The sequence below is a fragment of the Neomonachus schauinslandi genome, chromosome 5, assembly GCF_002201575.2.
Source record: "Neomonachus schauinslandi chromosome 5, ASM220157v2, whole genome shotgun sequence".
Lineage (NCBI taxonomy): Eukaryota > Metazoa > Chordata > Mammalia > Carnivora > Phocidae > Neomonachus > Neomonachus schauinslandi.
The window spans coordinates 78,727,418-78,866,084 of record NC_058407.1 but is presented as its reverse complement, the minus strand read 5'-3'; the positions used below and the strand labels follow the sequence as shown (position 1 = coordinate 78,866,084).

Genomic DNA, 138,667 nt, shown 5'->3' with positions numbered 1-138,667 from the left:
CCATTGTTTATTCTTTGCCCCTTTTTAAAGAAAAAATTCCTTGAAAGTAAAAGAATATCTTTTAGTGGGATAATGTTTTATTTTTGATGGACTCCATTGTTTATTCTTTGCCTGTTTTTAAAGAAAAAATTCCTTGAAAGTAAAAGAATATCTTGTAGTGGGATGATGTTTTGTTTTTGATGGACTGAAGAGCTCTGAACATTTTTGAAACTTGAATTTGAAAGAATATATCCCATTTCCAGGCGTGCTTACTCTGATTCATTTTCTCAGTTCAGCATATTTTCCTCGGTAACTTAGTCGGGATGTTGAGTGGTGGATATTACTTCATTATCACCTGCTTTCTACCTTAAAAGTCATTAAATGTCGTGAAACTTCTGCTAATGCAATGACACTTTTTTTACTTGGCTCCAGAGATGGTTGGAGGTATACTGGGTGGGTCGTACAATGCAAAAATCAGGCATAGGTTGTACAGATACAGAGGAAGCTTGAGGTGTTTCTAATACATGATACTTGGTTTCCCTTATGTAGGTGACATGATGACATTGCTAATGAAGAAAGATACCTTGACAGAAGAGGAGACACAGTTCTACATTTCAGAGACTGTTCTAGCAATAGATGCAATCCACCAGTTGGGTTTCATCCATCGGGATATTAAACCAGACAACCTTTTACTGGACGCCAAGGTATGTGAAGAAACTGGTGAATTACTGGGTTGCTGATTCTTTTATGGAGTAATGGAGCTGATTTTGTGATTGAATGGGCAACTACCATTTATATTATTGCTCAACTACGTGATGTCATAGAATGATGTGATGAGAGAAGACTCGAGTGAACTGACATCAAGGGAGGATGGCTGTATTTATCTTCTTCCATTTTCTACTTGTAAAAATCGTCGTCGTCAAATATTTATAATTTTACTTATCACCTGTAAGAATTCTTATAATGCTAAGAGTTTTTATAATGATTGCTTTTAAAAGAAGATAAGGCTTTTGTTTCAAAGTTAATATAATCTCTTGATTTTACTGGATTTTTTTTTTAGGGTCATGTAAAATTATCTGATTTTGGTTTATGCACGGGATTAAAGAAAGCTCATAGGACTGAATTCTATAGAAACCTTACACACAACCCGCCGAGTGACTTCTGTAAGTCTGATTTTTTTTTTCCCTGGGTAACATAGTGTAGCTGATTTAATTCAGTATTGTTGAGCACTGAAAGTTCTCCTCCTCTCCTCACTCCTTAAACCAATGTATTTACATGTATATTTGTGCATTTGTTTTTTGGTGGAGTTTTTTCCCTCATGATTACAATTCTCTCTTATTGAAATTAGCATTTCAGAACATGAACTCAAAGAGAAAAGCAGAAACATGGAAGAAGAACAGGAGACAGCTGGTAAGTTAGCCATGTCTTTAAGAAAGGTTGCCCTGGTTCTAAAATTTCAGTGGGTTTTGCTTGATCATTTCCTATCTTCACAATGATTAGTACTTACTTTGTAGCAATGATAAAGCTGCTTCCTGGATCACATAGTTCTTTTAGTTTCTCTGTAACATTTCCTTGCCTGGAAAGTAAATGCTGATTTTTACTTTATGATTTAACTTTATAGCATTTTATGGCTCATACCTATGATTAAGTAATCTGTCTACTAGTAATTAGCACAATATAAAACTCACTGAGATGAGTGTGATTGTAGTGAATGCCTTGTGTGTTCCATTTTTCATACTTGTTCTGAAACAACAAACGCCAGTCAGCATAAGTAAAGTGGTTGTGTGTTTCTAAGAACTTCTTCATGGACAAAGTAAATAGGAAGTTTGGCATGTTAACAGATAAAACAGATAAAATAAAATTAGAAAGCAGACTTTACCACAGATAAACTTAACTACTCTTTTTGATGACAGTGGGATAAAACTACTTTTGCCCCACACTATTTCTCCTTTATTACTTAGTGAATATAAGAATTGTTTGCCCCTTTTCCTCTTCCCTTTATCCTATTAACTAGGTCCACGAACATTCTCAGGGTTCGGAATGTGCCTTTTGACTGTTTTCCTGATGTCTTGTACAGCCCGGTACATACAGGCACTCTATAAATACTTGTTAAATTCAACCAAGTGATGAAAGGGAAATTAATTCAGCATTCCCTCTGAGTATTGGTGAGGTAAATAGACTGAAAGATAGTCTGATACCCTCTCCAACCAGATAATAAGACCTTTGCATGGTCGAACTCATTCTGTCAATGGCCCAAGTAATTAACTGCAAGCTTCCTGTGCTTGTAAAACATTTCAGTGTTTTTAAAAGTTAAAAAAAAAAAAAAAAAAAGAGTTTTAAAACTATGGAGCTATGAATTAATGACAAAAACTTCCTTCTACTTTTAAATGTGCCATTTTCAGATCAGATTTTACCACTGAGAGAAGAATTGCAGTATTTCCTACTTTTAAGGGGAAAAATGAATACTGCTTAAAAATATGGTGGGAATTCGACTTACAGAGTACTCACAGGTGATTACTGCTGTCATGTTTTATATTCTTGTGGACATTATCATGACTTCTATCAATGTTTATTTACCAAGGGAGAAGTAGAGGGGACTCTTAGTATTTTGGGTAGGAAATCCTTTAGATCTTGTATCCGCCCCCCCCCCAACTAAATGCCAATCAGCAACCTCCCACCCCCACCCCTCAGGTCCTTGAAATGAGAAAATCTGCTGGCACTCATTTTCAAGTGGTCCCTAGCATACTGCCCTTAATTGAGAACTACTGCCTTAAAGAAATCATTTTTGTAAGATTTTATATGAATTAAGAATGAAACACTCCATTGCTTTCTAATGGATAAGCAGTGCCCTGGAATTAGGTTTATAATGAAAATACCTGATGTTTATATATAGTAGCTTGTAGTTTCCAAACCACATTCCTTTTCTTGTTTCATCCTCCTATCAACTGTGTTAGGACTGTATTATTACTCCAGTTTTCTGTAAGCAGAAGCTGAGGCTCAGATGGGTTGAGTCACTTGCCCGAGAACATATTAGTTGTGAGTGGTGGACTCAGGCCCACTGGGTTCAACCTCTTTATTCTTTTTGAAATGGGATTGTTAACCTTAAAAATAAAACAATTCTTTTACCAGCAAAAATGGGTTTATTCGGGAATAACAGAGAATTGCAATTTGGGACCGGCAAGCTGTGGCAAAACCATTGGCAACTCCAACAAAAAAGAAGAAAAATGGTATTTTAAGAGGAGAAGGAGGATTTGAAAGGAGCTGTTTTGAGCAAAAGTCCATTGGAGAAAAGCAAGAGTTGAGGGTGGTGAAGGTCTCTCCTTGGCTGAGTTGTAGGGTAGTTGCTTTTTCATAGGAGATGCAGTGTATATCTTTCCCTGTTGGGGCCCATAATTGGTGATTCTTTCCCTGTTGATGATTCCTCTGATGGGGTCTGTAATTGACAGTCCCTCCTGTAACTGACAGCGAGTAGTACAGAAGTATAGCTCCCCCTTCTAGCATCCCAAGTCCACGTTAGTGAGCTGTTCTTTTATTAATTTTCACAGGACTTAGGGCTAAATATATAAATAATTTAGTTGAGCTTCTTGGGCAGGGGTCAGAAATCGTATCTTTTTTTTTTTTTTTAAGATTTTATTTATTTATTCATGAGAGACAGAGAGAGAGAGAGAAGCAGAGGGAGAAGCAGGCTCCCAGGGAGCCCGATGCGGGACTCCATCCCAGGACCCTGGGATCATGACCTGAGCCGAAGGCAGACGCTTAACCGTCTGAGCCACCCAGGCGCCCACAAAAATCGTATCTTAAATAACATATTATCTGACTTGGTACCTGTCACTAAGCTCTCTACATGGTAAACATGCAAAACAAGTATTGAATGAAAATTTAACTGCTGTATTTATTGCTTTTTCCAGTAGTGAGCCATACTCAGGTCTTTCAAACATATATTTAAGAATGCTGGTTTGATAAGCTCTTCCTTTGCAGGCATATTCCACAGTTGGGACACCGGATTACATTGCTCCAGAAGTATTCATGCAGACTGGTTACAACAAATTGTGTGACTGGTGGTCTTTGGGAGTGATTATGTATGAAATGCTAATAGGTATGTCTTATCATTTGTTTATGTACATACTATATAAATTTCTGTGAGTGCCACTGATTGAACATATTACAGGTATCATGGGCTAAAATGACTGAACTTTTTGACATCCCCCACTGTCAACAGTGATAAATACCAGTGAGCTCTGTAGAGATTCAGGAAAAGGGCATTTAACCAGAACTCCCAGAGTGTCAAAGTTGTATCTACATGGTCTTTCGGATAAAGGGGGTGATGCTTTGAATCCTTTATTTTATTGCCTTTATTAGCAATTTTCTTATAAATTGATGAATGGTGACATTTTTTATTGTTGAATAGAACACTTCCAGCTAATTTTCTTTTCCTAAGGCACATATACAGTAGGTAGAGTATATTTGATTGTTAAAGATGATAAAACTTGTGTTTTCTCGCATATGCAGGATATCCGCCTTTCTGCTCTGAAACTCCTCAAGAAACATACAGAAAAGTGATGAACTGGAAAGAAACTTTGGTATTTCCTCCAGAGGTACCTATATCTGAGAAAGCCAAGGACTTAATTCTTAGGTTAGTGGTTAAATCCCTAGAGGAGTTTATGGTATTTTAAAATTTCACAGGTATCTAAAAAGATCGAACTGCCCATTTTACTCTTGTGGGAGGAAAAGGACCACCACTGATCTATACAGTCAAAGAGATCAATAAAGAAAATGTGTTTTTTAAAAACTGCAAACAATTAAAAGGAAGCATGCAGTAAAAAAAAAAGAAAGAGTTAAGAAGAGGGAAGGTGTCTTGTATCATTTCAAAGGTCACTCCTGTTGGTACGCAATGACCCTATTTCATTAAAGGGAAAAGGGAAAATAAATTGTTAGTAGCAGTTCATATCACAAGTCTATATATGAAATTGTTTCTAAGCAAAGGATTTCATTCTGTTTCTCAACTAAGATGAAGTTTGGTAAGGAATATAAATTGGGACAACCTATGAGAAGAGCTAATTGATGGCATATTATCAAAAATCTTTAAACTGTATATGACCTTTGACCCAGTAATTCTAGGAATTTTTTTTTTAAAGATTTATTTATTTATTTATTTGAAAGAGAGAGAATGAGAGAGAGAGCACATGAGAGGGGGGGGAGGGTCAGAGGGAGAAGCAGGCTCCTCGCCAAGCAGGGAGCCCGATGCGGGACTCGATCCCGGGACTCCAGGATCATGACCTGAGCCGAAGGCAGTCACTTAACCAACTGAGCCACCCAGGCGCCCCTCTAGGAATTTTCTTATGCAGATAATTAGATGTGTGTAAAGATATAGGGAGAATATGTTTATCATGATATGTTTTTAGTAATGAACAGTTGAAAACTAAGTGTTCAACAAGAGTGGACTGGCTAAATAAACTGTAATATTTCCACATGCAAATTTTAGAATATGAAGTTATAGAAAAATATACAATGACTTTGGGAAGTTTTCTCAGTATATTAAATGACAAGAATCGCCCTAAAACAGTAACTACTGTACTAACATGTATTTTAAAAATTGCAATAAAAGACTAAAAGGAAATGGCTTAAAACTGTTTACAGTGGTTCTCCCTGTCCAGTGCAATTACAGAGGATTTCTGTTCTCTCCCACGTTTCCCACAAGAAACAGAGCTGACTTTGGTAAACAGAGAAAAAAATGAAATGTTTGAAAAAAAAATGCAAATAGGGTACTTTAGGTGTAATTTGCATATGATCATTTCTCTGTTTCCATTTTCTAGATTTTGTATTGATTCTGAAAACAGAATTGGAAATAGTGGAGTAGAAGAAATAAAAGGTCATCCTTTTTTTGAAGGTGTAGACTGGGGGCACATCAGGTACGCTCATAGGCTTCGAATGGGAGAGATTTAAGTAAAAACGTTTGTTTTTTACTACGTTTAGCAATTAATTTGTCTCTGATTCTGCTAAATACAAGAAGTAACACTGTTACGATAAGCCCTCATTTTTGTCCTGTTCTATCATACTGTATACTGTTCCTCTCTGTCATATACCATCTTCTTTATGAAGTTATAAGAAGACACAGTCCCTTTTTTAAACACTGTGGGAAAAGGGAAATGATGCAAGTAACTTTTAAGAATTTGCCTGTAGTTGTTACTTGTAAGCATTGGCCTTTATTCAGTTTGTGGCCAAAGTACCTTCAGTAGATCTGTGACAGTACTGAAACATAAAACCGATCATGCTGTTTTCTTCCTTCCCTTTGTACTTAGAATAAAATTAAGGCAGCGTAGCTGCTTTCAGGACTGTGGGGTGTGGCTCTTCCCTCATCTGCCCCAGTGGCATCTTGTATGGTCTTTCCCACTCCTCCCACCTCAGGGCTTTGCCATTTGCTCTTCATTCTGCCTGAAACGCTCTTCTCTCCCTGCTCCTTGCTGTCCCCACTCCCGCCCCGCCGGGCCAGCTCCTGTTCATTATCCTTTGAGACAGCTAATGAGTCACTTGCTCCACGCAGGTCTTCACTGGAACTCCCACTGTGTGCCAGGCACTCGACCTGTTGTAATAGTAACTCATTTTTTTTTGACCACTTATTATATGTCCAGCACTGTTCTAAGGGCTTTATGTGCATTTTTTCTCTCATCCTCGTAATACACCTTAAAAAATAGGTACCATTATGATGTCTCTTTTACAAATGAGGAAGCTAAAGCACAGAGAAGTAATTTGCCTACAATGCCACAGCTAGTAAATAATCTAGCTGGAATTTCTCACTAGAATTGGACCCCTGGGTGTCCTGGTTCTTAACTGCTATGCCGCATTATGCGGTACATACCTCATCTCATTGAACGGAACGACGATTCTCCGCTTCTTAGAGTTGGAAGGATGCTTAGAGCCCACTAGTGCAATCTCTTGCTTTGATAGTAAGGGAACAGTCGCAGAGCAGGTACTAGCCTGCCTCAGGTCATGCTGCTAGTTAATGACAGGAGATTCCATCTTAGGACACCAGAGTCTATGGTTCTTGTCACTAAAGTAATATAAATTTATTAAGTTACCACATTAAGTATAAATAAGTTGGAATGATTCTGGGAAAAATACTCAGGCTTTTAGATAACAGGCTTTGTTCACTTGTCACCTAATACATCCAGTTAAGTGTATTTGTGAAAAAAATAGAAGCAATAAAAATGGATAGCTTCTTTTAGCTATTTCTATTTTTAAACATTTTTAGCATGATAAGATATTTTCATGACTGATTTTTTTAACCTAATTTCCCTGATTGCCTTAAAATTTATATGACAGAAGATTTTGGATTTAGATTTCATTGCAAATGTGTAGTCCTTTGCACTCCTTAATTTCCCAAAGGGTTTTTTGTTTTTCAAGTGTCTTTGTTTTTTATTTTTATTTTTTTTATTTTTTTTATTTTTATTTTTATTTTTTAAAGATTTATTTATTTGAGAGAGCGAGAATGAGAGAGAGAGAGAGAGAGAGTACATGAGTGGGGGAGGGTCAGAGGGAGAAGCAGGCTCCTCGCTGAGCAGGGAGCCCGATGCGGGACTCGATCCCAGGACTCCGGGATCATGACCTGAGCCGAAGGCAGTCGCTTAACCAACTGAGCCACCCAGGCGCCCGAGTGTCTTTGTTTTTTAAAGTAATCTCTACACCCAGTGTGGTGCTCGAACTCATGACCCTGAGACCAAGAGTCAAATGCTCTACTGTCTGAGCCAGCCAGACGCCCCCCAAATGACTTTTAATTTATGGATCCTCTAGTAGAAGAATTCTATTCCTGAATTACTTAGCTAGGATCCAGTGCCCACAATAGCCAACATACATTATGTAATTATAAAATTGTTTGAACAAAATCTCTTCTATTCTACTTTCCCTTTCATTAGCTCTTATTTTTCCCCTTTAAACAAAACAGCATGAGAAAGTCTGGGTACAAAGAAATAAAAATTCCAAGTAAATGGTCTTGTTTTCATAAAATATTATAGTCAACCATGACATCCACTTAACAGTCTTCAAGTCCACAATAAATTTCCTTGGCTCCTCTAATATCTATAGCACAGCAAGCAGAATTTGCAAGTAGAATTATTTTTGGAAAATTAAAGAGTTCAAGAAAATTTACGATGCTACTACTCAACCCTTTTTTTATAGGGAGAGGCCAGCAGCAATCCCTATAGAAATCAAAAGCATTGATGATACTTCAAATTTCGATGACTTTCCCGAATCTGATATTTTACAACCAGGTAAGATCCTTTACGACACAGCTAACACAATTCACAGTCTGTAAAGATGCCGACATGTTCACTAATGAAATTCCTTTGCTCTTGGTTAATTTTCCTATCTTTCTAGTGCCAAACACCACAGAACCGGACTACAAATCCAAAGACTGGGTTTTTCTCAATTATACCTATAAAAGGTTCGAAGGGTTGACTCAGCGTGGCTCTATCCCCACCTACATGAAAGCTGGAAAATTATGAATAAAGATCACGTTCGCCCACAACCAAGAGAACTCAGGTAGCTGCATCACCAGGCTTGCTTGGCGTAGATAACAATACACTGAAACACTCCCGAAGACGGTGGTGCTTACGACTACAAGAGGAAATTCTACAGGATTAGGATTTCTAAGACTACTACAGGAATTGGTTGGCAGTGCCAGCTGGCTTTTTTTTTTTTTTAATATTTTATTATTTTTGTTAACTTTATTATACGAAGGTACTGGAATAAAAGAGACGTACATCCCTTTGTAACTGCACTGCCTACATGCGTATTAAGGTCCATTCTGCCTGTGTGTACTCTAACACCTCTGGTCAGTTCAGGAGAAACATATCATTTAAAGCAACATAGGCTAACCTGTAGGTCACACTGCAGTATTGCTGTCTTACTGCAAGTCTTATGGGTCTAGATAATCAAAAAAAGCCATCTTCCATAGTCGGTGTTAGAATACTTGCCCTACTGGTTTGGACATCTATAGAACGAATAGACATGAAGACAATTTCTGTAATGGTTTTAAGAAATTTTAAAAAGGAAATACACTGGTTATTTAAAAAATAGACTTTATCATCATGTTATTTCACAAACTGCACAGTCAGGAGTGACAAGTTTATAATAAGGAGGAAGTTTAACACCTTCACTCAAGCACTCCACTAATATATTTACTTTGCATTCAGAGATACTGATGACCTTTATATACGTAGTCTGTATACTCATAGGGAGATGTACTGTATTATATAAAATGTAAAGTTGCTTTTCTTGTGACAAAAGGACTTCTTTTTTAACAAGAGGACATGGCATTATTTTGATTTGATTATGGTGAGTTGAATTTAAGAAATGACCATGAAGGCTGCTTGTAGAACTGGTGTATTTTTATTAAACTATTTTTTTAAATGTCAAACTTCTGATCATGGAAATGGACTTGTAGAGAACAAAGAGCTATCTACTTTGGTTTTCTAGAAAGTTGTTACATATCATGGCCGGTTAACTTTTCTTTCTTTTGGTGAAAATTTTTCCTTTGATAGTACTTGTATTATTGTGCCATTATTTTCTTACACTCCAAATGTACCAAAGATCCTGAACAGAGTGGATGTTCACAATTGAGGAGAATTTTCCTTTCCTGTGGGAATGCCATATTCAGACACGACAGATCTTTGATAGAGGTCAGCTTATTCAAGGGCAATATTGTTCATGTTCAGCTACATCACTGTGGTTGACGTTCGTGCAATTAAGGAAGTAAATGCAGGCGGGGGGCGGGGGCGGGCGCGGGGGAGGTTGTAATGAGGATAGGGGAGATGATGTCAGCATAAAATTCTTTAGCTGTTTCCCGAAGAATTAAGTCATCTTTTCTAGCTCAACATTTTATTCTAAAATGACTCTCTGAGGTTTTGGTTTCATAACTACTAGTTAAGGAACAATACTTTATCAAAGAATGGCCTAATGTTTGTCTTAACTGTTAATTGATAAAGAGTGTTTTAAAGATACAATTATAACCATGATCTGTGATCAAAATCGAAAGTGATGGTTTATTTGTAGCTATGTTCTTCTTCATGGGGAAGAACTGCACAGGATCATTATGCAAATCTACAGAAGCTTTTGTAAATGCTGCCGCTAGGTAGCTCCACGATGTTTCAACAAGGCCATCCTGGTTGGTTGGTTGGTTGGTTGGCGGTTTTTCTCCCCACTGTTCTCTCTCTTTCCTTCTTCTTTCCATTCTTTCTAGTATTTGTTTGGTACTTACTATGTGTTCATCTAATAGTTCATCTCCATTTTTCTCATTTGGATCATGGGGCTGAGTATCTAGGAGAGAGAACTATTAAAATTTTGGGGTTATCTCAATTTGACCAGCTCTGGTTCTTCTAATTATAACTCCCTCTAATTTTAAAAAAATCTGTAACTGCTGCTCAGTTTTATGAGATTTTCTCACCCCAACCTCATCCCCTCTTTAAAAAAAAAAAAGACTCTTTTGCTAGTGTGATAGTGAATGAGTAAGATAGGAGGAAACTGCATCATTCTCTAGTTGTAATATGGTAATTATTCTAGTATAGAAAAATGTCATTAATTCAAGTTGACGGGGGTGGGGGGGTTCACATAATGGAACTGAATTACCTAAGTTTGCTTTTTAATCGAATAAGAGAAGAGCATATTGGTTTTCATCTCCCTCATTTTTATTAGCAGGAAGAACTTGGAAATAGTTATGATTTCTTGGCAGTGGAAGGGCAGTTCTGGAAAGTTTACTTTGTTTAGAGTCTCATTTTTCCCTGGAGTTGACAGAGTGATTCACAATCTTTGGGGTTTCCTTCTCGTCACAAGCATTTCTTAAGTGCCTATTTAAAGCAATTAAAGACTGTGTCTGCCCTTTGGAAGCTAAGAATTTGATTCATGATGCAAATTAGCCAGATAATTTGCAAAGTACTCTTGAGATTGAATTTTCTCTATTATACACTTACCATATTTCAGGTGAACCATTTAATTTAAATGACAAAACCCTATCTAATCAACTGGGCATAATGACATTTTCTTTAAATTAGACTCTATTTTGAATTAAAGAGTTTTATTATAAACTGTGTGTTTTTGGTTTTTCTAAGTATATAGAAAGCTTGTATAATTCAGATATATTGATTTCCTGATTTAATGTAGACTTTGACTTTTTTATTAAAAAAAACTTTGTATTAAAGCAAGTTATGTTATTTTTCTTTTATGCTTTTCTTACTAACGTAGTTTAAATCTTTAAATGTATTGAAGCATAGTGCTATCTGAAAACAAGGACTTTCTTATAAATCAACCTTTTCTGAGTGAAATGGCTGATTTAATAAGCTAGTAGTTGAGTGGAAAATAACATGTGGAAAACTCCAAACTTCCTTTGGTTGCTAAGGCTTAAGATAGGGTTTCTCATTTATTTCTATAATAGCATACTACTTCTGTTTTTAAAACATCTGTATATCTTTGTGTAAGTCTGTAAATTTAAAAATATTTTTAAGTTCATTTATTTTTGATGTTTTACTGTAGACAACCTTTAGACAATCAAACAATATCTACTGGTAAAAGAACCAGCTATCCATCTTTTGATGATCTATAAATTAATGAGTTGAGATTTTAATCAGGAGAGAGGGACCTAGCAACTAAACACATTTGCTATGAGGTGTTAAGTTTCAGAACATTCAGAACAACTGTTTTGTATAACCATGACTATTTCCTCTCGTCTTTATTTAACATTTATTTTCTCTTTAGAAGTGCACTTATTTCTGAAAAGTTTTAATGAAACACTTAGAACAAACATAAATACGAAACACTTGGGACTCCTAGATATATTTTAGATTTTTATGAAAAAATGTGAGGGCATATTGCCACTTCAAGAAGAAATGAAGTAATAAAAATAGTTCTTAGTTATTTTTTAAAAAGCAATATAAATTATTCAGCAGTTGTCTAGAAAAAGTGATCATCGGGCTGTCAAGTTCTGTGTTTAGTTACTGAATTTCAAAAAAATGTTTTGGTGGCATGAGGCCTTTTGCATTGAAGGTAAGAAAAGAATAAAAACTATGTTTATAATATTTCTGTTGGTGAGGTGTTTTGGTTTTATATTCAAGTTTTGAGACAGGTGTTATCCAAAACCCAAGAAAGACTCTTCTGTAAATATATGCAAACTTCACACTTAAATATCACATCAAGAATGCAATATCTGAAGTTTCAATTGTATTATGTTTAAACAATCAAGATAGTTGTAAGGGTTGTACATAACTACCCCAAAATCAATTTGCAAGCAGAATTGAAATTGAAAATGCCTCAGAATGGCATGGAAACTAGTAATAAGAGTGGCCTAGGTACCCAAGTACCATTACGTCCTGTCCCGTGGAAGACCCTGATAAGCAGTCATGCTACTCTTTCCACCACGCTCAGACGGGGCCAGTCAGAATCCTGCTCATCCTAGAGGTGTGCTCCTAACTGTTCCTGACTTACATCGTCTCAATAATGCCATTGTTAAGACAAAACAGTGCAAGCACTGAATGTGAAAATTTGGACATTGGAGCAAACTCGGAGACGAAGTGCATCTTTTTTCAAGAGCATCTTCTGATAAAAAACTTACATTTGTATACAAAATGCTTTCACTTACATTATTCATTTTGGTTATTACCACTACTCTGAAGTAAACATAATTACCCTCATTTTGCAGATGATGAACATGAGGCTGAGCGTGACTTACCCAGACACAGCTAATAAATTGCTCTTGAACCCAAGTCCAGGGCTCCTTTATTCCCCCCCCATCTCACCCAGCATGATGCTTCAGTGACAAACTGCCTCATGTGCTTCTAGACCTCGGAAAAATACTTGGGGAGCTAGTGACAGATTTGTCACGGGGTACTTCAGACTGCAAGTGTCAGAAGACGCAAGTCAAGATGGCTTCAACAATAAGGAAAATGATTATCTCATACAACATGAAGACACAAGATAGGGAGTTTCCCGGGTAGTCAACTTAGCATCTCGAAAACAACATCAAGAATACAGGGTCTTTCCGTTTTACTACTTTTGTCATCCTCGGAGTGTTAGCTTTGTCCCTCGTCTTGTTTTTCAGAGGGGCTAAGTGGCTACAGAGACTCTAAGCGTCAAGTCTTTCTACATGTAAGTCCCTAGAAACTAATTCTTGTGCGCCCTCTTTTTTAAGATCAAGGAAGATCTTTTCTAGAAGCATTCTAAGCAAAGTAACCTCCACGTGTTATTGGCCATGATTATGTCATACATCCATTCCTACAAAAGTACCTGGCCTGGGACGGACTTAAAACTAATCAGGATTCACATCCCTGGTACTAGGGGGAGGCTTACCTAAAGCACACAGCCACCTGATACCAGAACCAGCTGGAGTTCTTTTAACAAGCTCCAAGGTAATCAAAAGGGTGCCATACATTTTTATAGCAATGGTTCTTACCTTAAGCCACTATACCTGGATTTTCTTGCTGGTTCTCCCATTGCTATGTTTGAGCTAGAAGCTGATCCATTAATGTCCTTCCTGGCCCACCAAAAACAGGAGTACTAAGTACCACTGTGCTGGACCACAGCTCAGCCACTGCAATCCCAGTTTTCTTGTCCTTTGGAGAACCAAAAGTAGGGGTGGGTCTCTGGACCTTATACAGACAGAATAGATGTATGGCCCAATGACCAGAGTTTGGTCTGTTTAGTACTTTTGCCATCCCTCCCAACTCCTAATCATCTCTTCATTGGTCCACCTCCCCCACTGCTGTTACACCAGTAAGAGAGACCCTCATCGATTTATTTCCCCAAGATCCAGCTAGGAGTGGGGTGGCCTAATTATCGGCTCAACTGCTTTGTCTAACTTGAGCAGATGGGCTTTGACTAATAGAAATCCAAACATTTCTCAGGTGAGATTGTGCTAACTACCATGATACTATCTTGGAACTGCTCTACTGTTCATATTAAGATGTTCCTTATCAAACCCTTAAACATAGGATGACTTTTTTTAAGATTATTTTTTACTTGGAGAGAGAGAGAGTGGGGGGGGGGGGTGTGGGCTGAGGCAGAGGGAGATGGAGAATCTCAAGCAGACTCCCCGCTGAGTGCAGAGCCCTACGCAGGGCTCGATCTCACAACCCTGAGATCATGACCAGAGTCAAAACCAAGAGTCGAACGCTTAACTGACTGAGCAACCCAGGTGCCCTAACATAGGATGACTTTTAAGTCTCTACCAAAGGGGAAACCCATAACAGGAAAGGGAAACTGTCCTTAGCCTTTCTTGTCCTCTTGGGTAAGATAATCATGAATAGAACTTGAAGATCACTCCTGCCCAATTCCATACAATATGAGGAGGACTGAGGAGGACCTGGGATACCATACTTGTTTTAAGAGTGTCCAAAACTTGCAAAAGTAAAAATTAGTTCAGCTTTTGACACTTATACACATAAACATCATCTCTAAGGGAAAAAGAACATTAAGCAGTAACTCCATATATGAAGAGATGTCTGCACAACCATTCCCTCGGGCTTGTCCTATGTTTGTTCCTTTTTGTATTTTTCTCAGAATTTTAGTTTATTGCTACTTCTGGCCTCCGGCTAGTGGAAATATCCAACTTACCCCCACAACAATCTAGGCTTAGGAAACTTGATTTTTGACAAGTTGAAGCAATATCTCCTAGAATACTTAAATTGTCTCAAAATCAACTGATTTTGAAGTAGGGATTGAGAACTACTAACTCATAATCTCTAGGGGTGGGTCTGAAATTCTGTACTTTATCATGCACATCCAACTTTGGGAACCACGGAGCTAAGGAGAAAAGGACACTGGTTAGACTTTTCCAAAACGAAATAATACCCACCTCATCAGTTGCTGTGAGAACGTCTATATGAAGTGACGGGACCACAGTGGGTACAGTACAAGTCAGTGCTTATAGCAATGCCTGGCACATTGTAGGCGCTCTAGAAATATGTCTGAACAAACGAATTAAATAACTGCATTTTTGGTGGGCAGCCCTACTTTCCATCTAAAGCTGATCTCAAAATGTCCTTATTTTTAATAAAAAACATAAAAGCATTGAAAAGGAACGTAGCTTTACTAAAGTTGTTATTTCTCAGGGAAATAATGTAAGAGGGTTTGCATTACACAGTGAAGTTCCCTTAATACCCTTTTAAGAGATCTTTCTCAACTTTCCACTCCCCGTTTACTCTCTCATGAGTAAATCCTCCTGCACTTACCTTCTCTGCATTCTCCTCCCCTTCATAAGCCAAGCTCAAGCTGATCTTCCCCATACCAGATGCCTACTATAGGTCTGTCTATTCATCTAAACACATTTGACCTCCCTGTTTGTCCCAGCTGTGTTCCCACTCATCAACCTACTTAGCAAAAACAAGAATCTTCCCCAGGATGGACTCCCCATAGAATGCTGGGGGTGGGGGTGAAGGGAGAGTGGCACGGAAAAAGGGGTAGTTTTAAATATCAATAATTTAGTTATTTCCCCCTGTCACTTAGGAGCTCATTAATGGGTAGTTATTTTTATATTTATGCATCATTGGAAATAGTATCTTCAATGTAACTGCACTCTGAAGCAGGTGGATTTTTTTTTTTTTTTTGCCCTGTACCAACTAAAATATCTAAGTGGTCTTAAGGAGCCCTCAAACTAAATTACATTGTTATAATCCCAGCAGGAGGTTGACAAGTATAGGAATTTATAGTTTTGAGGCAGTGGATACTAATTCCAGCACTGTTCTTGCCTGAGTACTTGGCAGTGAGGCAAAATTAGCAAACTAAAGTCACCCTGGGATTAGCAATGATTCCCGAAGAGCTACACTGTCCCTGGGCTTTTGGTGAGAAAAGGACATTGACCAGAAGGAAATAGATCATATGTTCTGCAAGTTATGTTTCAAATCACTTCTGTTACATTTTGCTCAAGGAGAAAATATTAGAAAATCACTGCCTGTAAATGAGAGATTACCTTCCTCTCCATCTCACAAGATACTGGTTTTCTATCTCTGTTTTATCCTATGAGGCATAATATAACTACTCTTTAAAAAAAAAAAAAGTCCTAGAAAGGAAAGCTCCAGAGCATAAAGAAAAAGTAGCAAGTAGGATTTAAACTTGAACGTTAAGGGGGAAGGCATGTTAAGCTATGAGAGTGACTTGCCCCCAGAGAACCCTGTGGCCTCTTCTCCTTGAGCATTATTACTTCCTCCTATCATATTAAGGTTCTGGATTCCTTTTCTTTGGCTTTCAGGCTCGAATGGAAGTGAATCATCATTTCTAAGAAATGAGGACTGCAATGATTCACCAGCAAGCTTATTGGATACCATGGTATGAACATCTAAGAAGATCTGGCTTTTACAGTCTGGCCTCTCCCATCCACTGAGTGATCCTGGCCCCAGTACTCATCTCTGAGCCTCTATACATATATACATAGTCTGTACTGTACATTTGAACCAGGGTGCTGCTTCACCAGGAAGGTGACATTTAACACATGCCCAGGTCTTTCAATGCCTCCCCACTTGGTAAAACATCCCCAAACAGTGCACATTTATCTGGAAAGCCAGGTTTGGACATATTCAGGGAAACCAACGCCCGATTTAAGACTATCTGCCAGGCTTTCTGTGGACCTTTTATTTTTGAGCTGCCAGCGGAAGTTGATGGTGGATTTCAGGTAGAGCTCCCAGTCAAAGCTGGGATTGAGATGTTTCAAGAATGGTTTTGATGAGGGAAGTGCGTTGGTGTGCTTTACTGAGGGCAGCCACAGTTCTTAGCACCTCCTTCCACCTCCAGCAGGTAAAATCCCTGTCCCCACTTCAGAGGGCAGCAGTTTCCCCTGGTCATGCTTACTTCTGCCCGGGAACGCTGTCCCAATCCCCTTGCCCAGGTTTGGCCCGAACTAGCCCCCAGAACACATATGCAGCTAGTTAAGACGCTATAATGAAGTCATGGTAGGAAAATTAATAGATTTAGGCGAGTTGATGCAAAGCTTTAGTGTTCTCTCTGCTGCTCCTTTCGTCCACTACTTTCCTCTACTAGACAAACTGTGAGCAAGGAACGGGTCTAGGGACCAGTGGGCGGGGAGAGAAGCAGCTTATTCCGCACAGGATGGAGGGCTGTCAAATGATCCCCAGAGGATCTTGCTTCTGGATTTACCCAACCTTGCAGGAGCCAAAACCGCTTTCTCAGTGACCCCCCTCTCTGGCACTTCGCACCCTTGTCTCTGCCCCGAAGCCCTTCCCTCGCCCTTCTGCGTACCAGTGAAGTTTCTCTTCCAGCTTCCCCCCCCCCCCCCCAGCGCCCCCACCCTGCAGTGATCTCCATTCATCCTTTACCTTTTCTCCCAAGGGAAACAACTCCAACCCTCAGAACACCCACACAACGAATCCTTAAAGTGATCGTGGAAACCTGTTTTTAAAAGCCGGTTTCCAGAAAGGCTCAAGGTGGCTGCCTCGCCAGCCTTTCAGCGCTGTGCCTCCAGCCGCAGGGGTCGGGGGCGGTGCCGCCGTGACTCCGCCCCGCGCCGGGTCCCTATCTCCGGCTGGGAGCCCCAACGCAGGCTAGTCCCAGGCCGCTGGCTCCGCAGTCCCGGCCGGCCGGGCTGCGAGTCGGCGCCGGCTGAGCGCCCAGGGGCCGCTGGGGTGGCCCCCCAGACGCGCGGCACAGCTCCCCGGGCACCCGCGTCCCCACTCCGGGGCCGCCGCCCGGGCCGGCGCAGGGCGGGCCCGGAGCTCTAGATGCCGCCAGTCCCGGGGCTGCGGAGCCGGCCGGGTGGTTCCTGCGATGGCGGCGGAAGAGGAGGCTGCGGCGAGAGGTGAGGCTGCGGGCGGGCGGCTCCAGGTGGGGGAGCGGCGTCGCACACGCGGGAGCATCCCGGGCCGGGCTGGGGGCGAGCGGCCCGCGCGGCGACGCCAGGCGGGCACAGTGTGCGGAGGGCTCCCCCCCTCAACCCCCGGCACCTGCTCCGCTTGGCTCCCGGACCAAGGTCGTCGCTCGGGGGCACAGGTGCTGCGCGGCACCCCTCCCGTCCTCCCGGGGAGTGGGAGGTGGGGAGTGCCCGTGCTCGCCGCCGGCTTTCGCGTTGCCCGCAGCCTCATTTCTTGGTCCCGGCTGGACCTTTAGGCGAAGGTGAGCTGGCGAGGGACCAGCCACCTTATAATGGCGAGCAGCCTCCCTCGGCCGACCACCGGGATCCCACTTCGTCGTCTGCAGGGACTGTTGCGTGGACTTCTTAGATTTCCTCTTTTGTATGAAGCAGTTGTCATCAGCCATTGAAGGGACTCGGGTTCTGCGAGCCTGTAGCCTCTGTACTGGAAATACTCAATTCTCCGTAACCCGTTTCCAAAACTGCCCGGTAGTGGGGCGGGCAGGCGGGCAGGGAGCGCGTGGAGGCAGGTCCCCCGCACCTCTTGCTCGAAAACCACAGACTGCACCGCAGCAGCCGTCCGTGAGCGAGAGGCGGCTCTCGTCTTTTACCGTTACTGCGTTAGGAAAGCCATCAGTGGAATGTTTGTTTTCTATTTTAGTGCAGTTTTTTTGTGAATTGAGTTGGAAGCGTGCTATTTCTTGTTCCTCTCTCTAGTATACACTGGCAACATTCCGTGGTCTCTTCTATGGGACTAGTCGCAATTATGGGACGGTTATAAAATGTCTGTTAAGTCAAAAGGGAGCAGGAAAAAAGACAACTAAAGGAAGACTGGCAGAATTTCAGGGAAGCAGTTGATTAAATCCGCACTTGCCTTTTGGAATAGGGTGATGAGTTTTGATTCTTCTCTGAAATACAGCAATGAGAAGAGGTGCTTTTGAAAAAATCTAATACAGTTATGGGAACTTGGATCATGGGGAGATTTCCAACATTCTATCATTTGAGTATGTGCGGTTTTTCTGGATGATATAAAGATGTGAGTAAGCACTGTTTTGCAAAGAGAAGGCAGTATGTATGGTGTTAAGCTCAGTCGTGTCACTGGGGTTATTTACCCTTAGCCTTAGTTTCTTCATCTGTAAATGGGGATAATTATAGTATCTGTCTTATAGGATTGTTAGGATTAAACGAGATATAAACGCATTTAAGTACATATAAAGTGCTTAGCCCAGTACTTGAGAAATAGCAAGTCCTCCATAAACATTAGTTTAACACAATTATTATTTTTTAAGATTTTATTTATTTATTTATTTGACAGAGAGAGACACAGCCAGAGAGGGAACACAAGCAGGGGGAGAGGGAGAAGTAGGCCTCCCGCTGAGCAGAGAGCCCGATGCGGGGCTCGATTCCCAGGACCCCAGGACCATGACCTGAGCCGAAGGCAGACGCTTAATGACTGAGCCACCCAGGTGCCCCGCTTAATACAATTATTAATTTGCAGCTCCCATTTGCTTTGTGAAGTTAATGAGTCTTATCTAGTTTTTTAAAATGTTATCCCACACAAGTCAAAATTGGCCAAACTAAAAGGATAGTTGGACTGTACTGAAAAAAGAGAAACATGAAAATGCATCTTACTCATTCAGAGTGGCTTTCACCACATAAGCCTTATGGACTTATAAGTTTTCAAACAAATGGTTTATTGCTGTTTAGCTGACGACCAAATGTGCAGTTGGGAATGATTAAAATTAATCCTTCTTAGGTAAGAGTAGCAAAGTTTCAGTGGGGGCTGGGAGGGCAGGCATTTCTTGAGGTCCTATTACGTACCAAGCATTTCATAAGGGATACCTTCCTTAGTGTCACAACAGCCCTGTGATGTAGGTGGTGTTATCTCCATTTTGCAGATAAGATGAGAAAACAGGCTGGCCCACAGTTCACAGCCAGAGTGCCAAAACTGAAGTTAACATCTGTGGCTACGGGCCATGCAGCTTTTCTTCCTTTCCTGTCTCACTAGGTGGCGTTAATGAGCAACGCGCGCACCTTCAGACACCCTCTTTAGCTAAAAAGGGTGAAAAAAAATACGGTTACAAGTTCCCCCATCCCTGCAGGGAAAAACACAACAAAACAGGTCTCTATATCACAATCCATGACCATGTTTTCCTTACACAAAATTCCTGAGGATTTCTTTTCCCTAGGCAGTTTGACATTGAGACCCTGGTAATAATACAAATCTAAAAGTGGTGGTGGGGAGAAACCCCCCTCCCCCATGGTGGTTACACAGCTGAAAATTACTTCAGGGCTGATTGTGAGGATAGCCACCAAAAATCAGCTGGTGCCTTACATAATTGCCTGCTCAATTTTTTGACAGGCTTATGGTAAACACCAAGATTGAGCAAGCTGCCAAGTGACTGGGCGTCCTGGTAAATGGTTCCAGAATCCTTGGAGTCAGGGAGAGGGCAGTCTGGCAGGAGCAGCGCATTTTCAAGACGGACTGCCAGAGGTGGTGGGGCAGCTTTCTCACGTTCCTGGTTCCTCACCGTGGCATGTTTTCACCTGGGAGGTTATCAGACCACTCTTTCTGAGCTGGAGTTGTAGTTCTGCAATTGTAGTGGCTTAAATTCATTTTTATGACTCAGCAATAAAAAATCATGTACCAATCAACTTTGCATAAGCTACCGCTCCTGGCCTGGATCCTTAGGCAAAGTCTCCGCCCGAGATGCATTACTCACCATAAACCAGGATGGACTAAAACTGCTTTTCACATGTTGGGGAAGGCAGTGGGGGGTGGGGAAGCGGAGTGAGAGGAATGGAGAGAATGGGGAGAGGAAAGAGGGAGAAGAGGGGTGGAGTAAAGAGAGAAGAGGGGAGAGAGGGTAAAGGAGCAAGATGGAAGGAAGGTAGAAAGTGAGGGAAAGATGGGGAGCCGAGGAAGGGTGTAGAGGGGAGGGGAAGGAAAATGAGAGGGGGCAAGGCAAGGAGTTGGTGGGGGGAGAAGAGTTGAGTGGGGAAGGGGAAAGAGGCGGGATGGAGGTGGGAGAAGGGTGGGAGGGTAGGGACTGCCAGCCCATCAGAGTTGACTCCAGGAGAAAAGAAGAAGTAATTTAATGTTTAAAATATGTAGGGAGGGACATCTGGGCGGCACGGTTGGTTAAGCATCTGACTCTTTTTTTTTTTTTAAAGATTTTATTTATTTATTTGACAGAGAGAGACACAGCGAGAGAGGGAACACAAGCAGGGGGAGTGGGAGAGGGAGAAGCAGGCTTCCTGCCGATCAGGGAGCCCGATGCGGGGCTCGATCCCAGGACCCTTGGATCATGACCTGAGCCGAAGGCAGACGCTTAACGACTGAGCCACCCAGGCGCCCCAAGCATCTGACTCTTGATTTTGGCTCAGGTCATGATTTCAGGGGCCTGAGATTGAGCTCCACATGGGGCTCCATGCTCAGTGGGGAGTCTGCTTGAGATTCTCTCTCTTTCTCTCTCAAAATAAGTAAATAAGTAAAATAAAATATATAGGGAAAGCCAAAATATTAGCATGGTAAACACAGTCATTTCATTTTACTTTTTTCCTTGTGGCAAGACTCCCTAGTTCTAAAAAGCATGATCTCTTTCTGTGCTGTGAACATTGATTATTGCATCCTTTTGAAATCTCTCCCTTTACATAGTGTTCAGGAACTCATAAATAAGGTAATAACATCTCATTCTAGCAGCCCTGATTTCAGTCGTCCCATTTAGTTGAAGACCTTCAGTTTTCCACCGTGACAGCTGAGTGACGCAGGTGCCTGGGATCTGGGTCATGAGTCAGGATCAGGACCATCATCAGCATTATCGAGGACTCAGTGACCAGGTGCCCTAAAGGAGACCGGTGTACCTGAGACATCTGCCTGCTCTGTGAGACAGTGATTTCCTGTCCTGGTTTCTGCAGCTCTCCTCCCTGGAGTGGCTCTCCTCACCCCCAAATCCCAGCCCTTCTGTACCCTGCCGGCCTCACCCAGTGCCTCCCTCCTTCCCAGTGGCAGGAGGCTGTGAGAACTTAATTTAAACTCTTACTGGTGCTGGTACTACAGGTGGAAGATATTCTCTGCAGTAGCTTGTAGTATTTCTGGATATTTACTGATAATTTATGAAGCACTTAGCTGTGTACCTCCCGCCACCCCCCCCATCATTTTCTTCTCTTACTTATGTGAAGTCACATTTACTGGTCCCTCACACATACTATTTAAATTATATCGCTTTAGGCTATAACATCTGACCCACCCCCAATTTTTAAATTTAAAATATTTTAAGGGGTGCCTGGGTGGCTCAGTCAGTTCAGCATCTTACTCTTGATTTCGGCTCAGGTCGTGATCTGAGGGCCATGAGATCCAGCCTTGCATGGGGCTCCACACTGGGTATGGAGCCGCTTAAGATTCTCTCTCTCCCTCTCCTTCTGCCCCTCCCCCCTAATTTAAAAAAAAATTTCTTAAAATATTTAAATCAGTCCAGTTATATAATATTAAAACGCTAATTTGAAAATACTTGAATGTTGTCTGGCATGATAGAAAATTTGTCATTTATCCAAGTACATTATTGGTATTTTGTTTCTCTAGTCTTTAAAGTTTAAATCTCTAAATAATATCTTTACAGAGAGATAAAAACAAAAGCTGGAGGAAAAGGAAATATGGAGAGAATCACTCTTCCAGTCAACATGGTTTGCATTACAGGATATTTATTATTGAAGGTCAAGATTACTGCCATAAAACAGTAATTGCTAATGTATTCAAAATGTTTTGCTTATAAAGAAGGTGCTTTACTTATAATATTTTTTTTAAGTAGATAAGAAATACACTTTACCGTATGTTCCAAATACATCACAGGGAAAATGAAGAATCATCCACTGGCTTTCTCTCTCCATTTTGTCTCCCTTATATGTCCTATAGTCTGTTATGTGAGGGAATCTGCCTTTCCCCATATTTTTTTTAAATTTAATTTTATTATGTTACGTTATGTTAGTCACATACAGTACCTCATTAGTTTTTGATGTAGTGTTCCATGATTCATTGTTTTCCCCATATGTTTTAAACTTTGCTGCCTCCAGGCATTGCTCAGCCTATTGGCTGCTCCTGGAAGGATCCTGCCCTCCCTCCAGATACGCATGTGGAAGTCTTACGTCCTCTTGAAGGCTGAGCTCAGGTGTCACTGTGTTTTTACTTGCCTGTGGGGAAGGAGATCTGGTGTATAGGGAAATGAGCATGAGCTTTGGAACCAGGCCATTGGGAATGTGACCACCAGTTTCATTATTTACTAGCCATGTGACCTTGGCCAAATTATTTAACTGCTCTGAGCCCCAATTTCCTTGTCTGTAAAATGGGAGTAAAAAATGCCTAACTTGGAGGGTTATGTGGGAATTAAATGAGATGATTACAACCGGTTTAGTGAAATCTGACCTACAACAGATGATTTCCCCCCTTCTTTTCATGCAGCCTTCCCAGAATCTCCCCTCCCCCAAAGGAAATGCTTCTTCCCTTCTGTTTTTACACTTGTGTGTGTGTGTGTGTGTGTGCGCACGAACGCGCCTATTAAAACACTTGGCCTGCTTGCCACAAGTTATTTAGGTAGATTTCTTAGTTCCATTCCCATCCTAGGAGAGCAGGGTTGATTCTTACTCATCTCTGCAATCTCCCAACTCCTTGTACCTATTAAATGCCTAATGAAGGTTTGTTGATTTTAAATGAATGATTGGTCTAAGGTGTGGACAGAGCTGGTTCATTCATAAACTATCCATTAAATACACACTACTGTACTAAGCAAAGAGAGACAGAGAAATGGATACAGCCAGAAAAAAGATTCAAGAGCTCATAAATAGGCAAAAAGCAGTTAAAATATGTGTAAGACAAGATAGAACCTAGTAAGATCTATAGTTTAACTGCTAGGAGTGAGCCTCCCCACCCAAAGTTGGCAGAAATTATATCTAGTTCACGGGGCAGGGACTCACTTTCAGAGAAGGTACCAACTTTAGTATTGATGGGTAGAGAACTCTTGGGGAGGCAGCGAAGAAGATGGTCTTTGAGGACAGAGCACAGGCACGGATATGGAAAGCCATCAGTGACGTGCTTGGAAGAACTGGTGGTAGTATTTTTTTGGCTTTGGATAGGAAAAATGGAGAAGGAATTGACCGGTGAAGTTGCATTGTTAGTGTTGGGGGGGGGGGCTTCCCCTCCCAGGCCTGTGGTGCAGCACAGACAGTGGACCCAGAAAACCCACGGTATACAGGTAGTGATTTGCCTGCTCTCCAAAAGGAAAGATCCATGCATCTTCCTTTTGGCCCTCAGTCAGCAACAGAGCTTCTATGTCACCTTGAAAGACTAATTGTGGCATATTTCTAATCAGATAAAAAAAAAAAAAAGCACAGTCCCGGTTCCTGCCAGGTGGTTGGCTCTTAGGTCTTAGCCTTTACTGTAAATCCTTTGGACCACTTCTTTCTCTCTCTCATCTTTTCTTCCCTGAAAAAGCAGCTGCTTCTGTCTTTAGATCCATTTCACAGTCATCTGAAAAGCATCGTAAGTACTGTTTCATTTATTCTCATTACAGCCTGTTGGGAAGCAGGTCTCTAGACTTCTAATGGCCTTTCCTATATTGTTCCACTGTCCCCATCGCTGATATACCCTCGGGAGGGATGTGTGCTCCGGGCGTGCTCTCAGACGCTTCCCTGCAGTTCCGTGGGACCAAGCTGAAAAATACCCTCAGCCTTGACTTCCAACATAAACTTAGTGAAGGTTTGTGAACCAAAAGGAATCTAGTGCCCAGCACATCTGAACATGCTGCTAATGTGAAGAGAGCACTCATGGAAACACCCATGTGTGATAACCTCACAAGGTGTTCTTCTTTTGATTCAGATACAGTGCGGACGATCTCGGGTTTAGAAGATACTTAAAAGCAGAAGCTCTAGGGGCACCTGGGTGGCTCAGTTGGTTGGGCATCTGCCTTCCGCTCAGGTCGTGATCCTGGGGTCCTGGGATCAAGACCCCCCACGGGGCTCTTTGCGGAGAGCCTGCTTCTCCCTCTGCCTCTCTCTCATGAATAAATAAATAAGATCTTAAAAATATATATTAAAAAAAAGCAGAAGCTCTATATACATTAAAGTACCTCTTCACCTTTTTTCCTTAGGAGAGGAGAATGTAGAAAGAATGGACAATTGCTGAGCTAGGATAGTTCCAAAGCCATGTGTATTTTACAGAAACACAGATTTTAAAAGATCAATACATAGTAGATAGAATTGAAATTGAACACTTTATAAAGTAGATATTGATATCTAAATGAATACATGATTGTGAAGATTAATACTTGTTTTGTCAAAGATGTAGAGAAAATATTGAAATGTTGAACACAATTTCCACCTCTGCATGTATTTCTTCCCAGCTCCCTGGCTGGAGCATTGGATGTCCTGAGTTACGAGGTAGCTCAGATAGGCTGTGTTTGCACTGCCAGGGAGACCAACCATATTGCTCTAATAGGCCATCCCTTCTGTAAGATTTATCCAGACAACCACACTCACCTAGAAAAAAAACCAGACCAAACCCAATTTTCCATGCATCCTGCTGCTGATGGCTTCTTAGGACAATTCTCCTTTTCTTTAGTTTTCAGACTGAGTTCAACTAGCCCTTTTGGCTCATCAGTTTCTTTCAACAATAATCATAGCTACCTCTGGGATGTGTGTTTGGTTGTAAGCAAAGCAACCTGGACTTGGGGGGAGGGGGTTCAAATTCACACTTCAAATTGTAGAAGGTATCGAGGACAAATTATCTATCAAGAGGTTTAAAAATAACCATTTAGTAGCTCTTTGTCTAGGAAGAGCCCGGAAGCAGCTTTAGCTTCTGATCATCATTGTAACAATGACGTGTGAGGCCTAGATGGTGTTAACGTCACAAATGTCACTTTGGGTTTTATTGCTTTTAAAGCTATCGTGTTTCAGTTTGTAGAACTTGAACAGTTTGCCTGTTGCAGTGTAATGCTTTCCCCTCTCCCCCACTTTGAAAGGGTCTTTTTCTAGAACAGTCACCATTCAGTGAAAAGATACACAAATATTTTTGTGAACTCTGATGATTATTTTTCTCTCAGTTAAACTGAAGGCGTCTCATTTTGTTAAGGCTTTAGTTGTCAGGAACCATTGTATCTTTAAAAAAAAATTATCCACATTTATTAACAAATTTTAAATAGTTGACATACTATATTATGCAAGTTTCAGGGATACAACGTAGTGAATCAGTTGACAATTATATACATTACAAAACGTTCACCATGATGGGCGCTTCTCTCATACAAAGTTATTATAGTTATTATCAACTATATTCCCTATGCTGTACTTCTCATCCCCATGACTTATTTATTTTCTAGCTGGAACTTTGTACCTCTTAATCTCCTTCACATATTTCACGTGTTCCCGCCTTGTCCCTCCCTTCTGGCAACCACCGGTTTGTTCTGTATATTTATGAGTCTGTTTTGTTGTTGTTTGTTGTTCATTTGTTTTGTTTTTTAGATTCTCCATGTGAGTGAAATCATATGGTATTTGTCTTTCTCTAATTTATTTCATTTAGCCTAATAAGTGACTAATAAGGACTTTCTAGGTCCTTCCATGTTGTTGTGAATGGCAAGATTTCATTCTTTTTTATGGTTGAGTAATATTCCATTGTTGTGTATATATACCACATCTTCTGTGCTTATTCATCCATTGATGGACACTTAGGCTGCCTCCATATCTTGGCTATTATAAATAATGCTGCAATAAACATCGTGATGCATATATACTTTCAAATTACAGTTGATCCTTGAACAACATGGGTTTGAATTTTGATGGTCCACTTAAACACAGATTTCTTTTAAAAGATTTTATTTATTTGAGAACGAGAGAGCACACAAGTCGGGGGAGAGGGAGAAGCAGGCTTCCCGCTGAGCAGGGAGCCCAAAGCGGGGCTCGATCCCAGGACCCTGGGATCATGACCTGAGCTGAAGGCAGACGCTTAACCAACTGAGCCATCCAGGAGTCCATATACAGATTTTTTTTTTTAATATGTATAAATACAGTACAGTACTGTAAATGTATTTTCTCATGATTTTCTTAACATTTTCTTTTCTCCAGCTGACTTTATTGTAAGAATACAGTATATGATACATATAACATACAAAATATGTGTTAATCTGGTATGTAGATTATTGGTAAGGTTTCCAGTCAACAGTAGGTTGTTAGTAGTTGTCATTGTGGAGTCAAAAGTTATATGTGGATTTTTTGACTGTGCAGGTGGCCAAGCCCCTAACCACTGTGTTGTTCAAGGGTCAACTGTAGTGTTTTCATTTTCTGGGTAAATACCCAGAAGTGGAATTAATGGATTGTATGGTAGTCTTATTTTTTGAGGAACCTCCATACTGTTTTCCCTAGTGGCTGCACCAATTACATCCCCACCAACAGTGCACAAGGGTTCCCTTTTCTCTACATCCTTGTCGACACTTGCTATTTCTTGTCTTTTTGATACTAGCCGTTCTCACTGGTGTGAAGGTGATATTTCATTATGGTTTTAGTTTGCACTTCCCTAATGATTAGTGAACATCTTTTCATATGTATTAGTCATCTGTATGTCTTTGGAAAAATGTCTATTTGGGTCCTCTGCCCATTTTTAAAATCAGATTATTTATTTTGTTGGTGTTGAGCTGTATAAGTTCTTTATAAATTTTGGGTATTAACCCCGCATTGGATATATCATTTGCAGATATCTTCTTTTGTTCAGAAGGCTGTCCTTCATTTTGTTGATTTTTTTTTTTTTCCTGTGTAAAACCTTTTTAGTTTGATGTAGTCCTGATAGTTTATTTTTGCTTTTGTTTCCCATCCATGGGGAGACAGATCCAGAAAAATGTTGCTAAGGCTGACATCCAAAGGTTTACTGCTTGTGTTTTCTTCTATGAGCTTTATGGTTTCAGGTCTCACATGTAGGTGTTTAATCTATTTTGAGTTTATTATTTTTCTTTTTTTTGATTGGTGTATGAAAGTGATCCAGTTTCATTCTTTTGCATGTAGCTGTCCAGTTTACTCAACACTGCTTATTAAAAAAACTGGTTTTTTTTTTCATTGTATATTCTTGCTTCCTTTGCCATAGATTAGTTGACCATATAAACCTGGGCTTATTTCTGGGCTGTCTGTCCTATTCCTTTGACCTATGTCCGTTTTTGTGCTGGTACCATACTGTTTTGATTACTATAGCTTTGTAGTATATCTTGAAAACTGGAGTTGTGTTAAGCCTTCAGTTTTGTTTTGCTTAAGATTCCTTTGGCTATTCAGGGTCTTCTGTGGTTCTACACAAATTTTAGCACTATTTGGTCTAGTTCTATGAAAAATGCTGTTGGTATTTTGATAGGAATTGCATTGAATCTGTAGATTGCCTTGGGTGGTATAGACATTTCAACAACATTAATTCTTCCAATCCATGAGAATGGTATAGACCTAAAGTATAAGTCTTTCACATCCTTGGTTAAATTTATTCCTAGGTATTTTATTTATTTATTTACTTTGATGCAGTGATAAATGTGATTGTTCTCTTAATTTCTCTTTCTGCTAGTTTGTTATTAGGGTATAAAAATGAACCAGATTTCTGTGTATTTTGTATCCTGAAACTTTGCTGATTTTATTAGTTCTAATAGTTTTTTGGTGGAGTCTTTAGGGTTTCCTATATGTAGAATCATCTCCTCTGCAAATAATGACAGTTTATTTCTTCCTTACCGATTTGGATGCTTTTTATTCCTTTTCTTTGATTGCTGTGGCTAGGACTTCCAGTATTGTGTTGAATAAAAGTGGTGAGAGTGGACATCCTTGTGTTGTTCCTGATCTTAGAGGAAAAGCTTTTAGCTTTTTACCATTAAGTATGATGTTAACTGTGGGTTTGCCATATGAGGACTTTATTATATTGAGGTAGGTTCCCTCTATAACAACTTTTTTGAGAGTTTTTTCTTATGGATTGTGTTGGATTTTGTCAAATGATTTTTCTGTATCTATTGAGATGATCATATAGTTTTTATTCTTAATTGTTAATGTGGTATATCATGTTGATTGATTTGTAGACATTAAACCATCCTTGCATCCCTGGAGTAAATCCCATTTGATCATGGTGAATGATCCTTTTAATGTATTCTTAAATTTGGTTTGCTAATATTTTGTTGAGAATTTTTACATCTATGTTCATCAGAGATATTGGTCTGTACTTTTTTGTTATAGTGTCTTTTTCTAGTTTTGGTATCAAGGTACTGCTGGCTTTGTAGAATAAATTTAGAAGCATTCCTTCCTCTTTAATTTTTTAGAATAGTTTGAGACAGGTATTGACTTTTTTATTTTTTAAAGATTTTATTTACTTTATTTGAGAGAGAGAGTATGAGCTGGGAGAGGGGAGGTGAGAGAAAGAATCTCAAGAAGACTCTGTGCTGAGCACAGAGACTGATGCAGGGCTCTATCTCACGACCCTGAGATCATGACCTAAGCCGAAAGCAACAGTTGGAGGCTTAACCAGCTGAGCCACCCAGGCACCTCTCTATTTTAAATGTTTGGTAGAATTCACCTGTGAAGAAATTGGATCCTGGACTTTTGTTTCTTGGGGGTTTTTTTGTGTGTTTTTTTTTTATTATTGATTCCATTTCATTACTAGTAATCAATCTGTTCAGCTTTTCTCTTTCTTCCTGATTCAGTTTTACAAGATTGTGTGTTTCTAGGAATTTATTCATTTCTTTTAGGGTGTCCAATTTGTTGGCATACAATTTCTCGTAGTAGTCTCTCATAATTGTGTGTTTTTCTGTGGTGTCAGTTTTACCTCTCCTCTTTCTTTTCTGATTTTATTTGAGCCCTGTTTTTTTCTTGATGAGTCTGGATAGATGGTTATCAATTTTCAAAGAACCAACTCTTGGTTTCATTGATCTTTTTTATTGTTGTTTTTAGGGTTTTTTCCCCCCCCCATTTCATATTTTCTGCTCCGATCTTTACTGTTTCCTTCCTTCTACTACTTTGGACTTTTTCTTTTTTCTAGTTCCAGTAGGTATAAGGTTAGATTGTTTGAGTTTTTTCTTATTTCTTAAGGTTAAGTCTGTATTGCTCTGAACTTCCCTCTTAGAACTGCTTTTGCTGCATCTCAAAGATTTTGAATCATTTTGTTTCTATTTTCATTTGTCTCCATGTTTTTTTTGTTTTTTTTTTTTTTTTTTTTACTTTCCTCTTTGATTTCTTCATTGACCCATTGGTTGTTTAGTAACATGTTTAGCCTTCGCATGTATGTGTTTTTTTATAGTTTTGTTTTCTTGTAATTGATTTCTAGTTTTATAACATTGTAGTCAGAAAAGGTGCTTGGTATGATTTCAGTTTTCTTAAATTTATTAACCCCTGTTTTGTGGCCTAATGTATGATCTGTCCTGGAGAATATTCCTTGTGTACTTGGAAAAGTATATTCTGCTTTTTTTGGATGGGATGTTCTGTATATATCTGTTAAGCCCATCTGATCTAATGTATCATTCAAAGCCACTGTTTGCTTATTGTTTTTCTGTCTGGATGATTTCTCCATTGATGTAAGTGGAGTGGTAAAGTCCCCTACTATTATGTATTTTTGTCAGTTTTTCCCTTTATGTCTGTTGATATTTACCTTATATATTTAGGTGCTCCTATGTTAGGTACATAGATATTTACAATTGTTCTATCCTCATGTTGGATCAATCCCTTTATAACTATGTAATGCTTCTTTTTGGTCTTTTGTTAGTCTTTCTTTTTAAGTGTATTTTGTCTGATGTAAGTAAGTATTGCTCTCCTGTTTCCCGTTTCCAGTTGCATGGAACATTTTTTTCCATCCCTTCATTTTCAGTCTTTATGTGTCTGAAATCTAAAGTGAGTCTCTTGTAGGTAGCATCTAGATGGGTCTTTTTTCACCCCATTCATTCACCCTGTGTTTTTTGATTGAAGCATTTATTCCATTTACATTGAAAGTAATTATTGAGAGATTTGTACTTGTTACCATTTTGTTGTTTCTTGGTTGTTTTTGTAGTTCTTCTATGTTCCTTTCTTTTCTTTCTCTCTTCACTTGTGACTTGATGACTTTAATGTTTAGTATCCTGCAACTTTACTGAATTTGTTTATTACTTCCTGTAGTATTTTGGTGGAGTCTTTAGGATTTTCATTGTATAGTATCATGTGTCTGCAAATAGTGACAGTTTACCTTCTTCCTTACCAATATAGATGCTGCTTCTTTTTTTTTTTTTTTTTTTTTTTTCCAATTGCTGTGGCTAGGACTTTCAGTCCTATGCTGAATAAAAGTGGTGAGAGTGGACATCCTTGTCTTGTTCCTGACCTTAGGGGAAAGTGTTACACTTTTTTTTTTCCCCATTAATTTTTTTGTGTATCTGTTATAGGATTGTGGTTTGTGGTTGCCATGAGGTTCCTCTCTAACATCCTATGTATATAGTAGTCTATAATAAATTGGTCACTTAAGTTTGAACACATTCTAAAAACACTACATTTATTTTTTAAAAAAATTTTTTTAAATTTTAAGTAAACTTTACAGCACACGTGGGGCTCATATAGCTACCATCCATCCCATTATATTACTGTTACAATATCATTGACTGTATTCTTTATACTCTGCTTTTTATTTCTGTGACTTACTCATTCCATATCTGGAAGCCTGTATCTCCCTCTCTCCTTCACCCATTTTGCCCAACCCCCCCCCCCCCTCTTAAGTTCATTCTCTGTATTTCTGTTTCTGATTCTGCTATTTGTTTATTCATTTTTTTCTTAGATTTCATTTATGAGTGGAATCATATGGTATTTGTCTTTCTCAGTATGACTTATTTTGCTTAGCATTATACCTTCTAAGTCCATCCATGTTGTCTCCGGTGGCATGATCCATCCTTTTTTATGGCTGTGCAGTATTCCATTGTAGATATATACTACATTTTCCTTATCCATTCATCTATTAATGCATACTTAGGTTGCTTGCATGTCTTGGTTATTGTAAATAATGCTGCAATAAACATAGGGGTGCAGATATCTTTTTTAGTTAGTGTTTTCATGTTCCCTAGGTAAATACCCAGTAGTGGAATTATTGGATCATACGTTATTTATATTTTTTAATTTTTGGAGGAACCTCCATACTGTTTTCCATAGTAGCTGCACCAGGTTGCTTTCCCACCAACAATGCACGAGGGCTCCTTTTTATCTGCATCCTTGCCAACACTTACTATTTCTTGTATTTTTGATTTTTGCCATTCTGACAGGTGTGAGGTGATACCTCATTATGGTTTTGATTTGCATTTCCCTGTTGACTAGTGATATTGAGTGTCTTTTCATGTGTCTGTTGGCCATCTGTATGTCTTCTTTGAAAAAATGTCTATTCAGGTCCTCTGTCCATTTTTTAATTGGATTGTTTGGGTTTTTTGGTGTTCAGTTATATAAGTTTTTTATATATTTTGGACATTAACCCTCATTAGATATATCATTTGCAAATATCTTTTCCTATTCAGTAGGTTGTCTTTTAGTTCTGTTGATTATTTTTTGCTGTGAAGAAGCTTTTTATTTTGATGCAATCCCAATAGTTTATTTTTGCTTTTGTTTCCTTTGCCTTAGGAGACACGTGTAGAAAAATGTTGCTATGGCTGATGTCAGGGAAATTACTGCCTGTGTTCTCTTGTAGGATTTTTATGGCTTCAGATCTCATGTTCAGGTCTTTAATACATTTTGAGTTTATTCTTTTTTATGGTGTTGGTAAATCGTCCAGTTTCTTTCTTTTACATGTAGCTGTCCAGTTTTCCCAGCACCATTTATTGAAAAGACTCTCTTTTCCCCATTGTGTATTCTTGCCTCGTCATAGATTGACCATATAAATGTCAGTTTATATCTGGTATCTCTTTCTGTTCTATTGATCTGTGTGTCTATTTTTGTGTCAGTACCATGCTGTTTTGATCACTACAGCTTTGTAGTATATCTTGAAATCTAGAATTGTAATATCTCCAGCTTCATTATTCTTTCTCAGGATTGTTTGACTATTTGGGGTCTTTTGTGTTTCCATATAAATTTTAGTATTATTTGTTCTAGTTTTGTGAAAAATGCTGTTGGTATTTTGATAGAGATTGAATTAAATCTGTAGATTTCTTTGGGTAATATGGACATTTTGACAGTATTAAGTCTTTAAATCCATGAGCATGGAATATCTTTCCATTTGTTTTATCTTCACCTGTGTTTCTTTCATGCATGTTTTATAGTTATTTGAGTACAGGTCTTTCACCTCCTTGGTTAAGTTTATTCCTAGGTATTTTATTCTTTTGTGGTGCAATTGTAAATGGTGTTTTTTGAAAATTTCTCTTTCTGTAACTTTGTTGTTACTGTATAAAAATGCAATCAGTTTCTGGGTATTAACTTTGTATCCTGCAACTTTACTGAATTTGTTTATTACTTCCTGTAGTATTTTGGTGGAGTCCTTAGGATTTTCATTGTATAGTATCATGTGTCTGCAAATAGTGACAGTTTACCTTCTTCCTTACCAATATAGATGCTGCTTCTTTCTTTTTTTTTTTTTTTTTTTGTCCAATTGCTGTGGCTAGGACTTTCAGTCCTATGCTGAATAAAAGTGGTGAGAGTGGACATCCTTGTCTTGTTCCTGACCTTAGGGGAAAGCTCTGTTTTTCACCATTGAGGATGATGTTAGCTATGGATGTGTCGTTTATGGCCTTTTTTAATGTTGAGTATGTTCCCTCTAACATTTTGTTTAGAGTTTTTATCATGAATGGATGTTGAATCTTGTCAAATGCTTTTCCTGAATCTATTGAGATAATATGATTTTTATCCCTTGTTTTGTTGATGCGGTGTATTATGTTGATTTGTGAATATTGAACCATTCTTGCGTCCTGAGAATAAAGCCTACCTGATGGTGGTGAATGATTTTTTTAATGTGGTTTGCTAATATTTTGTAGAGAATTTTTGCAACTATGTTCATCAGAGATATTGGCCTATAGTTTTTTTTTTTTTTTTTTCTCTGATGTCTTTGTCTGGCTTTGGTATCAGGGTAATGCTGACCTTGTAGAATATACTTGGAAGTTTTCCTTCCTCTTCTATTTCTTGGAATGGTTTGAAGAGAATAGGTATTAACTCTTCTTTAAATGTCTGGTAGAATTCACCTGTCAAACCATCCGGTCCTGGACTTTTATTTTTTGGTAGTTTTGTTTACCAGTTCAATTTCATTACTTGCAATAGGTCTGTTTAGATTTTCTGTTTCTTCTGGTTCAGTTTTGCAAGATTGTATGTTTCTAGGAATTTATCTATTTCTTGTAGGATATCCAGTTTGTTGATATGTAATTTTACATATTCTCTTATAATCCTTTGTGTTTCTGTGGTGTCCATTGTTACTTCTCCTTTCTTGTTTCTGATTTTATTTGAGTCCTTTGTCTTTTTTTCTTGATGAGTCCAGGTAAGGGTTTGTCTCTTTTGTTTATCTTTTCAAAGAATCAGCTCTTGGTTTCAATGATTTTTTTTTTCTTCCTTTCTTTTTTTTTTTAGTCTTTACCTCATTTATTTCTGCTCTGATCTTTATTTCCTTTCTTCTACTCACCTTGGGCTTGGTTTGTTCTTTTTTTTTTTTCCTAGTCCCTTTAAGTATAAGGTTAGATTGTTTATTTGAGTTTTTTGGGGTTTTTTGTTTGTTTGTTTCATTCTTTTGTATGTAGCTGTCCAGCTTTCCCAACACCATTTGTTGAAGAGACTGTCTTTTTCCTATTGCATATTTTCTCCTTTGTCGAACATTAACTGACCATATAATCATGGGTTTATTTCCGGGGTCCCTCTTCTGTCCTGTTGATCTATGTGTCTGTTTTTGTGCCAATACCATACTGTTTTGATTACTATAGCTTTGTAGTATAACCTGAAATCTGGAGCTACTCTTTTAAACCATTGCTTTTTACAGAAAGAATAAAGAAAAAATAATAATAAAAGAAAAATGGAGCGGAGAGAATATTCCCACAATTCTTCAGCCCTTTTAAACTGCTGCTTTTTTTTCCATGTTCCAGTACCAGTGGGCTGGTGTGGGCTTGCAGATCCTTGGCTTCCTGAGGTCACAAGCTTTCTGTGATGATCTGACCCACCGGTTATGGCGTTGTGACCCACTAATTATGGCATCTGAACCTTCGCCTTATGATGTCCGGATCCTGCTCTGGTTTGAGCTTGTAAGGTAGAGGGGGGCAGAGTGTTCCCACAGCTCCTCAGCCCTTTTAAGCCTGGCTTCTTTTTCTGTGCCCCAGCATGACTAGGGCTGGTGTGGGCTTGTGGACTCTAGGCTCACTAAAGTTGCAGGCTCACAAAGATGACCAGACTCACCCATTTTGGCATCCAGATCCTGCTCCAGTCTAGGTTTTTAAGGTGGGGTGAGAGCATCAACTGTGCCCTTCTCCAGGCTCTCTAGTCTGGAGAGTGTTCTGCAGCTCTTCTGTCTATGGGAGGAGGTGAGCTCAGGATCCTCCTACTCCACCATCTTCCTTAAACTGCAACCATTGTGTCTTTTATAGGTTCTGTGTGGCATCTGTCATACCAAATCATGCTTGATTAATATTAAGCATGTACCATGTTTTCTGTTTACTCATAAACTGCAAGAATTATGTTTTCCCATGTGTAACAATGATGTGGGTGTAGACCATCCAAACCTAAGTATGTTTTTGTGCTTTTTGGAAAAACATGCTGATGTTCAAAATGCTAAACCCTGTATTCTTTTTATGCATGAGGATCAATCTGGTCTGGAACAAGTTAGGGGACTTTCCTGTTTCGATGTGGAACTGAAATTCTGATGAACCTTTGTTTCTTGCTTTTGCCTATACCTGGATTAGGTTATAATGCCTATGAAATGTTGGCCTTTTCCGGAATGGTCCTAGTCAGGGAAGCATTCTTCAGTGCTTATATCACTCTGACTATATTCTGCATCACAACTGAGTGGTTTTCCATGACTCCAATTTCCTCATAGTCATAATGGGTGTTTCTCCTACCCCTTGGCTCCATTTCAAAAGTTTAGCATAGTCTGGTCTCCAGAGCTTTAACCTTTTAACCTCTCCTTCAATTCCTGCTAGACATTTGGATGTGTTGCCATTTCTGTGAAGCGCTGATGTCCAAAACTGAACTTCTTCTGTTGGGAGGGAATGTGAATTAGTGACCTACTTTTGGCTTTGAGAGGATCTGAACTCTTTTACCTAATTATTGTGTCATCTTTGGCACGTGTATCAGTTTGGGTTCAACCAGAGGAACAGAACTAGTAGGAGATGTGTATATTAAGAGGTTTATTGCAAGGAATTGGCTTATGTAACTGTGAGGGCAGACTGGGCAAGACGAGAATCCACAGGCCAGGCTGTGAGGAAAGGCCGGCTAGAACTCTCAGACACAGGCTGAAGCAGCTGTCCGTAGGTGGAGTGTCTTTGTCTTCTTCGGAGAAGCCTTAGCTCTGTTTTTAAGGTCTTTCAACTGATTAAATCAGACCCACCCAGATTATCTAGAATAAGCTCCCTTATTAAGGTCAACTGATTATGGCCTTTGGACTTGAATCACATCTGCTAAATACCTTCCTGGCAACACTTAGTGTTGCCAGGGCTGTAGCCTAGCCAAGTTGACACGGCAAGAAGACCCATCACAGCAAGTTACTTCACTTCTCTAAGCCTGTTTCCTCATCTGCTAAACCACCACTGGAGGGTTGTTGTGGGGATTGTATAAGATAAGGTAGGTAAAGGCTACAGTGCCTTGCACTTAAGGGTTCAGTAAAGGATTATTCTATTTGTTGTGCTGGTGCAGTATGTGTGTGTTGGGGGGGGTAACAGTGGTGGTGGCTGTGGTCTCACCTACAAAAGTGCCTTAATCCCCATTTTTGTCACTTTCCTGATCATTCTGCTTCATTGCGGTGGTTGGCTTCCTAACTGGTATTCCTCCCCAAATTTCTTCTCCTCCATCTTCATTTTTTTCCCTCAAGGCTGTAATAGAAGCTCAAAGTAGCTCACTACTCTCCATCTCTGAAAAAAATCTTACCTGAAATCCAGACACACTGTGTTCAATGCTTTCCTCAATGTATCCATCAATACTACAACACCCTTTTCCAGAAAGCCCCCACCTCCTTGCTGAAAGCTAGTGGAATAGAGGACTGCCTTCTCCAGTGGCATCAAAATTCATTCTAGTATATTCTTTTTTTTTTTTTTTAATTTCTGTAGTAATTGAGAGTGGACGTGCATGAGAACTGTTTCTCTGTAAGAAGCTGTTGTATTTACTTCTTTTTCTTTCATTTAAACTGCAGTATAACACATGGCTGGGCAAATAATTGCACACCCTGAGTCTCACTGTCCTCTGCTGTCTGGTGAGTGACTTGGACAAGGTGATTTCCTTTGTTCCTTTTGCCTCCTCTTAATCTTTGATTGTAAATTAAGAAAACCAGATATCTTTTTAGGGTTTTCTCCAAAAACTTTATACTAATTTTTAAGATCAAAAGCGGTTTGTTTTTTCCAGATCAAAACAGATACATAACAGGCAACACTTAAATATAGTTGAATCAAGTAATAAAAATTCACCTGGGAAAATCTTTCACGTCCCCACTCCATCAATAAGAAACAATGTGTGGGGGCGCCTGGGTGGCCTCAGTCACTTAAACATCCGGCTCTTGGTTTCGGCTTCCGTCATGATCTCGGGGTTGTGAGATGGAGCCCTGCATCAGGCTCTGGGCTTGGTTTGGAGTCTGCTTGAGATTCTCTTTCCATCGCCCTCTGCCCCTCTCCCCCTTCTCTCTCTCTGTCAAAAAAACAAAAAACAAAAAACCAATGTGTGAACAAATGAATGCAGCTAGGAACTGTTATAGTCTGTAGGAATAACATCTTTGGCATTGAATGTCACACAGGCAAGCGAATGGGCCATATTCCTCACGGCTTAACATGAGCCAGGGTGGATCTGGTTTCCTGTGGGAGGGGCCAGGGGTTTCCCAGGCTTGCTCAGAGCAAAGGCATTCCAGAGCACATATGAGGTAGGATATGGATTTGTTTATATTGCAGTGTGTACTAAAAAGAGCCTTAAAATGGGCAGGTGCCCTGGACCTCGTGCACAGTGTATACTGAGGCTCCCCATATCTGGGTCTGAGGGCACAGTGTTCAGAGTGGAACACAAACCAGTTGTATGGGTGTGAATGGGAGAGAGATAGGAAGTTTATGGCTTCCCAACCCTGGAATGAACTCAAAAACCTGTTCTCCAGTTTGTAGCACAACCAGGTAGAAAGGACACGGTAGGGAAGAGCTAGTGTGTTGCCCTCAGCTGTGGTCCTCTCATGTCCTGCACATCATCCCAACAGTACATATTCGTCAAGCTACTTCGAAGTAGACATTCTGCCGTGATACCGACCCAAAAGACTGCTCCTTCATGGAACCTAAAATCTAACAGGTCCTTCTGTGTATCCTGGAGTTCTACCAGGTATTAACCCAAGGCTGGAGTGCTGTTGGCGATGTGGTAAAACGGAGGGGAAGGACAAAATTGGGGAAAGGCATCATTTAGGCATATCAGTGAATAAAAGCTAGTGCACAGTCTTGAGGCGATGAGGAATGTGGCCCGCTCACTTGCCTGTGTGACACTTAATGCCGACAGCGTTATTCCTATAGACTATAACAGTTCCCAAGTGTTTTTTTGTTTTGTTTTTAGGGTGAGATGGGGGGAGGGGCTGAGGGAGAGGGAAAGGATCTTAAGCACACTGGCATGGAGCCTGACGTGGGGCTCAATCTTATGATCCTGAGATCATGAGCTGAGCTGAAATCAAGAGTTGGCCACTTAACTGACTGGGCCACCCAGACACCCCCCCCAGCCCCCCAAGTTCATTTAAGATGTGAAGCCCAACGTGATTCATGCAACCTGAATAACCTAACCCCTGAGGCTCTCTGACACCGTGCATTGTTCACAGTCTTACTCCCAGAGCGCTTTCCCCAACCCAGTTAACTCCGTTTTCCCGTCTGCTGAGTGATTCTCTGAGTCCATTCTAACCATTCAGAGCTCTTCCCTAGTGTCAACATTTTGCTTTCCGCTGTAACTCTTACTTGGGCTCTCACTTTGCCTACACTGTATTTGATCACAGCGAGTAAATTTCCAGCTGTTCTCTCTTTGGTTTTTGGTTCCACACGCCAGCCAGACATTTGGTTTGACGATGTAAATGTCATGCCGGTCACTTTTGCAGATGGCATATTTTGAGGAGGCTTTATTCAGTTTGTTAGATATAATCTGAATCCAAGAAGATGCTGTTAGGGTGGTGCCAAAGAAGATTAAACTTAACCAAAAAAAGGGCCAGTACCTAAGTATTTAAAAAAAAAAAAAAAAAAAAAAGCAGATGTATGAAGGGTAAAGAGGTAGCTTAACAACAGCCCATAGAAAAGACAGATTTAGGTTTACTCAAGGAAAGCCCTGTTCGGGAGTCAGAAGACTCACACGGCAGTCTGTCCTCCATCAGTGTCTGGCTGTCTGAAAAAGGGCAAAGAACTTAATCCACTGTGGAATTCTTTTTCTTTCTTGGAAAAAGAGGGAGTTATATTAGACCATCTGTAATACCAGTTACAATTCTAAAATTACACCGTTGATTCATTCATTTATATAAAGGCCCAATATATGAAATAAAAGCTAATGCAGTCTTATAAATAACAACAGGATGTTAAAACATTATCAGTAAGAGTTCTGCTCTCCCCTCTGTGGGCCAGACAACTCCCGGGTGTTATGTTCTGATCATTCCACACATCAAAGGAAGTTTTTGGTTGAAGTCTGTCCAGAGAGAGCAACCACACTAGTAACAAGACATCCTATATGGGTATTGTTTGAGGGAGTCACATGGTTTGGTTTAGGGGGGGAGAAGAATTTAGGGCAAAAGTATGGGATATTATGGTTGTCAACCAAAGTTTGAGGGGTTCTGTACTATATGGACTACGTCAGATGATACCTCCTTAATGAAGCCATTATAGAGTGTTGTGACACAGACTTCTTCAAAGACACTTTCCGTTCTAGCTTGCATTTGGGTTATTTCTCTACTTATAAGACTCAGTTATCTGAGAGTAAACGCCATGTTGTGCTCATCTTCGCATTGTCTCTAGCTTCTAACACAGTGCCTTGTACAATAATAAGTATGCAAATACTTGGCGACTGAACTGAAAACTTACTAGACTTTTTAGGTACAGGATCAATGGTTAGAAATTAAAGTGATATTTTGGTCTTCTGAGGAGTAAACTTTTCAAAGATTCAAAATGTCGTAAAATTATACGACTTATGGTGAGATAGCACGCACATGCATTCACTAGAATGAATCAAATTAAGAAGGCTGACAATGTCCATTGTTGCCGAGAATGTGAAGCAACTGGAACTCTCATACACTGCTGGTGGAAATGAAACAAAAAAACACTTAGGGACACAGTTTGGCAGTTTTTCAAAAAGTTAAACATAGACCTGTCTTACAATCTAGTCATTCTACATCTAAGTACTTACTCAAGACAAATGAGAACGTTTGTCTACACCAAGACTTGTACACGAATATTTGTAGCAGCCTTGTTTACAATAGTCAAAGATTGAAAACAAGCCAAATGGCCATCACCAAGTGAATCAAATTGATAAATGAAATATGATACCCTCCCAAAGGAGTAAGCAATAAAAAGGAGGAAACCATCAATACATGCAACAACATGGATGAATCTCAAAATCATTACAGGGAAAAGAAGCCAGCTCAAAAGGGCATATATTGTATCATTCTATTTACAAAATATGTAGAAAATGCCAAAAAAGTCACTCTGCCTGGGGTTGGGATAGAGGGAAGGATGGACTGCAAAGGGCATGAGGAAGTTTTTCTCCAGTTTAGTTTATATGTGTTAATTTTATGGTGGTTTTTGATATACAGAAATTTTAACCTTTTAATGTCATTTCTTTCATGGCTTTTACCTTTGGTATATCCTTCAGAAGCCCTCACCTTAAGATAAATATTTACAGATATTTTTCTTATACCTTTTATGATTTTATTTCCCTACAGTTAACTCCTTTATTCATTACAAGTTTATTTTTGATAAATAGGGGGAAGTACAGATCTAATATTTTCTTAATAGTTAGGAATTGACCTAATACGAGTTATTCAACAATCCATCTTTTCTTCAATTATTGAGTGTGGGTGATGTGTCAGGGATTGTGTTAAACTGGGAATAAAAACATGGTCCCTGCCCTTAAGGAGTTGTGTCTAGTGAGGCAGGCTGACTAGTAAAAATATAGTGAAGTAGAATAAGCTTAATAATGGTATCAATTACAAAGTGCCACCATATTACATAGAAGGGGCCCTAGTGGGATGGCAGGTTTTAGGGGCAGTGGGCAGAGAAGACTTCTTGTAGGAGTTAACATCTGACCTATGTTTTGACAGTTACGTTTATGTTACTCTGATTTGGGAAATGCATTCCAGGCAAGGGACAAATAGGCCCAGGGAGGCAGAGCCATGAGGGACTGAGATATGATTAGGGAGTGTCACTCAGTGCCCTCTGGCCGTTGCCTGGCTCATGAATGAGAGGGCAGCACAGGATGAGGCCGGTAGGCAGACTGAGCTGTGCTATGCAAGATTTCCTATTACATGGCCTCTTAAATTCAGTGGGGAGCCACAGTTGGATTTTGAGCAGTGGAAAGAAATAAGTAAATCTGTTGTACAGCAATCATACTGCCAGTGGTTTGCATATTGAATAGTCTCTCATAGCACACAGCTTTTAATTCAAGCAGTCATCACAGTTTTGAATTATGTATATGATTATTGATTGTCTCACATTACCTTCTTCAGAAGGGGCGGGGGAAATTTATTTTTTACTGATTAGAGAAGGATTTTCATGTGGAAATCTGAAATGTCTGGCACTATATTTCTTTTTTTCTTTCTTTCTTTTTTTTTTTTTTTTTAAGTAGGCTCCACACCCAGCGTGGAGCCCAATGTGGGGCTTGAACTCACAATCAAGACCTGGGTCGTTTAACTGACTGAGCCACACAGGCGCCCCTCTGATGCTGTATCTCTGATTTAATCTAGCTCTGCAGTCAACCTGACGGTTAATTTGACTTGGAGCTTAGTTATCTTTAACATCATTCAATCTGACCATGCACAAGGGTGGAAATAGATGCACATCCATATCTGTTTGAATCTCATACTTTGCCATAAGCCCATTATACTCAATTCAGATAAGTAGTGTACTACCTGATATCCATCCAATAAAACTTCACAGATTCTAAAAGGCTTCAACATTTATCTCATTCTTTTTTTTTTTTTTTTTTTAAGATTTCTTTATTTTAGAGGTGGGGAGGGAGAGGGGAGAGGTAAAGAGTCTTAGGCAGACTTGGAGGGGAGCATGGAGCCCTATGTACCCTTGGTGGATATTTTATGAGGTCCATACAGTCAGAAGGTTCTTCCCTTAGAAGAATCCTCAGAAATCAGTACAGGTTGTCACCCCCCATGGAAAAGCAGGTGCCTTTGGCAGACTAGGGCTGTTCCCTGCCACAAACAGGCCTTTGTGGACTGTGATGCCACAGTTCTTAGAAAGCATTAAACATGGCACCTCATTAATGTTTTTGATCAGTTATCTAGTGTGGCATGTAGCTGTGGTCAAAGCCACGTGGCTGCCCCTTTCTGAAATCAGTACACTTACCCCTCCCCCTCATCCACAAAGGGATCTGCTATAGGCAGGTGCCTCCTGTGGAAAGTTTCTTCTTAACTTTCTTTAATTCCTTGCCAACAGATCTCTCTTGCACATACAGTTTAGGACAAGGCTCAGTCTGGAATCCTGGGCATTTGATTAGAAACTCCCTGTCCCTTCTCTTTAGGAAAACATTAAATGTTCTGTGGAAGTGGCTCAGTGTTCTCATATCTTCAGCAACGTAAAGTTCACAGTATCAGCACTTTAAGTTTTTTTTTTTAATTTTTTTAGAGAGAGAGGGAGGGAGTGGTTGGTGGGTGAGGGGCACAGAGAGAGAAGGAGAGAGAGAATCTTAAGCAGGCTCCACGCCCAGTGCGGTGTCCGATGTAGGGCTCAATGTAGGGCTTGATTTCATGACCCTGAGATCATGACCTGAGTCAAAATCAAGAGTCAGACGCTTAATCAGCTGAGCCATCCAGGTGCCCCTGTTCTTTGGCTTTAAAAAACAATATAAGGTGGGCACCTGGATGACTCACTCGGTTGGGCATGGGACTCTTGATTTCAGCTCAGGTTGTGATTTCAGGGTCCTGAGATTGAACCCCAGTCTGCTTCTCTCCCTCTCCCCCTGCCGCCTTGCTCATGTGCTCTCTCACTCTCTCTCTCTAAAAGAAAGAAATCTTAAAAAAAAAAAATATATAAGGAGGGCTGCATCCATGACTCTTTAATATTGGTATAAATTTATCCTTTCAAAGAAATGCCCAAGGCTTGTGAATGACACAGAATTTTTGTGGTATATTTATTTTTTTCTGAATTAAAAAAGTAGTATGTGTTAATTGTAGAAAATTTGAAAAATTTTATTTTCAAATTTTAAAGAAAATATAAATGTATTAACCATATATTTTATTTTCTGTATTCTGATGCTTTGCAATATGAAGCCTGCTTCTCCTAGGATTTAACCCAATTCTAGAGATAGTAAACAACTTGCCTATGAGTGTACTTTTCAAATTCAAACCAACCAATCCAGAGGCTGTACCCCAACTACCTCTTTTTTTTTTTTTTTTTGGCATCTCACACTCTAGGCTATTATCCAGCTGTCCTAATTGTTCCTGGGCCAGGTAAACAGACAACTAAGGACAGTCCCTTTGTCCACAGCCTGCTAAAATTATTCAAACTAGCCAGTCCTAAGCCTCTATAGCCTGCCCACCTGTTCTTTCCACACCGCCCCACCCCCACACACACATAAAATACAATAAAGGTTCTTGCCCACAGATACCTTCTCTCCCTCTTCTGCCTGACTGACCCTGGTGCTTCCCCCATGTGCCCCCCACTTTCTCTATGGTATGGCATGACCCCTCCTCTTGGGAACTTAAGTAATAGTCTGCCATTTTGTTGGCATCATTTCCTGATCTGTCGGCTTTACCCCAAATTTTTCCTATTAATATATTTTAAAACAAGAACAAAAAACATAAAATTTAATATTCTACATAGTATTTACCATTTCATAAATAATTTGGAAACATTGTATTTAAAGTCTGTATAGTAGGCCATGGGGCGCCTGGGTGGCTCAGTTGGTTAAGTGTCTGACTCTTGGTTTTGGCTCAGGTCATGATCTCGGGGTCGTGAGATGGAGCCCCACGTTGGGCTCCATGTTCAGCAGGGGACTCTCTCCCTCTGCCCCTCCCTGCACTCACACTCTTTCTCTAAAATCTTTTTCTTAAAAAAAGAAGGGCTGTATAGTAGTCCATCCCATGATTACACTTAGTTTTTTAGTTCCCTTGTTTGTTGATACCTTTAGGTTGTTTTCAGGTTTACACTGTTGAAATATTTTAATAAATTTCTATGTACAAAAGTCTTTACATCTTTAATAATTTTAGGATAAACTCAGAGAAATAGAATTGCTGGGTCAAAGGATGGAAGTATCCTTATGTCCCTTTATAGAACTTTCCAAATTGCCTTTTAGAAAGGTTATATCAATTGTTGTTCCCACTAGAGATATATGAAACTCTGAGAATCTGTATTCTTACCTCCTCTTCTCCAAGGCTCCTTTGCCAGTAAACAATTTATCAGGATTGATCAATTTGATAGGAGGAAGTATCTCTTTTTTTACTTCAGTAATTCTCAGGTTATTTGTAATGTGGTCAGCCTGATTGTGAAGGAACTGATGATCAGGGAGTTGTAGAAGCCAATCACTCTCTTGTGTATTTCAGAACTAGGAGAGGAGGTTGGTATTATTTGAGTCTTCTTGCCATTTTCAGAAATGATTCCCCACTGTCACTTAATTAGTTTTCATTTAGGTTTTCTGTTCATTTCACCCTCTTCTATCCTTATTTTAATCATCTATCTCTGGGATGTTACCTCTGTATATTCTTAGACTTTTTCCTCTCCTGTCTACTCCCTGATGTCATCCTAGGTAACTTCGGTCTTTCTTCTCTTTTCCACATGTTCTGTCTTCACATCCCTGTAGCACCCCCCGGGGCACATCTTATGTCGACCCTCGAATCAGCTAGAAATTCTTTACCTACGAATCCCCAAGTCTGAACTTCTCCCTGCTCTTACTTATACAGACATTCCACAACCACCTGCCTGTTCTTTCAGCTCCTTCTGGGTGTCTCTTGCTTTCCTACCCAGCCTGTACTCTGTGATGGACCATTTTACTACAATGCAGACATCATTTATTTGTCCTTTGACCTTCTGCATACTTCCCTGGCAAGGGACTGACTTTGGGCAAGTGAAGCCGTCTATTTTCTCTGCTTTGATTCTCCAGCTATTGTGTAATCATGGACAAACTCACGTGCCAGCAAAGCTCCACATCCACGGCATCCAGGAATATATGGTTTCTCCTTTACCATTTGGAACTCAAAGAAAGGAACAGAGTCTTAAAGTAAAAATTAACAGAGAAAATAAGGCTAAATGTGTTTTTGTTTATGAAGTCTGAGATAGTTATACTTTGACCCAGGGTCTTCTACCTGTGTTTCTTTCTCACCATATCTGAGCCTTCCTCTCCTAAGAAGCATCCTCAGGACTTACCTTTTAGGTATTCTTTTTTTTTTTTTTTAAGATTTTATTATTTATTTGCGTGAGAATGAAAGCGAGAGAGATCACGGAGTGAGAGGGCGAAGCAGAGTACCAGTTGAGCAGAGAGCCCGATGCGGGGCTCCATCCTAGGACCTCGGGATCATGACCTGAGCCAAAGGCAGGTGCTTAACCGACAGAGCCATTCAGGCGCCCCGTCTTTTAGATATTCTTGCTACTTTTGACGTCATGGCCAAGAGAATAAAATTTCCCCCGTACATAGGAGAGATTGATCCTTCTGTGGTGTTTCAACATCGTATCTGGGATAGGTGGTGGTGGATCCACAGGTGGGATCCTGATCCCCACTTGAAAGGGTTTTTGGCTTTCTCTGTCTGTGCTTGGCATCAAAGCCTTATTTTCCCGGCCCAGCTGGAACGGGTTCAGAGTACGGCTCTGAGTGCAAGCTTCATTACAGAAATAAATAGGAATCCAGGTAAGAAGCCAGCCATTCTGGTTGGGAAAGGTGGATGCATTAGGATGAAAGTTGTAGCTTTTAATAGGAAGACTAACTCCTAGTAGGGAGGACGGTGCAGACGGTACCCCCTCCCTTGTGAGGCTTGCCTATGAAATGAAGGGGGCTGAGATGCAGCGCTAGGCCACTTCATTAGCTCTCTGCTACCTGGAAATAAAGCTCCGACTCCTCAGTGGGACATCCAGGGCCCTCTGGGAACAACTTTTCCAGCTTGATTTCCTAATGTTTCACACCGTACCCAGCCATACTGATGTACTTGCTGTTCCCCAACAGTCCACATATATATTCCTTTTTCTTGCTCAGTTGTATGTATGTATTACAAAAGTAAGACACAATACTTATGCAATTTTGGAACAATACAGAAGAGTAGAACAGGAAAAAAATCCTTTGATTGGCCATTCAGACAAAACACCTGAAAACATTTCACTGTGTCTCCTTCTAGGTTTTTTTTCTCCCCTGCATATACATTTTCTTTATTTCTTGTTTTTACGTAGTCTCTGTCTTTCATCCTGCTTTTTTTTTTTTAAAGATTTTATTTATTTATTTGACAGAGAGAGACAGCGAGAGCGGGAACACAAGCAGGGGGAGTGGGTAGAGGGAGAAGCAGGGAGCCCGATGCGGGGCTCGATCCCAGGACCTTGGGATCATGACCTGAGCCAAAGGCAGACAGCTTAATGACTGAGCTACCCAGGCGTCCCTTTCATCCTGCTTTTTTTTTTTTTTTTAAAGATTTTATTTATTTGAGACAGAGAGAATGAGAGAGAGAGCACATGAGAGGGGGGAGGGTCAGAGGGAGAAGCAGGCTCCCTGCCGAGCAGGGAGCCCGATGCGGGACTCGATCCAGGGACTCCAGGATCATGACCTGAGCCGAAGGCAGTCGCTGAACCAACTGAGCCACCCAGGCGCCCTTTCATCCTGCTTTTTAAAGTAAACATTACATACCCATTTTCCAGGTTCATAAAACTCAGATGCATCATTTTCATTTTATGTTATTCTTTATCAACAATAGCAGTTTATTTCTCACAATTCTGCAACTGGAAGTATGAGGGTTCCAGCAGAGTCAGGTCCTGGAGAGGACGCTTTTCTGGTTACAAACTTCCTACTGCAGCAAGAGAATGGGCTAGCTCTCTGGTGTCTGGATAAGGGCACTAATTCATTCATGAGGGCTCCACCCTCAGACCCTAAATACCTCCCAAAGTCCCTAGCTCCAAATACCATCACACTGGGGATTAGATTTTAACATATGAATGGGGTTGTTGCAGGAGGATAGTCAGGTAGTATCAGGTGCAAGGGTGTGGGGTCCCTCTGTCCCTCTGTTGGGTCTGCAACTGAGGAGTGGTAGGGCATCAGAGCACCACTGCTGAACCTCCTGACTCTGTTATTGTGAGGTTTCCCACTAATTCTTACAGGGGCAAATACCAAGTAAAGCTTTGCTTCAAAAGCAGTAACTGAATGGAGATACAAGAAGATAAACACTTTCCTAGAATATAACTTAGAATTGCTTCTTGGGCTTCCTTCATCCAAGCCGTACCATTCACCGAAGATGTTGCACTTTGCAGCAAACAGAAAGGAGTAGCGGAGATTCCACCAATACAACCCTCTTATCATGGGGATAGACATTAAACGCCATTTTTTTTTTTGACCTACAAAAACAGAATGCCAGGGCGCCTGGGTGGCTCAGTTGGTTAAGCGACTGCCTTCGGCTCAGGTCATGATCCTGGAGTCCCGGGATCGAGTCCCGCATCGGGCTCCCTGCTCGGCGGGGAGCCTGCTTCTCCCTCTGACCCTCCCCCCTCTCATGTGCTCTCTGTCTCTCTCATTCTGTCTCAAATAAATAAATAAAATCTTTAAAAAAAAAACAGAATGCCAATTTATTAGTGGATGCAAAATATCTCTATCCGAAGGCCTTGTGTGGGCATCCACATGGTGTCCTTTATTTCTCTCCCTGTATGTAGACCCACATAAAAACCCTGCTTTTAAATCCAAATTCTCCTCCTCTGCTAAGGTCACTGAGGCTGAAATCATGGGAAAACCAGGTTTTCATGGGAGCCATTTTTCTGTAATAGTAAGGTACGTGTTAGAGTCTGAAATTGAAAACTTTTCAAAAATAGTAGCAGTATGAAGGGTCTGTCGACACATTCTTAGAACAGATGGGAATTTGGAAAATGATACACTTAGGCCCCTGTATCTTACTATCTCCTTTTTATCGCTATTTTGAGTAAGATACTTTGCTGGCTTCAGAGACGAATCTGGCTAAATATCTGTTCCTCTTCAGGGTTTGGTGGGATGTTTGGATCGGCAACTCAAGAAAGGTGGTCCCTGGGAGACTCTTTCCTGCCTTTTCTAATCATGGTAAAAAATTCAGAGGTAAATAAATCTTGAGGGACTTTCATGAAATCTCAGTGAATCGAAGCCTCATCCTTATTGAATTTTCTAGATAACCTGTGTTTCTGCATGGTGAATAACGATCTGGGGATCTGGTTTCTGGTCAGATAGGTCAGTTTAGCGTATGTTTTGTTGCATATGTGAGAAGGTAAAATTTACTTTGAAAAAGTCCAATTTTACCCATCAGACTTGTATCCAGAGACACATTTTCTAAAACTTGACTCTGATATGTATTCATTGATTCAACAACTTAACATCATTGTTAATGATGGCATATGATCTTACTGAATGCATTTATTTTGCCACCTGTTCATGATGTTCTCTTAGCTTGAAAAAAATGCTGTTGTTACTCCCTCCCCGCAAATAGAATTAAGTGTTCTTCCGTCTGTGTTCTTGTAGCATAAACTCATACCTGTCTCTAGATCTAATTTCACTTACACGTGCACAAACATATTCAGGATTATAAGCTTCTTGACAGCAGGTTACATTAGGCTCTTAATACATACTATGAAATAATAGAGTATTTTTAATCTCTCCTGAGCAAAAGCCTTTTCATAATTTGTGTATAGTACCACCTACAGATGGTCTTTGTTCTTGAATAGTACCAATTAGTACTTTATTATGTGACTAAGTGCCCTACATATGTCAGTGATTATCTTACAATAATTTGTCAGTGATAAACGGTTTTTGATTTTCTCTTGTAACGCTTTACCTCAAACCTATACAACAATTACCGCTGTTGTTCTAGAAAGCTACTTCAGATTGCCAAGTCCCATGTCACACAGTACCTTTTTTCCAACAATCAAGTGTATTTTTCCCTCTGTGGGGAAAAAGTGGGTAAAAATGAAGTAATGGAAGGAAGTAGGCCTATTCATTTGTGAAATAGGTATAGCGGGGAACCGCATATTCCTTATTGTGGGAATTTTATCATTTCCAGCAGTCTAGGAAGTCGAATCTGTTAGTTCGGATATCCCATCTCTTTTAGTTTCTCTTTTGCATGTCTGGGGGTGATGAAATGCAGTTCATTCTTTCAACAAACCCTATTATGTGTCAGGCACTGTGCTAGGATTTGGGGAGAAGAGAAAAAATGGTTCTCAAAACTATCCATATTGGAGCTTATAGCGGATCTCCTAAATCTTCTGCCTCTTCTGTTGAGTCTATGAGCTGAACACCTTTTGGAATCCTGAAGAGCAGGATCTCAATGAAGCAATAAAAAGTACCCGAAGCAATAAAATTGAAAAGTGTGGGCATTTAGCACTGAATAGAACACAGCATCACTTTTGTGGCATTCTTGACAAAAGTTCATAACCTGAATTTAGTTATGAGTGAATATAAGACAAGCTTCAATTGGGTGACATTCTGTAGACTGGCCAGTACCCTTCAAAACCTCAAGGACAAAAGAAGACTGAGGAACTGTTACAATTTAAAGGAAACCGAAGACATATAACAGACCCTAAATATTTCATGTGATCCTGGATTGGATCCTGGACCAGAAGAAGGACATTAGGGGGGCAATTAGCAACACTTGAATATTCCTGGTCTAGAGGTTAGGTAAGACATTACCATTTGGGTAATCTGATTTGGGGCATGGATTCTCAGAAATTAAGAAGCAAATGTTTACATTGCACAACTTGTTTTTAACACAGTTATTCATAGGTTAATTTATGTTTTATATAAATTTTAACATAGAGCACACTACTGCAATGAAGGTAGGTAGTGGGACAAAGTTTCTAAGTTGTAATACATTTTTTTCCATCCTGCCATCGCCTGCCTGTGAATGTGTGTGTGCTTGTTTGTATGGGTAGATGTATATTTTCTTTCAAGCACAATGTCAGATTCTAAATTTGAACCCTTTATAACTATGAGCCTAAACCAAAGGGCTGTTTGTTTTCCCCTGCTTAGGATTCCCAAGCAGCTGCTCATTTCCCCAATTTATTTTCATCTTTGAGGAACTGATACTAAATGGCAGACCTTTAAAATATTATTACATTGATGACCATCACCAGGGAGATACATGTAGAATGGAGTGAGATGTAATGCTAATGTCATTTTAAATAAACCACAAAACCTCCTTTATTTTTTTTAAAAGATTTTATTTATTTATTTGAGACAGAAAGAATGAGAGAGAGAGAGCACATGAGAGGGGGGAGGGTCAGAGGGAGAAGCAGGCTCCCTGCTGAGCAGGGAGCCCAGATGCGGGACTCGATCCAGGGACTCCAGGATCATGACCTGAGCCGAAAGCAGTCGCTTAACGAACTGAGCCACCCAGGCGCCCCAGAACCTCCTTTATAAAAGACAAGCATACTGTCTTTGTTCAATCTAAATTGTGAATTATTTTATTGAGTTAAATAAAATGTATTACCCAACTCTACATCAAAAACCCCAACAATCCAATTAAAAAATGGGCAGAGAACATGTTAGGAGTTGGGGAAGAGACAGTAAAATATCCCCCAAACTGAGAAGACACTTTGAGACTGGAAAATGAAGGAGGCCACTCCGTAGAGTTTACACAGAATTTTATTCAGGTAACTGACTGACACAGAGGAGATCGGGCAGAAAACGATCCATGGCAGCTGCATAGCTATTCTCCACAAAGTCCAGACCTTAGTCCACAGATTTTATAGAGCGAGGGGACACGCAGAAGGGCACTGTAGTAGGATCAAAGGGTTCACATGCACCTCAAAGGGCTTGCATGCACCTAGTTGACAGCTACCCTTTAATTAGATCTTGTGGCATCACCTGTGCATCAGGAAAGAAGGAAGACTATGTTATCTCTAACAGATTCGTGAGAGGCCAAAACAAGCCTTCCCACCATCCCAGTCTTGGCAGACATCTCTAAAGTGTGTATATTAATCTCCAATGGGCCCAGAACACACAGCCCCAGGAGACGTCATTGAGCAAACATGAGCAAGATGGAGGGCCAAAGATGGAGTCAGTATTGTCAGCACTGCTACAGAACTTGAATAGACATTTTTCCAAAGACCTCCAGATGGCCAACTGACACATGAAAAGATGCTCAATATCACTAATCATCAAGGAAAGAAATGCAAATCAAAACCACAATGAGATATCATGTCACACCTGTCGGGAATGGCTAAAATCGAAAGACAAGAAATAACAAGTTGGGTGAGGGTGTGGAGAAAAAGGAACCCTTGTGCACTGTTGGTGGGAACATAAATTGGTACAGCCATTGTGGAAAACAGTATAGAGGTTCCTGAAAAAATTAAAAACAGAATGATTCCTGTACTGGGTACTTACCCAAAGAAAATGAAAACACTGGTTTGAAGAGATATGTGCACCCCTATGTTTATTGCAGCATTATTTATAATAGCCAAGATATAGAAACAACCCAAGTGTCCATTGATAAATGAGTGGATAGGAAGATGTGGTGAATATGTATACACACGCAGCCATAAAAAAGGATGAGATCTTGCTATTTGCGACAACATGGACGGACCTAGAGGGTATTATGATAAGTGAAATAAGTCAGATTGAGAAAGATAAATACCATACAGTTTCATTCATATGGATCTAAAAAACAAAATAAGCGAATAAACAAAAAACCAGACCTATAAATACAGAGGACAAACTGATGGTTGCCAGAGAGAAGGCAGTTGGGTGAATGGGCAGAATAGGTAAAGAGGAGTGGGAGATACAGGCTTCCAGTTATGGAATGAATAAGTTACAGTAATAAAAGGTACAGCATAGGGAATATAGTCAATGGTATTATAATAGCATTGTATGGGGACAGATGGTAGCTACACTTAGGGTAAGCATAGCATGATGTATAGAGATATTGAATCACTATGTTGTACACCTGAAACTAATGCAATATTGCATGTCAACTCTACAGGCGCAAATAAACTTTTTTAAAAAGTAGGAAAATAGTATTATAGAAATGTATTAATAAAGTGTTATTTTTCTGGAAAAAAAAAACATGGATTTTCACCATTGAGAAGTGACAACTTGATGAAGAAAGAATATCAAAATATTGAAGCATATACCTTCAAACTGAGTTATATAAAAGCAGAATTAACTTTCAATTCCTAACACATGGTCTCCTAAATAAGTATATGTGGATGCTGAAAGTAAATTGGGAGGTTAAAAATGAAATCTTCACTCTTTAAATTATGATTCACCTTCTAACAAATAAAAATCTACTACATGAAGGCTGAATTGTTACCAGAGAACAGATCTTTTCATCCAGAACTAATTAGTCCCACTAACCCATATTTTCCTTTTGTTTACAGAAAACCCTCTGCTTTGAATACACTTCTACTGACATAGCAAACTTAAACTTGATGGACCATAGCTAATTATGGGGCAATACTCCCCCACTCATTAGGGAACATACAAATAAAGACCCTTAGAGCTTTAGGTTTTGATTTTTGTGAAAAGAACATTATTTTTCAGCCTAAAGAAGGTCTATTTCTTATTTTAAAGGTTAGGGAGTAGGATTGAAATGTGGAGATCATGCTTTCTAGAACGAGAGGCAAAAAAACCCAACTATTTTTGTTTTGAACTTATGCGAGGGAAACAGTGTGCTTGCTTATGTTGGAGGATTGGAGGTGGGTGGGAAGGGTCTGGTATTATATATACCAGGGTGAACTCTGGTTCAGTGTTGATGAATTTTTCCTATTGATTTATCATTTATTGTAAGAAACTCTCCACATTTTTCTGTGGAGACAGATGGTGTTCTGCCATTCAAAGTCCATTGGATTGAAGTCTGGAAGCTGAAATCAAAATTAATCTCATGTGGTATCTGGTGATCCTGAATCCTTCCCATTAAGAGAGTCTAAGCCTAGGGGCGCCTGGGTGGCTCAGTTGGTTAAGCGACTGCCTTCGGCTCAGGTCATGATCCCGGAGTCCCAGGATCGAGTCCCGCATCGGGCTCCCTGCTCGGCAGGGAGTCTGCTTCTCCCTCTGACCCTCCCCGCTCTCATGTGCTCTCTCTCATTCTCTCTCTCTCAAATAAATAAATAAAAAATCTAAAAAAAAAAAAAAAGAGAGTCTAAGCCTAGAAGTCTTTGAATATCATAAATCAGAAACTTAATTCCCAGGTGGCCAAAAATCATTGATAAAATTATTTTCCCACTTCTTTATTGTGAAATGTACTGTAACTTACAAAAGATTGTAAAAGTTATATGTGTAGTTTAAAGAATTAAAAAAAATCTGTGAACTCACATTGGGATGAAGAAATAGAACATGAATTCTTAGAAGCCTGGGTGTGTCCTTCACTGATTGCATCCAGATGCACCTTTTCTTCTCCAGGGAGAATTCTGACTTTTGTGTTAACTATTCCTTTACTTTTCTATATAGTATGGCAACCTCTATAGATATTGCTAAAAAATATTGATTAGTTTTACTGATTTTTGAACTTTATATAAAATTTTTTTTTAAATTGTGCTGTGGGATGCCTGGGTGGCTCAGTTGATTAAGCCTTGGACTGTTGATTTCTGCTCAGGTCATGATCTTGGGGTTGTGAGATGGAGCCCTATGTCGGGCTGCACTGGGCGTGGAGCCTGCCTGGGATTCTCTCTCTCCCTCTGCCCCCCTCATCTTTTTTAAAAATTAAAAATAAAGTGCTGTGTGTTTTTAGCTATGACTTTTTTTCCCCCAGAATCACTAGTTTGAGATTCATCCATGTTGATATCAGTACTTCATTCATTGTTACTGCCATTAGTATTTCATTTAGTAAATAAACAATCCATCTGTTGAAGGAGATTTAGTTTCCAGTTTTCTCAGGTTTTTATTTTTGTTCTTCAGTTACAAGCAGTGCTGCTAATGCATTTCTTGTATATGACTCCTAATATGCATGGAGTTTTTCCTATGTACCTAGGACTGGAATGCTGAATCACTTGTTATATGGAATATTCAACTTTTTTAGGTAATACGTAAATGGCTTCCAAAGTGGTTGTAGCAATTTATGTTCCCACCAGCAAAGCAGAAAACTTCCCATTCCTTCACATCTTCACTTACACTTGGTGTCCTCAAACTTTTCCATTGTAGCTGTGGGATGGGTATACCACTATAGTTTACTTTGGATCTTCCTAGTTGCTAAGAATTCTGCTTTGAATGTGTTATTTGTGTATTTCTTAATTTTTAAAGATATAGGGATTTTCTAGTTATCTTTTTCTTACTGGTGTCTAGCATAATTACATTGAATCAGTAAATGATGTAGGATATCATTCTTTTGAAACTATTAAGACTTACTTGCTTTTTGTCCAGTATATTGTCAGTTTTTATAATGCTCCATGGGTGCCCCAAAACAAACAGTGGATTTTGAAGCTGCTAGGAATAGTGGTCTATAGATGTCTATTACACCAAGCTTGTCCATTGTGTGGATCAGATTTTCTACATCATTGTTTCTGAATGCTTGAGCTGTCAGTTACTGCTAGAGATGTGTTAAAAATCTCCCACTCTTGTAGATTTATTGCATTTTCTTTGTTAATACTCCTTATATATTTTCAATCTATTTTGTAAGTTACAGATTATTTTAAACTTGTTATATCCATTTTAATATGAGAAATATAGTTATTCAGGGAGGCCCACTTTTGGACTATAGGTTATTTTTAGTTCAGTGATTCTGATTTTTATATTTTATAAAACATTTAATAAACCACACTTTATACAAAAAGGATTTTATCATCATATTTAGCAATTTAGGGTTAAAAATATTCACATCCCTTGATGTTCTTCTGAGATGTTATCTAAATGAAATAACCAGTAGATGAAAAGCTTTATGTACCACAATACATATTTGTGATGGTTAAAACAAACATAGATTGTAACAATAGAAGAATGTTTAAGTATCAGGGCACCTGGGTGGCTCAGTTGGTTAGGCAACCGACTTTTGATTTCGGCTCAGGTCATGATCTCAGGGTCATGAGACTGAGCCCCTCATCACACTCCACATCAAGTGCAGAGTCTGCTTGGGATTCTCTCTCCCTCTCCCTCTGCCCCTCCCGGAACTTGCACGTGCAATCTCTCACTTTCAATAAATAAATAAATAAAATCTTAAAAAAAAAGAATGTGTTTTTTTTATAGAAGCTATGAACATCTACATGACTGTATATTATATAGTCATTAGAATCATTTAAAAAGAATTTTATATATAATGCTTGTAATACCACGATAAAGTTATCACAGTGATTTGTAAATAAAATAGAATGTACTGTACACTATGATTTCAATTACTTAATGACAACTATGGAAAAAATTCTTAAGGGAAATACCTCTAAATAGTAACATCAATTGGTGACATTTGATTTCCCCCTTTCTATTTTTTGTGTTTTCCCTATTTTCTACAATTCTTTTACAATTAAATGGCGGAAATAAGCTTAAAAATATGGATTAACGTACATTTCTAACTAGTATTTAAGTGTCCATAGTTTGTCTTTCATACTATGTTATGTTGTTATTGATATTTTTAAAATATCAAGATAGAAAAACCACTTAAAACATGTGATGGGGTATGTATAAAGTAAAAGTTAATGTTAAAAATAGATGTGCTATTGTGCTTTTTCTCTCACAGATAGAATACTGACTGAAGAGAACCAGTGCATTTCTCCTGTGGTTTCCAGTCATATGAGCCCATGGACAAAACCAACAGCTATTGGATCCCTCTGCCCACATGTGGTGGAGTTCCCAAGAAAACGAAAAGGAAGTGATTCAGACCCATCCCAGTAAGTGAATTTATCCCTCTAACCCCATGAAATCTTTCATTCTAAGGAAAAAAAGAAAAGATTACTTTTTAAATCATTGGTGATTTTCAGTTACATGGTAACATTTGGATAGGGACAATTATTTATCCACCCAACTGCCACCTGTCACTGACTGATCTGTAACTTTTCCATCCAACTTTGAAGCTTTCAGCTAGAGTCTGAAAGACATAGGAACTTAAGGTTAATTTGCTTAACATTTATGGTTACAGCAAGATACTTAACCTTCCTAATTGAATTGCTTAACCATGAGGAGAACATCTTCCTGCATGTTTCACTTAAAATAATAAACACCATGTTGCTTCTTACCTTATCCATCATTTATATAGTAACCAACCCTTGGTCATCTGTGGCCAGTTAAATCATACAAAACTCTTGTTTTCCATGTTTATTAAGCCAAGTAGATAATAAAGTCAATGTTGAGGATACTTGCTATCTCCTTGTTTATTTTTGTTGCTTAACACAGCTTGCAGCCCCAAATATTCTTTAATAAACACCCCAAAGCTAGGGTTTGTGTGGTGAAAATGATAAGGCAAAGTAAATATTATGATCTAGAGTACTCCATTTTAGGCTGGTACTTTACATAAATGAGAAAGTTGATGATAGTCTTCATGAACGAAGGGAAAAATTTTGAGTAGGGGGACAAGAAGAGTACATACTAGTACAAACTAGCTCTTTTTAAGTCTGTTTTTCCCAATATACTTTATGATTTCACTAAAACTCCTAAGACAGCAGAATCAGTGTTATTCAAATGTAAGTACCGATGCACTTCCCAAGCCACATATAAATGACTTGAATGTTATCTACTATTTTGGGTTGTCCATATTCTCTTAGACTCTTCTATTAATGTGAATGATCATAAATAACTACAATTGACCAAGTGACTGTCTAGAACTGTTTACTGTGTTACATCCTAAATTATCAGTTTGTAGTCCCCACTCAGCTCAAGCTCAAAGTGATTATAAGTCCTTTTTATTTTCTTTCTTTTTCTTCAGAATCATAAGCACCATTGTTCTTTCTTAGTATCCAAATAAGATTGTGGGCTGTTGCCCACACTTTAGAAAATGAAAAAGCCAGGATGCAGAAATATCAAGTGGCTTGCCGAACATTACACAACTAGTTAGAATGCCTGATTGTTAGTGTGGTACTTTCTTCATTACACCCTGCTTCCTGTCTCTCTGCAACTGGACAGGGTAGGGGACTTTTGGCACATGAGGATAATCATGCTGTCCATTTCCCAACATGTATGGGGAGAGGTGACCAAGACCTCCTTCCTTCCAGATCAGGAATCATGACAGAAAAAGTGGTGGAAAAACTCTCTCAGAATCCCTTTACCTATCTTCTTTCAACAAGGATAGAAATATCAGCACCCAGTGGCAGCAGGTAAGTCCTGGACTTCCATTTAACATGATTCCTACTTGAAGAAGATGTATAATGGCAGTAGACAGAGAGTATATACCCCACTGATTTGCTCATTACCTACCATAGAGCTTCTCCATTCTGCCCCAATCCTTCTTTCATTCCACCATTTTCCATTCCTCCAATGAAATGATTGATGTCAAAGTACTTTATGGGTTTTACAAAGTATGATTGTATAGCATCCTTCCCAGAGACTCAGAGCATGAAAGCCAGTCATTAGACATGAAGTTGATTTCCTTGGTGGAGCCCCAGAATATTGGGTATTTTTTTTTAAAGATTTTATTTATTTATTTGATGGCAAGAGACAAAGCGAGAGAAGGGACACAAGCAGGGGGAGTGGGAGAGGGAGAAGCAGGCTTCCTGCTGAGCAGGGACCCTGGGATCATGACCTGAGACAAAGGCAGACACTTAATGACTGAGCCACCCAGGTGCCCCTATTGGCTATTTTTAAACAAAGAAGAATGCATGAGAATGTTTACCATTTCTTCAGCGCTCTTGGTTTTGAATGGAGAGCTGATTCTTTTAAAAGGGTCATTGATGAAGATTCCCTGGAATGGAGCCATTAAATATTTCTTGAGTACTTACTATGTGACACCCAGTAGACTAGGAGGGAGAAATACAGATAAGACAAAAGAAATGTGTACAAATTAGAAAGATACAGATAATTATTACACATTATGATAACTGCCATAATACACACCCTGGATACTGTGGCAACAAAGACAGCTGGGCATATAATTAAGATTGGGATTGGGAGGGTAGGACAGCTTCCTGCAGAGGTTGACTTAAGCTATGTTTTAAATGAAGAATGGAAGTGAGTCATTCAGAGCAGGAGTAGAAGAGGTATTTTAGGTAGAAGGAAGAACTGTTCAGAGGCATAGGGCATGAAATATGAAAGAGCACTCTGCTACTCAGGAAACAAGTGGCTGGCACAATAGAGCAGAGGTGGGTGAAATGAACGTGGACTAGGTCAACGAGATCTGTTGAACTAAAGAATATAGAAATTATCTTGCATGCAGTCAGGAAAATAGAAGGATTTTAAGCATGAGAGGACTTGTCAAATTACATTTAAACAAAAATTGTGGGCCTTCGGACTTTTTTTATTTGGTAAAATATATATAACATAAAAATTGCCATTTCAACCATTTTTAATGTACAATTCAGTGGCATTAGTCACACTGTTGTACAACAATTACTGCTGGCTATTTCCAAAACTTTATTACCCCAACTAGAAACTCTGTATGCATTAAATAATAATACTCTACACCTTGTTTCCTTCAGTCCCTGGTAACCTCTAACCTACTTTCTAGCTCTATGATTTTGCCTGTTCTAGATATTTTATATTAGCAGAGTCATGCAATGTTTGTCCTTTTGTGTCTGTCTTATTTCACTTTGCATTATATTTTCAAATTTCCTGTAATAGCATATTTCAGAAATTCATTCCTTTTATGGCTAATATTCCATTGTGTGTATATATATATATACACACAACATTTTTGTAACAATGTTACATTAATATCAGGTGTACAACCTAGTCAACTTTTTTATGCATTATGCTGTGCTTACCACATAAGCTATAATCTGTCACCGTACACCGCTATTACAGTATCATTGACAATATTTCCTATGCTGTGCCTTTTATTCCCATGACTTATTCATTCTATAAGTGGAAGCCCATATTTCCCACACCCTTTCACCCATTTTGCTCATCTCCCACCCTCTTTCCCTCTGGCAACGATTAATTCTCTGTATTTATAGGTCTGATTCTGCTTCCAGTTTATTCGTTTGTTTTTTTAGATGCCACATGAGGGAAATCATATGGTATTTGTCTTTCTCAGTCTATTTCACTTAGCTTAATACCCTCTAGGTCCATCTATGTTGATGCAGATGGCAAGATCTCATCTTTTATATGGCTATGTAATATTTTGTGTGTGTGTGTGTGTATACTACTACTTTATCCATTTGTCTATTGATGGACATTTAGGTTGCTTCCATATCTTGGCTATTATAAATAATGTTGCAATAAACATAGGGTTGCATATATCTTTTCGAATTAGTGTTTTGGTTTTATTGGGTAAATACCCAGTAGTGGAGTTCTTGGATCATGTGGTATTTGTTTTTAATTTTTTTTAGAACCCCTCCATACGGCTTTCCACAGTGGCTGTACTAATTTACGTTCTCACCAAAGTACACGAGGGTTCCATTTTCTGTATATCCTCTCCAACACTTGTTATTTCTCATCTTTTTGTTTTTAGTTATTCTGACAGGTGAAAAGTATTATCTCATGGTTTTGATTTGCATTTCCCTGATGATTAGTGATCAGCATCTTGTGTCTGTTGACCATCTGTATGTCTTTGGAAAAATGTCTATTCAGGACCTCCGCCCATTTTTAAATCAGATTGTTTGCTTTTTGGGTATAGAGTTGTATAAGTTCTTTTTTATTTTGGATATTAACCCCTTATTAGATATGGAATTTGCAAATATCTTCTCCCATTTAGTAGGTTGCCTTGTTATATAAAAGCTGCACAAAAGCTTTTTATTTTGGTGTAGGTCCAATAGTTTATCTTTGCTTTTGTTTCCCTTGTCTTAGGAGATATATCTAGAAAAATACTGTTACAGCCAATGTCAGAGAAATTACTGCCTGTATTCTCTTCTAGAATTTTTATGGTTTCAGGTCTCACATATAGGTCTTTCATCAACTTTGAGTTTTTTTTGTGAATGGTGTTAGGAAGTGTTCCAGTTTTCCCAACACATTTGTTGAAGAGACTTTCTTTTGCCCATTGCATATTCTTGCCTCCTTTGTCATAGATTAATTGACCCATATATTGGTGGGTTTATTTCTGGGCTCTTTATTCTGTCCCATTGATCTATGTGTCTGTTTTTGTGCCAGTACCGTACTGTTTTAAATACTTGAGCTTTGTAGTGTATCTTGAAATCTGGACCTGTGATACCTTCAGTTTTGTTCTTTTTCAAGATTGCTTTGGTTATTTGGAGTCTTTTGTAGTTCCATACCAATTGTAGGATTTTTTGTTTTAGTTCTGAAAAATGCTCTTGGTATTTTGATAGGGATTACACTGAATCTTTACATTGCCTTCGGTAGAATGGACATTTTTAAAATTTAAATTCAATTAGCCAACATATAGTGCATCATTAGTTTCTGATGTAGTGTTCAATGACTAGAGTCTCTATTGAGCAGGGAGCCCTACATGGGGCTTTATCCCGGGACCCTGAGATCATGACCTGAGCTGAAACACTGACTGAGCCACCCAAGCACCCTGAGAAGATCATATGATTTTTATTCTTCATTTTGTTGATATGGTGTATCATGTTGATTGATTTGCAAATATTGACCCATCCTTGCATCCCCAGAATAAATCCTGTTTGATTATGGTGAATAATCTTTTTATTGTTGAACGTGGTTTGCTAATATTTTGTTGAGGATTTTTGCATCTATGCTCATCAGAGATATTGGCTTATAGTTGTTTAGTTTTTTTGTTTGGTTTTTTTGTAGTGTCTTTGTCTGGTTTTGGTATCAGGGTAATGCTGGCCTCGTAGAATGTATTTGGAAGCTTTCCTTCTATTTTTTGGAATAGATTGAGGAGAATAGGTATTAACTCTTTTTAAATGTTTAGAATTCACCTGTGAATCCATCAGGTCCTGCACTTTTATTTTTATTTTTTTCTTTTAAAGAGAGAGAGTGTGAGTGGGTTGGGGGAGCAAAGAGGGAGAGGGAGAGAGAGAATCCTAAGAAGGCTCCATGCTCAACGAGGAGCCCGACATGGGACTCAGTCTCACAACCCTGAGATCATGACCTGAGCTGAAATCAAGAGTCAGATGCTCAACCAACTGAGCCATCCAGGTGCCCCTGGTTATTATTATTATTTTTTTTTATTACAGATTCAATTTCATTACTAGTAATTTGTTCAGATGTTCTATTTCTTCCTGATTCAGTTTTAGAAGATTGTATGTTTCTGGGAATTTATCCATTTCTTCTAGCTTGTCCAATTTTTGCTATATAATTTTTGTAGTATTTTCTTATAATCCTTCCATATTTCTGTGGTGTTCTTACTTTTGCTCTTTTGTTTCTAATTTTATTTATTTGGGTCCTTTCTCTTTTTTTCTTGATGAGTCTGGCTAAGGGTTTATCAATTTTGTTTATCTTTTCAAAGAACCAGCTCTTGGTTTTATTGATGTTTTTCTTATCTCTACATCACTTATTTCTGCTCTGATCTTTGTTATTTCCTTCCTTCTACTCATCTTGGGCTTTGTTTCTCTTGTTCTAGTTCTCTTAGGTGTATGGTCAGATTGAGCTTTTTTCTTGGTTTGTTTTGAGGTAGGCCTGTATTGCTATATATTTCCCTCCTAGAACTGCTTTTGTGATGTTCCAAAGATTTTGGACTATTGTATTTTCATTTTTCTCTATGAATTTTTTAATTTTCTCTTTGATTTCTTTGTTGACCCAGTTGTTGTTTAGCCTCCATGTGTTTGTGGGTTTTTTAGGTTTTTTTTGTGATTGATTTCTAGTTTCATACAATTGTGGTTAGAAAAGATGCATGGTATGGATTTCAGTCTTCTTAAATTTATTGAGACTTGTTTTGTGACCTAACATGTGATCTATTCTGCATAATGTTTCATGTGCACTTAAAAAGAATGTGTACTCTTATTTTTAGATGGAATGTTCTATATATGTGTGTTAAGTCCATCTGGTCTAATGTGTTGTTCAAAGCCACTATTTTCTTATTGATTTTCTGCCTGGATGAAATACCCATTGATGTAAGTGGGGTGTTAAAGTCCTTTGTCATTATTGTATTACAGTCAGTTTCTCTATGTTCATTAATGTTTGCTTTATGTATTTAGGTGCTCCTGTGTTAGATACGTGGATATTTACAATTGTTCTATCCTCTTCTTGGATTGATCCCTTTATCATTATGTAATGGCCTTCTTTGACTCTTGCTACAGTCTTCGTTTTAAAGTCCATTTTGTCTGATATAAGTATTGCTACCCCAGATTTTTTTTTTACCCCACTTCCATTTGCATGAATATTTTTTCTATACTTTTCCTTTCAGTCTATATGTGTTTTTAGGTCTTTTGTAGACAGCATTTGTTTTTTATCCATTCAGCCACCCTGTGTCTTTTGATTATAGCATTTAGGGCATTTGCATTTAAAGCAATTATTTGTAGGTATGTACTTATTGCCATTTCTTTTTTTTTTTTTTTTCTGGCTGTTTTGGTAGTTCTTGTCTTGCTCTCTTTCTTTGTGATTGATGCATTTCTGTAGTATCATGTTTGGCTTTCTTTTTCCCTTTTTTGTGTCTATTATAGGTTTTAGGTTTGTGGTACTATGAGGTTCATATATAACATCCTAAGTATATAGCACTCTTTTTAGTTGATGGTCATTTAAGTTCAAACACATTCTTTAAAAAAAACCTTATTTCACCCTTTCCTTCATGTTTTATGTATATGCTGTCATATTTTATATCTTGATTCACAATTTTCTAACATCTAATTATGGCCATTTCTTTTCCACTTAAGTTCCTTTAACATTTCTTGTAAGGCTAGTTTAGTGGTAATAAAATCATTTTGGGGGGGAACTTCAGCTCTGAATGATACCCTTGCCAGGTAGAGTATTCTTGGTTGTAGGTTTTTTTCCATCAGTACTTTGAATATATCATGCCATTTTCTTTTGGCCTGCAAAGTTTCTGCTGAAAATTCAGCTGATAGCCTTGTAGGGTTTTTCTTTTCTTTCTTTTTTTTTTTCCCCAGATAAAATTTTATTCAGAAGGGGGCGCCTGGGTGGCTCAGTCAGTTAAGCGTCTGCCTTCGGCTCAGGTCATGATCCCAGAGTCCTGGGATCGAGCCCCGCATTGGGCTCCCTGTTTGGCGGGAAGCCTGCTTCTCCTTCTCCCTCTCCCACTCCCCCTGCTTGTGTTCCCTCTCTCGCTGTGTCTCTCTCTGTCAAATAAATCAATAAAATCTTTAAAAAAAAAATTTATTCAGAAGGATAATTTTGAGTGCTGTGAATTGTGTAAGACTGTTGAATCACAGACCTGTACCTCTGAAACAAATAATACATTATATGTAGGGTTTTTCTTGTAGGTAACTTTTTCCTTCTCTCTTGCTGCCTTTAAAAGTCTCTCTTTATATATTTATTTTTAAAGTAGGCTCTATGCCCAGTGTGGGGCTTGAACTCATGACCCTGAGATCAAGAGTAGTATGCTGTACTGACTGAGCCAGGCAGGTGCCCCCAAAGTCTCTCTTTATCTTTAACCTTTGACATTTTATGTGTCTTGGTTTGGATCTCCTTGGGTTCATCTTGCTTAGAACTCTGTGCTTCTTGAACCTATATATCTATTTCCTTCCCTATGTTAGGGAAGTTTTCAGCTATTACTTCTTCAAATAAGTTTTTTCCCTTTCTCTCTTGCTGCTGCTTCTAGGTCCCCTATAATGAGAATGTTTTTTTTCACTTGATGCTGTCTAAGAGACCCCTTAATCAACCTTCATTTGTTAATTATTATTTTTTCTTTTTGTCATTCAGCTTGTGTGCTTTTCATTAGCCTGTCTTCCAGATCGCTGATATATTCTGCATCCTCTAATCTACTGTTGATTCTCTCTAATGTATTTATTTCAGTCACTGTATTCTTCAACTCTGATTGGTTCTTTTTTCTATTTTTTTTAATCTCTTTATTGAAGGTCTCACTGAGTTCATTCACTCTTCTCTCCAGCCCAGTGAGCATCTTTATGATCATTACTTTAAATTCTTTATCAGGCATATTGTTTATCTCCATTTCATTTAGCTCCTTTTTCTGAGGTTTTATCTTTTTCTTTCTTTTGGAGCATATTTCTTTGTCTCCCCATTTTGCCTGACTTCCTGTGTCTGTTTCTATGAATTAGGCAGAATAACTACTTCTAAATTTGAAGGAATGATCTTGTGTATGGTCATCCCCTATGTAGACCTTGTGTGTTTGGTGACTTTCACTGGCTGGAGATGTGGCTGGCATGGGCTGGGTGTCCCAGGACTCCACACAGTGGGGCACCCTGGCAGGATAGCTGAAGTGGGTACAGGTCATTGTGGTCCCTGAGCTCTCCCTGCAGCAGATGCCCTGGCAGGATAGCTAAAGTTAGAGTGGGTGCATGCCAGGTGTCCCAAGGCTCTACACCCAGAGGGAAGCTTGACAGTATGGCTGAAGCTGACATGGGTATTATTCGGAGTATCCTGGAGCTCTCCACACAGAGGGCACCCTAGCAGGACAGGTGAAGCTGAAGTGGGTGTATCCCAGGAGATCCCAGGGCTCTCCATGCAGTGGGCACCGTGTCCCAACAGCTACAGCTAAAGCTGTTGCAGGTCAGAGTGTTTCAGGTTCTATGTGCTGAGGGCACTCTGGCAGGATGGCTGAAGTGAAGGTAAGCTGGGATTTCTGAGCACTATTTTCAGGGGGTGATCTGGTGGGGTGGCTGGAGCTGAAGCAGTGTGTGGACCAGGAGACCCTTGAGTTCTTTGTACAGGGGGTGCCCTGGTAGGATAGCTGAAGTGGGTGCAAACAGGTATGTTCTAGGACTCCGTAGAGAGAATGCCTTGGAGGGGTGTTGGCTGGAGCTGAGGCAGGGTATATGCCTGGCCAAGGAGGGGTCCTGGGGTCCTCTGCACAGGGGTTGCCCTATATCACATTTTGTCTATCCATTCATCTGTTGGTGGGCATTTAGGTTGTTCCTATCTTTTGGCTACTGTGAATAATGCTATTATGAACATTGATGTACAAGTATCTGTTTGAGTCCTTGCTTTAATTCTTTTTGGTATATACCTGGGAGAATTGCTGGGTCATATGGTAATCCTATGTTCAGTTTTTACGGAACCACAAAAACTGTCTTCGACAGTGGCTGTACCATTTTACGTTCCCACCAGCAATGTGTGAGGGATCCAGTTTCTCCATATCCTTGCTGACATTTGTTATTGTCCATTTTTAAAAAGAATATAGTTATCCTACCAGGTGTGAAGTGGTACAGACTTACGTTTTCAAAGAATCACTTGGGAAACAGCATGGAGGATGGGCTGGAGGGGGAAAACCCAAGAGGCAGAGAAAAGAGCTGAGAAGTTCTTGCTAGGGATTGTTTTCTGACCATTGGTCTAAGAGAGTGGTCCTGGACAGCAGTGCATGGGAAGGGAAGGACATGTGATGACATGCTTAAAAGAGAATTCATGTTAAGGAGAGCAGGCACACAAGAAGTGTTCAAATTTTCTGACTTGGTTACCTATGTGGAGGATGATATATGCTCAGATCAAGGGATAGATGGGGAATGCAGTTTTTGACGCAATAAGAACATGGTAATTCTGGGATCTTCAACTGGGCAGTTGGATATGAGGGTCTGGAACTTAGGGGTGATGCCTGGTCTGGAGATAGAGATTCACACATCACTAATGTTCAGAAAGCCATTGCAGTGATTGGCATGAATTCAGTCACTGGGGGAAGTGTATGGAGTGGGAAGACTTGGGGGCTGAGAATATACTCTGGGGGGACTCAGGCCTAAACACTGTAAAGGGAGGAGGGAAATCCTACCCCAAATGTGAGAAAACATGGCTCTGAAGCAGGAGTAATATCTCAGAAACCAAAGGAAGATTTTAAAAAGAGGAAGGCATGAAAAGGAGCAAATCTGGAGAATGTTTTGATAGTATTTGCAATTACCTAGGTTTGTGCTGCAAACAAGAGATGAATTGTTTGGCTAATACATGATCGTGCCTTTTTTCTGTTCTACCAGGGACCATTAAATAATAGTATATTTGGATTTCATAAGTACAGTAGGTTTGAATTTCGCCATTTCTTTTGAGTTTTTTTTTCTTGTGGTTCAGTTGACAGTGTTATATTAGATTTGTGTGTACAACATATAGTGATTTCACAATTCCACACAGGACTCAATGCTCACTATGATAAATGTACTTACCATCTGTCACCACATGATGTTTTAGGATATGATTCACTATATTCCCTTTGCTGTACTTTTCATCCCTGTGACTTATTTATAACTGGAATTTTGTACCTCCTAATTCCCTTCACCTATTTTGCCCATCCCCTCATCTACCAGAGGGGACTCTGGCAACCACCAGTTTGGTCTCTGTGTTTGAGAGTCTATTTTTATTTGTTTTGATACATTTGGAAATATATTTTTAAAAATATTTTTAAAAACTACTCAGCCTGCATAATTTTTTAATGTGGAATGTATTCTGTCACCATCAGTATATTTCATTTTAGTAGTGGTCTGGTGGTAACTACGTTTCTTAAATATACATACACGCACACGTGTGTATATATACATATAGTCACACACACACATATATATACATTTGGCATATTCTGCTAGGAATATACTACTGTGAATATTAATATTATTGGCAAGTGATCAGAGTTTCCAGTTTTCAATGGTATTTTTTAATTAAAAAATTTTAACAAAATAAGTTCCTTTTGATTAAAGGTCTGAGATTGTTCATTCATTTTTAGGCTATTTTAAAACAGCCAGTACAAAATTTTTGGTTAAGCCATCAAATGTCTAAAAATTATTCTATTTAATATAATTCATATGAAAATTATATTTCTCAGGATTCGCATGAGATAATTTTTGTTCATTGTCAGTTAACAGTTTTTGTTGACCTGTTGGGGATGATGTGCCTGTCAGCCTTAGGAGGAGAACTACCACTTGTGTTGACAATAATAATCACTTCTGGTCATTAGGAGCTCAGGGTAGTATTTCTGATGAACGACTTAATAGGAATTAAGAGGATGATACTTAATCTCACATTTATTTTCTTTCAAGAATTACATAAAAGCTGTTTCCTGTAGTTTGACATTTTATCCTGCTTTTTTGTAGAATGGAAGATGGTGAACAACAAGTAAAAGTGAAGTCCTTCAGGTACATTGAACCACTGAGATTGATAGATGGTGGGTGGAAAAGGTTGCACCTGCAAACCTTTAGCCAAAGTAAAAGGTGACGTCAAGATAGAATTGATTCATGAATATTAGGTTTTTCTCATTCGGTACCTGTTACCTTTTCTATCTACTTGAATAACATTTTGTCTTAATGTGCCTTTAAATTTTCTTAGAGGGACTGTTTATTAAAATATTTCCTTTAAGCACTAGAGCAAAGCTGATTCATGCCATAAACAAATCAAAATTACTTCCGAGGAGCATCTGATTGTTAGGAATTCATCCTCATAAATTCTTTGTCAATTGTTTCAACATATTCTCAACGTCAACAAAAATTTTTCTACATCTGGCAACATGGCCAGATCTCAGTTTTGCTTTTTCTTCATTTATTCTGGTTTTTGATATGATTTACAAAACACTGACAGGGGTCAAAGTGGTAGTAACAGTACGCAGAATTAAGAGCCAGGCCCTGCTGCTAAATTATCAAGCATGGAACCAGCCTCTGGTAAATAGGGCTTTCTCAAATACAGTCTTCCGGAATTCTTTTCAGGTGCATCTCCTTCAAGTAAAGTGCCTTATTCAAAATCTAGCTATTTTGCCTTCCTCTGGGTTTCCTAGCTCCTACCATCATCATTCATTGTTCTCCACAGGGCCTTGCTCCCACCTGTACTCACCTGTCTCTAACACCCTACCTCTGAGACAGAACACCCCATCTGCTATGCATTCCTGGAAACAGGCATCTCTGCCCATTGCTCGTGTCTGTTGCTAGTGCGTAATACTGGTAGAATTGAGAGGTGATAACTCTAGCAAGATGGTAACTATAACATTCTTCTAATCATAAAATTTTAATCTAAAAATTACTCCTGAATGGACCAAAGCATGAGTATATAACTCAATTTTATGTGAATGTACATGTAATTTAAATTCCATCCAGTTCATCAAAAGTACATATTTTGTTCCAGGAGTGACATGACCCAAGGGTGAATGGTTGTGGGGACACGGGGGACGGGGAATATTATCTCCATTGGTTTTCATTAGTGTTCTCCCCTCCCCCACTCTTTTATGTGGAAAAATTACTTTTTCTTTCATCTAATTTAAAGTTGCCATAAAGACAGGTCAGAGCAAATGTCCTCCTTTCCCATCAGACTGTCTTTTTTAAACTCTTCTTCTGTGGAAATTCTGGAGGTGCCATGATCTGAGTGAGTGTTGTAGGAGAAACAGACAGATGTTTACAGTTAAGTGTGAAGAGTAAAAGAGCCTAACTCAAATGTAAGGTACAAATATAAGATATACCTTTTCCCCCTACATTTTACCATCTATGAAAAAGGTCTTATCAATGGCCTCTTCCTGTTAATTGGCAACGTTTTTCTTTCCTTGTGACGTATTAAACAATACTGAATTTTCAACAGATGGTGACTTAGGTCTGGTGACATGGTCACAGTGTAAAAGATACTGAGGCAACTGAGAGAGGAAGGGGATTCATCAGGTAGTAGTCACAGATGGTTTCCAGGAAGAATAACTGAGCTGGGTTTTGAAGAAGGAGGAGGATTTTTCCAATATAGAAGGGAAGGACATTCCAAGCTTAGCAAAGAGCAAGTCAGAGGAGATGTGAGGTGACTTGGCATGTGTGAGGACCAGCAAGTCGTTTGGCATTGCTGCGGAGTAACGGGGAGCTGTAGGGAATGCACAGAGAGAGGAAACTGGAAATGAGGGCACAAACCAGGTCATGGGGAACCTTGGAGTGTCATGTGGGAGTTTGGCCCTTCCTCTTAGGCAGTGAAAATACATGTTAGCAGTTTGATGCAATGGAATTAGATGACTTTGTTTGTTTTAGAGTGATAATTCTGGAAGTCGGGGTTTGTATAGACTGGAAGAGGAAGATGCTGGGAGTATAGCAAGTTAAAAGGCTTTTGGGGGTAATGCAATGAGCTGTCACCTAAGGAATCAAGGTGGTGACAGAGTGGGGAGGAAGACAAGACCTATATAAGAACCATTTAAGAACTAGAACCTATAGGAGTTTGTGATTATTTGGCTCTTCAGAGTGAAGAAGGAAGGGTCTAGAATGAGCCTAGTGATATCAGCAAGATATCACCAAGATAAACTCTACAGGAGTAAATCAAGGGTAATGGAGGAAGGAGGAATAAAATGGTAAATTGCAATTCAGTGTGGGCTTACTTGAGGTTTAAAGTACTTGTGAATCATTGAGGTGTGTAGTTCAAGTTCTGAAGGTCAGGAATGGGGTGAAGTATGAACGAGATAGAGATTTAATAGTAAGTAGCTTATGAACAGCTGTAAAGCCTTTGAGAGATGGTGCTATCTCAGGGTGAAGCTATAGGGTGAGGAAAGAGTAGAGCCAAGTGGGGAATCTTGGGGACACTGCTATTTAAGGACAGAGGAAGAGCTGATAAAGATACTAAGGGGACTGAGCAGAGCAGGGAGGACGGAGGAACAGGAGATGGTCACAGGAGCCAGCGGAAGAATGAGGAATGTCAGTACCATCAAATTCAAGGCAGGGATCAGCAAGGAGTTGCATAAAATAAGGATGACCTCTGCTAAAAAGAGTGTCAGTGGGGCAGGGTTTGTGGAAGGTTGATTTTAATAGATGGAAAGGTGCCTGCTTGAGAAGTGAGAAGAGTGGAGATGGTGATCTTCCAGGAAGCTGGCTGAGAACAGAAGACAGTAGCAAGGTAAAAACCCCTAGGAATGGGGAAAGGCGGGGTTTTTTTTCCCCCAGAGAGAGAGATTTGCCTACATGTGCAGTCCCGTGGGAAGCTGCTGTGGAAGAGAATGAAGTTAAGATGCTGAGGAAGAGAATGAAGTTAAGATGCTGAGGTGAATACCAGAGAACAGTGATCTGTAATAAGAGGAAGAGTTGGGTAGCCTTCTAAGACTGAGGGAGGTTCTAAAGCTACCCATGTGGCTCTCAGACACATCTTAGTTCTTGAAGGTTCTGGAAATAAGACAGGGAGGAAGAAGCAGGGGTAGTTGGTGGGGGTGGGATGAGAGATGAGCCCCATTCCTGCTCTCAGCAGCTCCCTCCTCTTCCCTGAACCACAAGTGCAGGGCCAGAGTTGGGAGGGAGGTGGGTGTGCTCTTGTGGGCCTCCTCTGGCTCCAGCCAGTGCCTCCAGGTTAACTCTGAGTCTGCTCGATGTTAAAAATAAAGGAGGTTCTTTTCCTTCTTAGAGAAGCTCATAGCCAAACCGAAAAGCGGAGGAGAGATAAAATGAATAACCTGATTGAAGAACTATCTGCAATGATCCCTCAGGGCAATCCCATGGCACGTAAACTGGATAAACTTACAGTGTTAAGAATGGCTGTCCAACACTTGAAATCTTTAAAAGGTGAGTTTGGAAATGGCTTCTGCATTTGTTTTGTTTTGTTTTTAAAGATTTTATTTATTTGAGAGAGACAGAGATAGCGAAATAGCAACAGAGAACATGAGCATGGAGGAGAGGGAGAAGCAGGCTCCCCACTGAGCAGGGAGCTTGATCCCGGGACCGTGGGATCATGACCTGAGCCGAAGGCAGATGCTTAACCGACTTAGCCAGCCAGGCACCTCGCACTTGGATTTGTGAAGTCCTCCCTGTAATTGAGATCCTGGATTCATTTGTTTTGCTGTTGTTGGCTACTGAAATTCTATACAAATGTGTCTTTCAGCTTTATAGGCATCAGTTTGTTTATAGGCATCAATTTTGATGCTTGCTCATATTCTGTATGTGGAGAGAATATTAATCGGGGTATGGAAAACCTTGGTTTCACTAAAAGCTTTATCTTAAGTGCACACAATATGTCTTTACATTTGTGTCATCTTCAATGTCTTTCATCAATGTCTTAGAGTTTTCAGAGTACAGTCCTTCCACTGCCTTGGTAAAATTTATTCCTAGGTGTTTTATTCTTTTTGATAATATGATTGTTCTCTTAATTTCTCTTTCTGCCAGTTTGTTAATAGTGTATAGAAATGCACTGGATTTCTGTATGTTGATTTTGTATTCTGCAACTTTACTGAATTCATTTCTTAGTTCTAATAGTTTTTTGGTGGAGTCTTTAGAATTTTCTATATGGAATATCTTGTCACCTGCATATAGTGAGAGTTCTACTCCTTCCTTACCAATTTGGACGCCTCTTATTTCTTTTTCTTATCTGATTGCCATGGCTCAGACTTCCAGTACTATATTGAATAAAAGTGGTGAGAGTGGACATTCTTGTCTTCTTCCTGATCTTAGAGAAAAAACTTTCAGCTTTTCACCTCTAAGGATGAAGTTAACTCTGGGTTTGTCATTTATAGCATTTATTATGTTATGTTCCCTCTGTACCCACTTTGTTGAGTTTTTCTGAATGTTGAATTTGTCAAATGCTTTTTCTGCATCTGTTGAGGTGATCATATGATTTTTATCTTTCACTTTATGTGTTATGTTGATTGATTTGCAGATACTGAACCATCCTTGCATGTCTGGAACAAATCCCACTTGATCATGGAGAATGATCCTTTTAATGTATTGTTAAATTTGGTTTGGAAATATTTTGTTGAGGACTTGTGTTCATCAGGGATATTGGTCTGTAATTTTCTTGTTTTGTTAGTGTCTTTGTTTTTCATATTAGGGTAATACTGGCATCATAGAATGAATTTGGAAGTTTTCCTTTCTCTTTTGGAGTGATTTGAGAAGGGTAGTATTAACTCTTCTTTAAATGTTTGGTAGAATTCACCTGTGAAGCCATCTGGTCCTGGACTTTTGTTTATTGGGAGTTTTTTGATTACTGATGCAATTTCATTGCTGGTAATTGGTTTATTCAGATTCTTCCCGATTCAGTTTTGGGAGATGGTAGGTTTCTAGAAATTTACCCATTTCTTCTAGTTTGTCCAATTTTTTTTTTGCATAATTTTCGTAGTCTTTTTTAATAGCTTTGCATTTTTGTAGTGTCGGTTGTAATTTCTTTTGCATTTCTTTTTTTTAAGATTTTATTTATTTATTTGACAGAGAAAGACACAGCGAGAGAGGGAACACAAGTAGGGGGAGTGGGAGAGGGAGAAGCAGGCTCCCTGCTGAGCAAGGAGCTCAATGCGGGACTCAATCCCAGGACCCTGGGATCATGACCTGAGCCAAAGGCAGACGCTTAACTGACTGAGCCACTGAGGCTTCCCACTCTTGCATTTCTGATTTTGATTCTTTGTCTTGATGCATCTGGCTAAAGTTTTAACAATTTTGTTTATGTCTCTATTTCATTTATTTCCACTCTGATCTTTGTTCCTTTTCTAGCTCCTTTAGGTATAAAGTTAGATTGAGATTTTTCTTCTTTCTTAAGGTGGTTCTGTATCACTATAAACTTCCCTCTCAGAATTGCCTTTGCTGCATCCAAGAGATTTTGAGCCATTGTCTCTATTTTCGTTCATCTTCATGTATTTTTTCCTTCCCTCTATGACTTCTTTGCTGACCCACTGGTTATTTAGTTGCATGGTTTTTTTGGCCTCCACATGTTTGTGTTTTTCCAGTTTTTGTTTGTTTGTGTGTTTGTTTTGTAATTGATTTTGTTTCACTGTTGTAGTCAGAAAAGATGTTTGATTTCAGTCATCTTTTTTTAAATTTCAGTCTTCTTAAATTTATTGAGACTTGTTTTGTGGCCTAACATGTGATCTATTCTGGAGAATGTTTCATGTGCACTTGAATGTATAGTCTCTTGTTTTTGGATGGGATGTTTTGTGTGTGTATATCTGTTAATCCCGTCTGCTGTAGTTTGTCAGTCAAAGCCACTGTTTCCTTATTTTCTTTTGGGTGATCTATCCATTGATATAAGTAGGGTGTTAAAGTCCCCTACTATTATATTACTGTTCATTTCTCCCTTTATGTCTGTTAATGCTTGCCTTATATATTTAGGTGCTCCTATGTTGGATGCATATTTACAATTGTGATAACCTCTTTTGAATCAATCCCTTTATTATTATGTAATGGCTTTCTCTTCTCTTGTTACAGTGTTTTAAAGTCTATTTTGTTGATATAAGTGTTGCTACCCCATCTTTTGTTTTGCTTTCATTTGCATGGAATATCTTTTTCCATTCCTTCATATTCAGCCTGTGTCTTTAGCTCTGAAGTGAGTTCTTTGGACGCAGCATGTAGTTGGGTCTTATTTTGTTATCCATTGCATCACCCTGTGTTTTTTGATTAAAGGTAAATAAATGTAATGCTCCAGAGTAATTATTGATAGGTACATACTGGAATTTTAAAAATTGTTTTCTGTTTGTTTTTGTAGTTCTTCTCCATTCCTTTCTTCTTCTTTTGGTCCCTTCCGTTGTGATTTGAGGACTTTCTTTAGTGTTATGCTTGAATTTCTTTCTCTTTATTTTTCATGTATGTGTTATAGGTTTTTGGTTGTAGTAACCATGAGTTTCACATAACATCCTAAGTATATAGCAGACTGTACCCAAGTTGATGGTCGCTTAACCTTGAACACGTTCTAAAAGCACTACATTTGTACTCCTCCTCTCCACATTTTATACATAGGCTGTCACATTTTATATCTTTTTATTTTGTGTATCCCTTAATTTTTGTAGATATTATTTTACTACTTTTGTCTTTTAACTGTCATACTAGCTTTATAAGTGGTTGATCTACCACCTTTACTCTCTGTTTGTTTTTACATTTGAAATATTTTTCTTGCATAATTTTCTTCTAGTCTTGGCCTTTTCTTTTCTGCTTAAGAAGTCCCCTTAACAAGAAAGAGATAATTTAAATCACCTTCCTTAGATTTCTACATGCGGTAGGACAGTGGCTCCTTGTACTCCAACCTGCGGCCTATGTGCAGATCTGGAGAGTAGGCAGTGGGGAAAGAAAGTACAGCCTTGATCCCTTCAATGCCAAGCAGAACAGCGCAAGTGTGGGAACACTGCTTGGCAGGCTTCCTTTTGGGAGTGTGACAGGAGGTCTCATTTTCCTAACGATCCATTGTGAAACAGGATTCTCTTTTACCCACAGCTGGATCTTGCATAAGTTGTGTGCAGTATTTCCCTTAAATCTTTAAGCAGTGAACATTTGCAGGCCCCACTGAGGTCATTTGATTGCAACCCTAAAATTACCCAACAATTTTCACATTCGCAATGCCCGGAGGGAGGAGGACCTAAGGGAAAAGTCATGAATCCATCACCTAATTCAACAAACATGCACCGAGCATTGAGTAGGTTCCTGTCTGTGCTGGGAACTTGAAAAGGAAGGAACAAGATCTCTGCGCTCTTGGGATTCACAGTAGGCGAGGGAGACAGACCCAGGTAGAGACCATTAAAATCCAGGGTGCTAAATGCTACAGTGGAAGTAAGAGTGGGAGGAGCAGCAAGAGAAGCTCAGTAGGGAGGACGTACTGTCTAAATCCAGAGCAGATTCCTTGCACCAGAGCACGGGTTTTTGCCATTGGCCCTTCTGAGGTGGTCAAGGACTCATCACCCACCCTGAGCATACCCTTAAGTCAGTGCTGCCCACAAGTGAGAGGACTTAAGGCAACTGGGTCTGCCTGCATTCCAGTGCCCTTACAGGAGTAGACCACCCAACTTGTTCCGCAAAACCTGGACCCCAAATCATCAGAGGGCTGCATGTGGATCATGTTATTTTGGTCCCTACATAATTATTTTAAAGACAAATGGGTCGTGAAATGAGTTTTTGTACTGTAAACTTTAAATAGTGCTTTTGAAATTATCTGGGTGGAGGACAAGTGTTACCCACCCCCCACCCATTATAAAGTACAGTTAATTCCTGGAAAAATGATCATGGGCTGGGGCTTGGCACAACAATGTCACATTTCCATAAAAGTGTCTAAAATTTTTTTTTAAAAAAGATTGATTGATTTGACACAGAGGGAGAGCGCGTGCATGTGCACAAGCAGGGGGAGTGGGAGCGGGAGAAGTGGGCTCCCTGCTGAGCAGGGAACCCAAAGCAGGGCTCCATCCCAGGACGCTGGGATCATGACCTGAGCGGAAGGCAGACGCTTAACCGACTAAGCCACCCAGGCGCCCCTAGAAATGCTTGTTCTTCATGTCTGTACTCACCTGCCACAGTTTGCTGATGACATTGGTCTGCAGACAGCACTTGGAGTAGCCCTTCTTCTCAGCATGTGCCTTCAGAGAAACTGTGGGCATTCTATATGTGTAGTCATATTACTGGGGCTCAGTGGGGTGCAGTGGTCCATGCATGTAGCTCCCAGAGGCAAACCTCCTGGGTTCAAAGCGTGGCTCCCTGACTTAATAGCGGTGTGACTTATTCAAGTCACTTCACATTCTGATCAACTTCCATAGCCGTAAAATAGGGATAATGCATTTACTGCGTAGGGTCGTTGTTAAGAGTAAAGAGTAACACCTATAAAGGGCAAGCACAGAGTTTACTCAGGGTGGGGGTGGGGGGGAGCAGGAGGAATAGTTACTGTGATTTTGATCATTTTAACCTAATGAACGCTGTAATAAAGGTAAGTGATCATGTTTCCTTGTTTGTTATCTCTCAGGGCACCTGGGTGGTTCAGCTGGTTAAGCGTCTGCCTTCTGCTCAGGTCATGATCTCAGGGTCCTGGGATCGAGCCCCTGCATCGCATGGGGCTCCCTGCTCCGCGGGGATCCTGCTTCTCCCTCTCCCTGTGCTCCAACCCCCACTTGTGCTCTCTCTCTCTCAAATAAAATCTTAAAAATTTTGTTACCCCTCATTGGCCCATGCACAGAATATCACAGCATGCGTTTTATTAACACACCTCAGCCTGGCTTCGGCTCTGCCCTTATGCCCACCCCCCCATTTCTCCTTAGCACGTCCTCGCTCACTGCCCAGCTCGCCCGTTCTGGCTGATGGACATGGACAGGGTTTCCCCAGCATACTTCTGCCAACCTTCGGGCCAGACAAGCAGATAGCACTGCCTTGCTCAAATTCATTTATGGCTCTACCCTGGTCTGGAACTCGGTCTGTATCTTTCTGCTCTTTCTCAACTCCCTCCCACCAGGTTGCTGTGTAGTCATTTATAATAACAAGAAATCATTTGAGGGAATTCTTGGAGACCTACCTAAGGTAGATTCTGACAGGGATTTTCATTTGCTTATGCCAGGCTCATAAGGGTGCTACCGGTCTGAAAAAAAACCATCAAGTCAGACCATTAGGTATTTTTTATTTTCTGGGGTTTTTTTCTCCTCCAGCACTTAGGTATTTTGTGAGTTTGAGCTGCAAATCCATCCAAGGGCCACTGTGTGGTTAAAATGTCCCAGGGTGGGGAAAACAACAACAAAAACCTCTCAGGGTATTAACCCATCTTTCTCTTGCAAAAGCAACTTTTCTTGCTGTCCTCAGGAAGAGGGGCTTGGGGTTAGGAGAGTTGAGAAGTATAAGAGAGGGAAAATTGATTTACCTGTGAATTACCCTTGCCTGGAGGTTATCTGGGGACAAGGCTTGGTGGGCTATCCCTTGCGCCCTCTTGTGGCCACGAACGGCTTTCTCCTGTTGAGGTGGGCGGATGCCTTTAAGGCAAATGTGATTCGGCACTTCCCTTATTTCTCTCATTGAAAGGTTTACCTAGGTCGTGACCTGCTGGTTCCTCATTTTGTCGGCTGTTCAGTTAGAGGCTTTTATTTTAATACAATAAACTCTGCGCTAAGGGCTTAAAATGAACTATTTCACTTATATTTTATACATTTTTATATATTATCAGAAATCTCCATATGATTTTTAAAGCGCCATATGGGAAAATTGTATGAATCCATAGAAGTGATTTAAAGTTCCACAATCTTCCTCTTTAGGGTAATTCACATAATCAGTTCTTTTGTTTTGTTTTTTGTTTTTTAAGTAGGCTCCTTGCCCAGCACGGAGCCCAACACAGGGCTTGAACTCACGACCCTGAGATCAAGACCTGAGCTGAGATCAGGAGTTGGACACTTAACCAACTGAGCCACCCTGGTGCCCCGGAGCAGTTTTAAGAAGCGGAATTATCAATTCTAGCTAGATTCTTGAATACTGTTGCATGTTATTATAGTGTTAAAAAGAATCTAGTTCTTTTTTGAAATCCAGCTCCTACTGTCTACACATTTAAGTATAAGGGAATAAGATCCAAGAACTTAGCAAGTATAAAAGCAGGACATCTTAATCTAGTAATAATGAAAGAATGACTACGATAAAGTTGTAGAATGTGCTGAAAGTACCATCTTCAATGCAACAGCAACAGTGTGCAGTTCCCTACGTTTCCAACTCTATTTTCCGTAACTTTTGGACTTATTTTTAGGTATGACAAATTCTTATGCAGGAGATAATTATAGACCTTCATTTATTCAGGATAATGAGCTCAGACATTTAATCCTTAAGGTAAGTCAAGAGTTATATTTGTCTAAGCTGTGTTTGTCCTTTCAGTTTTACTTGGATGGGAGGCAGCTTTTCTTCAGTTCGCTTCCGGCTGCCAACATTCAGGGCTCCCTAGTACACCACAGCTCCCTTCCTACCAAAATAAGTTGCCTAAGTAACCGTGTCTTAGTTTGGGCTGATGAAAGTAGAGACAGAGGATAGGCACTTTCCAAAGTATGGAGCAAAGCTCGTCTTTAATCCTAAACTTACACTGCCTGCTGTACTCACCTCCTATGCCATGGGGTCTGTTCCCCTCCGTCACCACCTCCTTCAAAGCCATCTACCTTGTATCCTTTTCTCTTCTGGATCCTGTTCTCCGCACATTAGCCAGTTACTGCTTACTGAGCTATTAGTCGATGCTTTGACATTTCTGTTCTCATCATTTCATATGCATGGGTTTTCAGATTCACTCATCTAGAGGTTTATTTGACCTGGAAAATATGACCATGTCATTGGCTTATCCTGCCCCCAGGAGGTGATAAAATGTCTCGATCTTGTGCTATGACTCCTGGGCTTTAAACTGCAGCATGTTTAAACAGAAAGATTCTTCATACATATACTTGTCTATTTTTCTTTTAAATTTTTTAAAAAGCTCTTTTATCTGAACAGCTGAATTTAAATATAATATTTCTGATAGGAATGTAAGGATTTTTTTTTTTAAGATGAAGATATTTAAAGTTAGCAAAATGTACAGTATGCTTTGGAAGCTTTCTCACTAATCTTTAAGTGTGTTTTTTCAGTCCTAACATAACATGGGTTCTGCCCTTCTAGAATATGTCTGCCTAACTCACCTCATGTTTGTTTCCAGTTAGTAGAAATTAATCAAGGGAATGTCCAGTGGGGTGCTAGACTCATCCTGTGTCCATATATATCCATTTCCCTAGAAGTTGCTTCACAAGGAATATACTGGGCAGATTTCAATGGGAGTAACTGATGTTAGAATTTTTTAAGTTTCATTTTAAATGAGCGACACCTTATTATTTAAAAAGTATATTGTAGAATGTCTTCTCTTTTCCTTGTGCCCGCTCTACACATTCCCTTCATCTAAGCACATCCCCGGACAGTTGTTAATGCTGTGTTTTGATATCTTTATAGTTTCTATATGCAGTATAGAATTTGGGATGGGTCGTTTTTGTATTAGAAAATATCTCAATCAAATATTCCGTAGCCAAACTTTCCATGTCAAAAACTAGTTTACACTGGGGTTCAATTTGATGTTCTTCATCAATCCTTTTATAGCTTAAGAAAATGTCCTGATTTTACCTGCTCTCTGACCACTTTGTTTTATTGCTATAGGAATTTTCACAGTATCTGAATGTAAGAAAGAAGATATTTAAAAATATTCACTTTTATATTTTTAAATCCTAGACTGCAGAAGGCTTCCTATTTGTGGTTGGATGTGAGAGAGGAAAAATTCTCTTCGTTTCTAAATCAGTCTCCAAAATACTTAATTATGATCAGGTATCCAAAACTGAAGATATTTTCCACACAATGTTTAATTTTTTTTGAACGAACACATATTTCCGAGTTCTCTTCCTGAACCCTATCCTCCCCCTGGGCTGTGGGTGCTTAGGTTCTGCTAGGTTAGAACTCCCAGAGAGATGGAAATATATGGAAACACTATGGGTTTTTCTTTCTTTCTTTTTTTTTTAAGATTTTATTTATTTGACAGAGACACAGCGAGAGAGGGAACACAAGTAGGGGGAGTGGGAGAGGGAGAAGCAGGCTTCCCGCTGAGCAGGGAGCCGGATGTGGGGCTCAATCCCAGGACCTTGGGATCATGACCTGAGCCAAAGGCAGACGCTTAATGACTGAGTCACCCAAGCACCCCGTGGATTTTTATTTCTGATAAGGGTGTTCGCTTCCTGACCTCCAGCAAGCTATTTAATTTTCCTGAGCTGCAACTTTCTCTTATGTAAAAAGGGGAAATGATGATTACACCTATCCCTTCCGATGTAGAGACAAAATAACTGTCACATTTGAGACTGTCAGAACAATGTTAGCTGTCCTTCTGTTTCCTCCAAAAGACAGCATTACTATTTATTATTAGGTTATATGCATTGCATAACAGCTTTTGATCTAAGCTCTGGCAACAAACTCTAAAATTCATCTTTTATTTAACTACTTTTATAATCCTTTACCTCCTCATTCCCGAGCACCATTTAATTTGAACTAGTTACTCAAAAGCTCTAGCACTAACACTAATCCAATAGAGTGAATAAACTAGCACCTGTGGTCACTTTTAAAATATACATCAGATAGACCACAGCTTTACTCTTAAATAACTCCCAATAATTTCACCTATATTCTCCCCAAACATGAAAATTTGGGAGATATAAGATTCACAGATAATGAGTTAAATAGCAGAAGAAGAGGTATTATGAGCCTACATACAGGAGTAAGAACCAAATGAATCATGCAGCTGGTTGTAGCTGCATCAGGGACACAAAGGCAGGTCAAGACTTGATTATTCTATTTCCTAACAGGAAACAGAAAACATCACACACACACACACACACACACACACACACAGATAACTTACAATTCAGAATAACATTTAAGTTCCAAATTAGTGACATGGAATCTCATCCCACTGGGCACTGACCTAGCATTTCAGACCATTCAAGAGATATACTGACTACTCAGGAGGACTTTGGAATCCCCATGATGTAGGGTCTGGTCCTTAGCTTTTCAGATTCAGAAACCTGATTTGCTTTGAAGCATAGAGTTCACACAGTAGATTGATTTATAAAATGCTATTATTTAAAATATGAAATATCTAACTTCCAAGCTATCTTGGCTACTTGGCCATTTGTCCAGCTGGTCCATGTGTTCTGTCTAATATAAGAATGTCTACTTAGGTAATAAAGGATTTCACAAGGTGGGGTGATCACTGTGGGTCAGGGAAGGCTTCATATACAAAATAGAATGTCTGCTTAGGCGTTAAGATGAGCAGAGAAGGGGAGGAAGACATTTCAAGTTGGGGGAATTGGGCATTGGTGGTTCAGTGGTAGAATTCTCGCCTGCCAAGTTGAGGGAGTTGGGGAGTAAAAGCCAATTGGTTAGAATGGCGAGGGAACTATGAGTTTGTAGAGAAGGGGTAATGAATTCTAGGTGATGAGACCATATAAGCAAAGACATAGACGTGGGAATGCTGTACATACTGGGAGAAGTGGAATGGGAAGTGGGAGGTGTTCTAGGTTGGACTTTGTTTTAATAGTACAGTGATTTTTTTTTTTTTTTAAATCTGAGTCACACCATAAAATCACAGATACTTTGTGGCTTCCATATTGCATGCAGTCTCTTTACTTTTACCAAGGTTAAGAAAAATTTAAAGTAAATCATAATATGATTTAGAAGCAACAAATGAATTGGGGGGTGTTAACAAGAGTTCACCAAATATTAGTGATTAGGTATTTGTGATTTGTGTGTTTCCATATACGGTTTTGTGTGCATGTATTTCTATCTACAAGTATCACCCTGCTTTTAACACTAAGTTAATGCCACACGGAGTGGTAGATGTATCTTTGAGCCTAAGAAAAAGCAGTTTTAACAGTATTTACCATATGGTTGTGTGAAGAAATGTAGAAAAATTATGGTACTGATTTTAAATGAACATCTACCTTATAAATAGGCTAGCTTGACTGGACAAAGCTTATTTGACTTCTTACATCCAAAAGATGTTGCCAAAGTAAAGGAGCAACTTTCTTCTTCTGGTATTTCACCGAGAGAGAAGCTGATCGATGCCAAAAGTAAGTGCTCATTTCAGCATGCCCATACTTTTATGTAAATATAATTATTACTTAAAAGCAATACAATATTTTGAAAAATTAGCTAATTACGGTTTTATCATGAGGAAATTTAATGAACTTTACAATCATTAACCTCAGAGTTCAAAAAACAATATAACTAAATAGAGAATTCTTATACTCATATACACATACAAAACAAATATATTCATATGAAGATGCTTTGTTCAGGGGGGAGTATGTGATTGCTTCATATTCACTGTTTTTCATATGTTAATAAAGTCTTTACAAGAAAGTATCATTTGGGATTTAAAAAATTGCTGGGGTTTCCATTATTCAGCTATATGCTGAGACGGTTCTCTTTCTTATATGAGTTAGGTCTACTCAATATGAAAGACCTTGTATAATTGTGCTTTGGAAGTGTAAATATCCTTTATCTTCTCTGAAAATGCTTAGTACCAATTATTTATAATATAATGATGCTTTATGCCATTGATTACTACTATAAGTTGAGGTTTTTTTCATTTAAAAAAATTTTTTAATTTCATTTCACTTGGATTACCTTTGTTTCCATCCCTAGGGAAAAAATGAAGATAAATTGCAAGTGTTTATAAATTATAAAAATATGATTGCTTGGCAAATGCTCTTTTTGGTGTATTTCACTTTATGGTTTACCATATAGTGATGTCATTGCTTTAAATAACCATTTTTCTTTTTCAATTTATAAAAAGAAGTAATAATTTTGAAATGTGTCTCCTGACATTTCTTACCATCTATATGAAAATATTCTTTTCTACCTGTTCTCTTGCCTCCTCCTGCTATGAAAGCCGGTTTGCAAGTTCACAGGAATTTCCACAGTGGAAGGACTCATGTGTATTCTGGCTCAAGGCGATCCTTTTTTTTGTCGGATGAAGAGTTGTAAAATCTCTGTCAAAGAAGAGCATGAATGCTTATCCACCTCAAAGAAGAAAGGTATCATCATTTTAAAATATCAAGTGATTTAAGGCACGGATATAAAATTAATGTCCTAGAAGCTTTCCATACAGAAATAATAAAGTGTGTGGTCAAGGCAAATAGTTGAGACCAAAAGCACCCAAGGAAACAAGATTGTTTTTTAACCAGAATTATTTAGATTGACTCATCATAGCTTTCAAATTTATCAGGTAATTGCAGGCCCTTTACTGCCCAAGATTTTAATGGTGTTGTTGAAATTGCAGTTTGGGGGCATTCAAATGGGAAGAAATTGGGATTTCATAACAAAAGTTATATTTCATTGTTTTATAATATGAAAGTTAAGTCTTTTATAAAAAAACTGCAATAGTACAAGAGCCTGATTTGATTAATTTTGGTGAAAGTTTCTTAAGACATTCCAGGTGTAGTTTCAATGCTTTTGGTTCTTTGGTAAATATTTCTAGTTCTGTTTTCTTTTATAGATTTGTCTTATTTACATTTTTAATTAACACTCATCTATTTTACTTGACTGAGAAATTCTGGGGACTGAAAAATGTCTCACACTTTTTTTTGCCTAAGAACATATTAACCTATTAGATACAGGATTTCCTATGCAAATTTTAATGTGAGATTTGCTTTCCCATCCTTGAAAAGGATATTTATACTGAGCTGCAAGATTCAATTATTTACAAGTTTTGGTCAAATCTTTTTTGGTGACCACTTAAGATGATAATCACTCAGTACTTATTAAGCATGTACCTGTGCCAAATCAGATACTGTACTAAGTGTTTTATTCCCCATGATAACACCATGCTTACCACTGAATTAAATTGGTAAAACTCACACTCAAACCTAAACCCCCTACTCTTACGTTACACTATAAAGAAACAAACAGAGTGAACCAGCAGTTGTAAGAGAGGATCTATTTGTAAACCGTCAGTTGCTGCCCTCGTGCCCTTGGCTCTGAGTGGGCAAGGGTTGTCTAAAGTCACTTGTAAGGCCTCCTGGGTGGAAGTCATAGTTGACCTGGTGATGAAGAGGCTGTGGAATGCAGCTGACTGGGATCAAATTTTGGTCCTATCACTTCTTAGCTCTGTGATTGTGAACAAGTTTCTGAATCCCTCTAAGCCTCAGCTTCCTTATCTGTAAAACAAGATTATCCACAGCCTTGTATGGCTTTGTGGGGTAGGTAAATGTATCAATTCCAGAGCCAAACTGTTCAGGTTTGAATCCTAACTTGCGAGTAACTGTATGACTCAAGATAAATTACTAAATCCTTTTGATCTCACTCTTTTCAGTGGTAGAAAGAAAATAATAGAATCTCCCTCCTAGGGTGGTTATTAGGATTAAAGGAGTTAATATATGTGATGTGCTTACCCTGGTTTCTAGCATAGTAACACTAGGTAAATGTTAGGAGTTGTTATGAATATTATTAGAAATAATGCACCTAAACTCTTAGGATAGTGCAAGTAGATGGTATTGTCATTACCTCAGGGTGCCTGTTTCCTCTGCCTTCCTTCCCAAGTCAGTCATGTTAATCTCATATTAATCTTATATTTGACATGGCTAATAATGTGGAACTAGTCTCCAAGGGCAGGAATATTCCTTCTGTGTGGATGGTATAAGGGTCATACTCCATGCAGACCCTGGACTGTAGTACAGGATTTAACTAGATTTAAGTAGAGGTAAATCAATACCATACTGAGTAGATCCAACCATAAGTGAATCACCTAATCTATACAGCAGTCCATGAGAGAGAAAAACATGGCAGCCAATGCAACTATCTTAATGTGGCTGAAATCTCTATGGTGTTTTATACAAGTTATAAGTTTAGTAAAGTCTTAAATTATCAGGTTTTGTAAGTGTTTTAAAGATTACCAAATTAGGGAGTAATAGTTCTGGTCCAAGATGTTGACATAGGAAGACCCTGAACTCACCTCCTTCACAGATACCAAACCTACACCTATTTATAGAGCAATTTCTCCTGAAAAAAATCTGAGTGCTGACCGAACAGCTTCCACACAGTAAAAGACCACATACAGAATGGCACAGTAATAAAGGGAAACCCTAACACTGAGAACTGTAGTGGGGAGGGATAGTACTAAGGGACTGTGAGCAGATCTGTCTGCACTGGGGCACACAAAAAAGCCACAGTCTAAAAAGGCAACTAGAATATACAGGAACCAGCCCTACCACACTGCCAAAGGGCTGGGAGCTACTGGAACTCTCTCCAGGTCAAAGGGGCTAGTGAGGACCACAGTTTACATTCGCCCTCCACCTTGACCATATGAATGAGAGCAAGGTCTGGGTACCCGAGCTAGCCTTCTCTGTCAGTCAGTGAGCCCCAGAGCCCTAACCCACACCAGCCCTAAGGTAGCCGTGCAGAGTGCCCAGGGACTGCCCCAGCCCATGCCTACACTTCAGTTTCAGCTATTCTGCCAGGGTGCTGTGTAGAGAAACTCAGGACCCACTAGCCTGCACCCACTTCAGCTGTCCTGCTAGGGCACTCTCTGTACAGATAGTCCTAAGACCACCTCAACTCATGTCCACTTCAGCTCCAGGCATCCTTCTAGGGCAGTTCCAGAATGGAGCGCCCTAGGGCCCCCACTGATATCAGCTACAGTTCCAACCAGTCAAAGTCACCAGATAAGAGTCTACACAGGGAAAAACCATACACAAGATGATTCCTTCAAGTTTGGGAGAAATAGCTCTTCTGCCTAATTCATAGAAACAACACAGAAAGTCAGGGAGACAGAGGAGTATGCTCCAAATGAAAGAACAAGACAAAACCTGAGAAAAAGAACTAAGCAATATGCCTGATAAAGAGTTTAGAGTAATGATCATAAAGATGTTCACAGACTGGAGAGAAGGATGGAAGAACTCAGAACTTCAACAAAAAGATAGAAAATATAAAAGACAACTAATCAGAGTTGAAGAATATAATAAATAAAATGAAAAATATATTAGGGGAATCAATAGATTAATGGATACAGGAGAATGGATCAGTAATCTGGAAGATAGGGTAATGGAAAGCACCCAAGCTGAACAGCAAGAAGAAAAAGGAATTTTAAAAAGTGAGGATAGGTAAGGGATCTCTTCAACAACATCAAGCAAACAAACATTCACATTATAGGAGTCCCAGAAGGAGAAGAGAGAAAGGAGCAGAACACTTATTTGAAGAAATAAGAGCTGAATAAGTCTCTATCTCAGGGAAGGAAACAGATCTGTGACTCAGGAGGCACAGAGAGCCCCAAAGAAGATGAACCCAAGAAGTTCTACACCAAGACACATCACAATTAAAATGTCAAAGATTAAAGAAAGCTAAAGAGAGAATTTTAAAAGAAGCAAGAGAGAAGCAATAAGTACCATACAAGGGAAACCCCATAAGGCTGTCAGCTGATTTTTCAGCAGAAACTTTGCAGGCCAGAAGGAGTGGCATGATATATTCAAAGTGCTGAAAGGAAAAAACCTACAACCAAGAATACTCTACCTGGCAAGATTATCATTAAGAATTAAAAAAGAGATAAAGAGTTCCCAGGCAAACAAAAGTTAAAGGAGTTCATCACTAAGCTGGCATTACAAGAAAAGTTAAAGGGACTTCTTGAAGTGGAAAAGAAAAGACCATACTTAGAAGTAAGAAAATTTGAATAACAGGATATAAAATATGACAACATATAAATTAAACATGGGGGAGGGGAGCAAAAAGTCTTTCAGAATGTGTTTAAACTTAAGTGACCATCAACTTAATATAGACTGCTCTATACTTAGGATGTTATATATGAACCTCATGGTGACCACAAACCAAACACCTATAAGAGGTACACAAAAAATAAACAGAAAGCCAAGCATAACACTAAAGAAAGTCAACAATCATAAGGGAAGAGACCGAGAGAAGAAGAAAGGAACAGAGAAGAACTACAACAACAACCAGAAAACAATAAACAAAATGGCAATGAGTACATAACTATCAATAATTACTTTAAAAATAAAGGGTCTAAATGTTCCAATTGAGAACACAAGGTGATTCAATGGATTAAAAAAAACAACATCCATCTTACGTGTTCCCTACAAAAGGCTCACTTCAGGCCTAAGGACCCATACAGACTGAAAGTGAAAGCTTGAAAAAAGATATTCTATGCAAATGGAAGCAAAAAAAAAAAAAAAAGCTGGGATAGCAATACTTATATCAAACAAAATAGACTTTTTTTTTAAAGATTTTATTTATTTATTTGTCAGAGAGAGACAGAGCACAAGCAGGGATCGTGACCTGAGCCAAAGGCAGACGCTTAACCAACTGAGCCACCCAGGCATCCCAAACAAAATAGACTTTAACAAAGTGTTAAAGTACATAACAAGTGACAAAAGGGGCGATGCATAGTGATAAAAGGATTAATCCAACAAGAGGAGAGAATAATTGTAAATATTCATGCATCCAACATAGGAGTACCGAAATACATAAAACAAATATTAACAGACATAAAGGGAGAAATGGAGGGTAATACAATAATAGTAGGGACTTTAATACCCCACTTACATCAATGGATGGATCATCCATGTAGAAAATCAGTAAGGAAACAGTGTCTTTGAATGACACATTAGACTAGATAAACTTAACAGATACATACAGAACATTTCATCCAAAAACAGAGTACAGATTCTTTTCAAGTGCACATGGAATATCCTCCAGGATAGATCACAAAACAAGTCTCAATAAATTTAAGAGCATAAAAATTATACACACATCTTTTCCAACCACAACAGTATGAAACTAGAAATTAATCACAAGAAAAAATTCTTAAAAACAAACACATGGAAGCTAAACAACATGCTACTAAACAATCAATGGGTCAATGAAGAAATCAGGAAGGAAATGTAAAACTACATGGAGACAGGGGTTCCTGGGTGGCTCAGTCGGTTAAGCATCTGACTCTTGATTTAGCTCAGGTCATGATCTCAGGGTGGTAAGATTGAGCCCCACTTAGGGCTCTGCACTCAGCAGGGAGTCTGCTTGAGATTCTTTCCCTCTGCCCCTCCCCCCCGCTCACTCTCTCTCAAAATAAATAAATCTTTTAAAAAATACATGGAGACAAATGAAAATAGAATCACAATGGTACAAAATTTCAGGGACACAGTGAAAGCAGTTCTGAGGGAAGTTTATAGCAATGCAAGCCTACCTCAAAAAAAACAAGAAAAATCTTAATCTCACCTTACACCTAAAAGAATGAGAAAAAGAACAAAGCCCAAGGTGAGTAGAGAAAGGAAATTATTTCTGCTCTGCTTTTCATTAATTAAATAAAGACTAAAAAATGCAGAAAAGATAAAACCAAGAGCTAGTTCTTTGAGAAGATAAACAAAATTCATAAGCCTTAAGCCAAACTCATCAAAAAGAGAACCCAAATAAAATCAGAAATGAGAGAGAAGTAATTGCCAACACCACAGAAATACAAAGGGTTATAAGAGACTACTATGAAAAACAATATGCCAACAAATTGGATAACCTAGAAGAAATGGATAAATTTCTAGAAACATACAATCTTCCAAAAATGAATCAGGAAGAAATAGAAAATCTTAACAGAATAGTTACTGGTAATAAAATAGAATTGGTAATTTAAAGATTTCCAACAAATACAAGTCCAGGATGGATTCACAGGTGAATTCTACCAAATATTTAAAGAGTTAATACCTACTGCCCACAAACTATTCCAAAAAATAGAAGAGAAAGGAACACTTCCTAGTTTATTTGATAAGGCTAGCATTACTCCCATACCAAATCAAGACAAAGACACTACAAAAAAAGAAAACTTCAGGCCATATCTCTGATGAACATAGATGCAAAGTCCTCAGTAAAATACTAACAAACCACATTCAACAATACATTAAAAAGATCATTCTGCATGATCAAGTGGCACTTATTTCAGGGATGGTTCAATATTTGCAAATCAATGAACTTGATACATCACATTAATGAAGATCAAAATCATGATCATCTCAATAGATACAGAAAAAGCATTTGACAAAATTCAACATCCATTCATGGGAAAAACTCTCAACAAAGTAGGTTTAAAGGGTACATACCTCAACATAATAAGGGCCATATGTGACAAACCCAGAGCTGACATCATACTTAATGCTGAAAACTCGAGAGCTTGTTCTCCAAGATCAGGAGCAAGGATATTCTACTCTTGTCACTTTTATTCAATACTGTACTGGGAGTCTTAACCACAGCTATCAGATAAGAAAAAGAAAAGGTATGTGAATTGGCCAGGAGGAAGTAAAATGGTCACTTTTGCAGATGACATGATACTAGACATAGAAAACTCTCCCAAAAGAATACTAGAATTGATAAATGAATTTAGTAAAGTTGCAGGATACAAAATTTATATACAGAAATTTGTAGTGTTTCTATACACTAATAACAAAGTAGAAGAGAGTAGAATTAAGCAAACAATTCCATTTATAATTGCACACAAAAGATTAAAATACCTAGGAATAAACTTAACCAAGGAGGGGGCACCTGGGTGGCTCAGTTGGTTAAGTGACAGCCTTCAGCTCAGGTCATGCTCCTGGAGTCCTGGGATCGAGTCCCGCATCAGGCTCCCTGCTCAGTGGGGAGTCTGCTTCTCCCTCTGACCCTCCCCCTTCTCATGTGTTCTCTCTCTCTCTCTCTCATTCTCTGTCAAATAAATAAAATCTTAAAAAAAAACACAAAACTTAACCAAGGAGATGAAAGACCTCTACCTCAAAAACCACAAAACATTGATAAAGGAATTTGAAGGTGACACAAACAAATGGAAAGACATACCATGCTCATAGATTAGAAGAATTGATATTGTTAAAATGTCCATACTCCCTAAAGCAATCTATAGATTCAGTGCAATCCCTATGAAAATACCAACAGCATTTCCACAGAACTAGAACTAACAATCCTAAAATCTGTATAGAACCATAAAAGACCCGAATAGCCAAAACAATCGAGAAAGAACAAAGCTGGAGGTATCACAATATCAAATTTCATGATATACTACAAAGCTATAGTAGTCAAAACAGTATGATCCTGGCACAAAAATAGGAAGAGAGAGGCCAGAAATAAACCCACCCCTATATAGTCAGTTAACCTACAACAAAGGAGGCAAGAATATACAACAGGAAAAAGACAATCTATTGAATAAATGGTGCTGAGAAAACTGGACTGTTACATGCAGAAGAATGAAACTGGACCACTTTCTCACACCACACATAAAAATAGAATGGATGAAAGACCTAAATGTGAGACCTGAAATCCTAAAAATCCTAGAAGAAAACATAGGCAGTAATCCTTTGAGCATCAGCCTTAACAACAGTTTGGTCTAGATATGTCTCCTCAGGTAAGGGAAACAAAAGCAAAAATAAACTATTTTTATTTTGACTACATCAAAATAAAAAGTTTTTGTACAGTGAAGGAAATCATCAACAAAATGAAAAGACAGCCTACTGAACAAGAGAAGATACTTGCACATGATATATCCAATAAGGGGTTAATATCAAAATATATAAATAACTTACATAATGCAACATCAAAGAAATAATCCAATTTAAAAATGGGCAAAGGACCTGAATAGACCTTTTTCCAAAGACTTAACATGGCCTAGGAATATTAAAAGATGCTCGACATCACTAATCATCAGGGAAATGCAAATCAAAGACACAATGAAGTATCACCTTACACCTGTTAGAATGGCTAGAGTCAAAAAAACAACTGTTGGTGAGGATTTAGAGAAAAAGGACTGCACTTTTGGTGGGAATGTAAATTGCTGCAACTACTTGGAAGATAGTATGGAGTTTTCTTGAAAAATTAAAAATAGAAATACCATATCAACCAATAATTCCACTTCTGGATAATTACCCCCCCCAAAATGAAAACACTAATTTGAAAAAATATATGACCTCTATGTTCATCGCAGAATATATGACCTCTATGTTCATCTCAGCATTATTTACAATAGCCAAGATATAGAAGCAACCCAAGTGTCCATCAGTAGATGAATGGATAAAGAAGTGGTACACACACACTGGAATATTTTATTTATATTCAATTAATTAACACTTAGTGTATTATTAGTTTCAGAGGTAGAGTTCAGTGATTCATCAGTTGCGTATAACACCCAGTGCTCATTACATCACATGCCCTCCTTAATGCCTATCACCCAGTTACCCCATCCCCCACCCACACACTGGAATATTACTCAGCCATAAAAAGGATGAGATCTTGACATTGCAACAATATTGCAAGAATATGGATGGATCTAGAGGATATTATGCTAAGTGAGACAGATAAAGGCAAATACCATAGGATTTCACTTAATATGTGGAATCTAAAAACCAGAACAAATGAATAAACAAAGAGCAGAAACAGACCCATCAATACAGAGAAAAAACTGATAGTTGCCAGAGGGAAGGTGGGGAGGGGGAAATGGACAAAATGGGTGAAGGGGAGTGGGAGATACAGGCTTCCAGTTATGGAATGAGTAAATCATAGGGATAAAAGGTACAGCATAGGGAATATAGTAATATTGTTACAGTGTTGTATGGCAGCTACACTTGTGGGAAGCATAACAGATAGATCTGTCATGTCCCTATGTTGTACACCCAAAACTAACGTAACATTATGTATCAACTACAATTAAAAAGATCTTCAGATTAATTTGTCTTTCCTTCTGGGAAGAGAAGCGTTTCCATATGGTCTTACGTAGTACTGGTATTTTAGTCATGTCTTTGTCTTGGTGCATGGTTAGTGCCCAGTGTCACCATGTTTTACTTCTGTAAAACTTGACTTCACCCTCCACTCCCTGCTCTACCATCTTACTCTTTGCTTCTAAACTTGGCAGCCTCACAGCTTTCTCAATCTCTCTGTTCTTTTTGAGAACCACTGCTTTAGACTCTTCTGTCAAGTAGGAGATTATCTGGGAGCAGAAGAGGAGGAAAGAGCAAGGAGAGTAGAGGAGAACAGATGTCCTGGGCAGCAGTGCCCAAGACTGGTGCTGAAATTCTGTTGGTGGAGATTCTCCTCCACTTGCATTTTCTCATAGCTTCTATCATAATCTTGGTTTTAGAAAACGCTGCATATTTGCTACACTTAAGTAACACTGGTAGAGACCAGCATGATATCATTGCCAGCCCAGTAGTCTCTAATTAGATTTTCATCAGTCAATAATTACTTACTGAGTACCTACTATGTGCTAGGCACCATACCAAATGCAAAGGGTACACTGGAGACAGGCGGTCAAATCATTGCTCTAGTGAACATTATATCATAGTGACAGGAGGCAGCCCGTCAACATGTAAATTAATAAATATTTTAGGTAGTAGAACGTGCAATGAAGTCAATAAAAGGGAGGAATGAGGACAGGGACTAGGAAGAGGTAATTACTTTAGAATACTCAGAGAATGTCTCTCTAAGGTGACATTTGATCTGAGACCTGAATAAGGAGCCAGCTATGTACAACTCCCTGGGAAGAAATTCCTGACAGAAAGACAAGTGTGAAGACCTTGAGGTATGAAAAACTTGGCATTTGGGGGCACTTGGCAAAGAACAGTGTGACTGGATCTTACATACGGGAGATAGCGATAGGAAGGGAGGCAGCTGAGGCCACATTTGTAGGTCCACATGGGCTAGGGACAGTGGTGTGCTGGTCAGTGTTTAACAACCAGCTCCGAGCATAGTTTTGATATGAATGTTGGTTGGCATTTTCCTTTACATTAATAAGATGAAAGTGAAATCATGAAGACTCAGTGTCAGAACTTCATTTTTTAAATATTAGTGACTTTGCTGAAATCGTTTTTTTAATATTAGAGGATTATTTGCTCAATTTTTGTGCTGTTTACCATATAACAACTATAGGCACCATGCTTTTAAGTTTAATCTTCATTATTAATATTTTGTCCATTGTTTTCATAGGCATAGATAACCAGGAAAGAAAATAAACAATAGGTCAAGCCCTGATTTGTAGCTCTGCTGATTTCTGTGGCATAAGTAGTCACACTTTTACCAACATGAAGCCACTGAACATAGAATAGGGAAGGGGATGCACAATAACACACCATTATATGGTACTGTGTTCAAAGAATGTTTTTCAGTGAGTACTTATTAACTACACACTATGGGCCAAACACTATTCCATATGCTGGGGCCAAAGCAATGAACAAAACAAAACCTTTGTTGATGGTAATAAGTGCTATGAAGAAAAAGAAAATAGAACTTTAGATTTAGAACCAGACCTTCAAGTCACTGTTTCATAATGTGTTAAAACATGGTTTTTAAAATAATGAGGCATATTTAATAGCTTCATTAAACAAGATGTATAATTTTTAAAGAACAAGTTTTACCATTAATAAAATTTATTTTTATAATAAATAAAAAATAAGTAAATAAAAATAAAAAATTAATAAAATTTATTAAAATGTTGTTTTCATCTTTTTTCTCTATTTTTAATTTTAGTTTTGTGTTTTATAATACACATATTTGTATAAGTTGATATATAAAATGTATGCACATGAAGGGTGCTTACATTTTTTTTATAGCATGCAAAATAAAAAGTTTCAAGGCCATTGCTTTAGAGATTAGAAAAATAACAAAGAAGCCTCTGATATGCCCCTAGGAACATCTCTGCATTTTTAGTAGACTCCCCCTCACCCCCCCAAACCTGATAGTAAGGAAGAATGTTCTGTGTTGTATTAGGCCCAATGGGAGCTAAGAGACCGTGTCCATCATTACAGTAGATTATGAAATACCAAATTAGACACCCTGAGTATGCTCCCTTCCCCTTAGGACCTCATATTAACACCACAGGAGAGCCGAGACATGTAGACCAGCTGGGAGAACCTTAAACAGTTCAAGGGATCTGTTCCCTAACAAGGCAGACTCTACAGCACGATCAGTGGTAACATGAAAGATTTAAGAGGGCAAGTTGATGACTTGCTTCACCATAACAAACATTTAATCCTGAATGGAGAAGTGCCATTATGGAAGAGAAGATTGAGTCTGTCAAGCCTAGGACTCCGGCACCCACCTAGATGGCCCTGGAGGTTTACCGGCCTTAGGTCTCCAAAACAGAATACCAGCAGCAGCACTAGGCCATCCCGCTGGAAGGAATGGAGAATGAAAGCCTGTTGGCAGATCCAGAATCATTAGAACACAGGCAACCCTTCTTTCCAGGATATCTTCCCTAGCACCCTTCTCTCTCTGCTGGGTTAAGTCCCAGGTGCCCACTTTTGGTAGGTAACCTATTAATAATCCTGAGCTCTTTGCTGCACTGTATCAATAATGTGTCCCACATTAGAATGAGAGTTTCATTTGTTTCTGTGATGCCTGACACACTGTAGACACTCAGACATTTACTGAAAGCATAAGTGACCATCCTCTTGTCTTTTTTTCTGGATTGACCACATAAGTGCTCTCAGATCCACAAGAACAATGAAGAATCCAGTGAATTAATCTACATCATGATGTTTTTGTTTCACCCAAAATGCAATTTAAACATTTTAAAAGATTTGATCCCAAGAAGTTTCTGTCGTGAGAGTGGGGCCCTCATGATGTTGTTAGTGCCCTTATAAGAAGAGACAGCAGAGTTTATTACTCATATAGTGAGGTGGTCACTGTCTACAAGCCAGGACGAGACTCTCACCAGAACTACAAGTCACAGATCGGTGGGGGACTCTCTCTTGTCTAGGTTCCTCTGTCACCTTAGATTTTTTTATTTCAGCTTTTGTGGAATTCTAGGACAGCACACAACCGACTATCTACATTCTTGGAGGACTTTTCTTAAATAAGGGAGCCCGAATAAGTCACACATAGTAATCTTGGAAGAATGATACTTTCTGTGTCTAGTCTTTTAACCCTTTGCAAAGCTGCGAAAAGGAAAGTAAGATGTCCTCCCTGAACGGCATAGTACCGTTACAGTATTTTGTAAATATTGAATCTTAAGCAAAAACACATGTGTCTAGTCATAGATTAAAAAAATTCCAAGCAGCATTTTTGAAGGATGTAATAATCACACTTTAGTCTTTCTACATGGTTTCTAAATGGAATTTTTTATTATAAGTTAAAATTTATAGAAGAAGCAGAGAAGATTTTTTTTTCTTTTTAAATAAATATTGATAATCTTACTGGAAAAATGTATTTCAAGTGGTAAAGCTAATTCAGACTTTAATTTCATGATGAGCTGAAGGAACTGGCATATTTTTAACTCCCTCCAGGGCTCCAAGTTCTCATATTAGGCTTTGCCTCCCAACAGCCATGCTGGTGGTCAGACTTTAGGACAGAGTAGAAGGAGCCTGGACTCTGAATTCGATAGGGTTTTTTTTTTTTTTTTAATATTACTTATTTTGAGGGGGGGTGAGCCCGAGTGGGGGGGGGGGACAGAGGGAGAGGGAGAAGGGAGAAGCAGACTCCCCACTGAGCAGGGAGCCCGATGCTGGGGTGGGTGGGGGGGGAGGGTGCAGGATCATGACCTGATGACCTGACCTGAAGGCAGATGTTTAACCAACTGAGCCACCCAGGCGCCCCTCGTTAGGGTTTAAACATCATGTCTGCTGCTTAACAACTGTGCAACCGGAAGCAAATTCCTCTCAATATATGGAAAATGGGTGTTATGGACTAAATTTCCCCAAAATTCACATGTTGAATGTGACTCTATTTAGAGATGGGCCTTTAAAGAGGTAATTAAGGTCAAATGAGGTCATGGAGTAGATCCCTAACCCAGTATGACCGGTCTTCTCATAAGAAGAGGGGGGCTTGGGTGGCTCAGTTGGTTAAGCATCTGACTCTTGATTTCAGCTCAGGTCATGATCTCAGGGTCCTGGGATCGAGCCCCGTGTCAGGCTCTGCACTCAGTGGGGAGTTTACTTGGGATCCTCCCTCTCCCTCTGCCCCTCCCCCTCGCTTGTGCTCTCTCTCAAATAAATAAATCTTTAAAAAAAAAGAAAAAGAGGAAGAGCCACTAGGGATGCACACACACAAAGCAGTCACATGGGGACAGTGAGAAGTCAGACATCTATAAGGCAAAGAGAGAGGCCTCAGAGACATCAAACCCGCCAACACTTTTGCCTCCAGAATTGAGAGAAAATAAATTTCTATTGTTTAAGCCCAGTCTGTGTATTTTGCTATCACAGCCCTAGCAGACTGATACACTAGGTATAATAATAATACCACCTCATGGGAGTTAGAATTACATGTGGCTAACGCAGTGCTTGGCTCCTAGTAAGCACTCAATAAATGGAAGCCCTTATCTGTGGCTCAGAAAGAAAAGAAAGAAAAAAATAAAATAAAATTTGCTTCTTCAGCAAGAAAATCAGTGATTATTTAAAAGCATATGCCAAGCACTTTGAGTAAATACTAATTTAATCTGAATAACAATCCTGTGTAAACCGTCCTTATCTTGCACCTGAGGAAACAGACGCCAAAAAAAAAAGAAAGGTTATGTAATTGGTCTAAAGTCACCTAGAAAGTGGCAGAATCAGAAATATGGCTTTACAAGATGTCCATCAACAGATGAATGGATAAAGAAGATGTGGTATATATATACAATGGAATATTATGCAGCCATCAAAAGGAATGAGATCTTGCCATTTGCAAGGATGTGGATGGAACTGGAGGGTATTATGTTGAGCGAAATAAGTCAAACAGAGAAAGACATGTATCATATGACCTCACTGATATGAGGAATTCTTAATCGCAGGAAACAAACTGAGGGTTGCTGGAGTGGGGGGTGGGGTGGGAGGGATGGGGTGACTGGGTGATAGACACTGGGGAGGGTATGTGCTCTGGTAAGCGCTGTGAATTGTGCAAGACTGTTGAATCTCAGATCTGTACCTCTGAAACAAATAATGCAATATATGTTAAGAAAAAAAAAAAAGAAGAAGGTAGCAGGAGGGGAAGAATGAAGGGGGGGAAATCGGAGGGGTAGACGAACCATGAGAGACGATGGACTCTGAAAAACAAACAGGGTTCTAGAGGGGAGGGGGGTGGGAGGATGGGTTAGCCTGGTGGTGGGTATTGAGGAGGGCACATTCTGCATGGAGCACTGGGTGTTATGCACACACAATGAATCATGGAACACTTCATCTAAAACTAATGATGTAATGTATGGGGATTAACATAAGAATAAAAAAAATTAAAAAAAAATATGGCTTTAAAATCTATATTCTTTCCACTATGCCATACCACCTACTAAAGCAGCTTCCTAGATGCCAAAAGGTTACTCATGAAAGAGACCCATTCTGGATGATTTCTGCAGCAGACACACAGCAAGGGGGCTGGCTTTTGGGGTAGGAATGTATTCCTGCCCACACACGGATGTTCACTCCCACGTCAAGCTGGGCCACACAGATGCCTGAGTCAAATATCTTTTCAAAAAAGACTTTTTAATCTGCTCAAGCACTTGAACCAAATATTCACTTTATACTCCAGAGCTCTGTGCCAAAGGCATACGGCCAGTTGGGCCGAAGAAATGGTAAGGGCATGTGTTAACAATCAGGGTGGCCTCTCCTTGCAGTGCCTGATTTGAGGACAACTGCCTGTAGACAGACATGTAGACAGACCAATGGGCCGGGGTAAGGTAACTGCAAAATTGAACCCTGATTGGCCACATGGATGGGTTCCCGCACGTGAGATCATCTTGTATTCTACGTTAGCCAAGGAGAGTATCAAGGGAAATATTGTATTTTACATATAGTTGCTCTTAAATGGTCTTGCCAGTAATAATTAGCCAATAGGATTATGTTTTAAGATGACTCCCTATTAATGACAAAAGCTCGTAGTTAGTAAAGGTGTTTTTCTTATTTACCACGGCAAAGCAGTTATATTTAAATTTTTAAATTATTTTAGAGTAGTTTTAGTTTTACAATGAAATTGAGAGGGAGGGACAGAGATTTCCCATATACCTCTGCCCCCACACATGCAGAGCCTCCCCCATTACCAATATCTCCCACCAAAATAGTATATTTCTTACGAAGGATGAACCTACACTGACACATCATCATCATCACCCAAAGTCCACCGTTTATCTTAGGGTTCACTCATGATGTTGTACATTCTATGGGTTTCGACAAATGTATAATGACATGTATCTGTCATAATATACAGAGTAGTCTCCCTGCATTAAAATCCACTGTGCTCTGCCTGTTCATCTCCCCCTGCCACCTCCCCTGCTAACCACTCATCTCTTATCTCCATAGTTTTGTTTTAGTTACGCTTAAATTTAAGAGACTAGAAAACAGCCCTTTTTATGCTAATTGAAACTGAACTTACAATTTATGGAAAAGCCGTTTCTCAAGATTGGCCATGAATCCCTCAAGTGGGATTTCATTATACTGTTCTGATTTTGTATGGTTGAGATTTTCCATAATAAAAAGTTTAAAAATAAACAAGATTGACATTAAAAACATTATTTCTGCTCTGATTCTTACATGAATGTTATAGATTCAAACTTTGAAAAAGCTTCTAATGGGTGCCTGGGTGGCTCAGTTGGTTAAGCGACTGCCTTCGGCTCAGGTCATGATCCTGGAGTCCCGGGATCGAGTCCCGCATCGGGCTCCCTGCTCGGCGGGGGGGTCTGCTTCTCCCTCTGACCCTCTTCCCTCTCGTGCTCTCTGTCTCTCATTCTCTCTCTCAAATAAATAAATAAAATCTTAAAAAAAAAAAAGAAAAAAAGAAAAAGCTTCTAAGATAGGGATAAAATTACTCTGTATCTCTACTTGTGAAATCAAGGGCTGATGAAGGATGGATGACTACTACCAAATGTCTTGGGTGTTTCTCAAATTTATCTTAATGAGATCATCAGTAATACAGTAGTACACCCAGAATCCCTTTGGTTCCCTGTGCCAAGTGTGGCAGATGCTGTCAGTACACCATGACCTATCCTCTTAGCACCTACCACTTGAAGGGATGCCACCTTGTTTCCAATGTCCAACCTCCATGACTCTGCTAGACCTTCTCTCTTCTTTAGAGATTGTTCTGCCTACATTAGCTAGGGGCAGACCTCAAGTCCTCGGGAATCAATGCTCCCTGTGAGCATCCCTCATCCACTGCCTGAAGGGAGCTGATGGATAAACATCCTAACTCTCTTTTTCTTCAGATTACTTAGTTCTGAGGCTCTTGTTCTACATTTTTTTCCCAGAAGGCCCCCCACCCAGATATAACATTGATTTTCCAAAGTGGCAACTTGTTGGAGAACCTATCCTTTCTCAGCTTCCTTCTCTTCCCTGTCTCATTCCACTTCCCTACTAGTATTCCTGGGATCCCCTCTCAAATATGCTTCTTATACCTGAATCCTTGTCTCAAGATCTGCTTCTGTGAGAATTCAAACCAAGCAAGATACCAAATTGAGAGACCTAGCCCTCAACCTGAAGAAAAATTTCATGAAGGATTTTGAAAAGATGTCCTATAAATGAAGGCAGTGTTTGGCTTAACAAATTTTTCCCCCTTTCCAAAAATCAGAGTAGGTTATACTTGAATCTATCCTGTGGAGCTGATGTAAACAGTTTGGTAAGGATTGGGGCCCCTGACCCCAATACTTAGGTAAAAATCTAAAGAATTCTTTTTTAAAAATGATTTATTTATTTTAGAGAGAGAGCAAGTGAAGGGAGGGGCGTGGGGGCGGGGGGAGAGAATTCAAGCAGACTCCCGGCTGAGTGTGGAGCCTGACACAGGGCTCGAACTCATGACCCTGAGATCATGACCTAAGCTGAAATCAAGAGTTGAATGCTTAACCGACTGAGCCACCCAGGTGCCCCTAAGAATTCTTGAGATAAGAGGTATCATATTGGGATTTAAAAAAGCCTAAGACAATTGATCAAATGGATTGCAGTGGATGGAATCACATAATCCCAACTAAAAATCTGCCAACTGAATAAATGTTCACAGTGAGAATTGTGAGACAGATTAAATTGGAAATTTGGTTGGCAACCGTGTTATTAGAGAAGAATCAGAGTAAAATGCTAGGTTTTTGTGATGAGATTCCATATGAATGTGAAACTTTTTAAATCTACATTTTTAGTTGAAAAGAACATTTTTAGTCAGTATCATTTGTAAATTTGCAAGCATCAGAAATGCCAAACTCAAGTGTGTAAGCTTTTTGACTTTTGACTGCTATCTAGTTTTAATATGAATGAAAACCTTGTATTTACCATTTATCCCAATTTTAATTCCCTTAAGGTATCTTGGATGTTGTAAAGAAAGGAATCTGGTGGGACTCCCAGTTTTCTTATTTAACTACCTGGGTTGATTATGGTGCCAATAAACAGAATAGGGAGTAAGTGATATAAATGTGATTTGGCTGCATAATATTCCATAGCATACATATACCACATCTTCCTTATCCATTCATCTATTGATGGACTCGTAGGTTGCTTCCATATCTTGGCTATTGTAAGTAATGCTACAATAAACATAGGGGTACATATATCCTTTCAAATAAGTATTTTGATTTTCTTTGGGTAGACACCCAGTAGTGGAATTATTGTATCTATTTTTAAGTTTTTGAAGAACATACTGTTTTCTAAAGGGGTTGTACCAATTTGCATTCCCATCAACAGTATATGAGGGTTCCTTTTTCTCCACATCCTTACCAGCACTCGTTATTTCTTATGTTGATTCTAGCCATTCTCACAGGTGATATCTCACTGTGCTTTGGATTTTCATTCCCCTGATGTTTAGTGATGGTGAGCATCTTTTCATGTGTTTGTTGGCCATCTGTATGTCTTCTTTGGAAAATTGTCTATTTGGGTCCTTTGCCCATTTTTAAACTGGGTTTTTTGGTGTGTGTTGAGTTGTAAAAATTCTTTATATATTTTGGATATTAACCTTATTGGATATATCATTTGAAAATATCTTCTCCCATTCAGTAGGTTGCCTTTTTGTTTTACCAATGGTTTCCTTCACTGTGCAAAACCTTTTTAGTTTGGTGTAGTCCCAGTAGTTTATTTTTGCTTTTATTTCTGTGGAATATTACACAGCCATAAAAAAGGATGCGATTGTGCCATTTAAGACAACATGGATGGACCTAGAGGGTATTATGCTAAGTGAAGTAAGTCAGACTGAGAAAGACAAATACCATATGATTTCACTAATACACAGAATCTAAAATGAAAGAAGAAATAAAGAGAATTAGAACTGTGAACATAGGACAAACTAATGCTTGCCAGAGGGGAGAGGGTGAGGTTATGGGCAAAATGGGTGAAGGGGAGTAGGAGATACAGGCTTCCAGTTATAGAATGAATAAGTCATGGGAATAAAAGGCACAGCATAAGGAATATAGTCAATGATATTGTAATAACATTGTAAGGTGACAGATGGTAGCTACACTTGTGAGCATAGCATAAGGCTTAAACCTGTTGAATCACTATGTTGTATACCTGAAACTAATGTAACATTGTGTGTCAATTACACTCAAAATTAAAAAAAAATGCATACGCGTGTGTGTGTGTGTGGTTTCGGATTAGAACAGATAATGACATAATTTAAGGCATCTGTGGACCATGGAGGGGGTGATGTCTGTTAGGTGATGAGTGCAATGTCCTATGCATGGTTTACAAGAGCTAACCTATCTGTTCCCTGCTTTATTCTCAAGCCACTTGCCCATCACAGATATGCCTTCAGCCACATGTGACACTCTCTTGGCTCTGGGTTTATGTTGGCTGTTCCCTCTGACTGAAACACCTTTTGTATCCACCCCACTCCATCACAACATGGACAACTCATGTTTAAACACTTTCCAAGATAGAGCACTCACAGCTCCACCCTTTCTGCTATGACTTTGTCATTAACTCTCCATTTCCTGAGACAATGGTGCTGATATAAGAACACCTCACAAGACTATTAAGAAGATTAATTATACACTGAAAGCACTTAAAGCAACACAGCACACAAAGTGTTCTCCAAGTCTTTGCTATGACTATTAGTTGCTGTCTTATAAGACAGCCCATATCATCTTCTGTTAAATTTTTTTTTAAGATTTGTTGTAATAACAGCCTTACCAAATAGTGTTGATTTAAAATAATGAATGTTCTGGTCTTTTCTAAATCTTATCACAAACCACCATTTTCAATAATTTTTACCCGGTTTTTTTTTTCCCCCTTCTTTTTAACACTTAAGTCAGCTTTGTGTGTGGATTGCCGTAATCTGTATACTGCCAATTTTTTATGCTTGTGTTGTATCTCACTGTTTTAAGAATTTCCTGATATTTGAGCATATGGATTATTTCCAGTTTTTTATTATTTTGATTGGGCCTGTTTGACAAACTTTTTCCTATGAGTTAATTGCTTGGGAGTTTTCTGAAGAGTGAAATTTAATTCAAATTTTATTTTTATACCTTTTATGAATTTCTGCAAATGTTCTCTAAATATTGTTATAAATCTATTATAACCATAGCTGTCTATTCACCATTATAAGTGCTAACATAAGGAATTTAAGAATTTATGTGTAATTAACTGTGCTTTATGAATTTTTGAATATGAATTATACCAAAAATTACTAAGCTAAAAATAGTACCTTTGTGGCGAAGGGCAAGGATGCTTAAAGTTTAACTTTTTCTAACAAATAGGAATTACTGTACTTTTAAAAACTGGCTTGGAAATATATTAAGCCCTAGGCCTCTTTAAACCTAAATTAAAGCAATCTTTTATCTTTTTATTGTAGTGTGTATAATTTAGTTTATGAAAAAAATAATCCGTTAAGAATAAGGTTGTTAAGGGGCATCTGGGGCACTTGGGTGGCTCAGTCTTTGGGCATCTGCCTTCAGCTCAGGTCATGATCCCAGGGTCCTGGGATCCAGCCCCGCATTGGGCTCCCTGCTCAGCGGGGAGTCTGCTTCTCCCTCTCCGACTCCCCCTGCTTGTGTTCACTCTCTTGCTGTCTCTGTCAAATAAATAACTAAAATCTTAAAAAAAAAAAGAATAAGGTCTGTAAATGAAATTGACGATTTCTTTTCAGTGCAATACCTTTCCCCTTTCGTATTTTAGCATGCTTAAAGAATGCTTTATAGCACAATTATAACTATTATAAATGTCAAAGAAATTTAAGAGTTTATTCACAATGACCAAATGTTTTTCTTTTAAACTTTTGAATTAGACCATAGAAAATTCTGTACTATCCACTGCACTGGTTACTTGAGAAGCTGGCCTCCACATGTTGTTGGAATGGAAGAAGAAAGGGACAATAAGAAAGACAGTAGTAATTTTAACTGCCTTGTTGCCATTGGAAGATTACATCCATATATTGTCCCACAGAACAGTGGAGAGATTAAAGTGAAACCAACTGAATTTATAACCCGGTTTGCAATGAATGGAAAATTTGTCTATGTGGACCAAAGGTGAACATTTATATGCCATAATGATTAGAGTTCAATGGGATACCTAAGGCTATTAAAGATGTGCCTAGTAGCACTGCTGGATAAAACTTGGAATAATATTTTTTAAGCCAGTAGTGCAGAAACCGAACATGGTCTGTGGCCACAATTTTACTGAATGGGAGAAGAGCATACCCTGGACTGGGTGGGTGTCCATTCTATTTTGTACCTCTAGTGTGGGTCTTGGGCAGCCAAAGGATCCCAGGGTTACTCATCCCCCTGTCCACTCTCCTACTATCCTGACCATATATGGACCTACAGTACTCTGGAAGAGATTGCATTCACCAATCTGAAGTTTATTTTCAATTTTAAAACCAGGGCAACAGCAATTTTAGGATATCTGCCTCAGGAACTTTTGGGAACTTCTTGTTATGAATATTTTCATCAAGATGACCATAGTAATTTGACTGACAAGCACAAAGCAGGTATGCATTGAATGGGGTAATTTGGGGGTACTTTTTAATTACAGCCTCAACTCATTTCTCAATCCTGTGAAATCTGAAACTTTTATGTAGTGGTAGACTATTATGCTGATTATTATCTTTTCTTGTTAAGTTCTACAGAGTAAAGAGAAAATATTTACAGATTCATACAAGTTCAGAAAGAAAGATGGCTCTTTTGTAACTTTAAAAAGCCTGTGGTTTAGTTTCACAAATCCTTGGACCAAAGAACTGGAGTATATTGTGTCTGTCAACACTTTAGTTTTGTAAGTAATTTTTTATGTTGTTAAGACCTTTATGTTAATTTCAAATGAGTGTCTTTTCTCATCTTGCTAAACCATTAAAGTTGTATGATCATCTGGCTTTATAACTTGAGTATATATTATTTTGTAATTCATTCACTGTTCACTGGTATTAGTTCTCAGAATTAAGCTGTAAGTTTTCCCTTTTGTAATAAATTTCTTTTTGCTTGGTATTAAAGGTGATAGTAAATGTATTCACTCAAGCTCCTCCTTCCTACCCTTCATGGTGGCCTTGTCTTGTCCCTCCACTAAATGATATAGTTGTAATTTAAAACTATGTATCATTGTAAGAAATGTTTTATCCTGCATATCATTTTTGCATGCACATCTTCTAAGCCTGGGATACTGCATGTGCTTGTGTGGGAATAAGCAGAAATCCAGCCTAAGCCCTGCTTGCCAAGCCCTAGCTGTGGTTGTGTCAGCCAGCCTGAAAGAAGACCCAATTTTTCCTGATTTGCTTAATAGGCTAACATAGCCCATTCTAAGTATTATTAGCTTTCTGTAAGTTTTTCTTTGTAATTGTTGTAAGGTTGCATCAAACCAATTCTATTTCTTGATCTATAGTTTTTTAAAAAGGCCCCCAAGGCTTGGTATCTCCAGCAGTATCCCCTGTTAATCATTCTAATAATCCTTGCCTTCTTATCATTAATATACAAACTGAGAGTTTGCAACTGTGAGAAAATGTACTTCATAGGGTAATAGGGCATTGGGCAGATGCCCTGGTACTTAGCACATCAATACCTTGACTCTGGTGTGACATTAACAGTGTGTATATATAGAACAAAAAGGCCAAGAATTGATAAGTACACAGAGCTTTAATGTAGTGGCTTTCACAATTTCCTTCACTTAAAAAAAAATCACCTATGGTGTTTCTTAATTCTAGGGGACATAGTGAGATGAGAGAAGTGTCATTACTTCCTTGTAGCTCTCAATCATCAGAAGGTAAGCTTAGTTTTAAATGATGGATATTTATTACTAGGACTGTTGTTATTGTTACCATCTTTTTCTGTCTTGGAGAAGGAAACATTTCAAGGCAAAATTGCAAAGACTTCTATGGCTTAAATTATCCTTTTCAGAATTTCTACAGTACTTTGAACACACTTCCATTATAATCTTATATCCTATTGCAATTAGTTGTTTGTTCAACTGGCCTGCCACTAGACTGAGTTCAAGAGTAGAAATGGTATTTTATCCATTATCTATCCCTAGAAGTTCCTTGTAGTTTGTGTTACTCAGTACATATCTGTTGGGTAAATTAATGGAAAACATTAAGGGGGAGTTTTTGCTTATCTTGATTTTCCACCACAAGAATATTTTAATGCATTACTTGTATAAATAAAAATAGAAATATTAGGGAATATTAAAAAATAAAGCAGTATTGCTCTGGCTTTAGTGTGGAGATTAAAATGGGAAGGAAATATCCGTACTCAAGGGTTACAGGTTATAAATGTACCCTCAATGATGTTATACACATTTGATTCCTATCATTCTTCTTATGCATTTTAAACCATCATGAGTTATGTTTGTAATGCAAGCATGAATGGTTAGAACGTTTTAGGATCTAGCTATTTCATTTAAAGAGGGAAATAGGAAGTATATGAGAGTTGAAAAAAATAATAATAACCGAAGTTATATATACATTTTTAAAGTCTTCATTTGAATTTTTCCTTTCGTTGTTATTTAGAATCCTCTAAACAGTCTTGTATTAGTGTGCCTGGAATGTCTACAGGAATAGTACTTGGTGCTGGGAGTATTGGAACAGATATTGTAAATGAAGTCCTGGATTTACAAAGGTAAAGTTTTATTGCTGCATATATTTTCACAAGTGAAATTATTATATTTATAAAACCAATATTCAAAAATCAGTAAGTTTCCTATATGCAAACAATAACTAGTTCAATAATATAATGAAAGAGAAGATCATTTTTACAGTAGCAACAAAAAAGCTAAGTATTTAGAATTATATGAAAATAAATTGTTAATGCTACAAACTATATGAACTATATGAAAACAAATTGTTAATGCTACAAAGGTTCATAAAAGATGACTTGAATAACTTTCTGTATAGTTGTTTTTCAATGGGAAGACTCAATACTGTAAAGATGTCAGTGTTTGTTAAGCTCATCTATGAATTCAGTGTGAATCCAGTCAAAATGGCATCTTGCATTTGTTTTTTAGAATCCAACAAATGATACTAACCATATTGAGGAAAATTCTAAAAACTAAAAGTAATAGAATGAGATTAACCCTAACAGATACTAAAATATAAAGCTACAGTCACTAAAACATTTCAGTACAACCCACAAATAGATTAATGGGAAAGAATAGATTTTAGAAATAGACACATATGGGAATTTATTATATGGTAAAAGTGGCATTTCAAATCAGTGAGGGGAAATGGACTAAACAATTAAGGGCATTATAATAACTCTATAACTATTTGGGGGAAAAAAAAGCTGAACACCAACTTTATTCTTTATATTAAAATAAATTTCAGATAAACCAAAGAGTTCAAAGTAAAATTTAAAAACTACAGAAATATTTCAAGAACAGAGATATGAGTTTTTATAATCTTAGTTTAGAATGTCCTTTCTAAACATCACAAAAAATCCAGAATTCATAAAGAAAAAAGTTGATAAATTATATAAAGATTCAAAACTTAAGCTAATAACCATTATGACAAAGGTAAAAGATTAATAAATTGCAAAAAATGTGTCATGTGATAAAATGGACTTAATATAGCTTCCTATATGAAGTTTTATAGTATAAGGAATAAAGTTATTAAGCTATTTAAACTTTATAAATAAACTATAATTTTATTAACTTTTATTTATATTAAACTTTATATAAAGCATAAAGTTATTAAGTAATTTTTTTAAATAGCTCAATAAAAAGTTGGAGAATAGAATAGAAAAAAATTATAAATGGTCAAGAACCTTCAACAATTTTTCAGCCCTCACTGGGTATTGTAGGTAAGTGATGAATCACTGAATTCTACCCCAGAAGCCAATACTGCACTGTATGTTAACCAACTAAAATTAAAACAAAACAAAATAAAAACAGAAAACAATTGCTCAACCCCACTCATAGTTACAAATATATACAGCTGACCCTTGAACAACATGGGGATTGGGGATATCAACCACCTTGCCAGTCAAAAATCTGCATATAGGGGCGCCTGGGTGGCTCAGTCGTTAAGCGTCTGCCTTCAGCTCAGGTCATGATCCCAGGGTCCTGGGATAGAGCCCCGCATCGGGCTCCCTGCTCAGCGGGGAACCTGCTTCTCCCTCTCCCACTCCCCCTGCTTGTGTTCCCTCTCTCACTATGTCTCTGTCAAATAAATAAATAAAATCTTTAAAAAAAAATCTGCATATAACTTCTGACTCCCCCAAAATTTAACTACTAATAGCCTGCTGTTGACTAGTCTTACCAATAACATAAACAGTCAATTAACACTTATTTTGTATGTTATATGTATTGTATGCTCTATGCTTACAATAAAGTAAGCTAGAAAAATAAAATATTGAGAAAAATCATAAGGAAGAGATTCTGTTCCAAGATGGTGACATGAGAAGACCCTGAATTCATCTCTGCCACAGACACACCAAATCTACACCTATTTATAGAGCAGTTTCTCCTGAAGAAGAACTGAGGGCTGACTGAAGAGCTTCAAGTGAAGATATAGAGACCACATAAAGAATGGTAAGAGAAATACAGACACTGTAACAAAGGGGAAAAGGGAATCCCCACGCCTGACACTGCAAACAGCAGTGGGAAGGAATAGTACTGAGGGATTATGAGCAGATTTGTCTGCCATGGGACACACACAAAAAAGCACGATTTAGAAGAGCAACTAGAATATACAGGAACCAGCCTGGAACTCTGTCAAAATAGCAAGGGAGCTGTTGAAACTCTGTCCAGGTCAGAGGGGCTGGCTGCCCCAGTTTACATTCACCATCTTCCCTGAGAGTGTGGATGGGAGCAGGGTCCTCTGCACATGCCGGCTGGCCTATTGCTTCAGTGAGCCCCATGCCCCTAGCCCACGCAAGCCCTGCCATCCCACCAAGGCGGTCCCAGTATAGTACATACTAGGACACACCTGGTCAGTGCTCACTACAGCTCCAGCTGTCTTGCAAAGATGACACAGGTGCAAAGTACCCCCAGAATACTCCAGGCCTGAACCACTTCAGTTCCACATGACTTGCTAGGGCACCCCCGGTGCAGGCATTCTGGGACCACCTGACTCATACTGCATTAGCTCCAGACACTCCATCAGGGTGCCCTCTTGCCATTGTGTCCCAGGACCCTCAGGCCCAGCCCTGCCTTGTTTCCAGCCACTCTGCCAGGCCACCCTCTGTGTGGAGAGCCCCAGGAACCTGCAGCTTGTACTGCCTCATCTCTGCTGTTCTGCCAGGGCACCCTCGGTGCAAAGAGCCCTGGGGCTATGCTGGCCCATGACCTCTTTAGCTCCAGCTATCTCACCAGTGCAGCCCTAGCACAGAGTGCCCTGGGATCCCCACCCAGGCTAGCCCTAGCTCTAGCCAGTCAGCAAAAGTCACCAGGCTCAGTCTACACAGGGGACCATACACAAGCCCATTCCTTCAAGTTTAGGAGAAGTAGCTATTCCACCTAATTCATGGAAACAAAAACAGTAAGTCGGTCAAAATGAGAAGACAGAAATATGCACCAAACCAAACGACAGGACAAAACCCTAGGAGAAAAAGTAAATGGAGATACCCAATCTATCTGATAAAGAGTTCAAAGTAATGATCAAAAAGATGCTCACTGGACTAGAAAGAAGAGTGGATAAACTTAGTGAGAACTTCAACAAATTAATAGAAAATATTAAAAATAATCAGAATTGAAGAATACAATGACAGAAATGAAAAATACAATGGAGGGAATCAATAGTAGATTAGCAGATGCAGAAGAATGGATCACTAATTTCGAAGACAAGGTAATGGAGAGCATCCAAGCTGAATAGCAAAAAGAAAAAAGAATTTAAAAAATGAGGACAGGTTAAGGGATCTCTTGGACAACATCAAGTGAACAAACATTTACATCATAAGGATCCCAGAAGGAGAAGAGAGAGAGTAGAGGGCAGAAAACTTATTCGAGGAAGGAAATACTGCTAAAAACTTCCCTAACCTGGGGAAGGAAACAGATAACAAGATAAACCCAAGGAAGCGCACACCATGACCCATATCTTTTGTTTTTGGTGTTTAAAATTATTAAGAGAGGATTTTAAAAGCAGGAGGAGAGAAGCAACTAGAAATGTTTAAGGGAAACTCCATAAGGCTATCAGCTGATTTTTCACCAGAAAATTTGCAGGCCAGAAGGGAGTGGCATGATATATTCAAGTGCTGAAAGGAAAAAAACCTACAACTAAGAATATTCCACCCAGCAAGATTATCATTAAAAATTAAGGAGAGGTAAAGAGTTTCCCAAACACAAGTTAAAGGATTTCACCACCACTAAACTGGCCTTACATGAAATCGTAAAGAGAATTCTTTAATCAGAAAAGGCCATAAGGAAATTAGAAAAGGAAAAAATTTCACTGGTTAAAAAATATACACAGTAAAGGTAGTAGGTCAACCACTTATAAAGCTAGTATGATGGTTAAAAAACAGAAGTAGTAAAATCAATTACATCAACAAAAATTAGTTAAGGGATACACAAAATTAAAAGATGTAAAATATGCTGTCCTATACATAACATGTGAAGGGGGGAGTAAAAATGTAGTGCTTTTAGACTGTTGAACTTAGGAAACCATCAACTTAATACAGACTGCTATATACTTTGGATGTTATATGTGAAACTCATGGTAACCACAAGCCAAAAATGCATAATAGATATGGAGAAAATTAAGAGAAAGGAATCCAAGCAAACATTAAAGAAAGTCATCAAATTACAAGGGAAAGGAGCAAGAGAAAAAAGGAACAAAGAACTACAACAACCAGAAATAAGTGAACAAAATGGCAATAAGTACATACTTATCCATAATTACTTTAAATGTAAATGAGCTACATGCTCCAATCAAAAGACATAGGGTGACTCAATAGATTAAAAAAAAAAAAATAGACCTATCTATATGCTGCCTATAAAAAACTCAATTCAGAGCTAAAGACACATACAAAGTGAAAGCAAAGGGATGGAAAAAGATATATCATGCAACTGGAGGCAGAGAAAAAAAGCTGGGGTAGCAATAGTTATATTAGACAAAATAGACTTTAAAACAAGGACTATAGCAACAGATATAGAAGGCTATTACAGGGTCACCTGGGTGGCTCAGTTGGTTAAGCGGCTGCCTTTGGCCCAGGTCATGATTCCAGGGTCCTTGGATTGAGCCCCACGTTGGGCTCCCTGCTGAGTGGGGAGCCTGCTTCTCCCTCTCCCTCTACCTGCCACTTCCCCGGCTTGTACTCTCTCTCTCTAATAAAAAATAAAAAATCTTTAAAAAAAAAAAAAAGAAGGCTATTACATAATAATAAAGGGATCAATCCAAGAAGAGGATATAATAATTGTAAATTTCTATGCACCCAACATAGGAACACCTAAATATATAAAGAAAATATTAACAGACATAAAGGGGGAAGTTGACAGTAATACAATAGTAGGGGACATTAACACTCCACTTACATCAATGAATAGATAATCAAAACAGAAAAACAATGAGGAAACAATCACTCTGAATGACACATTAGGCCAGATGGACATAAAAAATATATACAGAGCATTCCATCACCAAATAGCAGAATACACATTCCTTTTAGATGCAGAGGGAAACTTCTCAAGGATAGATCACATGCTGGTCCACAAAAGAAGTCTCAATAAATTTAAAGAAACTAAAATTATATTGAGCATCTTTTCTAACTACAACAATATGAAACTGGATATCAGTTACAAAAAACAAAACAAAACAAAACCCTGGAAAAAAAACACAAACTCATGGAGACTACACTACATGCTAAACCACCAGTGGGGTCAATGAAGAAATCAAAAAGGAAAGAAAAAAAAATACCTGGAAACAATGGAAAATAGAAACACTACAGTTCAAAATCTTTGAGACAGAGCAAAAGCAGTTCTAAGAAGGATGTGATACAAGCCTTCCTCAGGAAACAAGAAAAGTCTCAAACAATGTAACCTTCCATATAAAGGAACTAAAAAAAGGACAAAATCCAGAGTTAGTAGAAGGAAGGAAAAAATAAAGACTAGTGTGGAAATAAATGAAAGAGAGACTAAAAAAATCTATTAAAAGATCAATGAGATTAAGAGTTGATTCTTTAGAAAGATAACAAAATTGATAAACCTTTAGCCAGACCTATCAAGAAAAAAGAGAGGACTCAAAATCGGAAATGAAAGAGAAGTTGCAACCTACACTGCAAAGGATTATAAGAAACTACTGTGAAAAATTATATGCCAACAAATTGAATAACCTAGAAGAAATAGATAAATTCCTAGAAACATACAGTTTTACAAACTGAATCAGGAAGAAATAGAAAATCTGAACAGATCCATTACTAGAAATGAAATGGAATCAGTGATCAACAAACTGAAGTCCAGGACCAGATGGATTCACAGGTGAATTCTACCAAATGTTTAAAGAAGTGTTAATACCTATTTCCCTCAAGCTATTCCAAAAAATAGAAAAGAATGTTTCCAAGTTTATTCTATGAGGCCAGCATTACTCTCATACCAAAATAAGACAAAGATACTACAAAAAAACAAACAACACAAAAACCCTATATGCCACTATCTCTGATGAACGTAGATGCAAAAATCTTCAGGAAAGAATTAGCAAACCACATTCAACAACATATTAAAAGGATCATTGAACATGATTAAGTGGGATTTATTACAGGGATGCAGGGATGGTTCAATATTTGCAAGTTGATGAACTTGATACACCACAATAACAAAATGAATATAGAAATCATATGATCATCTTAACAGATACAGAAAAAGCATTTGACACAATTCAACATCCATTTATGCAAAAAACTCAGCAATGTGGGTTTAGAGGGTACATACCTCAACATAAATAAAAGCCATATATGAAAAAACCCAGAGCTGACATCATACTCAATGGTGAAAAATTGAGAGCTTTTCCTCTAACATCAAGAACAATAACATCCCCCCTCACTGAGTCTTAACCACAGCTACCAGACAAGAAAAAAAAAAAGTCATCCAAATTGGTAAGGAAGAAGTAAAAGAGTTACATTTTTGCAGATGACATGGTACTATAGATAGAAAACACTAAAAACTATTAGAATAAATGGATTCAGTAAGTTGCAGCATACAAAAATCAATATACAGAAATCTGTTGTTTCTATATCCTAATAACAAAGTAGCAGAAAGAGAAATTAAGCAAACAATTCCATTTACAATTACACTAAAAATAATAAAATATCTATGAATAAGCTTAACTAAGGAGATGAAAGTTCTATACCTTGAAGAGTACAAAATATTAATGAAAGAAATTGAAGATGACACAAACAAATGGAAAGACATACCATGCTCATGGACTGGAAGAATATTAAAATGTCCATACTACCCAAAACAATCTATAGATTCAATACAATCTCTATTAAAATACCAATAGCATTTTTCACAGAACTAAAATCCTAAAATTTGTATGAAACCACAAAAAAATCCCAAATAGCCACAGCAATCTTGCAAAAAAAGAACAAAGCTGGAGGTATCATAATATTAAATTTCAAGATATACTCTAAATCTATAATCAAAACAGTACGGTACTGGCGCAAATATAGACACATAGATCAACAAAACAGGATAGTACACCCAGAAATAAACTCATGATTATATGGTCAATTAATCGATGACAAAGGAGGGAAGAACATACAATGGGAAAACAGTCTCTTTAATCAACAGTGCTGGGAAAACTGGATAGCTACATGGAAAAGAACAAGATTGGACCACTTTTCAGGGCACCTGGGTGGCTCAGTTGGTCAAGTGTCTGCCTTTGGCTCAAGTCATGATCCTGGAGTCCAGGGATGGAGCCCCACATCAGGCTCCCTGCTCAGTGGGGAGTTTGCTTCTCCCTCTGCCCTTCACCCCACTCGTGCTCTCTCTCTCTCTTTCAAATAAAGAAAAAAAATCTTTAAAAAAGATTGGACCACTTTCTTATATCATACACAAAACTAAACTTGAAATTGGTTAGAGACCTAAATGTGAGAACTGAAACCATAAAATTCTTAGAAAAAAAACATAGGCAGTAATCTCTTAGACATTGACCTTAGCAACATTTTTCTAGATATGTATTCTGAGGTAAGGGAAACAAAAACAAAAATAAACTACTGGTCGGGGGGGCACCTGGGTGGCTCAGTCGGGTAAGCATCTGCCTTCGGCTCAGGTCATGATCCCAGGGTCCTGGGACTGAGCCCTGCATCAGGGAGCCTCAGCAGAGAGCCCGCTTCCCCCTCTCCCTCTGCCTGCCACTCTGCCTACTTGTGCTCTTTCTCTCTGTCAAGTAAATAAATAAAATCTTAAAAAATACACTACTGGGACTACATCAAAATAAAAGGTTTTACACGGCAAAGAAAAGCATCAACGAAACTAAAAGGCAATCTACTGAATAGGAGAAGATATTTGCAAATGATATATCTAATAAGGGGTTAATATCCAAGGTAAAGAATGTATACAACTCAACACCAAAAAGACCCTAAACACCTCAATTTAAAAATGGGCAGAGGATCTGAATACACATTCTCCAAAGAACACATCCAGATGGCCAACAGACACATGTAAAGATGCTCAACATCACTCATCATCAGGGAAATGCAAATCAAAACCACAATGAGATACCACCTCACGCCTGTCAGAATGGCTAAAATCAAAAGGCAAGAAATAGCAAGTGTTGGGGAGAATGTGGAGAAAAAGGAACCCACATGCACGGTTGGTGGGAATGTAAATTGGTGCAGCCATTGTGGAAAACAGGATAGAGGTTCCTCAAAAAATTAAAAATAAAAATACCGGGGCACCTGGGTGGCTCAGTCAGTTAAGTGTCTGACTCTTGGTTTCGGTTTAGGCCATGATCTCAGGGTTGTAAGATCGAGCCCCCATTGGACTCCGTGCTCAGTGTGGAGTCTGCTTGAGATTCTCTCTCTCTGTCCCTCCCCCCACTTGCACACACACACTCAATTAAATAAATAAAATATTTAAAAATAGAAATACCTATATGACCTGTTAATTCCTTTGCTGGGTAATCCCCAAAGAAAATGTAAACAGTAATTTGAAGGATACGTGCACCCCTATGTTTATTGCAGCATTAACAACAACAGCCAGGATATGGAAGCAACCTAAGTGTCCACTGATAGATGAATAGATAAAGTGTTATAATAGTGTTTACACAGTGGAGTATCCTGATCAATGGTTTGTCTGTGGTGCAATTATTGCTAAAAAGTGGTACACACACACACACACACACACACACACTGGAATATTACTCAGCCATAAAAAAGGAATGAGGTCTTGCCATTTACAACATCATGGACCTAGTGGGTATTATACTAAGAGAAATAGTCTGACAGAGAAAAATACCACAGGATTTCATTTATATGCAGAGTCTAAAAAACAAATGAACAAACAAAAAGCAGAAACAGAGCCATAAATGCAGAGAACTGATGATTGCCAGAAGGGAGAAGTGTGGTGGGATGGGCAAAATGGGTGAAGGGGAGTGGGAGGTACAGGCTTCCAGTTATAGAATGAATAAGTCAGGAGGATAAAAGGTACAACATAGGGAATATAGTCAATGGTATTGTAATAACATTGTACGTGACAGATGGTAGCTACATTTTTGGTGAGCACAGCATAACGGATAGAGTTGTTGAATCACTATGTTGTATGCCTGAGACTAGTGTAACATTGTGTTTCAACTAAACTTTGACATAAAAAAAAGATGAAAATCATAAGATATATTTACAGTACTGTATTTATCAAAGAAAATTCATGTAAAATTGGACCCATGCAGTTTAAACACCTGTTGGTCAAGGGTCAACTGTATATACAAAATTAAACAATAAGGTGATGCTTTTTTCACTTACAAGATTGTCAAAGATTTGGAAGTTTCATAATACTCAATACTGGTGAGTGTAAGTGTGAGTGAGCAGTAACTCAAACTGTAGGAAATAAACTAATGCAACTACTCTGGAGGGCAATTCAACAGTACCTATAAAAAATGTAAACGAATATCATCTTAGACTCAGAAATTCTATCCCAGGAGCAAATATTCTTACACAACTGTGCAAAGGTCTATGAATAAGACCATTCACTGCATGCCTGTTTACAGTAGTGATTCAAATATTTATCACAACCACAACTTGTTATAGCATACCCTTACAATGGAGTACTGTGCAACTGTTAAGAATTAGGTAGCTCTAGGGCGCCTGGGTGGCTCAGTTGGTTAAGCGACTGCCTTCAGCTCAGGTCATGATCCTGGAGTCCCTGGATGGAGTCCCGCATCGGGCTCCCTGCTCGGCGGGGAGTCTGCTTCTCCCTCTGACCCTCTTCCCTCTCATGCTCTCTCTCATTCTCTCTCTCAAATAAATAAATAAAATCTTTAAAAAAATAAATAAATAAATAAAAAAGAATTAGGTAGTTCTATTTATATTAATATGGAAAGCTCTTTACAATATAGAGTTAATAGAAAGCACAGGAATAGAAGAATAGTATGTATAATAACTCACCTGCGTAAGAAAAAAATATACATGTTTATATATGTGAGTATGTGTATCTATAGGCCCATAATTATTCATCTAAAACCCTTGAGACTAGATAGTCCTTGAACCTAAAATTTCTTTGGATTTTAGAAAGATCTTGTTTTGGAATTTGAATTTTTTAAAGAGAGCAATTAGTTACATCATAGCAGCACCCCATAATCAATTAAATTAGTATATATGCTTTGAGAAGTATTTACAGGTTAAATGATAAAATGTATGGGAGGAGAGGCAAAGAGTTTGGGGCACATACATTAAATAAGATTTGGAAGAGAATTATTGAAGCTGTTTGGTGGATATATGGTCTTTCATTTTATTATCTACTTTTATATCTTTTTGAAGTTTTCCATAATAAAAGTTTCAAGATCTATTTCTGGAGTGAATTTTTGTAAATATTAGCAGGGCAAAGTAGGATAAAACATTAGCCTCATCAGGTCAGATTTTGCTGAGGTCAGATCAATTAGTGATTTTGCTGCCACATTAATTATGGAAAATCTTTGTTTTCAAGGCATTTTGGATTTTGGAATTGTAAAGAAAGAACCTAAAACTCCACAATCTACATAGAAAGTTGTTCAGACTAGTTTCTTCTCATATTTACACCTAGGTGTTGGAGGGTGGGAGATATAGAAGAGGGAAGAAAGTTTTGCTTTTTATTTTCTACCTTTTTGTAAGCCTGAATTTTTCAAGTTTTCATATTAAAAACTTTGCATTGAAGAAAATCACTGGGACATTGTCATGTGACTACTGTCTGCCCAATTTTATTCAATACTGAATAGTTGCAATATGCTATATGCTTTAAGTATTGAAAGTATTATAAATCATATGTACAAAGATATGCATTTAACCCATCATACACTTTGATCATAAATTTCTTTACAACACTTAATGTAAAACTGGCAGTAGCATATAGTGAATTTTTAAATGCTCGAGTGTGTGGTTTGTACATTCTTGGTCTTTAATCCTATGCTGACTTTCACTATAAGATCCAGGTTTCCTTCCAGATTTAAGGTTTTACAACTAAGTGACTTAAGTAATAAAAAACATTGTATCAGTGAAGGACATTTTATTTTTTTAATTGTGGTAAAATATATAAACAAAGTTAAGCATTTTCACCATTTTTAGGTATATGGTTCGGTAGCATTAAGTACATTTACATCATTGCACAATCACCACCACCATCCATCTCTAGAACTTCTTTCACCTTACAAAACTGAAACTCCTGTTAAACAATAACTTTCCATTTCCCTCCTCCCTTAGCCCCTGAAAATCACCGTTCTACTTTCTGTCTCTATGAATTTGACTACTCTAAGTAGCTCATGAGTGAATCCTATAGTATTTGTCCTTATATGATACTGTCAGTCTTGAAGAGACTAATATTGTCAATATTAACTCTTGAAGAGATTTATGATTAAAGCATAGGATTTTGTTTATGTTGTTTTGGGTTTCGTTGTTTATATACCTGGGCATGACTTACTATAGTAAAAATATGACATTTTTCATTTAAATAGGTTGCAGGACATTAGGAAGATTTCTTTACTCAGTTCTGTTTTATTAAGGAACTAATAAGGAATGGATTCTTGATGTGAATGCCTATTTTGAACTGTTATTTATTATTCCATTACTTTACCACATGCTGTAATAAGACAAGTAACATGATTTACTTAAGAGCTCTTACCTCAGAGTTTTATTGTTCCTATTTACCACAAGGTGTTTTTCAGCAGTCCATAGTAAAATATAAACATGGCACTGAAAAAGTTAGTCTAATTGTGAAAACTGTCATGACATTCAGTCTCCTGTTTTTCACTGTATTTTTATCAGATTATGTATTTATAAGAAAAATCACCTTAGGGAAAATTTTTATGTGTCACTTTTTGAAGGTTACAGTCTTCTTCCTCCCTTGATGACTCAAGTCCAACAGATTTAATGAAAGATTCTCATGCTATCAACTGCAGGAAAGTAAGTACAATAAGTAACATTCATGACATAAGTGGGTGAAATTTGCTCCTTAATTATTTCTTTTGAGAAAAGATGCCATCCTATAAAATGAACTCTTTCCATGTTTTCAAGAGGCAATGTAGAATAGTGGTTGACCGCAAAGTTGCTAGACATGTACTATCTGGGTCCACATTGTGACTCAGACACTTACTGCTAGGTAACCTCAGGCTTGTCATTTAAACTCTGTGCCTCAATTTCCTCATCTGTAAAATAGGGACAGTAATAGCACCAAACTCAGAGTGGTGTGTGAATTAAGTGATTTGATACAAAAACAAACAAAAACTTAACAGTGCCTGGTACATAATATGTGCTCAATAAATGGTAGCTATGATATTATTTTAATGGGTTCCAATTCAGTGGATTAAATGTACTCCTTATGGTCTGGTAAAAATTTTTAATGCTATAAGCTACAAGTATTACATACTGTTTAATTCAATTTAACAAATACTCACTATTTAAAATACATTGTTGCATATACAAAATTGACTAAACATAGTGGTAAATATCTGAAAGAGTCACATACAATATAGTTCTAATGTATCCCAGGCAACAAAAAGATCTAAAGTAGGCCTATAAACAAAGTGGTATAAAAAAAAAATAGGAGAAAAGAGAAATTAAATCTGACCAGGGACAAAAAGGAAATTGAAAAAAAACCATTTTTATGCAAATGTCATGAGTCTTTTGGTCTAGTATTTAACTTTTTCTCATACATTTAGCCAGTGTTTATTAGGTACCCATTTTGTGCCAGACAATAGGCTAGGAGGAGGGAGTTTAGTCATTCTAACATAATCTCCAAGTAATATACATTATGTAGATATTTTGTAGATCAAGTTCATCAACTTAATAAGACAATATAGGTAAATGATGTATTTTTTTTCCACCAAGCATTATTGCATTTATTTAGTGTTCAAAATAAGGTTTAAGACACCATACATTGCTTAAGGGTATTTATATAGATGCTAAAATTATAAAAGCAAAAAGAAAATTATATATATATATAATATAATATATATATATATAAAAATCAAGATCGTGGTTACTTTAGCAGAAGAGAAAAGGGGATGTGATCAGAGGACAACTTCCAAGCTAATAAGTTGTCAGTAATATTATATTGGTAAATGATGTATGTTGATGAGCTACATGAACTATTGAATTGTTGGCCTGTAACTGTGTAACAGTATGATAACTATTTGGTAAAAGCCTCTAGTTTAATCCATTTCCCACTCCAAAGTACTATTTCCCATTGTAGTTTCATGTGAGATAGAGTTTTACCATCATTTTTCTTAAAAACAAAGAGCTTTTCCTCCTTAATCCAAAACTTTTCCTTATATAATGTACATTCAGTTACGGTTACAAACAATGTGGACTTTGGAGTCAGTGGATGGGTTAGAATAATGGCCCCAACACTTAGGCAAGCTATTGGCCTCTTTAGCCCTCGGATTCCTGACTTCACAGCCTTTGAAACATGAAATGAGGGGAAGCCTGTGGACTGGCACACAGTCCTCGGTGAATGCCAGTGGTCATAACGGTGAGGGCAGTGGAGGCATTGCCAGCAGGCCTACATCTGATCATTGCTAAGAGGTCTTCATTTCATTCAAGGAACCTTACTATTTATTATTCTTTTTAGACATCAAAAAAGGAGTTGATTCCACTAAATCCTTCTGAACTAGGCAAGCCAGAGGCTACAAGGCAAAACCAGAGTGCTGTTCCTCCCCATAGTCATGAGCCACTCCTTGGTAAGATTTCTTCGGCAACTGCCCGCCATTTTAGTTTTCCAAACACTTTCTTAATCATGATATTTTCAGACATAGGAGACTTCTAAAGCAAAGATTTTTAAAACTAAGATTTTTCCATTCAAAATCCTGAATACAATAATCATCCTCGACTTCAAGGTGGATGCTACTCAATGCACCGGTCATTAAAAATTCCGTTATCAACGGAATTAGTTATGGGTATTGTTAATACATACCATTTAAATAAAACTGAAGTACTTATATTTAGGGAAAAAATGTCCATTTCCAAGAATAAGAACTTTTAAATGTACTAATCATAAAGTGTTTAAGATGTAATTATTCACTTTAACTATGTTTATGTAGACTTAAACCAAGAAAACTGAAGTGACACAGTTTTACACCATCCATAACAAACATTGATCTACTGGAAATATATGTTAAAGAGAATCAAAGAACTTGAAAGAAACTGGACTTCAGCTTCACAGAGAGCCACATATTAATCATCTCAAATTCTATTGTACTTTGGAAGATTTCTAGAGAACTTTGGCTAATCTGTAGCTGTGTGTTAATCCATGATTTCTAGATCCTCTTCCTTAGCTCTAACTTAAATCTTATTTCTGTGGTTTCTTCTTATTTCCTTTTTTCAATAAAAAATCTGGGTATTACCCCTTTAATAAGATTTTTCAGATTTTTGGAAGAGGATGCTTATGTGCCAGTCTTCTCTTTCAGATTAAAGTAGTACAGGATTTTCACAAGGCAGATTAAAGTTAAGTTTATCCTTCCAGACTCTGAATAGACACATGCATAAATGCTGGCCCCTAGCTTCCAGCTGTCTGGGAGTCAGTACCTTTTAGTGCTGTTATTTTCTTTTCAAAAACTCATAGATCACCTCATTATGTGCATCAAATGAATTCTATGCAATTTCTCTGACAGCACATGGTTATAAAAATAGGTGACCCATTTAAAAATATATCAGCCTTCTGCAATTTAAGACCTATGCTTTGCCTTCAAAATTACATTGTATAGTATTCTAGCCTTGCGCTTTTTAGTTTTTTTAAGTTTTTATTTTAATTCCAGTTAGTGTAATATTACTTTCAGGTGTACAATATGGTGACTCATCAGTTACGTACAACACCGGGTGTTCATCGCAAGTGCACTCCTTCATCCCCATCACCTATCTCTCCCATCCGCCTGCCCCCCTCCCCTCTGGTAACCATCAGTTCTCTGTAATTAAGACTCTGTTGCTTGACTTCTCCCTTTTTTTTGCTTGCTTTGCCATTTTTAATGATATTTATCTTTTAACCTTCGAACATACTTACACGGATCTGTATTTTAATTTGGTAGGCGAAGATGCCCAGCTGGATTTTGATGCCCTGTGTGATGACGACACAGCCATGGCTGCCTTCATGAATTACTTTGAAGCAGAGGGGGGCCTGGGAGACCCTGGGGACTTCAGTGACATACACTGGACACTCTAGCATTTGATTTTTAATTCTTACAAGTTAGGAACGTGTTAAACTATTTCATTGACAAAAAAAACCAACTATGATCTTCTGTACTGTATTGATACTGTTTTTATCTTTTATTCCTATTAATAGTCTACCAATTGTTATAGATGTGCACCTTACTTCCACAGCAGTAGAGGGAAATGTGATGTTTCCCTTCACAAAGAATGGCTCAGAGTTTCCTACAGACCCCTTTTCTCAGTGACATGGCGTAAAACCCACTAGTTGCTATCTTTTTGTTAAAATATTTCTCACCAAGAATATCACATATATCTTGTTTTGGTTTTATTTTCTGATGCAGTTCTTGAGTGTGGGGAATTTAATATGTTGACATTTTCCTGTGTCTAAGATTCATTTATAATGGATTTATAATAGTAGATTTGTAGAAGTTGGAGGATCTCTGTTTCTTGTACATTTCCTTAATTGAGGATAGGGCTTACACACTTTAAGAAAACTCTGAGCACTTGAACATTTAAAGAGATGGTACAGTTGGTAGTCATAATTGCAGTGAATCCTGTATTCAGTCATTGTAAACTTGGGCAAGCGTAAAGCCAGGATAGTTAGTTTGGTCAAGCACTTGAGATGGGCTTTTAAGTGAGAGGATTTATTTAAAACTCAGGAAAAAAAATTTTTTTAAGGGACCTTCGACTTGGCTTTACGGAAAAGGAAAGATCTTGGGCTTTAGATCTTGGTAATTATCCTTTGCATGTAAGAATTCTTGCTAATATAGCCAATCAAGATTTTCATTACATATAAAACCAGTTGTTGGTACAGAAAATGTGCTTAGTGAAAGATTAGCCCTGGAGGAAAAAACAAGCGCAGGCAGGTTAAATGTCTTGTGTAAAGTCACAGTTAAATTCATATTTTTAAAATGTTTAATGTGTATAAATCCATTTCCTTATACACATTTGGGAAAGCAATGGTCTCACTGGTTAAATGATTAGTTAACTGACCCAGGAACTAGTTGTGGCCTTTTAGAATAGACAATTACAGTTACTGTTGCCTGTAACCAAAGGTAATTATACAAACGCTAAGTATAGTTTTGAAACTGAGGCAATAAGAAAGAATTTAAAAACCAATTTTCTAGCTATGATTACAAATTTGGAGATCAGTTTTTTAACTAATAATTGAGAGGTGGATTATACTGAGCACAAGAAGAATATTTAAAATCGTATACGTATGTCGACCTTGTTGAAGGTCATACTTTCATAATACCGTATGTTTTCATAGTTCTTTCTAGTTTACCAAGTGTGTTTTCATCTATCTTCTTTTGTGCCCCACAAATGAAAGTACAATAGGCTAGGAAGCTAATGGGGAAGCCGGAGGCTCAGCTGTGGAGGATCCAATGCAGTTCTCTTCCTCTATGTGGTGCTACACTCCAGCAGATATCTTTCCAAGCCTTGCCCCAAAACAAAGCATTATTTTGACCTTGCATATTTCTGTAGGCTGTACGTAATAGGTTAGAACTTTTGTCAAACAGGTTAATGGCAAACGTACCCACAGGCAATAGTCCAAAAGCACACATTCCCTTCAGGTGGGACTCCTGCAGTAGCTACATGGGGAAGGATGTATTGGCACGTTGTCCTCCAGCCGATACAGGGTTCCCGCGATATTGGAGGGTCAGCACCACTCCCAGTTCTGGGACTGAGGTACATGCAGGTTTACAATAAGCCAGAGAAACCCTACAAGATGGGGGAGATTGGTTTGCAGCAGGCTAAGCATGATACTTTTAAGTTTGAAGAAGCAGGAACGATCATATCTGTTCTATAAGTCCGAGGCGTACCAATGTAACAGTTTAGTGTCTAAACCATTGTGGGTTGGGCTTGGCCTCCAGAGTTGACCTAAGCCAGGGGTGGCAAGATGAGTCACTGTGGATGGATGGCCTTGAAAGCAGAGGGGCAAACCCTCCTGATCCAAGGATCTGGGAGGCAGAGTTTCTAGAGGCCATCGATGCCACGCACAGAAGCAGTTTTTTCTCTTTGCAAGAGGAAGGGTTAGTCAGTCCATAGGCCGGTGGGCAGATAGCCAATTGGAGGCTTTGATCCTTTAATAACCCACTCGAGTATTTTTCTGTAGATCTTGTCTGGACCCAGAATCCAATCCATGCAATGTAGGATAACTGTAGCTGTCCCATGTTTAGTGTTTTCTCCAAAGTGTGTTGCATTTATGCTGAATTGCTGTTAGGAGTGACAGATATTTTTATGGCTTACCCTATATTACTTTTTCTCCTACCCATTAATTTCCTGCATTTTGATGAAAAGCATCTACACATTGAATGAAATCATAAAAATATTCTAGTTCTGTCTTTTTTTTTTTTTCCCTAAGTCTAAGAACTACTTACAATAACATAGTGGAGTAGGGAAGAACCTAGAATCAGAAAGAGCCCGCTTGGCCTAAATTTAGCTGTGTGACCTCAAGGAAGCCATTTAAACACTCTGTATGTGCCTCAGTTTCCTCATCTGTCACAAGAGAACTTGATCTCTCAGTTTACTTCCAGTTCTGATTCTGTGATTCTGATCCACGGGACCTGAGCTTTAGGGTCAGACTCTAGAACTGTGTGGTCTCGTATGATAGCCACAGGCCACGTGTGGTTATTGAGCACTTGAAACGTAGCTCATGCAAATTGAGATAGACTGTAAATGTAAAATGCATACCAGATTTCATACATTTAGTATAAAAAGGGAGCATAAGATATCACATTAGCAGTTTTATTTTTTATTTATTTTTTTTTAAAGATTTTATTTATTTATTTGAGAGAGAGAGAGAATGAGAGACAGAGAGCATGAGAGGGAGGAGGGTCAGAGGGAGAAGCAGACTCCCTGCCGAGCAGGGAGCCCGATGCGGGACTCGATCCCGGGACTCCAGGATCATGACCTGAGCTGAAGGCAGTCGCTTAACCAACTGAGCCACCCAGGCGCCCACATTAGCAGTTTTATAATGGGGCACCCGGCTGGCTCAGTCAGTGGAGCATGCGACTCGATCTCAGGGTCGTGAATTCCAGCCCCATGTTGGGCATAGAACTTACTCAAAAATAAATAAAAATTTAAAAATAAATATAAAAACTATCTTTTAAAAACAGTTTTATATTGATCATATACTCAAGTATTTTGGATATACTGAATTATATAAAACATTAACATTTTACTTTTTACTTTTTTAATGTGGCTACAAGAAAACTTTAAATTACCCATGTGGCATATATTATATTTCTATTGGACAGTGCTGCTCTAAAACATTTTATTAAGTGGATATTACTGAAGTAGACCAAAGGTTATACCATAACTATGATATTTACCTCTAAATGCTATGATTTAAGGAACAATTGTTTATTGATCCTTGATTTAGTATAATCAAATAACTGAACCTCTATCCATGTGTCAAAATTTAAAACTTTTTTGAAACTAGTAAACCTGAAAATGTTATCAGTTCATTTCATTACATGATGATAACCTGAAATCAAATAAAACTTGGGGTATATGTTGACACCCTATTGCAGTCACTAAACCTGGAAATCCATTGAGAAATAGACAGGAAAATAGAGAATGGAGGTTTTTGGTAAATAAATGGGATTAAAATATTTCATTACAGTGTCATAGTGGGAAAACGCTATATTTATTAGTCCTATTCTTTGGGGAATTTCTATAGCATCTGGGCAGAGTAAATGAAATAACCACTACCTAGTTATTGGACCACGTTTAGTAGTGTCATTTCAGCTCCTGCTCTAAAGAAGCCTCTACCACTCAGGTAAGTCATTGTTTGGCTCTGAAATGGAAATTCAGATTTGCCAAGCGCAGTTATGAGAAGAGCAGGGAAAAGATCTAAAATGATCAGAAGCCATCAAGGAAAACGGCCAAGTGGCCACTAGGTGTCACTTTTCCATTTCTAGAGTGCTTTGTTTTCATTAATTTTTCCAAGTTGTACAGGGCCTAGGGGAGGCATTTATGACTTGTATTTAGATTAGGTCTGCCTCTCTGGTGTGGGTTATTTTATGAGAAATGCTTTTTAAGAGAAGTCTGGGAAGATGTTTCCTATATAATATAAGAACTTTGGTTTAAGATGCTTTCCAGATGGGCTCCAGTAAAAGTTGACCATAGAAAGAAAACTTGTCTAACCTGGAATATGCTTTCTGAATTCACTTGAGAGTATGTTGTTTGTGTGTCACTGCTCCTACATTCCTGTGCTTAGCTCTGTTTTTTATACAATTTTTAGCTCTTTTCCAGTTTACTTGTTCTTGTCTGTATATTGGGATTTTTTAAATTTTTGTGGTAAGTAATGAAAAGAGTGAAATTAAACTATATTTTATAATAATTACTAGTTTGAAGTTTTTTAAACTTATTAAACCTCCTCCAAAAAAGTTATCTCCTTAACTACTTTCTAAAGTGGAAACATAGACTAGACCATCCAATCTTCTCAAACCACTAGGCAGAGAGGTATACTGAACTACATTACTCTGTCTATATTTGTGTGTGTTTGTGAGGGTCCGCTAACTGCTGTAACCATCCTCTTGTCCACAGTGGCACTCAGAACTTCCCAGTGCATGTTGTTCTTCTACGTGGCAATCTCAGTGGAAAGAGAGCTTCTCTATTTCCTAGTAGTTCACACAAAAATGTCCATTGTTTGGGCCTTTGGATCAACTTGGTTCACATAGATTTTCCTGAGGTCACCAGGCTGGAATACACAGATTGGTCAGGTTTTGGTTACATGCCCAAACCTGTTTTTTGAGTTTTTTAAAAAATTTTATTTATTTATTTGACGAGAGAGACACAGCGAGAGAGGGAACACAAACAGGGGGAGCAAGAAAGGGAGAAGCAGGCTTCCCGCGGAGCAGGGAGCCCGATGCGGGGCTCGATCCCAGAACCCCGGGATCATGACCTGAGCTGAAGGCAGATGCTTAATGACTGAGCCACCCAGGCACCCCCCAAACCTGTATTTTAAAGGCATCCTTGAAAGGGAAAGGATGTCAAAAATAGCCAGCTGCCTGACATTCTAGGGCCAATGGAAAGAACGGGGACATGTGCAGCAAGGACAATGGAAAACTTGTAATTTATGATGGTTGAGGATTTCGGAGGATTGTGGGGTTAGCTATGTGAACCTGGAGTCTTGTTTTTGGTTGTTCTTGGGGAGGGGGGCAGTGAGAGGATAGTGAGTAGCAGCAAGGTGTGTCATGTGTTTTTAACATTGGTCATCTTTTTTAATACCTAGCCACCAGATGCTTTGGAGAACTTTGTCTATGGCTTCAGTCAGTGTGTGTTTAGAGGCTCCATAAAGAGTTGTCTTAAGTTCTTGTCCAGCTGTGTGTCTCTGGCGTAGGATGTATTTTCTTAGGCAGTCCTAGTTCTTAAGCTCACATTTAGGTAGTATTTTCCACATTTATTCTTGTCCATGAGGAAATCCGTCCCATTTTACCTTGCGAGTAAATATGTCACTTTTTTTTTTGTGATAATTTTTTTCTTCAAAAGACAACACTAAAATGAGAAGGCTAGATTATGGAGATTTATAAGTTAATGGAACTCTTGAAAAATCTCATTTAGTCCAGCTCAAAATGTGATATAGGAAGATCCTGAATCTACCTCCTCTCATGGACAGACCGAATCTACAGTGGGTGAGAGGAGAGAGTGAAGCAGGCCTCTCAGAGTGCTTGACACTGCTGCATCCTACCCCATCCTGCCACGATCATGGTCTGCGTTAGTCTAGGACAGATGCTACGTGGGCTGGGCTTGGGCTGCTTGCCCTGGCTGTGCTCTGCCTGCTGTGGATTCCTGGGACCAGCCTGCAGCCTGTGAGCCTGTCTGCACCCCTATCCTAGCACACAACAAAGATATCCAACCACTTGTGCCACGGTACCCAGACCAATGCCATCCTGGCCACTGAGCAGTTTGAAGGTCTGCTGGGCACCGCCAGAAGCCCACATCTGCTCTTACTCTGTGCCATGGACATATTCATCTGCACCATTCCTTCCAACAAGAGCACATTAAGTTCTGCAAGTCTATGTGCAAGTAGGCCCAGAGGCCTGCAAGCCCATCTTCATCAGGTAAGCCACCTGTGGTCTGAGAGCCACGCCTACAAGGAGCTGCCATTTATGACTGGGACACGTACATCTTTCACAAGGCCATCATCACCATGGACAGAGTGAATTTCCTATGGATCCTAGTAATGGAAACTGTAGAGGGGCAAGCAGTGAATGCTGCAAATGTAAACCTATTTGGGCTACACAGAGGACCTAGTGGCAAAGCAATTATAACTATGTCATTCAGGGAGGCTACAGGTAAGAGATAAAGACCAAATGCCATGGTGTGACTGCACTAATTGAGGTGAAGGAGCTTCTAAGGGCTTCTCTAATAAACATTGCAAGCACACCATTAACCTTTACACCAATTCTGGCTGCCTATGTCCTCATTCATATTAATGAGTAGTATATCATTACGTGTTATGAAGGTGAGTGATGCTCCAGATTACTCTTGGTGGAAAAATATTGCTGAGAAATGGAAGGGTCAACTTTGTAAAAAAGTTAAGCACTGGGATATGAAGCTCTGTCATCTTAGAGTAAAAGTGATTCTAGCCATAGTAATTCCACTCTGAGTCAGACATCTGGCAGGAACTCTAACCCCCTACAAGCACACAGCTAAACCCTGAAAGGCAAGAACAACAGTGAACTTCATATGAAGACTTGCATTGCTGGACTAGCAAAGGAAAATTGTACTGTTGAACATGATAATCTGTTATTTACCATATAAATGGGTATTACCTCTGCTTTTCTCTTTTTTTTTCTTCCCTTTTTTGTAGTCTGAGTTTGGATCCTTAAATATAATATACACATTCAACTTAACAACAAAAAAATACAATTTATAGCTAAATTGTGAAAAGTTAAAGACAAGGGGAGAATCTTAAAAGCAGTGAGGAAAACAAATTGTTACATACAAGGGAACCCCCATAAGACTATCACCAGATTTTTGAGCAGAAATCTTGCAGGCCAGAAGGGAGTGGTACCATATATTCAAAATGCTGAAAGGAAAATAATTCTGCCAACCAAGAATACTCTATCCAGGAAGCCTATCATTCAGAATAGAAGAGATCAACAGTTTCCCAAACAAAAGTTGAAGAAATGCATCACACCAGGCTTATAACAAATGTTCAAGGGAACTCTTTGAGTGGAACAGAAAGACCATAAGCAGGAGTAAGAAAAGGGGAAGGACCAAAGCAGTAAAATTAAGAATATCTGTAAAAATCAGTCCAGGGATTCACAAAATAGAAGGATGTAAAGTATGACATCATCTACATGAAATGTGGGGGGGGGGAGAAAATTTTTATTTTTTATTTTATTTATTTTAGAGAGAGAGCATGCTCGAGTGTGGGGAAGGAACAGCGAGGGAAGGAGAAGGAAAGGGAAAGAATCTTAGGCAGACCCTACACTGAGCTCAGACCTCAGTCTCATGACACTGAGATCATGACCTGAGCTAAAACCAAGAGTCAGATGTCCAACTGACTGAGTCACCCAGGTGTCCCAAAATTTAGTGCTTTTAGAATGGATTCAAACTTAAACAACCATCAACTTAATATAGACTGCTAGATGCATAAGATGTTATGTATAAGTCTAATAGTAACCACAAATAAAAAACTGGTAATAGATATGCAAAAAATAAAGAGAAAGGAATCCAAGAGTATCAATAAAGAGCCAGCAAACCCACAAAAGAGAGCAAGAGAAGAATAGAACAGGGAAGAACTATGAAAACAACCATAAAGCAAGTAACAAAATGGCAATAAGTACATAAGTATAATAATTACTTTGAATGTAAATGGACTGAACACTCTAATCAAAAGACAGAGGGTGATGGAACGGATAAAAAAGCAAGATCCATCTATATGCTGCCTACATGAGACTCATTTCAGACCTAAAGACACTGTAGATTAAAAGTAAAGACATAGAGAAGCATCTATCATGCAAAGCTGGGGTAGCAATACTTATACTGGAAAAAATAGACTTTAAAACAAAGACTGTAACATGCAACAAAGAAGGACACAACATGACAACAAAGAGAACAGTCCAATAAGTAGATATAACAATTGTAAATGTTTATGCACCCAACATGGGAGCACCTAAATACATAAAGCAGCTAATAACAAACTTAAGGGAAGCAATTGATACCAATACAATTAACAAAGAAGCACCTAAACACATAAAGCAGTTAATAACAAACTTAAGGGAAGCAACTGATACTAATACAATTAATAGTAGAGGACTTACACACCCCATTTACATCAATGGATAGATCACCCAAACAGAAAAACAAGGAAACAGAAAGCTTTGAATAACACATTGGGCCAGATGCAACTAACAAATATATTCAGAACATTCCAGAATACATAATCTTTTCTAGTGAACATGGGACTATTCCCAGAATAGATCACATGTTAGACCACAGAACAAGTCACAACAAATTCAAAAAGATTGAAGTTTATCATGCATCTTTTCCAAACACAATGCTATGAAACTAGAAATTAACCACAAGAAAAAATCTGGAAAGAACACAAATACATGGAGGTTAAATCACATGTTACTGAGCAATGAATGGGTCAACCAAGAAATCAAAGAGGAAATAAAAAATACATGGAGACAAATGAAAACACAATGATCCAGAATCTTTGGGATGCAGCAAAAGTTGTTCTAAGAAGGAAATTTAGAGCAATACAGGCCTACCTCAAGAAGTAAGAAAAATCTCAAACAATCTAACCTTACACCTAAAGGAGCTAGAAAAGGAAGAACAAACAAAACCCAAAACCAGTAGAAGGAAGGAAATAATAAACAGTAGAGCAGAAATAAACAAAATAGAAACAAACAAACAAACAAAAAGAACAGATCAATGATACCAGGAGCTGGCTGTATGAAAAGATCAAAATTGATAAACCTTTATCCAGACGAGAGAGAGAGAGAGATTCTAATAAATAAAATTAGAAATGAAAAAAAAATAACACCACAGAGATACAAAGAATTATAAGAGAATATTATAAAAATTATATGCCAAAAAATTGAATAACCTAGAAGAAATGGATAAATTCCTAGAAACATAGCCTCATAGAACTGAATCAGGAAGAAATAGAAAATTTGAACAGACCAATTACCAGCAATGAAATTGAATCAGTAATCAAAAAATTCCCAACAAACAGGGTGCCTGGGTGGCTCAGTTGGTTAAATGGCTGCCTTCAGCTGAGGTCATGATCCCAAGGTCCTGGGATTGAGTGGAGCCCCATGTCAGGCTCCCTGCTCCGTGGGGAGCCTGCTTCTCCTTCTCCCCAGCTTGTGCTCTCTAGCACTCTATCAAATAAATAAATTAAATCTTTTTAAAAAATTCCCAACAGGGGCGCCTGGGTGGCTCAGTTGTTAGGCGTCTGCCTTCGGCTCAGGTCATGATCTCAGGGTCCTGGAATCGAGCCCCGCTTCGGGCTCCCTGTTCAACGGGGAGCCTGTTTCTCCCTCTCCCACTCCCCCTGCTTGTGTTCCCGCTCTTGCTGTGTCTCTGTCAAATAAATAAAATCTTTAAAAAAAAAAAATTCCCAACAAACAAAAGTTCAGGACCAGATAGCTTGACAGGTAAATTCTACCAAATACTTAAAAGAGGAATACCTATTCTTCCCAAACTATTCCAAAAAATGGAAGAGGAAGGAGAACCTCCAAATTCATTTTATGAGGCCAGCATTACCCTGATACCAAAACCTGATAAAGACACTACAAAAAAAAAAAAAAAGTGAACTATATACCAATATCTCTGATGAACAGATGTAAAACTCTTCAACAAAATATTAGCAAACTAAATCCAATAATACATTAAAAAAATTATTCACCATGATAAAGTGGGATTTATTCCTGGAATGCAGGTGTGGTTCAATATTTGCAAATCAATCAATGTGATACATCACATCAACAAGAGAAAGGATAAAAACCATATGATCATTTCAATAGATGCAGAAAAAGCATTTGACAAAATACAACATCCATTCGTGATAAAAACCCTCAACAAAGTAGGTTTAGAGGGAACATACCTCATCTTAATAAAGGCCATATGTGGAAAAACCCATAGCTAACATCATAATAGTGAAAAGCTGAGAACATTTTCCCTAAGAACAGGAAAAAGACAAGGATGTCCACTCTCACCCTTTTATTCAACATAGTACTGGAAGTCCTAGCCACAGCAAGCACACAAAAGAAAGGAATAAAAGGCATCCAAATTGGTAAGGAAGAAGTAAAACTGTCACTATTTGCAGATGACATGAGACTATATATAGGAAACCCTAAAAACTATCAAGAAACTAGAATAGATAAATGAATTCAATAAAGTTGCAGGATCAAAAATCAATATACAGAAATCTGTTGCATCTCTATACACTGATAACGAAGTAGCAGAAAGAGAAAGAAAAACAATCCCATTTACAATTGCACCAAAAATAAAATACCTAGGAATAAACCTAACCAAGAAGGAGAAACACCGATTTCTCACCCATTAATCTGGCTGCCCTTTCACCAGTATCAAACTGTTTGAATTAATTAAATAACAGAGTTTGATATGAATCTTTTCATTATTTGATGGTGTATCGCTGTTTCTTCTGAAGGGTTTCAGAACATGCCACCCCAAAATATGCCACTTTGGCACATGGATTATTTTGAGCTGAAGGCATTTGAGAAACCAAGTGTGGAAAGGGGTCTCTGGCCTCCCCCTTTCTACCTAAAAGGACACAAAATTTCCCCATGAGAAAGGTACCCTCCCTGTATAAGAAAAATTCATCAGCAGAGACTGGGAGTCGATGGTGAAATGGGACTTTCACAAACAAATCTATGAAAATAACCCTGATTTTCCATTAGTTTCCCCATATATTTACTAGTCTCTATTCCACAATTTATCAGCCCTAACCCAATTTATATCTTATCACATTCCCACAATTTAATATTGTTTGTTTGTAAAAAGGTATGTAGCTTTTGGGGCCTAAAGCCTTCTTTAGTTCATCATTGTCCTTCTGAAAATCCCCATGTACACATAAAAATATTAAATTTGTATGCCTTTCTCCTGCGAATCTGTCTTACATCAGTTTAACTCTTAGGCCCAGTCACAGGACTTGGCTAAAAGGACGCTTTACTTTCCCTACACTTTTTCCTGAAAGTTTTTATTTTTTTTAAAAGATTTTATTTATTTATTCATGAGAGACAGAAAGAGAGAGAGGCAGAGGCAGAGGGAGAAGCAGGCTCCCTGCTCAGCAGGGAGCCTGATGCTGGCTCGATCCCAGGACCCCAGGATCATGACCTGAGCCGAAGGCAGACGCTTTATCTGAGCTACCCAGGCGCCGCTCCTGAAAGTTTTTAAAATAGAAATTTTCTCTATATTTACTTAGAAAATATTTTTAAGACGGTGAAAATAGAGGAAATGTTAAAGTCAGAAAAAAACTAAGTTTTTATTTTTATCAGGCTGCACATCAATCACTTAAATCAATGAATTCCATTTCAGAAACATGTTGATGGGTTTAGCATTCTTCTATACTCACATTATATATAGAATATATTGATATAGAATACATTTATTCTTGGAACAACCTATCCAATACTGTAGTCTCTATTCTCTTGAGTTTTTGGTGTTCTAAGAGAGAAACATCTAGCCTTTATTAAATTCTTTCTATGGCAGGCAATTTCCTAAGCCTTCTACATGTATTAATTTAAGCTGCCTAACAACTGTGAAGATAAATGCTGGTATCACCCCATTTTACACATGGGGAAACTAAGGCTCAGAGAGTTAGGTACCTTGACAATGTTACCCAGCTTATGAGCGGTGGAGTCAGAATCCAGACCCACACAGCCCACACTGGTGCTCTTAACCTCGTATTGTGGTAAACACTTTGATTTATTGTGGGACTTTCAGGATCTTTCTGCCTTTCCCTCACCCTCCTTAATAAGACACAAAAATCTCTAAGTTTTTTTTTTATTATAAAAAGTCACTATCTTAACCGTTTTTATGTTAGGCACACAGTTCAGTAGTGTTAACTATATTCTCATTGTTGTACAGGAGATCTCTAGAGCTTTTTCATTCTGTAAGATTGAAACTCTGTACCCACTGAACAACTCCATTTCTTTTCCTCCCAGCCCCTGGCATCCACAATTCTTCTTTATAAGCTTGACTGCTTTAGATATCTCATCTAAATGGATTCATACACCTTCTTTTTGTGACTGGCTTATTTCACTTGGCAAAACGTCTTCAAGTTTCATCCATGTTGTAGCATTTGACAATATTTCCTTCCTTTTAAATATTCTGTTTTATGTATACAGCCACATCTTTATTCATTCTACCTCCTGGCTACTGCAAATAATACTGCTATGAACATGGGTGTGCAAATAGGTCTTCAAGATTATTCTGCTCTCAATTCTTTTGGATATATATTCAGAAGTAGGACTGCTGGATCATATGGTAATTCTATTTTTAATTCTTAGAAGAACATCATACTGTTTTCCATAGTGGCTGCACCATTTTACATTCCTACCACCAATACACCAAGGTTCTGATTTCTCCACATTCTTACCAACACTTTTTTTTTTTTTAATAGTGGCCATCCTAATGGGTGTAAGGTGGTATCTCGTGTGGTTTTGATTTGCATGGTGTTAACCATCTTTTCATACGCTTGTTGGTCATTTGTGTATCTTCTTTGGAGAAATGTCCATTCAAGTCTGTTGCCATTTATTTATTTATTCATTCATTTCAGTATAATTAACAGACAGTGTTATATTAGTTTCAGGTACACAATATAGTGATTCAACAATTCTATACATCACTCAGTGCTTATCATGGTAAGTGTACTCTTAATCTCCTTCATCTATTTCACCTATCCCCTCATCCCACCTCCCCACTGGTAACCACCAGTTTGTTCTTTATATTTAAGAGTCTGTTTTTTGTCTTTTTCTTTGTTTGTTTGTTTTATTAAATTCCACAAATGAGTGAAATCATATGGTATTTGCCTTTCTCTGATTTCATTTAGCATTATACCCTCTAGGTCCATCCATGTTGTTGTAAACAGCAAGATTTTACTCTCCTTTATGGCTGAGTAATATTTCATTGTATAATATACACCATATCTTTCTTATCTATTCATCTGTGGATGGACACTTGGGTTGCTTCCATAATCAGGCTACGGTAAATAATGCCACAATAAACAGGGGAGGACAAAGAGCTTTTCAAATTAGTGTATTCTTTGAGTAAATATCCAGTAATAAAATTACTGGATCATATAGGAATCCTATTTTTAATTTCGAGAAACCTCCATACTGTTTTTCAGAGTAGCTGCACCAGTTTGCATTGCCACCAACAGTGTGCAAGAATTCCTTTTTCTTCACATCCTCACCACACTTGTGTTTTTGATTCTAGCCATTCTGACAGGTGTGAGGTGATAGCTCATTGTGGTTTTAATTTGCATTTCCCTGATGAGTGATGTTAAACATCTTTTCATGTGTCTGCTGGCCATCTGTAGGTCTTCTTTGGAGAAATGTCCATGTCTTCTGCTCATTTTTTTTTTAAAGATTTTATTTATTTATTTGAGAGAGAGAGAATGAGAGAGAACACATGAGAGGGGATAGGGTCAGAGGGCAAAGCAGATTCCCTGCCGAGCAGGGAGCCTGATGCGGGACTCGATCCAGGGACTCCAGGATCATGACCTGAGCCGAAGGCAGTTGCTTAACCAACTGAGCCACCCAGGCGCCCTGCTCATTTTTTAATTGGATTGTTTTTTGGTGTTGAGTCATAGAAATTCTTTATATATTTCAGATATTAACCCTTTATTGGATATATCATTTGCAAATATCTTCTCCCATTCAGTAGGTAGTCTTGTTTTGTTATTTCCTTTGCTGTGCAAAAACTTTTTATTTTGATGTAGTCCCAGTAGTTTACATTTGCTTTTGTTTCCTTTGCCTCAGGAGACACATGTAGAAAAATGTTGCTACAGGGGTGCCTGGGTGGCTGAGTCAGTTAAGCGTCTGCCTTTGGCTCAGGTCATGTTCCAGGAGTCCCAGGATCTAGCCCCATGTCGGGATTCCTGCTCAGTGGGGAGTCTGCTTCTCCCTCTCCCTCTGCAGCTCCCCCTGCTCATGCTCTCTCTCTCTCTCAAATAAACAAATAAAATCTTAAAAAAAAAAGAAAGAAAGAAAGAAAAAGAAAAATGTTGCTATAGCTGGTGTCAGAAATGACTGCCTGTGCTCTCTTGCAGGATTTTTTATGGTTTCAGGCCCAACATTTAGACCTTAAATCCATTTTGAAGTTTTTGAGGTATATAGCATAAGAAAGTGGTCTAGTTTCATTCTTTTGCATGTAGCTGTCCAATTTTTCCAACATTATTTGTTGAAGAGACTTTTTTTCCCATTACATATTCTTGCCTCCTTTGTTATAGATTAATGGGTTTATTTCTGGGCTCTCTATCCTGTTCTATTGATTTATACACATATTTTTTGTGCCCATACCATACTGTTTTGATTACTGTAGCTTTGTAGTATATCTTGAAGTCTGGGATTGTGACACCTCCAGTCTTGTTCTTCTTTCTCAGGATTGCTTTGTCTATTCAGAGTTTTTTTAAATTCCATACAAATTTTAAGATTATTTGTTCTAGGTCTGAAAAATGCTGTTTATATTTGGATAGTGATTGCATTTAATCTATAGATGGCTATTATTAAAATGTCCATACTACCAAAAGCAATTACTCTAATCCATGAGCATGGTTTGGATCATCTTCAATTTCTTTCATCAATGTTTCATAGTTTTCAAAGTAAAGGTCTCTCACCCTCTTAAATTTATTCCTAGGTATTTCATTCTTTTTGGTGCAATTGTAAATGGGTTGCTTCCTTAATTTCTCTTTCAGTTACTTTGTTATTAGTATATAGAAACACGATGGATTTCTGTGTATTAATTTTATATCCTACAAGTTTACTGAATTTATTACTTCTAATAGTTTTTTGGTGGAGTATTTAGGGTTTTCTATGTGTCATATGTCATCTGCAAATAGGACTTTTTTTTTTAAATAGTCACAGCTTAACTTCTTTCTTACAAATTTGGATGAATTTTATTTCTTTTTCTTGTCTGATTGCTGTAACTAGGACTCCTATTGAAATGAATTTTGTAAAACTTAGGGAATTTCTTGAAATAAGTAAGGAAATTTTATTTACAAATCATTATTTTGCTGAACTAATTTATACAATTGCATAAGATTATGAGGAAAAAAAACTGTCCCTCTAAATATTTAGAAGAAATATAGCAAATATATAGATGGCATTTGTGCCATCATTTTCTTTTTTTAAAAGATTTTATTTATTTATCTGACAGAGAGAGCAAGAAAGCACAAGCAGGGGGAACAGTAGAGGGAGAGGGAGAAGCAGGCTCCCTGCTTGGCAGGGAGCCTGATGCAGGGCTCAATCCCAGGACCCTGAGATCATGACCTGAGCTGAAGGCAGATGCTTAACCATCTGAGCCACCCAGGCGCCCCATGTACCACCATTTTCTTTACATGCCTAACAGACATGGCTAAAGAAATATGATATCTTTTTTTGTTGAACCCAACTGGGCTTTCAAACCCTTCCCAACTCAGAGCTTCCCAAGCAACCACTCACAAGTGACTGAGGCAACATATTAGATGAAATGTATTTTTCATGTTGTCCTTGAAAACATTTACAAAAACACATTAGGTAAAGCAGAATTCCTCAGACATGCCACATTGAGAAAGTCATAGCTGCAGAGTCATAATGATTACAAGCATTTTAAACTCATGGAGAAATCCTCCCAGAAAGAAGTTACTTAACTGATTAATTCAGCATTTCCTAAATTAATTTGACCACAGATCATTTTCTCACATTATTCCTACTATAATACTATGACAGGTTATGAAATGGCTATTTGAAATATTGAAATAGGTCTCTGATATTTCCTATATAATGACCATTTGTAACATTGCTGTCAGTTCTCTGAAAAATGTTAGTTAACTTTAGCTTATTTTATCTCTTGTGGAATTTGGTTTCCACAAAAAGGTCTGATTTTTAAAGGTTAAAAAGCATTTTTTTTTTAAAGGGTACAAGAATATCACGTTATCTTCAAACTAGGGGTAAAAAAATTTTTTAAAAAGATTTTATTTATTTATTTATTTGACAGAGAGAGACACAGCGAGAGAGGGAACACAAGCAGGGGGAGTGGGAGAGGGAGAAGCAGGCCTCCCGCTGAGCAGGGAGCCTGATGTGGGCCTTGATCCCAGGACCCTGGGACCATGACCTGAGCCGAAGGCAGACGCTTAACAACTGAGCCACCCAGGTGCCCCAAACTGGGAGTAAAATTTTTGATAGCATGAAAAAATTCTAAGACACTGTTCAATTTTTAGTGATTATTTTAAACCAAAAGATGAAAGAGATTGAATAACTAAACAAAAGGGATGTCATCTTTTAAAAAAAGATTTATGTATTTATTTGTCAGAGAGAGATTGAGAGAGAGAGAGAGAAAGAGAGCACAAGCAGGGGGAGTGGCAGGCAGAGGGAAAAGCAGGCTCCCAGCTGAGCAGGAGGCTGAGCAGGGAGCCTGATGCAAGCTCCATTCCAGGACCCTGGGATCATGACCTGAGCTGAAGGCAGATGCTTAACTGACTGAGCCACCCAGATGCCCCAAAAGGGATGTCATTATTTATAGGATATCCACCTGGTATATTATACAAAGGAGGAACAGGCTACTCAGACCTACTACCTGGAACCTGGCTCATTTTAGCTCTAGATATTTAGGTATTTACATGATACAGTTTAGGGGGCACCTGGGTGGCTCAGTTGGTTAAGCAAGCATCTGCCTTCAGCTCAGGTCCTGATCTTGGGGTCCTAGGATCGAGCCCCACATCACAGGCTCCCTGCTCAGTGGGAAGTCTGCTTCTCCGTCTCCTTCTGCCCCTCCTCACATTCTCTCTCAAATCTCTCTCAAATAAAATATATATTTTCTTAAGATTTATTTATTTATTTGACAGAGAGAGAGACAGTGAGAGCAGAAACACAAGCAGGGGGAGTGGGAGAGGGAGAAGCAGGCTTCCCGTTGAGCAGGGAGCCCGACGAGGGGCTCAATCCCAGGACCCTGGGATCATGACCTGAGCCGAAGGCAGACGCTTAACCGACTGAGCCACATAGGCACCCCTCAAATAAATAAAATCTAAAAAAAAAAAAAAAAAAAAGATGCAGTTTTGGTGAGCACTTATTAAATTGGTCCTTTTCAAGAGATTTTAGGAAATAAGTCATTAAAAATCATAGCAACAGTTGCTATGAACATGCAAGTTTGCAAAACATCTTAAGGCTTAATGGTTTTCATTCTCAGATATGTGTGTTCACAGGAATACCTGTTAAAAGAACTCAGTGTAGCTTTTTTCAAACAGTAACATATTATATGGTACTGAAACATAAGAGAGGATGTCTTAAGTATAACCTAGCACTGAAATAGAAGAATTCATGAAAATTAGTGTATAAATCCACAGTGGTTCTCCATATGTGATCCCAAATAAGCAACATCAGCATCACCTCAGAGCTTGTCAGAAATACAAATTCTTGGACTTCACCCTAGGTCTGATTCAGCATCTCTCTGAATGGATCCCAGCAATCTGTGTGTTTTAACAAACCTTCCAGGTGATTCCAATACACACAAGTTTGAGAACTGTTGCTCTTGTTCCTGTCTGCTACTAGTTAAATTCCCTGAGGCTTGATCACTCCCTGCGATCTTGGTAATAATGGAATTTCCCCACATTTGAGGAGAATACAGAGACAATTTTCCGAATGTAACATCTAATGAGCAATTAGAAATGACCTGTAGCAAAAATAGAGTACAGAAGTTGTCTATGTATTTTTAGGACACAAAAAGAATTTGCTAGCATTTTCAGGAAAACAACTAAAAACGGAAAATCATTTTCCTTTGTCACTAGATTTAGATGATTGGTCTATAAATAACAAATAAAAAAATAACAGGATAAGAGTGTAACTATGAAGTTGACAAGTATCTGTGGGACTTTGAGAAAATAATGGAGCCATTCCCCAGCTAAGAAAGAAATCAAAACTTATATAAAGAGGACATTTTAAGTAGTGG

The 138,667-nt window shown here is 38.5% G+C and overlaps 2 protein-coding genes and 1 pseudogene across 2 annotated transcripts in view; all 3 read left to right on the top strand.

The window, feature by feature from the left end:
- Positions 1 to 11,167, top strand: part of STK38L (serine/threonine kinase 38 like) — an 83,425-nt gene extending 72,258 nt beyond the window's left edge. The window contains exons 7-14 of the mRNA XM_021690476.2: positions 529 to 683; positions 1,040 to 1,142; positions 1,328 to 1,389; positions 3,958 to 4,075; positions 4,489 to 4,612; positions 5,793 to 5,888; positions 8,152 to 8,243; positions 8,350 to 11,167. Coding sequence (XP_021546151.1) covers positions 529 to 683; positions 1,040 to 1,142; positions 1,328 to 1,389; positions 3,958 to 4,075; positions 4,489 to 4,612; positions 5,793 to 5,888; positions 8,152 to 8,243; positions 8,350 to 8,477 — 878 coding nt within the window. The 3' untranslated portion in view covers positions 8,478 to 11,167. The remainder of the gene's footprint in view (positions 1 to 528; positions 684 to 1,039; positions 1,143 to 1,327; positions 1,390 to 3,957; positions 4,076 to 4,488; positions 4,613 to 5,792; positions 5,889 to 8,151; positions 8,244 to 8,349) is intronic.
- A 6,505-nt stretch (positions 11,168 to 17,672) lies between these two features.
- ARNTL2 (aryl hydrocarbon receptor nuclear translocator like 2) lies at positions 17,673 to 120,775 on the top strand. The gene is given in 18 exon segments (XM_021690404.1): positions 17,673 to 17,764; positions 55,923 to 56,073; positions 57,391 to 57,492; positions 67,384 to 67,425; positions 70,625 to 70,782; positions 77,666 to 77,745; positions 79,150 to 79,242; positions 81,416 to 81,533; positions 82,358 to 82,425; positions 82,427 to 82,502; positions 102,583 to 102,823; positions 103,178 to 103,284; positions 103,415 to 103,565; positions 104,485 to 104,543; positions 105,286 to 105,394; positions 117,214 to 117,292; positions 118,959 to 119,067; positions 120,409 to 120,775. Coding segments are annotated over 18 exon segments (1,908 nt in total). The 5' UTR covers positions 17,673 to 17,733; the 3' UTR covers positions 120,543 to 120,775.
- Positions 120,776 to 126,244: 5,469 nt separating this feature from the next.
- LOC110581042 lies at positions 126,245 to 127,195 on the top strand (annotated as a pseudogene).
- Positions 127,196 to 138,667: the final 11,472 nt, after the last annotated feature.